This window comes from Pinus tabuliformis, chromosome 6 (assembly GCF_031772625.1).
Source record: "Pinus tabuliformis cultivar Carrire ecotype Pingquan chromosome 6, CPIR1, whole genome shotgun sequence".
NCBI lineage: Eukaryota > Viridiplantae > Streptophyta > Pinopsida > Pinales > Pinaceae > Pinus > Pinus tabuliformis.
The window spans coordinates 193,542,582-193,686,760 of NC_142292.1; the positions used below are offsets into that span (position 1 = coordinate 193,542,582).

The 144,179-nt window shown below is 37.7% G+C and overlaps 1 protein-coding gene across 3 annotated transcripts; it reads left to right on the top strand.

Annotated features, from left to right (window-relative positions):
* The first annotated feature begins 49,771 nt into the window (after nt 1-49,771).
* Nucleotides 49,772-102,349, top strand: MED6 (RNA polymerase transcriptional regulation mediator-like protein). Of its 3 annotated transcripts, XM_089414705.1 has the most exons (6): nt 49,772-50,243; nt 50,824-50,998; nt 51,406-51,475; nt 99,912-100,018; nt 101,502-101,679; nt 101,906-102,349. In XM_089414705.1, exons 1-5 carry the CDS (start codon nt 49,999-50,001, stop codon nt 101,652-101,654), a joined length of 750 nt encoding a protein of 249 aa, XP_089270831.1. In that variant the 5' UTR covers nt 49,772-49,998; the 3' UTR covers nt 101,655-101,679; nt 101,906-102,349. The 3 variants fall into 3 exon arrangements, with proteins under 3 accessions (XP_089270831.1, XP_089270833.1, XP_089270829.1); XM_089414707.1 differs by lacking the exon at nt 101,906-102,349 and having other exon boundaries at nt 99,918-100,018; nt 101,502-101,887; XM_089414703.1 differs by lacking the exon at nt 101,906-102,349 and having other exon boundaries at nt 49,773-50,243; nt 101,502-101,887.
* Nucleotides 102,350-144,179: the final 41,830 nt, after the last annotated feature.

A 144,179-nucleotide genomic window follows, 5' to 3' on the forward strand; every position in this document is an offset into this window, starting at 1 on the left:
TCATTATAATGTTTTTTTTTGGTTTTTTATTTTTAAACAGGGCCTCCAATTTTTTATTTTTATTTTTGATATATACGTGTATTTAATTTTTGTTATTTAATTATGTTTTTTATTTTTATTATAATGTTTTTTTTTTTTTTTATTTTTAAATTATGTTTGTCTCTAAATATTTTTTTGTATTTTTGTATTTTTTATTTTTACCCCCCACACACACACACATATATATAATGTTATTATTTATTTATTGCAAAAAAAAATTAAAATTCTATCATAAAAAAATAAATTAATTAATTAATTAATTAAAAAAAAAATGTTTATAGAACCCTTAAAAAACTAATATCCTAGGCGAGGCGGCTGGAGCAGGAGGGGTAATTGTTAACCTTGAAGAAAAAACAGAAATAAAGTACGCATGGGGACTTGGCATCGCGACAAATAATCAAGCGGAAGCCCTTTCTCTTTGGCAGGGTCTGAATATCAGTTTGGCTAATGGTATCAAAATATTGTCTATAGTTGGCGACTCCATGATGATTATACAAAAATGTATGAAGCTCCTCGAGAACGTCAATCTTCTCAATGATGAAACCTCCTCAATCATGGTCAGGATTATTTATTTGTTAAAAAAAATGAAAAGGTAAATTTGTTCCATGTCTTGCGAGTTAATAACCACTCGGTGAATCGACAAGCCAACACAGGGGTGGTTCTGGAACAAGGTAGTTTATGTATCAATCAAGACATAATCTCATGTCATATCCCCTGAACTGTAGCATCAGGTCAACGTTGTACTACGCAGGTATGAGTCTTCGGAGAATTAAGTTGGCAATTAAGAAGGTTAGTTCCCTGATGTTCCTCTGTAGTGATTTGGAAGTTGGGTGATCCAAAAATGGATCCTGGATAAACCTCTAAGTGTAAAAGACTTCATAGAAGAGGGAAAAGGTGCCAAATGGCACAAATCCTTTGTAAATCAGAGGAAGATGAAAGTCGCAGGCTGCTCCCAGAAATAGCCTCATTGTAGATATCTTCTCATTTTGAATCCAACACAACTTGAATGGGCGAAAACGGACTTCAGATGAAGAAGTTATCATGAAAAGAAGCTCCCCTTGTTCTTTGAGAAAAGAGGCTAAAAACATGAGAAAACAGCGAAAAAGGCATATTAGAGGCTTAAACCAAATCCGCTCAAGAGCTGCTAGATTTGGCCGATCAACGGTCCAGATTCGATTGGCGAATCACAATCGGCGGGTCAGATCAGAGGAAGGCACATAACATGCATGGGACCAGGCCGATGCGATACCGCGATCGCCGATATCGGTGGATCGCAATCAGCGCTGGCATAGACCCTATTATATGGAAAGGCCTCAGACTTGTGTGATCTGCGATTGCGACTTGTCACATCGCAGTATCATGTCGACACGTTACAGTGGAGCGGGGCCGATATATATATATATATATATATATATATATATATATATATATATATATATATATATATATATATTTGCGCGATGCGATAGCCAGACCCGATGGAAAAATAGGCACTATCTCATAAGATTTGAGATCCGCCAAATGCCATTTTTTAATGTATTTCGAAATACAAAGGGACATGCCAATTGCGATATGCGATAGCGACTCCCAAGCGGACCCGATAGTGCTATAAAGCGGGGTTATGGGAATTTCAAGTCCGGATGAACAGTGTTCTGCAGATTCTTCCATGTTTTGCAGCGTTTTCCTGTGTTAATAGAAAACGACTATTTCAAAGGATTGCAAGCGCCAATTGCCCCTTCCGTTACGATATAGGTGGCATCCATCCCCGAGAGCGTTTAGTAATGATTGCTAACACTCATAGAAGGGATTTGAGCAGACTAAAGCGGGAAGACAGAGAGCCCGAGAGGGACAATGAACAGGCAGTGCCGATTTGGCTTAAAAAGCCACAAAACAACAGAACGAGGAGACTATTGGTTGCTGCTGGGTTGTTGGTCGTTGTGGGAGCTATTGCTAAAGCCAAAGCAGGAAGCTAAGGCCAAGAGGCAGCGTAGAAGCAAAGAGATCAGCCTACAGGTTCACTTGGAAGCCAAGTGAAAGGCCAAGAGGACTGCTTTTCTGATAGAAGGCAGAAAGAAGCCAGAGCGAAGAGCAAAGAGCCAAGAGCCAGAGTCAGAACCAAGAGCCAGAACTAAGAGCCAAAGAGCCAGAGTCAGAGCCAAGAGCCAGAACCAAGAGCCAAGAGCTAGAGCTTCAAGAGCCAGGGGATTAGATGGTGTCTGAACCCACTGTTTTTGTGCAAAACAGCAGGAGTTGGGCCAAGAGCTTGTAAAAAAAGACTTACACCATAATCCCAGAGAGCCTAGTTGAGTTGACTAGAGCTCACAGAGATGTAGCCCAAGAGTTGTGGGTGAACTCCAAATTAATATTGTTGTTCATGTGTCTGCTTTATTGTTGCATTATCTCTGCTGCTTTATTCACTGTTATATGTATATATATATATATATATATATATATATATATATATATATATATATATATATATATATATATATATATATATCAGTAAGCACATTTACATATCAACACAAACATCAGATTTTTAAAGCATATAATCAGTTTAAGACAAACATAAGCATACACTATATTGTCAAGCATTTCTTCATTCCGCATTAGTTAATCAAATATAATTGGGAATATTTAAAGCTTTGGAAGTGGGAGAGGTTCTTGTAAGTTAGAAAAGAAGCCTAAGTGCCCCATTTTCAGATCATTGGGATGGTAAGTATCAAGTTAAGGCAATTGCGTGGTAACATTGGAATGCAAATCATGTACGAGGATAGGTGGGCGTCGAGGTCTTGGTTACTCACCAGGAGATGCAATATAGCTATACCTGTCGGGGAAGTTGGTACCATCGCAAACCGTTCCTGGTTATTTCGAGCGATGGAGGAAATGGAGGGAAGTTGCCTTGACAAGACTCTGAATCGTCTAACATTTATGAAGGATAAGACTGGGAGGAATGTTGGGGTTGAATAGGCTATTATATATTTTAGTTGGTTGCTGTCAGTTAATCAAAGGATAATTATTGTTCAACACTGGATTGCTGCGAAGATGGCCTCTGTGAGTAACGACAGTGGTGGAGGCTCAAGGTTCAGAAGCTCGGGGTCTGGTCATGGCAGTGGTGGAAGCATCGAGAATTTGGTAGATAATTCATGTAAACAAGTTATAAAGGAAATTGTTAAGGAAATTAACGAAAATATGGCAGTTCTTTATGCTCAATTATCTAGATTGGGTAAAGATATGGAATTATTGTAGAAGACAATGGAAGGCCTGTGTATCGATGTGTTGAGCGTACAACAAAAGGTGGAAAACATCGAAATAAAAGTGGAAACTGCTATTATCGGGGTTTTAAAGGAAGTATTCGAGGTTGGGGAAGCCACGGTCTTCAACGTTGCTGGTGTTGAGGTTGCTGCTACTGAGCGGGTCCTGGATGTTGGAGAGGATGTCGCGGAGGAACTGACAACTATAGTGGATGATCCTTCAGGAGAAAAAATCAATCCTAGTAGCAGCTGAAAGATTCTCGTTTTATATATATATATATACATATATATATGTTATGTCGATGTATAGAATATAGTGGTGTTTTTTGGATAGTTAGTTATCTTCAAAGACTCTATGTAAATAAGGTTGGTAGCAAGAAGGTCCCATTTCAATGTAAATCGTTGAAAATTGCAAAGAGCACAATCTTGAATTTTGTACGGGACCTGGCCCTTTTCCAGTTTATATAATGAAAATGCTACTTGTTTCTTAAAAAGAAAAAAGACAAACATCGTAGGACGAAAAACAAGAAGAGAAATAAGGCAACTTGAAAAATTGTTAAATAATCAATATTTAAAAACAAAAAAAAAAACAAAAAAAAATTGTGCATATATAGGACATAAGAAAATTTAAAGTGTAAAAAATGTATTAAAAAAAACGTTGATGTTTTTCAAAATCTGCATGAAAATCACCAACATTTAAAAAAAAATATTCACAGTTAATACATTACAAAATTTAAAGTGTAAAAAATAAACCCTCTTAAAAAGGGGGTTGATGTTGCATCAACACGTTTCAAAACAAGCATGAAAATCACTAACATTTAAAAAAAAATGTTCATACTTGATACATATGAAAATTCAAATTGTCAAAAATATGCTCCCATAAAAAAAAAGTAGTGTATTGTGAATCAACACTTTTCAAAATCGGATGATTTTTTGCTACCATAAAAAAAGGGGTACTTGGTACATTTCTCGTTTCAAAGTTTACATTATTGATTCAATTTAGTTAGATATCAATGTGCAAAGGAGTTGCATTGAACACACGATTCTTGGTGACAGAGTATTTGTAGGGTCTTTTTTTTATTGGCTTGATTGTTATTGTGTTGTTAGTTAGTTAATGTGTGTAAGTAACACCAGAAAGCAAGCCATACTGTGGATCTTGAAGAACAATGACATTCATAACTAAATTGAGAACAAATACCTTGTACTTATTTAGAAAACAAATATATTTGCATAAGTTAGAGAAATAGAGATTAGAATGTTAATTTTGCCAAGTATCCATGTTGGTGAAGTGAGCCAGCCAAAGATAGGAGAATGTGTAGAGAGCCATTTGACTGCATTATGAATTTGATTAAATGATGCATGGGTTTTATTGCTATTTAATTTTTATTTGAAGTAGACCATTGAAAGCACATGAACCTAGTCCATTCAAAGGATTTTTATTTCAGGCATGGTTTACGCAATAAAGCCTATTGCTCACATGTATTAATCCATAGCTATTCCACATATGTGCTTTGTTTGGCCACCAACTCATATATGTGTGGTTGAATTATTGTTCAAGATGAATGGAGTATAAATTCATGTCAGTTTGGTCTAAGATATGTCATTCCCTTACATTGGCACTATGCGTTAATTTCTATTCATTGAATAAATCTTGATTCATGACACCATTATTACGTGGTAGAATATAAGCGTATCAACAAGTATTTTTGTGTATTGGTTAATTATACTAAGTTCTTGATTGTCCAAACACGTCATAGCAAGTTGATTATTCATTTTATCTAGGAACAACTCTAAAGGCTATGCATTGTTATCTTAACAAAGTAGAGATTGATCTATTGTGGACAATAGAAGTAAAGTCATTTGAATTTGTTGATGGTTATTATTGACTAATGGTATCAAACAAGTGAATAGGCCTTCAACCAAAGTGCGTGTAGATCCTTCGTGTCCATATAACAATCAATGAAGCATATTCTCAACCTTAGTCATATTGATAGATTAATTTTCGTTAGATATCAACGTGCAAAGGAGTTGCATCGAACACATGGTTCCTGGTGACAAACTATTTGTAGGGCCTTTTTTATTTATTGGCTTGACTGCTACTGTGTTGTTTGTTAGTTAACCTATGTAAGTTACACCAGAGAAAAAGCCATACTCATGATCATGAAGAATAGTGGCATTCATAACTAAATTGAGACCTTGTAGCTATTCAGAGAACAAAGATCTCTACATAAGTTAGAGAAATATAGATTGGAATGTTAATTTTGACAAGTATCCATGTTGGTGAAGCAAGCTAGCCAAAGAGAGGAGAACGTGTAGAGAGCCATATGATTGCATTGTGAATCTGATTGTTAAAATATGATTGAGCAAACATTTCAATGCTTGGTTTTTTCTCCTTTGGGTTTCCCTAGCTGAAATTATTATGTCCATTATGTGATTGATGTTAGGTGTAGTGAGAATCTCTTATACATATTAGAGATGTTGCCTTTTTAATTTTTTAATAGCAATTAGTGTTTTGAATGAAAGCTAATTTATATTAATTGTTGTCTAATAATGGTGTAAGACTTAACCTCTCAATCATTTTTTAGGAATTCTCTCATTGTTCCACTCTCCATTTGTCTAAGATGAATGCCAATAATGTTATTTCCTTCAGTGTTGGTTTTATCCCAGAATTGGAGAACTATGTACACCATTGTATCATTATTGCACTATTGAGAGCTTTTTAATTATGGTTTTCTAAGTTTATTGATTACTGGAGAGAGAAAAAAAACATATTTCTTGCTCTTAATGGCTGTTATTGGCCAACGTTTTATTTTTCGAATGATCTATTGCTACATGTGGACATCCTAAGGATCATACTTATTGTAACTACCCCATCTCACATTTTCTCGTTTTTTAAAGTTATCGAGGGTAAACATGAGCTGAGTGTTACTATGACATGACCCAACCTCCATGTTCTAGTTATGGAAGTGGGATATAGTAACTGGAACATATTGCCATCCCTTAAGGACACCAGACCACCCAGATGTCTGGCAACAACCACTAGTGATCAATCCTTGAGCTATAACTTTCTCTTCTCAAGCTTTACACCCCAACCACAAGCTTGACACAGTTTGCATGTTGTTGGAAGGCTCCAACCACATTTGTGCCACTTTTTTAGGGCTAGCCTACAGGCCACTGCCCAGACAACCCAAAACCCTCTAGAACTCAGTCTAAGGTGATAACAAATATGTACAATGAATGCTAAGGCTAGAACTTGCTCAAACCATGACAGTCATATGATAAACATTTCGTCAAACGCATAGTAAACATAGTAGCTACAGTTCATGAATGCATATTTGATCATGATCTTCTTAACTTCATCAGAGAATCATCAAGAAGGTTGTAACAAACCTGGTAAAAAATCCATGTAATAAAAGTTAAAAACAATAATCGTGGTTGATGGGACACTTATTCTAAGTTGAATGTTTGGTAGGACATCCTACAGGGGTGTTCACTTGGTTGTTTATGGCTAAGGAAATTGGCGAAGGCAAAGGAAAAATGGCAGTTTTGGCACATTTATTTATGAAAATAATGGAAATTAGGAGAAAAGGGAGGTGAAAGGTCACAAGTTGCATGTGAGGAGGAAATTGAAGGAAAGTAATGGAAAATGAAGAAAATAGAGACCTCATTCATAAAAAGGCTTATGAGGATTAGTTGGTAACCTTTTGTCATTTGAGTTTTGGAGCTCTCACATTATTCTCTATCTCTCTCACTCTTGGACACTTAGAGTTTTCTTTGAGCATTTTGGCATTGGAGCAAGAAAGATAGAGAAGGTAAGAGGAAGCAAAGATCAAGCAGGGAGAGGCAGAATCAAGCACCTACAACATGCCTCATTGCAGGTATCAACTTGCATGTGTATTTTCCTTCTTAGATTTGGCATGCATGGTATTGCATGTGGTTATTTTCTATCAGGGCATGGGTTTTCCAAGTGTAACAGTGTTTTCAGCCTAGCCTTTCCATTTCCAGATAGCCATGGTGTGATGGGGTTCTGATGTTTTGGTTGAGATGGATTGCCAGATGGATTCAAAGCTGAGTGGGGTGGATTTCCGAATGATAGAGCACATGGCCCAGTGGTCCTTGAACCAGATTGTGGATCATGGTAAATCCACTGGTGTAGTGACCTCTGAACCAAACTGTGGGTTGCGGTAAAGGCAAGATTGTGTTGCCTCGGTGGGCCTAGGAATCCTTATCGGTGAATGGAAATATATACAGTAAAGCCAAGAGGTGGTTTTCTCTTCGTTGGGCATAGTAATCCTAGGTTTGGGATACGCGGTAAAGCCTGGAGAGTGGGTCTCGGTTTAGGGCCTAGTGATCTGGGTTTGGATTACGTAAACCCTGAGAGACTAGGAGATAGGAAAATTCCTCACGATGAGGTGGAGAAATCCAGTGGAATCCATGCTTGTTTGGCCTACTAATCAGGTGGAGATCATAGTAAATCCTGCTATGATGTGTTCATTGTGTTGATCTAGTGATTCGGATGGATTACGGTAAAGCCTAGTTTCTATTGATAAGGGTGAGGTGGTTTAGCCTCGGTATGCCCTCGTTGGTTCTTTTGGTTTGAGTCCCACATTCATGCTTGAAATATGGCACGAGGGTGAATGGCTGAAGAGAGATTTGGCTAAGCCATTCTATGGTCGAGTGGAACGTGGTAGTCCCATCTTCGGTTGGTTTATTACATTCATTAATGAGAAATTCATTCCCTTGATTTTCATGTGTAAATGTACTAATGTATATGTGGATTTTATGGCTGATATACTTATGATATTTCTGTCCCTATTGTGTTGGTTATATGTATGTTTTGTGACAACAACTATGTATGACTCTCAACATGTTTTTACTTGTAAATAAATGGATAATGTATCTATGGCATAATAGATGATAATGCAACAAATGACATGAGGGAACAATGGTTCATAGCAATTCTTAGATAAGTATGAGATCCCTACACTTAATTATGTTGTTTACACCTGTAGGTTACATGTTGATGATATGTTTGAAAAAATGCCTGGCATGGCTAGTAGGGGTCTGGATAAGGTCTTGTTCAACTTATTGCTTTGGCATCAATGTTTCCCTGTACTTTTAATGATTCTAAGCTATCACTCCTGAGGTCGTTGGCACAAAACTGGAAAATTTAGTCTCTAGTCGCTAGCAGGCAAGCCTATGAGAGTGACTTTGGGTTTCTTGTCACTCCCTTGCCCATAGCATGAGAGCGACTGAGGCCTAAGAGGTCTAGAACATCAGTGGAACCTAGGGACATGTTGTCTGAGTGGCTGACATGTCTCCTGATGATTCTGAAGCTAATGTTGGGTGATTTTGTATGATGTTTCTGTTGATTCCACATCCTTAAGGTCACATAGGAGGTCAAATCCAATCATCGTAGCCTCTTGTCGCATGTTTACCCGGTTGGCATGGTTACTTGGGTGGATGTGTGAGGAGGGTGTTATAGAGTGGTATCAGAGCATGGTTCAACCCTCAAACTGGATGGGCGGTGTGTGTTGGTCATGCATGCATGTCAGTTGCATGTGTGTCTCTTACACTTGCATTTCATGTGCTTGTTGCATTTTCTTGATGATTGATTATGGTTGTAGTAATGTTTCCATGGAGAATTTGATGTTGATTTTGTGGAATGCATTTTTCATGAGTATGTGACTGGTTGCATATGGATTATATGTCACTTACATGTTGATTTTATGTTGCCTACTTACATCCTTGTATGTTAGGTTAAATTCTTGAATATTTTGATTACATGTATCAGTCTTGTAGGTTGATTACAATAATTGATCGCTTATGCTCGACTATATGCATTTATGTGTATGTGTAGTTGATTAGGCATTATGTATGCATGTTGATGGTTGTATGTGGCAGTGTTCACAATGGAGTAATGGTTGTTGTCATGCATGAGGTCATATCATGCATTGTTGATATGGCCTTGCATTGATGATTGGACCCTAACTAGAGTGATCTTTATGCGTTGATACATTTATTTGTGTATGTCTATATGTTGTTATGTTTATGTTATACATGTATCACACTGATTTGATGATCTTGTAGGTGAGGTATCCTCCCCGAATTATGCTAAGGTACGTTGATTTGTTGTGATTTGGTTTATCTAACATATTATGCATTGTAGGAAAGAGATCATATGGATAGCAAGGTGGTAGACTACATAAAATCTCCTTGTGCATTATATGAGCTGCGTGGTGCGAAGAATACTTCTGGTTTGGGAGATACATTGAGGAGCTTGAAGGAAGAGATAAGGAGTTGTAAGGCAGATAATGATCAAATCATTCAGGCACAAGAGAAGCAAGAAGAGGTTAATGCAATACTTCTTCAGAGTTTGTCAGACTTCCAGCGACAAGGGCTGCTTCAAATCAGCCATGGATATGAGGATAAAACCAATGGGTCATATGGAAGTAGGTATCCTTATAGACACAAGTCAGATAGATCTAATATGGTGAGAGATGGCAGGTTGTTGGATACTCCAGATAGGAGAGGCAACAAGTACAAGTACTATTCTAGTTTTGGTTCTGATAAACATCATGGTCTTCATCGCTATCATCCTTACAGGAGGAATGATAGGGGATACCAGCCAGATGAATTCAAGAAAGCAAAACCACCTACTTTTGATGGAGATGTGAGGAAGTTGGAAGATGCAAAGGCTTGGATACTTGGTGTTAGCACTCCTTAGTGTCCCAAGGTTGAGAAAGGAAGCCAAGGAGGTAACCTCAAACCAATCTTTAGACTTGGTAGCTAGCCCTACCAAATCAGAGAGGGCTCTCTCAAGAATATCACAACCAATGAAATGATTGGAGAGGGAATTCAGATGTTAGGCTAGATATTAAGCTCAATGGTGTTTGATTTTAGAGTTTGTTGGATGAAGCTCATAGATCTAGGAACTAGGCTAAGGTTTCTAATGATCAATTGCAAATATATAATGGGGCAAGGTTGGCATGACCAGTGACAGAAATAGGTTGTTGGGGTGGTGCAAAGATGAAGATAGAAGATTAGAATGAGCATGTAACCATGAATTCATTCACCAAGAAGAAAGAACACTAGCATGAAAATCTCAATAAAACAGAGCATATAACATATGAATTCTGTTTAAAACTCATGAGATGACCACAAGAAAATTATAGAGATGGTAGGAAAAGAAATATAAAAGAAAACACAGTCATAGAAACATACCACAAGAATCCCAAGATAATAACTGCAACTGTCTGTTATATTACTACAAAATGTACACTAGCTCCAAAGCTATGATTCACAAACATCCAACCCACAATACTTCGAAATCTGAAGTATTTATACAATTATTTACAAAATAAATATGTTGAAAGAGAATTCAAGATTTGTTACAAAAATTCATAAAAATAGTTCAAATTGCTAAAAATATCATTTGGCTGAGCTCTGGTGTTGTTCTAGGTATTCTGGTGTAACTGAGGCCTTGAATAAACACTGTTGTTAATCTTGTTAGCTGATGAATTGCGTTGTTGTTCCACTTTTTACTGCATCCGGTTCTGAAAATTGTTGTAATGGACGTGCAATGATGTCTCATTTTGTTGCTTAAAACATGCTAAAAAGTTCCTCATTGTCCTCTGAGCGACGATGAAATGAGTGATCTAGTGCACTATAAATGGAATTCGTGGTATTTTAGTTGAGAAGATATGGAAAATTACATGAAAACATCGAGAAATCACGGTCGGGGGCGTGAAAAAATGAACTGATATTGATCACCAAGAAGAATTATGAACCTTCGATCTGAGTTGTTTGATCCAGGTCGATCAATCTAGGTCGTTGATCCTGATCGCAATTGCATCCAGGACAAGCTTGTATCGTATCACAATCGCAATACAAAGAGGAGCCTTTACACAAATTTTTCCTGTTTCACAAAGAAAACTGACCTGAAAATTTAAAAATCGCAATATATTACATATCGCGTCTAAAAGAAATCGCACATTGCCAAGGGCTTCACTGCAGACCCGGACTCGAAAAACTTTTCAAATCCATCCTATAAAATATCGCATCTGGAGGGGTCTTACCACATTGCAATAACAACCGGGAGAACCTTGCAGGGGAGGGACTTAAGATTAATGTGATCCCTTATTACGATATCGCAATCAGCGGGGTAGACTTATCGCAATCAGCGGACAAGGAGGAACTTTGTGATATTGGTGAGCGAGACTTATCGGCTGCAGGGACATGCAAAATGCGATATCGGTGGAGGGGGAAGGAACTTTGCAATATCGCAATTGCAAAAGGGAAAGGGAGATGAGCGGTTGTTTGTATAACTTATGTAATATGCGCTAGAGGGCTCATGCGATATGGCGACACGTGGCCTGCAGGTTCCAACCCCATTAAAAGAGACTTCGACAATGATTTTTAAGTATCAAATGGAATACAGCTAGAGTTAATATCAAATGGAGTTTCGGTTAGAGTTTCAATGTATAACAATGGAAATGCGGTTTGAGGGATGTGACTTTGGGATAAAGCCAGAATTTGGGAATTTCAATATGCTAGAGTTAAATATGAGTTTTTCCAAGGAAAAATGGGTTTTGAATTAGGATTTAAGAATTTTCTCAAGGACAAACAGGCTTTAGATGAGATAAGGGGATTTATGAGGGAGAGTTGAGGGAGGTATATGAAGTATGAATGAGGATGTTGAAACAAGCTAAAATCTCCTTAAACATTTTTTTCCCTAAATTACTACTCCCATAATGATGATCAGGTGATGTCGTGACTCTTTTTATGACCTTTTTGATGATTTGACCTAATGATGACATCTAATGGAGTATGAAACTAATGATTTAGACCTTGAAACATGACTGACCATGAGATGAGATTGAGATGGTGATCAAGACACTTTATTGATGACTTATCGCAAATGAGTGATGACACGACCAACATGGCAACTTGACCATGAAACGTAGGGAGTAGTAATAACCTAGACATACTAACCAGTAACCAAATTTTTATTCGAAAACATATTGAAATTATAAAAATTTGACTTAGGATCCTATCAAAACTTTGAAAGAGTACATTTGATCACTGGTGACTGGCAAGACTGACAGACACTAACATTGGCTCCAGATGGGGATGACAGTTTGTTTAGGAGGTGTCAAGAACACTGTAGACCAAGTAGCCTCATCCATTGGGCAATGGAGTCAAAAATAATAAATAGACCCAAACTCAACACTGAAATGACTGACTGACAAAACATAAGACAAACTAAAACTGACTTAACTTTCAAAACAACAGCTGATCAGGAAAGCCTTAGGGCCTTCTCCACGGGCTTCAAACTTTCATGACAACTCCTTCACACGTGGCAACAAAATAAATTGATATGTACAATGGAAATGAGAAATTTCTAAAGGAATCAAGTGAGGTAGTGCTTGAGGAATCGACCATTGATCGGTCCTCCTGTCAGCTCTTGTCCATCTAGTTCTTCTAACAAATAGGCATTCTGACCTCTGAAAGCTGAAATTTTGTATGGTCCTTTCCACAAGTTATCAAACTTGCCATGCTTACCTTTCTCCTCATTCCAGGCATCCCATCGAAGAACAACATCTCCCAAAACAAAATCATCTGCTTTGGTTTTTTGGTCATAGATTTTCTTGATCTTTTCCTGAAGCTTTGAAGTATTATGAAGTACTTCCTCTCTAGACTGCTGCAAATGAATCATCTGATTGATTCTCTGCTAAATATCATTGGGTTCACTGTCAACTTCCTACAAAATCTTCATCACTAGGACAACAAGAGAAGTCAGAAAAACAGTGTCTACTCCATAGACCAGCTAGAAAGGTGACATACCTATGGATTCCTTAGTGCTCACTCTGTCTGCCCACATAGCATTGATCAACTTTTTGTGCCAAATCTTCCTGTTTTCCTCCAGCAACTTCTTGATAATATTAATGTTATGCTCTTAACCTGCAAAATAATACCCAACTATAGAATATGCGAAGAAAAAGATACCCAGAACACAGAATAGCAATGATTTTATTATTCAGAGAGCAATGTTCACATGCCTCTTCTAGGGGGCAACCTCCAATAGAGCAGAGCTCGATTACAAAATAAGACACAATGCTCCTCGCAGGGAGTCTCTATCCTTTATATATGACTCATACATGCAATACCACGGGCCAATACCGTGGGTTTTATTAATACCATCTATCTAATACTACGGCCCATTTGCAACTAACTGTGGTCCCGTCATTAATTGCGGTTTAACCACTTACAAATATTAATATGGGCTTTATTGACTCTTGACTATGACGTGATCCCATGACATAAATAAGGGGGTTAGGGTGGGACCCTAACATGCCCTCCCCCTTAAGACTAGCCTTGTCCTCAAGGCTGAAGCTGCGGAAACTGCTGAAGAATAGTGGTTGGTTCCCAAGTTGCATCTTCTGGAGAGGTGTCTTTCCATTTGACAAGGACTTCCTTAATCATGCGGCCGCTCAGGTGCTTGTCTCGTGTATCTAGAACCTGCTCGGGTTGAAGCCAGATTGACCCTTCTTCGTCCAATTCAGGTAGACTGGTTTGAACTTGGCAATTGTTCCCACACTTTCTTGAGGCACGATACATGGAAAACTGGATGGATTTTTGCCGTAGGTGGCAAAGCCAACTTGTAAGCCACTTCTCCAATGCGCTGAAGTACTTGGTATGGTTCATAGAATTTTGGAGAGAGCTTTTGACAACCCTTGTCTTTGAGTGATGTTTGCTTATATGGTTGCAGCCTCAAAAAGACCTGATCCCCTTCTTGAAATTGGCACTCTGAGCGATGTTGGTCGGCCTGTTGCTTCATGCGGTTCTGAGCTTGATGAAGATTCTCTCTAAGATGGGCGAGCATGGTTGCGCGGTGTTGTAGGAGTTGATCCACTGCTTGTACTTTGGAGCACCCCTTGAGATAAGAAGTAGGGGAAGGCGGAAGTTGACCATAGACTGCTTCATAGGGAGTCATTTTGGTGGTGGCATGATAGTTGGTGTTATACCACCATTCAGCCAGAGGTAACCACTGTACCCAAAGGTGTTGCTTTTTTGAAGTGAAACACCTAAGGTAGGTTTCTAGACATTTTTTGACGGCATCGGTTTGACCATCTGTTTGCGGATGATATGAAGTACTGAGTTTGAGTTGAGTGCCTTGTATTCTGAAGAGTTCCTGCCAAAAATTACTGGTGAAGATCGGGTCGCGGTCGGACACAATAGAAGTGGGCATGCCATGCAATTTGAAGATCTGATCCATGAAAGATTGAGCAACCAAAGTTGGTGTAAACGGGTGGGGTAGGGCGCAGAAATGAGCATACTTCGACAGTCGGTCCACAACCACCATGATGACTGACTTGTTCCCTGACTTTGGAAGACCTGTAATGAAATCCATAGAAACCTCCGTCCAAATTGATGCCGGAATGGGCAATGGTTGTAATGAGCCTGGTGTGTTGACGTTTTCCCCTTTGTGGCGTTGACAGACATCACATTCTGCTACGAAAGTAAGGATGTCCTTTTTCATTCCTGTCCAAAAAAATGATCTTTTGGTGCGAGCATACGTCTTCTGAAAGCCCGAATGTCCTGCAATGGGAGATGAGTGCAATTCTGCCAAAATGCAACTTTTGAGGGTGGATGTTGGTGATATTACGACTCTGTCCTTGTAGCGAAGAATATCATTCTGCCACGAGTAGCCCTTGCTGGAATTAGGATCTACCTGCAATTGAGAAATGAGTTGGGAGAGCCCGGGGTGTGAAAACCATTCCATGCGAGCCTCTTCAATCCAGTCTGTAATGGGGAGGGAAATTGCGAGTAGAGTACTTTCCTCCTCAAATTGGCGAGATAATGCATCTGCTACACTGTTGTCTTTCCCTTTCTTGTAAATGATCTCATAATCATATCCCAGCATTTTGGCTAACCATTTATTTTGTTGTGGGGAGGATAGGTGTTGCTCCAAAAAATATTTAAGACTGTGATGATCTGTGCGGATTTGGAAACGTCGCCCCAATAAGTAAGGTCGCCAGGTCTCTACTGCATGTAACATGGCCATCATTTCCTTCTCGTAGGTAGATTGGCCCAGATTCCTCCCACTGAGTTGTTGGCTTGTGAAGGCCAATGGTCGCCCTTCCTGCATTAAGACCGCCCCAATACCTGTACCCGAAGCATCACATTCAATGACAAAGGATTTGGTGAAGTCAGGTAGTGCTAAGACTGGAGTGGAACACATGGCATTTTTGAGAGCGGTAAATGCCTGTTGTGCTTCCTCGTTCCAGAAGAAGGAATTTTTCTTTAGGAGTTGAGTGAGGGGCTTCGCTATACAGCCATAGTTGCGGACAAATTTACGATAATAGCCTGTGAGACCCAAAAATCCTCTCAAGCTCTTCAAGGTCTTAGGTTGAGGCCATTCTTGCATTGCCTGGATCTTTTTGGGGTCCACCTTGACACCTTCACGCCCCACAATGTGGCCCAAATACTCAACTTCTTCCATGCCAAACGAACACTTAGACATCTTGACAAATAATTTATGCTTGCGGAGCAGTTGCAAGAGTAGATCTACATGCTGAAGATGTGCCACCCAAGTGCCACTATAGATGAGGATGTCATCGAAGAAGACAAGGACAAATTTTCTGAGATATGGTTTGAGAATGTTATTCATAAGGCTCTGAAAAGTAGAGGGGGCATTACAGAGACCAAATGGCATGACCAGGAACTCATAATGGCCTTCATGAGTTCTGAAAGCCGTCTTGGGAATGTCGACTTCCTTCATGCGAATTTGGTGGTAGCCTGAGCGAAGATCCAACTTAGTGAAGAATTGAGCCCCATTGAGTTCGTCTAGCAAATCGTCAACCACCGGGATGGGAAATTTATCTTTGACTGTTAACTTATTGAGGGCCCTGAAGTCGGGACACATCCGCCACTCCCCATCTTTCTTGAGGACCATGACCACTGGGGATGAATAAGGACTAATGCTGGGACGAATGACACCTGCTTCCAACAATTCCTTGATGATTTTTTCTATTTCATTCTTTTGGGTGAACGGATATCTGTATGGCCGCACATTTGGGGGTTGGGCCCCTGGAACCAAGGTGATGCTATGATCATGCTCCCCTCGCGAGGGTGGAAGCTCATGAGGCTTGTCAAAGATCGTCCTATGGTTATTTAAAATATGTTGCATCTCAGGATGAATTGGCAGAGACATGGTTTCGACTACCTGGATGGCATTAAATTGAGCGACCACTCCATGATGGCCCTTTTTTAACAATTTTTCCATCCTATGCGAGCTGATGATAGAGGGGGCTCCCGCCTGGAGTCCACGGAGGGTATGTGTGGAGTTGTTCTGCTTAAAACTCATATATAACTCCTGGAAATCCATTGTGATTGGCCCAAGAGTGCGGAGCCATTCAGCGCCTAGGACAATGTCGCAACCCCCCATGTGTATGGCAAACATGTGGGTTTTCAACTGATAATCCCCCATTTGAAGTTTGACATTTTCACAGCGGCCTTCACATTTCATTGTGCCCCCATCTGCAATTTGGACTTGGAAGTTAGAAACTGCCCGTACAAAACAATGCGCTGCTTCTGCGATTTTTTGATGGATGAAATTATGGGTACTTCCACTATCAATCAAGACTACTACTGGGCGATGTTTAAGAAAACCCCTGATTTTGAGAGTTTGAGGGGAAGAAATTCCTGCCAACGCATTTAGCGAAATAACTGGTTCGTCAGATACAATCTCCTTTTGGTTGTCTTCTTCGATCGCCTCCTGTTCCTCAAGTGGTGGATCTTCCTCGGTGGAGCTGTAGTCAGTGGCATCTATTTGAAAAAACTTGGGCTCCTTGCATTTATGACCCGAGGAATATTTTTCATCACAGTAGTAACATAGTCCTTGCTTCCTTCTTTCGGCCATTTCCGCAGGTGAGACCTTTTGAATCTTAAGTGTCTGAGTCGTGTTGGGAGCCTGTGGGGGACGACCTTTAGTGGGGAAATTGGGGCAGCTGTATTGGGCTGCTAATGCACGTTCCACCTTACGAGCTACCTGGCAAGCCTCTGTCCACGTGGGAGGGTGGTGGAGTAGAACTTGAGCTTTGATGGCTTCTTTAAGACCGCTGATAAAACATTCCGTGTAGAACTCATTTGTGAGACCCTTAGTGCGGAAGGCTAAGGCTTCAAAAGCGGTAATATATTCATCCACTGTACCCGTCTGTCGGAGCTTAGTGAGACGCCCCAAAAAAGAGTCTTCCTGTTCAAAGCGATTTCGAAGAGCTTTGGTAAATTGGGCCCAATTCTGAAAAGGTCCATTGCAACGCTGATGCCATTCCCCCCATTTCCATCGTTCATTGTCTAAGTACATGGTCCCCACCATAAGCTTAGTCCAATCATCTAGGATATGATTCAATTTGAAATACTGCTCCATTTGTGCTAGCCATGCGGACGTGTGAGAACCGTCAAATTTATGCATATCCAACTTGGGAGGTCGCTGACTGGGTGGTGGATGGTTGTGCCAGACGTGAGGAGAGTGGCTAGACTCACCCTCATGGTATTCATGGCCATTATACGCCTCCTCGTGGGCTGGCTCCTTGCCCTTCGAGAGTGCTTGCTGCATCTGGAGACTTAGTCCGCTAATCTCACGTTGGAGGGAGTCCATATTTGCTTCAAGTTTGTCCAGCCTTTCGTTGGCCATCGCTTGAGCTCTAGTTTCTACCAACTTGATGAAAAATTGGGACTGCCTAAATTTTTTTTACTAATAAATTGAATGGTACCACCTTGCTCAGCTCGTCGTCCTGATGCTGATGGGCTAGATCACCAATAAGCGCCTCGGAAGATCTCAGACTCTTTTTTTTTTTTTTGGAAAACTCCTAACGGAGTTTTACTCCTTCTTGATCAATACTGCAGTGGCCAAATCCTCAAAATGTCAATGCTGCCAAAAGTCATGCGAAAAGTATACCCTGGTATAGGAACCCTTCACAACAACTCCGATCTGGTAGATCTGAGAGATCTGAATGGTGGAACAACTGCGGCTGCGGATCTGATGGAGCTGCGGGACTGATGTCTGCTGCTGCGGCACGTCTTTGCACGCACGGATCTGGAATAGATGATGTGTGATCCCCCGATAGAAAAGGGAACTATGGTCTAGAGGAGTGTCAAGTGCTACAGATCACAATATACATAAGGGTCTGACAGTAGTACTCGGCCCAATGTTTCAGGGCTCTAACTAAGGAGGATCGACCGTACCCTTAGCCGTACAACCCGACTACCCTATCGTACGGGCGAGTAATCTCTCCGAGTGCTGTTCTCGGTGTACTGTAGCCACAAGACGGCCGAAGGTTTATCTATGGCGAGGTTTCAAGGGAGCCTAGGGGGCTTCCTATATACCCAGAGGGTACGTGGAAGACAGTCCGTGCGCGGTTCTGTCTAATGCGCTACTACTCAAAGGGGTACCCACAGGGGTTACAAGGGAGTCCAACAGATGTGACCACCTCTTGTATTTCCTGCGTGCATGCCTCCCCAAATCCGCAGGTTTATGCGCTAAACGACAGATCCCGTCGTTTAAAGACGTCAGTACACGTCTCTAGCCAAAAAAAATTTGCTAAAAATTGGAGATCCCACCGAGCCCTGGAAAGTGCTCTGATACCACTTGTTATGCTCTTAACCTGCAAAATAATACCCAAATACAGAATATGCGAAGAAAAAGATACCCAGAACACAGAATAGCAATGATTTTATTATTCAGAGAGCAATGTTCACATGCCTCTTCTAGGGGGCAACCTCCAATAGAGCAGAGCTCGATTACAAAATAAGACACAATGCTCCTCGCAGGGAGTCTCTATCCTTTATATATGACTCATACATGCAATACCATGGGCCAATACCGTGGGTTTTATTAATACCATCTATCTAATACTACGGCCCATTTGCAACTAACTGTGGTCTCGTCATTAATTGCGGTTTAACCACTTACAAATATTAATATGGGCTTTATTGACTCTTGACTATGACGTGATCCCATGACATAAATAAGGGGGTTAGGGTGGGACCCTAACAATTAACTAGTGATTTATTTGATGATTCAACCAGCCTATTACCTTGTGGGTAATATGTCGTTGAATGCACGAGTTTGATGTGGTACTTGTCACAGAAATCAATCATCTTTTTTGACTTGAAAGTTGTTTCATTATTAGTGATAATCTTATGTGGACAACCAAATCGGGACAAAATATTAGACACAAGAAATTGAATTATTGCCGCATTTGTAGCTCGTCTAATGGGGATGGCCTCAATCCACTTCGTGAAATAATTGGTTCCTGTAAAAATCCACTTGTGTTGAGCTGAAGATGAAGGGTGAATCTCGCCAATAAAATCAAGACCCCATTGCTGAAAAGGTGCTTGGACAGAAATGGGCTACAAAGGAAGCGGTAACAACTTTTTATTTCCCTGAAAGATTTGACACTCATGACAACTCATTACAGTTTTGCAGACATCATAAAATAAACTTGGCCAATAATACCCAGCTCTCAAGATCTTGTTTTTTGTAGTCTTCCCATAAAGGTGACAGCCACAATCACGCTTATGAAAATATTTCATTACCTCTTTTGCTTCACTTTCAACCAAACAATTCAACAAAATTTCCTTGGATCCTTCCATAATAAAACATTGTCCAAGATACAATATCTTTGAGCCTTCAACTTCAATGATCTAACCTTACTTTTCGACACACTCGATGGATAATTCAAATGCTGAAGCACATAAACAATATCGGAATACCAAGGATATGAGGTAAAAATTTGTGATACCTGAACTGATGGATCAACCACTTCTTCTTCGGACATTGTAGCAATAAGATTGATATCCAGAGCATGTAAATTGGATTCTTCCATCAGCTTCGCCAAACCTTGCCCTTTGACCAACTTTGTAGGCTTAATTTCGAGGTCATACTCCAACATTGCAACAATCCATTTACCTCGCCTACCTTTAGGATCATTCTGCATCAAAACATCCTTGATTGTAGCATTTGGAACATAGGCAACAATATGTGAATGAAGAATGTACACCCGGAAATCCTTCAAAGCCTTTACTAGGGCCAAAGCCTGTTTTTCAATGATATTGTACCTTAATGTCGCATCCCTTATGGTTCTGTTGAAAAATGCAATTGGTTGCTTTGTTTTTTGGTCTTTTTCTGCATTAGGACAACAGCCAATGTGTGCTCAAAAGAAAATGAAAAAATGATAAAATCCATAGTGTAATCAGGGCTAATTAAGATGGGAGCACAAGACAATGCAGTTTTGACTTGGTTGAAAGATTTCCTTGCATCCTCGGACCAACTTACCTCGCTGTCACTTTTCAACATGTTAGTTATTTCTCTTAGATGTTCAACAAGGTTAGGAATAAACCTTCTCAAGAAGTTGATCTTACTGTTAAAAGACTGAATTTCCTTCTTGTTTCTTAGGTAATCCAATTGTTGGATTGCCTCAATTCGTGGATCTATGCGGATGCCCTCCTTTGATATGATATGACCAAGTAATTTGCCCTCTTCCATGGCAAACAAACTCTTCTTCAGATTCAAGGATATATCGAATTTCCTGCACCTCTGGAAGACTATCCTCAAATGATGCAAATGGTCTTCATCTGTTTGGGAGAAAATTGTGATATCATCAAGGTAAATAACCAAAAACACATCCTTTTTATTAGTGAAAGCGATGTCCATCGCTCGCTGAAATGTAGCTCCTGCATTTTTTAGTCCAAAAGGCATCTTTGCATACATGAAAGTGTCGCACAGTGTAGTGAATGTTGTCTTTGCTTGGTCATGAGGATGGACCAAGATTTGATTATACCTAGAATATCCATTGAGTAATGATATTCTAGTAGAACCCACTACCCTTTGCAGAATGTGATCCATCTTTGGGAGAGGGTAATTATCTTTTAAGAACACTTTGTTCAGATTTCGGAAGTCAATGCATAACCGAATCTCACCTATCTTCTTCCGGACTAGAACTAGATTTCACATCCTTTCAGAAAAAAGTGAAGAGGAACAATGATGCCAACTTTATATAATATGTTTACCTCTTTCTCTATGGATGGAAACAGTTTCAGATTGATCCTCCTGAGCTTTTGGCGAAAAGGCTTTTGATTGGGCTTGATAGGAATAGTATGTTGAATTACACTTTTATCATAAACCTTCAAATCTAAATAGTCCCATGCAAACACATAAAAAAGCTCATCTAAAAGTGCAACATACTTACGTTTCATTTCGTGGGTTAAAGACTTTGACAATTTCACCATCTTTAGCTTCTCTTTTGTACCAATATTGATGTCTTTGACTCCTGTTTCAGTGGGGGCTAATGTCGACTTCTATGCCACATCATCATGGTTGAAGAGATCTTCCAAGGGTACAAGACCTCTTGGAATGGAATTGTCCTTCAGCTATAATATTTCCAATTTTGTAGCCTCGATCTCCTTATCACTTCCATAGAATACATCATCAATGTAAGAGGTGGCGAATTCTTCCTCCATTTGCAGAAAATTATTGATTTTCTTATCATCTTGAAACACTTGCCAATACTGTAGATTATCAGGGACAACAGGGCGATGTTTAACATTGATTTCAAATTTCTTATTGGAATTTTAAACATGCTTGCAGCAGTGGCAAGAGAATCGGCCATGAAATTTTGGTTTCTTGGAATCAGAGATAGTGTATACTTAGGAAAATTTTTGAGGATATCTAACACAACATTGCGATATGCTTGCATCCTAAAATTTTTGGCCTGGTATTCCCCCTTTACTTATTTGATAACCAATTCATAGTCGCCATAAACTGAAATTATTTTTGCACCTAGCTTCTTAAGAATCTTAAGACCAGTAATCAAGGCTTCGTATTCTGCTTCATTATTTGAACAATCAAAAGCTAGTTTATATGAACATACCTTGACATTACAAGGAATGTTACCTGAGTGATTCATTGGAGTACGAATCCAAATTCCAATTCCAACTCCTTCCTTTCCCAGGGCTCCAACAAAATTCATGGTCCAAAGAGCCTCTTCCTCATCCGAAAGCTAAAATTCAAAAGACTGATCTTTATTTTCTGTTGGAAAATGACCTGTTGTCTCAACATAATCTATTTCCTTCATTGTTGTCCTTTCAACCGATATATTAGGCTGCAAACTGTTCAATCCTTGTTCTTTCTTTTCTACAAGTGGAACTACTTTAACACTACTTTAAACTTCTTCAATCTGACTATCTAAATCAACTGAACTACTAGCATTGTACAAAATAAAAGATTCTAAATCAGTGTGTACAACATGTATAGGGTGATTATTTGGCTTCTCTTTTCTAGTAATCATATATTTAATCTTAGTTTCCCGATACAATTTTCTAAGTTGACCGAACACTAGTATAGTAGCATAAGAGAAATCGAGTTGCAAAGTACCTTAGATTTTTTCTCCCCATGACCGGGAAAGAAACATTCCATACCTTGGAGGAATATCAACAACAAACACATCCATCAGAACCTTTTTTCCGAGAATCTGATCTAAAGATACTACCAAGTCTTTAATGAGATTGAGACACTTGACTCTTCTCGATTCAAAGGAGTAAAGGTCATGATATGATCGAGTAATATCCAGTCCTAACTTGTCCATGATGGCCTTGGGCATGAGGTTGTGAGAAGCTCCAGAATCTAACATGACATTGTGAAGGATGAAATCATGGATCCTAGGACTGAGATAATATGGTGGGACCTCACTATCTTCTACATTTCCATCTACAGTAGGTCCAAACAAAAGTTCAGGGTGGTCATCACTAATATTCACCATGTCTGACATTTGATCGACCTTCAACAATTTGGCTATATGAAATTTATACTGATCATTCTTAACTAATTCAGTCAAAGGAATGGAAATTTTCAGTTTAGAAATCTCATTATCTAAACTAAAAAAGTTAGGATGTTTTTCTACCTCTTTGGAAGTCATGTCCTTATTTTCTGGTTGTTCTTTGGTGGGAATCTCCTTTCTCTATCCTCCAGTTTGTGTTTCTGCATTGTTCTTTCCCTGACTAGTGGTAGCAGCCTCCTTTTCTTTGTTCTGATTTGCAGAGGTTGATTCTTTGGTATGAGTATCTTTTTGAGAAGTTGGCTTCTTTGGATTTGAAGTAAGTTGCACACTTTTGTTCCTCAAATTATACTACCTTTGCACTTGGCTAAGAGCATTTTGGTAACCCCTTTGATAATCTTCTATTTCGACTGCCAACACATCATCATTTGAAAGAACAAATCTTTGATCATCAACTGCATATGGTTCCTCAAAAAACTCATCCTCTTTTGTGAGGAAAATAGGTTGTTGATCCTGCTAAAAAAAGTGGTTCTCACCTGTAAACTCTTCTTCTTCATCAAGTCCCTGTGCATAATTCTACTGGAGTGGAGTGCGGATTTGCTGTTGTGCGTGCTGATCCTGACCTTTCTGCTCTCTTTGTTTTATTCTAAACTGATGTTGCTGTTGTTGACCTTGGTAATTAGGATTCCTGACTTGAGTTTTTGATATTGTCATCTTATCCATCAATTTTCCCTGGTTTTTATTAAAGTATCAAGCTTAACATCTGATGAAGTAAAGGTCTCCTCTTTGATTGTGACTTTCTTTTCTGTTTTCTTCTTGGATTTCTTAATCAACAAATTTGCTTCAACACTCACATCATTCCTCTGCATTTCTTCTAAAGTTGTAGGATTCCTCTCTCTCATCTGATAGCCCATGTCAGGGTCAAAGGCATCAGGATAGTGAAGCAATGCCAAGTCAGGAGGAGGTTTGATGTTGTTTGGGATAGCATTGTAGACCTTATTGAATCTGACAGTGAAGTCTTGTATAGATTCATCTGGACTTCTTTTCAATGAATTGTATTCACCCAGGATCTGAAGGGGACTCTTATTCTCTTCCCATCTGGCCAAGAATAATTCTATCAACTATTGAGGGTTGGCTATTGAAGCAACTCTCAAAGCACAAAACCATTTCTCCACTTCACCTGAAAAACTTTGATCTATGAGGCGCATTTTGGCACCATCTTCGTCGACCTCTTCGAGATTAATGAAATCATTAATCTTATCAATATGTTGTCTTGTTGTGATCTCAGTTGTGCCATCAAACAAAGGCAACCTTTGGCCATAATTTTGAGATAATGCAGCAAGATGCTAAGGCAAAATCAAAGGAGAAAATCTCACCATAAAGGTTGCAGAAGGTAATATGATAGTCATAACATGGGGTATTAATGGATGAGTTGTTTTGGAAGAGGATGATTTGGGAGGAGATGATGGTTTAGTGGTGGAAGATGATTGGGTAGTTGTGTAAAGAGGGGTAACAATAGGGAAAGCCTCTTGCTGATATAGGGTATAAGCCTTTTCATAAGTTACTTTCAACTGATCAACTAGATTTTAGAGTTTATGGAAATTTGACCAAACCTTATTGTCAAGATTATCAGATGAAACCTTAAAAGATTGCACATATGACTCAAACTTCACAGGGTCAAAAAGTGTTTCTGAAAGAGAAGATTCAGACTTAGACTTGAATAATGATAACTCAAATTTTAGATCAAAAGACAAATCTTCAAGAGAAATTAGTTGTGCATGTAAAGATGTAGTTCTTAGCAATGGACATGTACCTGTTTCAGATTTTGGAGGTTGAGACTTCAGCTTTCTCAAAAGCTTCTCTGGATTGTCAACTACTGCTGGAGGGTTGGAACAAATTCAACCTTGTATATCTTTTAGGAGCCAGTGTTTTCCTCAATCTGCACTTTGGCTCAACTATCGAATCAGCCTTCTTGAAAACTAGGACATGTCACCCACAGGCCAAGATCTTGATGAACTCGAAAGAAAAAATCTTGGGGAAGATTTGTCACTTCGCTCCCTAGTATGGTCGCCAAAAATGATAGCACTCCTCAGTGTCCCAAGGCTGAGAAAGGAAGCCAAGGAGGTAACCTCAAACCAATCTTTAGACTTCGCAGCTAACCCTACCAAATCAGAGAGGGCTCTCTCAAGAATCTCACAGCCAATGAAATGACTAGAGAGGGAATTCAAATATTAGGCTAGATATTAAGCTCAATGGTGTTTGATTTTAGAGTTTTCTGTTGAAATATGGCAACAAGAATATTCCAATTTAATTTGTCCTTGAATTAAATTGTGAATTAAAATCGAATTTAGTCTTAACAGCTACTTGGAAATAATTAATTAATTTATTTTAAATTAATTAGTTGGAGAAATTCAAGTTAGAAGTCTTTCTGAAGTCATGCAAGAGTTATCCCTTAAATTAAGGAGATAAGATTGAGTTATATTTGAGTTGTAATTAGTTAACTTAGTTTACTGAGTTAATTCTAGTTAAATTAATTCCAAACTGTTTGAGGAACTAATAGTGAGTTAATAGTCAGTTGATGCATTAATGCACTCAACTAGTGCTACTTCAGTTAACTAAAGATTCCCTCATCAGAAACTCATGCATGTCTATTGTGAGAAAGACCTAGTTGAGATTAATGTTCAAGGACAGTGTACTATCAGTTGCATGTGTTTTCTCATGGAGAAAACTCATGCATGCAGTCAAGGATTCATCCTTAAGGATTGCACAATTTTGAAGGCTTGGTTTTCCACGTGTAATAGGCTAATCATCCACAAGGAATAGCGCAAGGAAATAGGAGCTTGGAGGGCAGAGAGGAAGGCTGAAGAGAAACCAATATTTCCTGTGAGCATCTATGAGGATTGTATCGAGAGCTAGCTAGCTGTGAGAGCTAAGGCTTTGTATAATTCCTATGTATTTCCACCATGTATGATAATACAATAGTGTGGGGTTTTTCGCTAAGGCTTTCCCCAAAGTATTTTCATGTGTATTGTGCCATTGATTCTTCTTCTTCTGGTTATATTGTTCAGCTCGATCTTTAAGCTTCGACAAATTGATAATAGAAGTAGGTTATAGTATTCTGCTTTGATTTATATTTCATTATCGGGTTAACCTATCACAGATTTTCTACATGGTGCTGGAGCAGTGAACAGTAAACTGAGAAGAGAATTCGAAGTTTGAAGTTCGGGGTTGCAGGTGCAAATCGAATTCATATCATACTTCAAGGTTGGCCAATGGCATTCTATGGCTTGAGACTCGAGTATGCCTTGGAAGGTAGCTCGAATTACATAGCATGGAAAGATAGAATGGAGGTTGTATTAGAAGACAATGGCTTGAAGGAATTCATTGATCAAGAAATCCCAAAGCGAGCTTCAACTAATGCACAAGAGTTGGTTGAGTGGAAGAAGTGTGTGGCGAAGGCGAGATAGATCATCCTTGAGGGAGTTCGAGACCATATTGTCTCGAGTCTCCATGGGAAGGATACTCCATTTTCAATGTGGAAGACATTGAAGGACCTCTACCAGAACAGTAGCGACCAGAGGAAATTGGCGCTCAAGGATAAGCTTCGAAGAATCAAGATGGAGAAGGGCGAAACTATTTCCACATATCTAAATAAGCTCACCACCTGCAGAGATGAGCTTGGCAGTGTGGTAATAACTACTATCGATGATGATATGGTGAGCCTCTCTCTCCTTGTCCTTCCAAAGAGTTGGAATAGCTACCAGGACTCTGTGAATGGAAGGGAGAAACTGTCGGATTGGGAACGACTGTGGTCGGATCTTATGCAGGAGGAGATCAGGAGGAGCACACGAGATGGTTCTTCATCCAAGAATGATGATGAAGAAAATCTGGCCTTAGCAAGTAAGGCAAGGAAAGGGAAGGGGAAGGCTTCCCATTTCAAATCGAATTCTTCTCATGGAGGGAAGAAGAGTGACATGTCTAAAGTAAGATGCTTTAATTGTCATAAGATGGGACATTATGCAACTAATTGCCCATCGAAGAAGTCTAAGAAGGGATCCTTGGAAGGATCGGAAGGTGAGGCATTAGCCTCTCAGTTCGAAATGGACTTTACCCTCATCGCATGCATGGTTTCATTGATGATGGGTTGTGTCTGGTATCTTGACAGTGGAGCCTCATTCCACATGACCGGTGATAAAAAATTATTCAGTGCCTTGGAGGAGAAAGACCTCAAGATGTGCATAGCTATGGGTGACGATGGAAGGTATAGTGTTTCAGGAGTGGGCACGGTTGCTTTTCAGAGGGAGCATGGAGCTCCTCTCACCTTGACAAATGTGATGTACGTGTCTGGACTGAAGAAGAACTTGGTATCGGTCGCAATGTTGGAGGACAAAAGCTACGATGTTGTATTTAGTAAAGGAAATGCGTTCCTAAGACACATAGACACGGGTCAGACCAAGAGGATAGGGCTTCGGGTGAAGAATCTCTATAAAATAGAGGTAGATGATTGTGTAGCATTGAGTATGAAAGCAGAATTGGTGCAAAGCCAAGACATTGGCGAGTTGTGGCACAGGCGGTTGGGCCATTTGTATCATGGGGCTTTGAAGATAATGTAGCAAATATCTACACGACTTCCCAAAGGTAAACTTGAGCAAGTTGACGCATGCAAAGGTTGTACCTTGGGAAAGTACACCAAGTCTTCCTTTCATGATTGAGATAGTCGAGTAGAGGCTATCTTAGAGTGAGTTCATACTGATTTGTGTGGACCATTCTCGACGGCATCCATAGCGAAGAAAAGGTATTATGTGATTTTCATTGATGACTATTCTCGTAAATGCTGGATTTATTTCATGCAGAAGAAGGACCAAACTTTCACAAAATTTTGTGAGTTCAAAGCTTTGGTCGAGAAAGAGTCAGGGAAGAAAATCAAGCCCTTGAGAAGCGACAATGGTGGTGAATATGTCTCTCAAGAGTTTAAGGACTTCTGTGCAGCAGAAGGAATTAAACAAGAGTTGACGGAACCTCATAACCCACAACAGAATGGGGTGGCCGAGAGGAAGAACAAAACTATTGTAGGGGCAACATGGGCAATGTTGCATGACTAAGGCCTACCACTTCACTTGGGGGTTGATGCATGCAACACAGCAGTCTATTTGCAGAATAGAAGCCCGTATCGCATACTTTGGATGAAGACACCAAAGGAAGCTTTCTCTGGTAAGAGACCAGATGTGGGTCACTTCAGGATCTTTAGCTCATCAGTATATTGCCATGTGACAAAGGATGCATAGAAGAAACTTGAGCCGACAACAAAGTTGGGGATATTTGTGGGGTACATTGATACACCTCACAACTATCGGGTGTACTTGCCTACCAATCGGAGGACAGTGGTTCGTAGAGATCTCAAGTTTGATGAGCAAGAGGCCATGCGAGTTTCCCTTGAGAGGGAGCTCCAACTACAGGCTGTGGAGGAACTGTTGGTTCCTAAGGAGGAGGAACCTCAGATTGATGCAGAGCAGCCGCATGCAGAGGTTCTAGGAGTGGAGACATCCACTCAAGAAGAGTCTTCCAGAGATGGACGGAAGCGCACAAGAGAAGTTGACAGATTGTTGGAGGATGCGAGAGAGAATGTGGGAGCACCATCTTCTCAACACAGACAGAGGAGGTCACCTGAGAGGTACACTAGATACATGGCCCTTGCTGGGGAATGTGTTGAGACCAAGCCATCTTCCTTTGAGGAAGTAGTGCAGCAGCCGATTTGGGTTGATGCTATGGTGGAGGAGTATGACTCCATAGTTCGTAACAATGTTTGGGACATGGTTCCAAGACCGGAGAACAAGTCAGTTGTGAGTTCCCGTTAGCTTTACAAGGTAAAGCAAGCTGCTAATGGTAGTGTGGAAAAGTATAAGGCAAGATTTGTTGCCCGTGGCTTTTCATAGGTTGAGAGGATCATGTTATTGTAGTGTATTTTGACAAAGGAGCAAGATGCTGACATTTTGACAAAGGCATTGTCAAAGTGTAAATTCGAGTTCCACAGAGACAGGATTGGGGTGGTAGATAATCCCTTTCTTGTTGAGAAGGAGTGTTGAAATATGGCAATAAGAATATTCCAATTTAATTTGTCCTTGAATTAAATTGTGAATTAAAATCGAATTTAGTCTTATCAGCTACTTAGAAATAATTAATTATTTTATTTTAAATTAATTAGTTGGTGAAATTCAAGTTAGAAGTCTTTCTGAAGTCATGCAAGAGTTATCCCTTAAATTAAGGAGATAAGATTGAGTTATATTTGAGTTGTAATTAGTTAACTCAGTTTATTGAGTTAAGCCCAGTTAAATTAGTTCCAAACTGTTTGGGGAACTAATAGTGAGTTAACAGTGAGTTGATGCATTAATGCACTCAACTAGTGCTACTCCAGTTAACTGAAGATTCCCTCATCAAAAACTCATGCATGTCTATTTTGAGAAAGGCCCAGTTGAGATTAATGTTCAAGGACAGTGTACTATCAGTTGCATGTGTTTTCTCATGGAGAAAATTCATGCATGTAGTCAAGGATTCATCCTTGAGGATTGCATAGTCTTGAAGGCTTGGTTTTTCACTTGGTAATAGGCTAATCATCCACAAGGAATAGCGCAAGGAAATAGGAGCTTGGAGGGCAGAGAGGAAGGCTAGAGAGAAGCCAAGATTGCCTGTGAGCATCTGTGAGGATTGTACTGAGAGCTGGCTAGTTGTGAGAGCTAGGACTTTGTATAATTCCTATGTATTTCCACCATGTGTGGGGTTTTTAGCTGAGGCTTTCCCCAAAGTATTTTCATGTGTATTGTGCCATTGATTTTTCTTCTTCTGGTTATATTGTTAAGCTCGATCTTTAAGCTTTCGCAAATTGATAGTAGAAGTAGGTTATAGTATTTTGCTTTGATTTATATTGCATTATCGGGTTAACCTATCACAAATTTTCTACATGGTATCGGAGCAGTGAACAAATTCTTTGAGTTGCATGAGTACACAGATAACATGAAGGCCATAATAACTATCTTCAACTTGAAAGGTAAAGTAGACATCTAGTGGGAAGATATTAATGGGTCAAAGACATCGGGATAGATGACTTGAGTTGGCGAGAGTTTAAGAGGATTTTCAGGAAGAAGTACTTGTCAGAGAGGTACTACGACAGTAAGGCTAAGGAATTATATGAGCTAAAGATGGGATCAATGACAAATGAAGAGTACACGACCAAGTTTCTGGAGCTATTGAGGTATGTACCGTATCTTACTGATGAGAAAGCTAAAGTTGAGTGATTTGTCAATGGTTTCCCATTAGCATTTAGAGATCGGATTGAGTATGATGAGCCTTGGTCACTTGAGGAAGTTATTGGGAAATTGAAGCATTGCTATGAGCAATCAAAGCGTAAGAATGAATCTCAGCAATGATGGAAGGGAAAAGACAAAGGTAAAAGTAAATGGCAGCCTAAGAGGACAAAGCCTCAAAATGCAGATGAAAAAGAGAATGTGGCATCTCAAAGGATGTTTAATGTATCTAGACAGGGATATGAGTCACAGCAGCAACATAGAGGCGTTGGTACTAGTCGGTTGGAGTGTTGGACATGTGGCAAGGAACAACTTAAGATAGATTGTCCACAGAATCATAGTGGTATGCCTTAGATATACAGTGCACAGAAGGCACAAACTGTTTGGGATGTTGGTCAAAGTATCCCACGTATCTATGGAACAGTGGACAACAGACAGGCAGAACACCAGGCATCTATAATTGAGATAGACAGTAAGATTTGTGATCTAGTTATTTATATTTTGATTGATCCTGGATCTAATTATAGCTATGTTAGTCCTGACTTGGTGGATATGTGTGGTTTGAGTAAAGAGTTACATGTAGAGTCTTGGTTAGTGCAGTTGGCTACATGTACGAAGAAGCGATTTCATCATTGGGTAAGAACTTGTGCATTTGATTTGAATGGTATGCATACTGCAACACATCTAAATGTACTACTGTTGGGATGATACAATATGTTGTTCAGCATGGATTGGTTGTATCTTCATAGAACCAAGGTAGACTATTATGGTAAAGCCATTGAGTGTGTTGATGGTAATGGAGAACCAAGAGTCTTGGAGGGTAAGAAGAAAAGCACATCAATTAGGATGGTGACAACTATGCAAGCAAAGCGTAGCCGCAAGAAAGGGTGTGTGTTATTTGCAGTACACATTTCTGGTGATAAGGCTAAGGAGGTTGAGGATGCAGATGTGTTGTGCAGGTACCCAGTTTTGCAGTAGTTTCAGGATGTATTTCCTAAGGACATTATAGAGTTTCCACCTCGTAGGAAAGTAGAATTTTCTATTGAGTTAGTGCAAGGAGCAGCTACAGCCTCAAAAGCACCTTACAGGATGAGCACACTTGAGTTGGTTGAGTTAAAGTTGTAGTTGAAGGAAATGTTGGACAAAGGATACATTAGGCCAAGTGTACCACCTTGGGGCACACCTATATTGTTCGTGAAGAAAAAAGATGGTACTCTCATACTATGCATTGACTACAGGCAGTTGAACAAAGTGACTATCAAGAACATGTACCCTTTGCCGATGATTGATCACTTATTTGATCAACTGAAGGGAGTAGCAGTGTTCTCCAAGATCGACGTGAGATCTGAATACCATCAGGTACACATCAAAGAGGAGGACATTTACAACACTGCGTTCAAGACCAGGTATGGGCATTATGAGTTTGTTGTTGTTCCATCTGGCTTAACTAATGCTTGAGCTACATCCATGTGCTTGATGAATAGTGTGTTGCATCCATATCTAGAAAATTTTGTTATTGTGTTCATTGATGATATACTGGTATATTCTAAAAACAAGGAAGAACATGTCGAGCATTTAGCAGCAGTGTTGAGGTTGTTGACGGAGCATCAATTGTATGTTAAGCTCAACAAGTGTAGTTTCTTTCAGACTGAGGTACATTACTTGGGGCATGTGGTCTCCAAGGAGGGCATTGCAGTAGATCCAGACAAGATAAAGGCCATCATGGAGTGGGTAGCTCCTAACAGTGTGGAAGAGGTGAGATTTTTCATTGGTTTGGCAGGCTATTATAGGAGGTTCATCAGGTACTTCTCGCAGATTGCTTATCCCATTACATCATTGTAAAGAAAAGGTAAGAAGTTCAAATGGACAGAGGAGTGCGAGGCTAGCTTTGAGCATCTTAAGCAGTTGTTGACACATGCACCAATGCTACAGATTGCAGACCTGGACAAAGAGTTTGTGGTATGCACATATGCTTGAAAGAGAGGGCTTGGTGGAGTCCTTATGCAGAATGGACAAGTGGTATGCTATGAGTCCCAGAAACTAAATGAGCACGAGTAGAACTACCCAACACATGACCTTGAGTTGGCAACGATTATACATGCATTGAAGATGTGGAGGCACTATCTTCTTGGCAGGAAGTTTGTACTGATGAGTGATCACATTGGGTTGAGATATTTGTTTGACCAACCGAATCTGACTTCCTGGTAGGCTAGATGGTTGGCCACGATCATTGAGTTTGATTTTGAGATCAGGTACATCAAAGGTAAAGATAACAAGGTGGTAGATGCTCTCAGCAGATGGGTACAAGTAAATCACTTAGCAACTATGAGCTCCTATGGGACAGACTTACATGATAGGATCTTGCAGGTAGGTCAGCAGGATGTTAGGTATATGGAGATTGTGCACAGGTTGCAACAGGGTGCTGGTACAGATACATGTGGCAGTAAAGGTACTGGTACAGGTGTAGGTGTAGGTGCACAGGGTATGGATTATTGTCTTATAGTTGATGGATTGGTCATACTCAGAGACATGATATATGTGTCAGATAACAATGAGCTTAAGAAGGTGATCTTGAGAGAGTTTCATGTAAAACCTTATTTAGGTCACCCGGGTTATCATAAGACACTCACAGGGATGAAGATATTTTACTATTGGATGAACTTGAAGAGGGATGTAGCAAATTTTATGGCTAGGTGTTTTGATTGTTACCGTGTGAAGGTAGAGTTTAAGCACCTAGGTGGACTGTTATAGCTTATTGCAATTCCAGAGTGGAAATAGGAGGTCATTTCCATGGACTTCAGCGTTGCCGAAGACAGTGAGACAACATGATTCCATCATGGTTGTTGTGGACTGATTCACGAAGGTGGCACACTTCATTCCAGTGAAGTCTACATTCTCAGCTAGCGATGTAGCACAAATATTCATCTGATATGTGCTAAGGTTGCATGGTGTTCCAAAGAATATTGTGTCAGACAGGGATGCGAAGTTCACTTCCAAGTTTTGGAAGGATTTATTTGCAGGTTTGGGCACAAAATTGGCTTTCAGTATAGCTTATCATCTGCAAGCAAATGGACATGTTGAGGATGTATGTGATGCATCAGTAGCAGAAGTGGGTAGAGTATTCCCCCTTGGTAGAGTTCGCATACAACAACAGTTATCAAGAATCATTGAGGATAAGTCCTTTTGAGGCATTGTATGGGCGAAATTGGAACACTCCCATCAGTTGGAGTGGTCTAGTTAATAGGGTGTTGATAAGACCAGAGATGTTGGCAAACATGGAACAAGAAATGCAGGTTATAAAGAAAAATCTAAAAGAAACACAAGATAAGCAGAAAATCTATGCAGATAGGAATAGGTTGTTCAAGATGTTCTAGGTTGGCGAATAGGTGTACTTGCACATCAAATCGAAGAAGAGATCCTTGCGGATTGGATCTTGTGTCCAGCTAGCACCATGGTTTTGTCGACCCTTTAGTATCATTGAGAGGATTGGGCCAGTAGCCTATCGACTTGCACTGCCTCCAACAGTGAAATTCCATGATGTTTTCCATGTATATTTTCTTAAGAAGTATGTTAAGGATGTTGATCATGTGATTGACTGGTCTGTATTGTAGGTGGAACCAGATGGAGAATTCTAGCCAGAGCCTTAGTGTATATTGCAGAAAAAGGTGTTCATGCTCCGAAACCGAGCAATCGAGCAAGTTAAAGTGCAATGGAAGCACTTTGGGCCCGATGAAGCTACATGGGAGATGGCGGATCAGATGCAGGTTATGTATCCTTCCTTGTTTGCTAGTTGAGGCAAAGAAGCCTTGATATGGTGTTTTGGTATATGATTTCATAAAGTGTTTTGGTATATGCTTTGATATGGTGTTTTGGTATATGTTTTGATATGATGCTATGGTATATGTTTTGGTACATGTTTTGGTATATATTTTGGTAATATTGCTATATGTACGTATATATATGGATGTAAATACCGCCATGAGCTATGTTATAAAGCTCCACTAAGTGATATCGGTGTCATGTCATTATGATTATGTTGTCATGTTACTATGTTATCATGTGGTTATGTTATCATGATGTTATGATGTCATGTGGGTTGGCACTCAGTAGAATGATCATTGTAAATGTTGTAATGAGCTATGTTATAAAGCTCCAGTACGCAGTATGTTTTCATGATGTTTTTCTTTTGAGCAGGTCCTTCATTGTAAACACTGCATCGAGCTATGTTACAAAGTTCCATGAGCAGGATGTCTTCTTTCAATGGGTTGTTGAGGTATATGTGTGATTGAACACCGAGGACGGTGTCCCCCAAGGGGGGGGGGGTTCTGTAATAGACCTGGTAAAAATTCCATGTAATAAGAGTTAAAAAAAAACCACGGTCGATGGGACACTTAGTACAAGCTGAATGTTGGGCAAGACATCCTAGGGGGGTGTTCATTTGATTGTTTACGTCTAAGAAAATTGGCAAAGGCAATGGCTAAGGCTTTGGAAAGGAAAAATGGAATTTTTTGCACATTTATTTATGAAAATAATGAAAATGAGGAGAATAGGGAGGTAAAAGGTCACAGGTTGCATGTGAGGAGAAAATTGAAGGAAAATAATAGAAAATGAAGAAAATAGAGGCCTCATTCATAAAAAGGCTTTTGAGGATCAGTTGGTAACCTTTTGTCAGTTGAGTTTTGGAGCTCTCTCATTATTCTCTCTCTCTCACTCTTGGACACTTAGAGTTTTCTTGGAGCATTTTGACATTGGAGCAAGAAAGGCAAAGAAAGCAAGAGGAAGCAAAGATCAAGCAAGGAAAGGCAGGATCAAGCAGTTACAATAGGCCTCATTGTAGGTATCAATTTGCATGTGTATTTTCCTTGTTAGATTTGACATACACGGTATTGCATGTGGTTCTTTTCTATCCACTTCCTTAAGGTCACATGGGAGGTTGAATATAATCATAATAACCTCTCGTCGCATGCTTACCCGGTTGACATGGTTACTTGGGTGGATGTGTGAGGAGGGTGTTATAAAGGCTTAATTCCCTCTCAAGCTCGTTGCAACAAAACTTATTAGCCCATGCATATACTAACCATCCAATAAATGATCAAATCATGAACAAGATCCATATCTAGAGCATAACATTCAACCATGCCCATAACCAACATATAACCATAATAGAATCCATGACAAATCAACCATAAGATCAACATAATAACTAGTACATGTGCTCATCAATCACAATAAGAAAATATCTCATATTAACATATGTAAATGCCAACCAAGTAAGGGACTTCCACATACCACCCGACCATAGATTGGGCTGAACCAAATCTATTTTTCAAGCAATCACCCCCATGCCATATTCCAAGCACAAATGTGGGATTATATGGGTTAAACCAAAATAAAACCAACTAAGGCTTCCAGAGGCCAAACCACCTAAAATCTCAACCATAGTGATTTCACCTAAACCGATCCAGAAATCACTAATATCAAAACAAGCTGGGATGCCTCCAACTTCCTTTACTAGCTCCAAAGGAATTTTCCTGTATCCTCCCCTCCATTGAGAGTTCCAAGAGAAAGCCCATCTCCACCCTTGACCCTTGGGAATTTTCCCAAGATCACCTCAACCAGGATCCGAGCCTACCGACCATCCAAAGCTTAAACAAATATAAAATATACTATATCATGGCTATCCAAGAAATAGAAAGGTAAGACTGAAACCACTGTCAATCCAGCCAAATCCCATGCCAATGACAACAAAATAACCAAAGAACCGCATGCATGTACCATGCATCCAAATCTTAGCAAGGAAATCACACATGCAACCTGTTACCTACACTGAACTCCTTTTGTAGCTGTTGATTCGACCTTCTTTTCCACTACCCACAATTCATTTGCTTGTCATTTTGATGCAGGAGCATCTGATCACGCTTAATCAAAATTTAAATTCAAAGTTGTGAAAGTGGAAACATGGACAATCATTGTAAACCGGGGCAAATTTTGTTTAAACAGAGCTAAATTGATGGAATTGATAAGTCTCTAGAAGGCTTGATTAAATGTAATTATCTACCATAGAGAGATTTTGGGGTTTGACTGAGTGATTGTGGGAGAAACTCATGGATCTTAAACGATTCCTCCCTTTGTAATTTCCTATATAAGAGAGTCCGTGTTGTGTGAAAGCATAGATAGAGTATGCAATGTAGCAGCAAGGCAATTTGTGACTTGGGCCGTGAGGCCCTAGCCTGTAATCGAGTTATGTTTATAATTGAAATATGCGTGTTATTATACATCCAGGCAAAATCTGGATTTCGTGTGTCTTTGTATTGTTTACATATACATTCTTTACTGTAGATTGATAAATTGTGTGTGCGAGTGTAAGGGACGAAGTTCCTATGAACTTCGCCTTAGACAAAGTATGGCAAAGATAAATTTGCATTGTAATACAAATTCCACCGATAAGCGAATGAGAGATTCGTTGGATTGGCCAGATCGATGAATAATATCGACGGAAGAGGAATGGCGGAGATTAAAACCACGTGTTAGCAGAAGGATGGAGCGGTCTACGAAGATGGTAAGTGGTATATCGCGTGGTCTCAAAGTGGTAAACGATATTTCTAAAATTCACGTGATTAACCTTAGTGGGTGACACGTAGCACAATGAAACTGCTTATCTCGCGCGCTCTCGACCTGATATCTATCGTGCAAGAATCTGCTCGAGATTGCGCAACAATCGTTCGATTGGACGGGTCACATCGATGGTGGAGATCATCCAACGTACTTGGTGAGCAAACGACGCGATATCCATTGGATCGAACATGATTGATCGACGGTGGAGATCGGCCGAGCAAGTTATATTGCGGTTGTGGTTTTTATTTTGTTGTGAAGTCCGCTGATTAAAATGCTTCCAATGTATACGTAGGCCCATAACCTACAGGTCCGCGTATTGATTTTAGGATGCAAATTTGCTGCGTCAAAGTGGTATCAGAGCATAAAAAGATTCTACGTGCAAAAGAAGGAGGTACAACTATGTTGTAGATTGGAAATTTTGTGGTCTTTATATTGTCGTATAGGTAGCAGCAGAAGAAGGTGAGAAGATTGCAGCAACCTAGAGCTAAGAATGCTCAAATGGTTTCAAAGAAGAGAGAACCAGAGAAATGTCGAAAGACTGAGCTCAGAGGAGAGAAGCTTGGTGAGGTAATAGGTAACAAGGAGGACTTGTTACTGCAGAGGTTTTGTTGCAGCTCACAAAAAGATCGTAAAGGCAATTCCATAGAGGATGTGGGTAGGATTGTTAAGGGATGAAAAAGGCATATGACCAAGAGGTCATAGAAAATTTTTGTACCTCGGGAGTCTGATGCAGGAGCATCTGACCACGCTTAATAAAAATTTAAATTCAAAGTTGTGAAAGGGGAAACGTGGACAATCATTGTAAACCGGGGCAAATTCTGTTTAAACAAAGCTAAATTGATGGAGTTGATAAGTCTCTACAAGGCTTGATTGAATGTAATTATCTGCCACAGAGAGATTTAGGGGTTTGACTGAGCGATTGTTGGAGAAACTCATGGATCTTAAACGATTCCTCCCTTTGTAATTTCCTAAATAAGAGAGTCTATGTTGTGTGAAATAATATATAGAGTATGCAATGTAGCCGCAGGGCAATTTGTGACTCGGGCCATGAGACCCTAGCCTGTAATCGAGTTCTGTTTATAATTGAAATATGTGTGTTATTATATATCCAGGCGAAATCCGGATTTTGTGTGTCTTTGTATTGTTTACATATACATTCTTTATTGTAGATTGATAAATTGTGTGTGTGAGTGTAAGGTATGAAGTTCCTATGAACTTCGCCTTAGACAAAGTATGGCAGAGATAAATTCATGTTTTAATACAAATTCCACCAATAAGCGAACGAGAGATTCGTCGGATTAACCAAATCGACGGATAATATCGATGGAAGAGGAATGGCGGAGATTAAAACCACGTGTTAGCAGAAGGCTGGAGTAGTCTACGAAGACGGTAAGTGGTATATCGCGTGGTCTCAAAGTGGTAAACGGTATTTCTAAAATTCACGCGATTAACCTTAGCGGGCGACACGTAGCACGAGAAAACTACTTTTTTCTCGCATGCTCTCGACCTGATATCGGTTGTGCAAGAATATGTGCAAGATTGCGCGACAGTCGTTCGATTGGACGGGTCACATCGACGGTGGAGATCGTCCGGGCTAGTTGGCAAGCAGATGACGCAATATCCGTTGGATCGAGCAGGATTGATCAATGATGGAGATCGACCAAGCAAGTTATATTGCGGTTGCGGTTTTTATTTTGTTCTGAAGTCCGCTGATTGAAATGCTTCCGATGTAATCGTGGGCCCATAACCCACAGGTCCGTGTATTGATTTTATGATGCAGTTTTGTTGCATCGCATTTGCTTGCTTGCTTGCTTGTGCCCAAGTGCTTATTCTCTCCCCCTCTCTTGGACCTTTATTTTTGAAAGTGATCAAAAGCTAAAGCTAACAAAAAGTTGTGAAATGTTTCTCTGATGTCTTTTTATCACTGATGTCTACTCTCTTCCTTTCCTTTTTTTTTTTCCTTTTTTCTTCATTTTCTCTTTCCTTTGCATGGAGATTTGTGTCTCTTCATCTTCCTTTTCTCCTATTTTCTTTATTCCTTTAATTCTTTGCCATTTATTGCCTCTTTTCCTTTGCCAATTTCCATAGCGATTAATAAACCACAAACGATGCCCACTATAATATTTACCCACCATTCAGCTTGGAATACATATCCCATGACCATGGTTTTTGTTTTATTTACATGGAAAATAAAACAAGGGATCTTACAAACCCCTCCCCCTTGGGGGAACACCGTCCTCGGTGTTCTATGATACTTATGACTAGCAAAACATATTGCTTACGGAGCTTTATAAGCACAACTCAATGCAATATTCACAACATATTGGTTATTGGAGCTTTATAATAACATCTCATTGCAGTATTTACACACACACACACACACATAATGAAAACACATATACTAAACACATCTGCTCAACTAACAAATAAGGATACAAAGCCTGCATCTGATCAACCATCTCATATGTCGCTTCATTGGGCCCAAAGTGCTTCCACTGCACTTTAACTTTCTCTATTGCTCGGTTCCAGAGCATGAGTTGTTTCCACTGCAATATGCATTGTGGCTCTGGCTAAAACTCTCCCTCTGGTTCCACTTGCAATACAGACCAATCAATCACATGATCAACATCCTGGACATATCTCTTAAGCAATGAAACATGGAAAACATCATGGACTTTCACTGTTGGCAACAATGCAAGTTTGTAGGCCATTGGTCCAATCCTCTCAAGGATCTCAAAAGGTCCACAATACTGAGGTGCCAACTTGGCACATGACCCAATCCTCAAGGAGATCCTCTTGGGCTTGATGTGCAAGTACACATGCTCTCCAACCTGAAACTCCTTGAATGCTCTATGTTGATCCACATAACTCTTCTACCTATCCTGTGCTACCTTTTAGTTCTGTTTAATAACCCGCATCTCCTGCTCCATCTCAACCAACACATCTAGTCCAATCAACACCATGTTCACTAGATCACTCCAGCTGATAGGAGTATTACAACTCTGCCCATAGAGATCCTCAAATGGACTCATCTTCATGGATTATCGATACCCATTGTTATAAGCAAAATCCACCAATGGAAGATACTCCTCCCACTTCCTTTGCTGATGCATGCCATACATCCTCAACATATCCTCAAGAATCCTATTAACCCTCTTTGTTTGTCCATTTTTCTGCGGATGATAAGTTGTATTGAAAGCAAATTCAGTCCCCAAGCCTACAAACAACTCCTTCCAAAACTTGGAAGTGAATTTGGCATCTTTGTTTGATATCATCTTCTTGGGAACTCCATGCAACCTCACTATCTCCCTCATGAAGATCTAAGCTACGTCGCTAGCTGAATTAGTAGAGTTCAATGCAATGAAGTGAGCTACCTTGCTCAAATTGTCGACCACAACCATGATGGAATCATGTTGCCTCAATGTCCTCGATAATCCTATAATGAAGTCCATAGAAATGACCTCCCATTTCCATTCTGGAATCAAAATAAGCTGCAACAAACCAGTTGGATGCTTACATTCAACTTTCACCTATTGACAGTCCAAGCACTTTGCAACAAACTCAACCACATATTTCTTCGAGTTCAACCAATAGTAAAATTTCTTAATAGTTGTCAAAGTCTTATGGTATCCTTGGTGGCTTGAATATGGCTTAACATGAAACTCCCTCAAGATAAGATTCTTCAACTCGTTGTTATTCAGCACATAGATCCCGCTCCTGAATCTAACCGAGCCATCTGTTGTGAGATGATACTACTCATCCTAATCACCTTCACCCTGCTACTGCAATCTCTACTTCATCTGCTGGTACTTCTCATCATGCTACCTTGCATGCAAGATCCACTCCTACAAATTTGTCCAATAAGAGCACACAACTGAAATGTGATTCACCCGCACTCTATTACTGAGAGCATCCACAACCTTGTACTACTTGCCCTTAATGTACCTGATCTCAAAATCAAACTCACTAAGGGTAGCCAACCATTGCACTTGCCTGCCATTCAAATTGGGTTGGTCAAACAAGTACCCTAGCCCGTGATCATTAATTGAAAGAAACCTCCTGCCAAGGAGATAATGTCTCCACATCTCCAATGCATGAATGATAACTGACAACTCAATATCATGAGTCACATAGTTCTACTCATGCTCATTCAACTTCCTTGATTCATAGTAAACCACCTACCCTTCTTGCATCAAGACTTCACCAAGTCCTTTGTTGCAAGCATCTGTGCAAACCACAAACTTCTTGTCAGGATCTACAATCTTCAAGATCAGAGCATTTGTAAGAAAATGCTTCAACTGGTCAAAACTAGTTGCACACTCCTCAGTCCATTCAAACTTCTTCCCTTTCCTCTGCAAAGATGTAATAGGATAGCCAATATTCGAGAAGTTTTTGATGAACCGCCTGTAATACCCTGCTAGTCCCATGAATAATCTGACCTTATCCACATTCCTAGGAGCTGGCCACTGCATGATAGCTTTAATATTTTCTGGATCCACTACTATCCTTCCTTGGAAACAACATGTCCCAAGTAATGAATCTAAGACAAAAAAAATATGCACTTGTTGAGCTTGGCATACAATTGATGCACTCTCAACTATCTCAACATTGTTGTCGAGTGCTTTGAATGCTCTTCCTCATTTTTGGAATATATCGGTATATCATCAACAAGTACTATCACAAATTTATCTAGGTAAGGGCATAAGACATTGTCCATCAAACACAACAAGGTGGTTGGAGCATTAGTAAGACCAAAAGGAACCACCACAAACTCATAGTGCCCATACCTTGTGCGAAATATAGTCTTATAGATGTCTTCTTCTTTGATGAGCACTTGATGATATCTTGATATCAAATCAATCTTTAAGAAAACTGTTGCTCCCTTCAACTAATCAAACAAGTCATAAATCTGAGGCAATGGATACATGTTCTTGATAGTCACTTTATTCAACTTCCTGTAATCAATGCAGAATATGAGAGTACCATCCTTCTTCCTTACGAACAACATTGGTGCACCCCAAGGAGACACACTTGGCCTTACGTATCCCTTATCAAACATTTCTTTAAGCTGCAACTTCAACTCAACAAATTTGGAGTGCTCATCATGTAAGGTGCCTTAGATGTTGGTGCTGCTCCTGACATAAACTCAATAGAGAAATCCACTTCCCTATGAAGTGGTAACTCTGGAATCTCTGCAGGAAACACATCCTGAAAATGATGTAAGATAGGATACTTCTTTAGGACTTCATCATTCTCAACATCCTTCTCTTTATCACTAGAAACATGTACTACAAAAAATAAGCATTCGTTCATGCGAATGTGCTTTTCTTGCATAGCTATAACCATTCTCACTAATGTAGGCTTCTTCTTTCCCTGCAATATTCTCCTTTCTCCATCATCATCCAGACAATCAATAGCCTTGTCAAGTAGTCCAATTTGGTCGTGTGAATGAGCAGCCAGTCCATGTCCAAAAACATGCTATATGAACCCAAAGGAAGCACATTTAGATGCACTGATGTAGGCATACTATTGAGCTCAAATGCACAAGATCTCACCCAATGGCAAACTCTTCTCTTGGTCCCTGTAGCCAACTGTACCAACCAAGATTTTGCATGCACTTCTTTATTCAAGAAACACTTATCCACCAGATCAGGACTGATATAGTTATAATTCGATCGAGGATCAATCAAAATAGAAACAACTCTATCACAAAGCTTACCTTCAACCTTGATAATGGATTCCTGATGATATGCTTGTATGCTATCCACTGCTACATAAATCGGAGGAATGCTCTAACCTACCTCCCCAACTATTTGTGCCTCCTGAGCATTGTAAATTTGAGGCCTATTGCCCTGGTGCGATGGACAATCCCTCATGAGATGTTCTCCACCACAAGTCCAACACCTCGAAAGCTTCCTACCATTGCCTTTATTCTACTCCTTGGGCTGAGACGCATGTCCTCTCTTAACTGCATTGAACTTCTTGTAAGATGACACATTTTCCTTCTCACTTGCATCCTGAGGTCTTCCTCGCTTCTTAGGCCATTTTCCTTTAGTCTTCTCATTACTTCCCGAGTCACACTTGAACTCAGGCTTGTGATTTGACTACTCATAACAATGCTTCAACTTTCTGATGGCTTCATCCAATAATTGAGGCTCATCAAACCCAATATGGTCTTTGAATGCTATGGACAACCCACTCATGATCCTTTGAATTGTTGCTTTCTCGTCCTTGATATAAGGCACATACCTCAACAACTCCAAGAATCTTCTCGTGTACTCATCATCCCTCATGGAACCCATCCTCAACTCATAGAACTCCCTGGCCCTTTCATCATAGTTCTTTCAAACACGTACTTCTTCTTGAAGAGTCTTTCAAACTCGTTCCAAATCAGCTCCGCTTCTCTAATCCCTCTGATATGCTTTACATCCTCCCACCAGATATCTGTTTTTCCCTTTAGACTGAAGGTAGCTATCTTGGTTTTCATGTTCTTTGAATAATCATTCAATCTAAAAAAATTCTTCATCCCAAGCAATCATGCTTTTGCATCTTTCGATTTCTTCATCTCTCCATTAAAAGTAGGAGGCTTGGCTTTCTTGAACTCTTATGGAAAGTATCCTTTCTCACTCCTCTTGCCTATCTCCATGATTGGTCCCCAGCTCTCCCTGCTTCTGTAATTCTGAAAAGCTCTGAAGAAGCACTGCATTGACTTCTGCTACTTTTCTTGAGCCCTTGCAAGTCTTTCTTATGCCTTAATAAACCTGTTATTATTTGTCTTGCAACTTCGAATCTTTGCCCTCATACTCCTTAGTGTATCTGCTAGATCAGGAAAATACTCTTCTCCTTGTTGCCCAACTGACTTTTCCCATTCCATGGAATTCACATCAAGCGTATATGGGAAGTCATGTGAATTGTAGTCCACCATTCTGCTCTTCATCTCTGATCTTCTATTTCCTGCAAACATACCATGTTAGATAAACCAAATAGAAGACATAATCAAATTCATACCTCAGTGTATCTCAGGGGAGACTATCACATTTGCACAACTCAGTCCATATTAGCACAATACATATATAATAGCAACAACATATCAACATCATAATGTGTGCATGATAATAATGCAAAATTATAACAAATACTGCACACATGATATTCATAACCATTTGCATGTACCTCGAGGTCCAACACTGTCAACCTCACTTTGATACCACTCTGTAACACCGGTACCAGAGAAAGGCTTACAGGGAATGGAACTGCTCTGATACCACCCTGTAACCACCCCATCCCACATTTACCCGCTTTTACAAGCTCTTGAGGGTAAACATTGTTAGTTTTTGTAGCGTTGGATGTGTTCTAGCCACGAAATTTTGTGGAGAGGCTAGAATACATGAAACTCATAAATCTTTTCTGGAAATTCCGCCTATAAATGACTTGATTAGATTATTAACTAGTTTTTAAACATTTCCCAAGTCTAAACTTAGGGAATATGGTTAATTAATCAATATTAATTAAGTCAAGGCGAGAATCATCTAGAAACTCACACAGATCGATCTAGAGATGATCTTAACCATCGATTAAGTTTTAATCTTGGTCTTTGGTGCTCCAACAGAGGATTATAAGAGGAGGTCGATGTGGTGATGGAGAACACACTTAAGCAATTCGATTCATAAGCAGATCGATTTTCACAGTAGCAACAGTCAATTGCTGAAGAGAGAGTTAGAGATTGAAGCAATGAGAGAGGGGCAGAGATAATGAAGTCGGAGGAAGATTTCCATATCTAATGAGTGCATTTGTAGAGAGGCAGAAGAGCCACAGAGAGGCTGATGTTGGGGCAACGTAGTAGTCTCTAGAGGCAAATTTTCTTCTGCTATGGAAAGTTGAGTTTTAGTGCCAGAAGCTAGACAAAGGTTCCAATGGCCAGGCTAAACATTTTCCCAGACAGTAATAGACTAGACGGCTTGAGGAGAGGCTAATTCAGACTCAGCGTAGAAGGAACTATGCTAGGGTGGCACAGAGCCAATGTAGAGGCAGTTTGGACGACTCACTTGGAGCTGTCAGAGCCTGTATTCACCTGTGGGATGAGGAAAGTTCCTCACTAGATTTTTTGCCAATGTTTTCTCTGCAGGATTGCCAATACTCGACATCCAGGTTGTACTCAGATTATTTCACCGTTGCATAATAATAAAACCCTCATCTGTTGCACCGATTTTCCCAAGTTGGGTTTTCGAGGACATTTTGCCAAAAATAGCTGTGTTATTTTTATGTGTGTGTGCTAGCATTTATTCTAGCGTTTATTCTTTTGTGGTTTTATTTGTGTAGGTTGCAATGTGATTTATTCAGTATTTGCTGTAGCAAACAACAAATAAATTGTTAAATAAAATTAACAATTAGGCGAATAATTTCCAGTTGCTGTAATAGGATTTTAGTTTGGAATTTTCACAAACATGAGCTGAGTGTTACTATGACATGATCCGACCTCCAAGTTCTAGTTATGGAAGTGGGGTCTAATAACTGGAACATACTGCCATCCCCCAGGGACACCAGATCAACCAAGTGTCTGACAACAAGCACTAGTGATTAATCCCTAACCCAAAACTTTATCTTCTCAAGCTTTACAACCCAACCACAGGCTTGCCATACTATGCATGTGGTTGGAAGGCTCCAACCACATACGTAAGCTTTCCCCCATGTGGTTGCAACCGAAATTCTCCAGTTCAGAGGGTCCAATTGCGAGATCTATGCCACTTTTTCAAGGCTAGCCTACAGGCCACTACCCAAAACAACCCATAACCCTCCAGAACTCATTCTAAGATGATAACACACATGTAGAATGAATGCTAAGGCTAGAACTTGCTCAGACCATGCTAGTCATATGATAAACATTTCGTCAAACACATGGTAAACATAGTAGCTACAAGTCACGAATGCATATATGATCATAATCTTCTTAACTTCATCAGGGAATCATCGAGAAGGCTCAATGCCCTCTCACGCTAGATGCAAAAACACTTGTTAGCCCATGCATACATTAACCATTCAGTAACCTATCAAATCATGAACAAGATCCATGTCCTGAGCACAACATTCAACCATGCCTATAACCAACATATAACCAAAATATAATCCATGAAAAACCAACCATAAGATCAACATAATAACCAATATATGTGTTCATCAATCACAATAAGAAAATAACTCATATTAGCATATGTAAATGCCAACCAAGTGAGGGAATTCCATGTACCACCCGACCATAGATTGGGCTGAACCAAATCTCTCTTTCTATCAATCACCCTCGTGCCATATTCCAAGCATGAGTGCGAGATCATATGGGTTAAACCAAAATATAACAAACAAGTCTTCCAGAGGCCAAACCGCCTCAACCCTCAACCATGGTGATTTCACCTAAATTGGTCCAGAAATCACTAATATCAAAACAAACTTGGATGCCTTCGACTTCCTTCACGAACTCTAGAGAATTTTTCCTGTCTCCACCCATTCGTCAAGATTTCTAGGAGAAAGCTCATCTCTACCTGTGACCCTTCGAAATTTTCCCAAGATCACCTCAATTAGGATCCAAGTCTACCAGCCATCTAAAGCTTAAACATAGAACCCACTAAATCATGGCTATATATGAAATGACAAGGCAAGGCTGAAACCACTGTCAATCCAAACAAAGCCCATGCCAATGACAACAAAATAGCCAAAGAACCACATGCATGTACCATGTATCCAAATCTCAACAAGGAAATCACACATGCAATCTGTTACCTACAATGAACTCCTATTGTCGTTGTTGATCCAACCTTCTTTTCTGCTGCCCACAATTCCTTTGCTTATCCTTTGCTTGCTTGCTTGTGCCCTAGTGCTTATTCTATCCCCCTCTCTTGGAGCTCTATTTTTGAAAGTGATCAAAAGCTAAAACTGACAAAAAATTGTGAACTGTTTCTTTGATGCCTTTTTATCATTGATGTCTAGCCTCTTCCATTCCCTTTTTTTTTTCTTCTAATTTCCTTTGCATGCATATTTTTGTCTCTTCATCTTCATTTTCTCATATTTTCCTTTATTCCTTTAATTATTTGCCATTTATTGTCTCTTTGCCATTGCTAATTTCCATAACGATTAATAAACCACAAGTGATGCCCACTATAATGTTTACCCACCATTCAACTTTGGAATACATGTTCCATCACCTTGGTTTTTATTTTATTTACATGGAAAATCAACTAGGGGCTGTTACACTCAACCACAACAATATTTCCACAAGTCGTACCTATTGATTGCGTGCAGACTCATATTTCTTGGGGTTCACCCCCCTCTCCTTGCATATGAGTGGATGTAATTGGTGTTTTATCTATTGTACTAGAGTGTCAAATTCTTACCACATACTTAGAGCTTTGATTATGTCTAATTGTTGTTCCCTTAATTCTTTAACATTGATGTATTTTTTCTCATTCACAACCTTTTGATAAACCTAGTTCTCATGTGATCATTTAATTTCCATTTCATTCAAATGGTAATGGGAGCAGACAACTTATGGTGCTTATTGGGTGGGCATTCTTATTAATGGTTTCACCTTTTTATCGAGTGTTGGACACACACACACACATGATTTTGTGTTGGATTTGCTTACAAGGTCATTGTGGGAACGAGATCGTAAGGAGCACCAAAGCTCCTCCATTATCACAAATGAATTACAACTAGAAAAATAATTAGAAAAATACATATTGGTTTCTATTTGAAGTAGACCATTAAAAGCACATGAACCTAATCCATTGAGATGAGTCTTATTTCAAGCATTATTTACACAATAAAGCCTTTTGTTATGTGCATTAATCCCTAGCCATTTCACATATGTGATTTGTTTAGTTACCAATTCATATTGTGGGTATTAAAGTTGAAGGGAGTTATGTATAAATAAATGAGAATTTGGTATGTGACATGCCATTTCTTTGCATTGGGATTGTGCACTAGATTCTATTTATTGAAGAAAGCTTGATTCATGACATTATCATTACTAAAAAGAACATAAACATATTGATGAACATTTCCTTGTATTGGTTCATTGAGAAGAGTTCTCACTTGTCCAAACATGTCATAACAAGCTAGTAGAATTATTCATTCTATTTGGAAATTACTCTAAACTGTGCATTATTATCTTAACAAGTAGATGTTGATTTATTGCTAATAATAGAAGTAAAGCCCCTTAAACTCATTAATGGACATTGGTGGCCTATTTGACCAAAGTAGAAACCAAACATTGATCCCAAGCCTGCGTAGAGCCTTGATGGCCATATAACAATCAAAGAAGCATATTTCTTAGTCTTAATAATTTTGATAGATTCAATTTAGTGGGATGTCAACATGCAAAAAAGTTGCACTAAAGACAAAAATCTTAGTGATAAAGTATTTGTAGAGCCCTCGTTGTTAATGTCTTTGATTATTATCGTGTTATTAGTTGGTTGTTCTATGTAGGTTAATCAGAGAGTAGGGCCTACCTCTAATCTTAAGTAGTTGCACTCATAAATAAATTGAGAATATAGATTTTGTAGCCATTTTTTTCCCGTAAGATAAAGTCTTTTATTATCAAGAGAAGGTTGCATAAATACTTGGCCTTTCCCTGTCAATGGTCCGCAATTAGAGAAACCAAACCATTCACAAAACCAGAGACTATCAGTCCTTGAAAATATATCACCCAAAAAAATAATAGTGTTGATTAGAGTATATTATTTTTGCCATATTACTATGTAAAAGCTATATAGAGATTGCATCATAGCCTTATTAGGCTTGCCACTAAACACAATTGACAAAGAACAAACAACCATAATGTAGACTAGGAGGAATTGGAGGCATCAACCTTAATAGGAGCATTTTCCACAAGGTTTTGGCTACTTGATCCAGGGCCTAGAGCCATGCTTGCTTCTATCCACACCAACCTATTGTTCATTTCCTTCAATTACATGACCATATCATCTCAGACGAGAAGTATTTTGTCCTTGGCATCATACCTGTCAAGCAAGACATGACCCAAAAGTGACTTCATGCAACAATAGATATCTATTATTTATAAATATTGATTTTGCCAACCACCGTATGCTCCATGTTTAACACCCAAGCCTCCACTGCGATCATGACTTTAAAATTTGACCAAAAAAAATGCATTTACCAACCATATTGTCCTCTCCCTCTTGTAATTCATCTTTAATGCCTCATGGAATTTGTTTAACCTAGACAAATATTTTTACAATTTTGCAATATAAATGAAATGATATTTTAAGGTCCACGAGATTAAAAATAGTCTATGAGACCATTAGCTCTATGTTTTTTCGCTTTTTGCAATTCAATCCTTTTCCGATTCAAATTGATGATGCACTGACCCAACCTTCCAACAATCCCCTCACTAAAAAAACAATGGCAAGAAACTGATGCTAACATGTTCTCATAACTTTCTTTGATGTCTTTGAATGCAAGGCCCCGCTATATAAATTATTGCTCAGCATCACATGTTCTCATAACTTTCTTTGATGTCTTTGAATGCAAGGCCCCGCTATATAAATTATTGCTCAAGCATCAAATTGAAGATATCCCTCTTTATATGATAAATGACCCCTTCACCATACCATTTCACTATAAAAGAAAAAAAGAAATTATTTTAACCGTCCACGAAGCTAAAAATAACCTATAAGAAATATTTGCTATGTAATTTATGGAATTGTATATAGATTAGAAAGTATAACTTACCTAGGTGAAAGGGGCCCTTTCACCCTACCGTTTCACAAGTTAGTTTCAAGAGTTCTATATACCTTAAAAGGCGTAACTCACAGAGGTAAAATCGTTTGTGAATAGATAGAGGTCTTCAGATCGAACCTGGCTAAGTGAGCGTATTCAAGTTGTTCAGAAGTGCTGGGAACGTCCATTGTTCGAATCCTGGGAAGGCCATTTTAAAATTGGAGAATGGCCGCCACTCCGCTTCCGCAGGCAGGAGGATTAGGAGGGAACATGATGGAAGGCATGCCCCCTCCTCCTGGCACCGACTTGACAGGCATCTGCTTCAGAGATCAACTTTGGCTCAACAGTTTCCCCCTTGACCGAAACTTCGTCTTCGATTATTTCGCACTCTCTCCTTTCTATGACTACACTTGCAATAACGAGCAACTTCGGATGCGCTCTATTCATCCCCTTGACATCTCCCAGCTCTCGTATGTTCTTTCACTCTCATTCTCTCTTTCCGAGCTTCTTTTTCTTTTCACCATTTATTTTGTTACTCTATGGCATTCCTCCACGAAGATACGGTAAAATCTTTAATTTCCTTGCTGATAATTAACTGTAATTGTGCGGTAAATGTGTCATATTCCATTCATGAATTTTCCGTCTCAAACAAAAGACGGAAATTAAGTCCAGGGGAGAAGAATTATGGCCTAGGGTTAGGGTTAGTTTTGCGAGCAACTTCTGCTAAAGATAAATCTAGTTCAGCGGACTGCTCTATATACAAGATGGCTAAAACATAACCAGCGCGATGAAAAAGATCCATCTATTAGAAGCGACATCTGGCCCTAGTGGATGATTCCATTAAACTAACAAAACGAAACTCCAGATTTAGTCTGAAAGAGAAAGAACACAGAAGTGATAAATATGTGGGTATTTTATTTGTTCATGAATACTTTTAGCCTTCACCACATTAGGCTAAGCTCCATATATAGTCATTTTAATCTTCGTTAACCACGGTCTTTAATACAATTAATTGCTTATTTTGGTTTCTTTTCATATCTTGCTCAACAGGAAATTGACAGGCATTGAATATATGTTGAATGAAGTTATGGAGCCTCATCTTTTTGTTATCCGAAAGCAAAAGCGCGACGGGCCTGAGAAAGTCACACCCATGCTTACATATTACGTCCTAGACGGTTCCATCTACCAGGCACCTCAGCTCTCTAGTGTTTTTGCATCTCGGATGGTATTTCTCTTCCTCCCTCTCTCTGTATCTTTTGAGACATGTATGCTGCACATACACACATATGGTAAAACAAATTTGTTCTAATTCGTGAGTGCTAGTTGGCATGTGGTGTCCTTACTCCTAGAAAGTCATTTCCCTTGCACTTGGCATAGGAAGGATTCTAGTGCCATCTTACCAGGCTTGCCCTTCATTTTTTATTACCACATGTAAAGGTAGACGAATGGGAGACTGATCTCTGGAGTTTGATAAGATACTTATACTAATTTCATATGCTTTTAGAAAGGAAAGAGTGATATTCTGAACGATGTGGCAATAGGTGTTTGCAGTCATTGGTAAATATGAATCCACGGATATTAGCCATCACATTACCCATTTCTGATTGGACTCGCAGAGTATTTGTTTGGCAGGTTCGAGCTCTATATTATATATCAAAATCTTTCACGGCTGCAGCCTCAAAACTAGAGAAGATTGGCTATGGTACAGTATAATTACTCCAATTTTTCATTAATGTGTACATCTTTAGTTATATATAAATCAAACTGAGTTTTCAAATATGTACGGTATTAATGGTCCTCCTCTCTTTACTTTGTCTTTATTTGTCTAGAAATATCAATTCTTTTGCTCAAAACTCTTGTTAGATCTATGCCTTACATATACATATGGGAGATATGGGGACTAGATATTCATCTGCTCTTATATCCAACTTCTTTGACATTATTGTAGCCCAAGTGAGCATTTGCTTGGAAGAGGTCAACTGAATCCAAGAGGCCTTTTAACAAAGGTAAAAAATAAAAGAAAAATAAGTTATGACTATATTACACTAATTATTATAGAAAGGGGGGTGAATTTTAGGGGTAGTTGGAGAGACTTTTGGTATGAGTTGACAATATTCTAGAAAAACAAAAGTAGATGATAAAAATACAAATTGTTTGCTGCCAATGGGGTTGTGATTCAATGGTGAAGATAGTGGTATGTTCGGGCACCCCACCAAAGGTTTGATTATGAAGGCATGTTTCCATCGATTAGGGTTAGGTGCAAGTCATGGTTGACTTTGATGTCAGTTTTTTAGGGCAATTTCAAAAGTTTTTACGCCATGTTGGGGATACTTCATGCGATGTGGAATGCATATTGTATGGATGTCGTTTAGTTGTTTCACGATGGGCATGCAAATTGGGGATGGTGCAACATTGTAGACCTATGGAGCTTGGTGACTTCTTCATACACATGGAGAGTTGTTGCTTGCTTAGGAAGATGACTTGCTTTGGAGAAGAGTTAGGCATCTTGGAGGAGGGTATCGAGCCTTAGATGGCACTGGGGCACTCAGTTGCTTGCATGGAGGCTTGAACTTTGCTTGATGATGCTTGGGTCAAGGAGTGATCATGGGGGTGTGGTGGATCAGGAGATGGAGATACACACGGTTTAGGACGTAGCATTGGAGCTTTATGGAGGTGGAATATTAGAGCCTTTTTGAGGAGTGTTTAGCCTTGGGGCTTTGTTTGTTGGACATGCATACCTTGGAGCTTGACATGTGTCACCTAAAGTTGGGGAGCTCCACATGTGGGCCTATATTATGTCGTATTAGGTCTCTTGTAGTGGACTAGGTCCACTTGTATTGTTTTCCACCCTCACCTTTCATATAGATAGAGGGAGGAGAGGGTCATTTCACACACTTTGACTTCATTATTGTTCACTCATATAATCGTGTTTGTGTTATAGATGTAAGAGTTAGGGAAAACTTGTCTAATTGTACTCTTTGTTCTTTGCATTTGTTGTCTTTATCTTGAGTGGTAGGGTTCTCGGAGGAATTTCAAGGGAAGACTAGTGTTAACGTTTTACGTTAAGGAAACAAAGGAGACTAGGGTTTGTGATAAACCTAAAGGAGCAAAGTAAGCATTTGATCTTGTAGTTGTTGTGAGAAAAGAAGACTAGCGTCTTGTGGCATACGACAACCCTAGTGCTACTTTGTGTGCTTGTTGTGGAGTAGAGAGAGGGAGATGATCTTTTGCGCTTATGGGATGCAGGTGTTGCTACCAAGGAGGACTTGCTGGTGTGTATGCTAGCTTGTTGAGGATCTTTGGTGGGGCTAATTCAATTTAAGACCTAGGTTTGCATGAGTGTCCAACAAGTGATACATTGTAGTCTAAGTGTTGGCATTTGTAATTACCTGAATAAGGAAAGTCTCACTTGAAGCATTATGTAGAGACATAGAGGGTTGTGCGGTGCTAGGCTTTAATTAGTAAGGTTGACATGATCAACTTCCATCCCAAAAATCCTTCTTAGCAAATAATCAATACTATAGACCAGTGTTGCGAAAATCACGATATTATCGGCAAATCGCGATTTTTTGAGTTTGGCGATATTATCGCCCGATTTTTACGTTATTTTTTTCACAAAAAATCGCGATAACTTGAAAAAATCGCGATTTTTTAGGGAAAAATCTTTGGAATTATTATTATTATTATTTTTTGTTTCTTTAATTTTCCGATTTTTTGATGAGGAGGAGGAGGTGACATAACCTACCCAGGTTACCCCTGTCACCAGTAGAGGACGTTGTCTACCTCCTATAGCTCCTAGTTCTTCAGCGTCTAGAGCACAGCAGAGTCCACTGCCAACTCCACTGGCATCTACATCTAGAGGGAAAGGGAAAGCTATTGCATTTTCTCGCAAGAGGGGCAGAGGAAATCAGTAGTATTAGACTTTAGTTATTTGGTTCATTTCATTGTATATGACATTATGACTCATGATATGAGATACATTATTATATTTTTTGTTGATATTTAGAGGCTGAGTAGGGACTCAGGAGTCAAGACTTACTATTCAGGACATGATTCACTGTTATGTGTGATGTAGCACTAGAAATGATATTACACATCTTATATATTAGTTCTTTTATCATATTTATGTGTCAATGTATTTATTTTATGTTGTAGATGCTTTAGATATTAAAAAAATTGAAAAAAAAAGGAATACTTTTGTATTTTACGATTTTTTCCCGATTATTTCCTAATTTTTACGATTTTTTGTTTGTTTGTTTTGTTTTCCGATTTTTTCCCCTCGTCGATAATATCCCGATAACGATAATTGCAACATTGCTATAGACATATGATCCTCATATATCAACGTCCACATACAAAGGTAACTGTTATCGACTTTCATTTAGATTATCGCTCATAAAAACTTGAAGGCATAATAGCTTATGCAATAAAAAGGCCATCATCATACAAAATAGAGAAGCAATAGAAATGAAATACATAATCACCATACATTAGAATAGAAATAATAATTTGGAAAGGGGGCTTCATTTCATTCATTTGCATTACAATGCAATAAATCATGACAACCTTCGATCAATGACTAGGGTGCAATGATTTTACATTATAGTTCTCAATATCAATACATCCAACCACTATTCCTCTATTATCTTACCCATTAATAGGCTAAAGCCTTTACGCTTATGCCCATGTTTCTGAAGGTGGGAAGATACATCCAAAATTGTGAAGTCATTGGCCTACTTTTGTTTCCTTTTTTATTAGCCAATATTTCTATCCACTCCTTTTTGCATTGGTTCTTCTAGTGTCAGGGATGGGTTTTAGAAGTTAACATGCAATAAGTCATTTGTTCTTGGGACATTCTCTCAATAAACCTTGTTTTAAACTCATTCAACACTATAATTTTGGCCTAGTATGTACACATTATTTGCTTGGTTTGTATTTGTTTGGTCTATGTTGATAGTGCTCAAAGGGAATTTATCACCTTTCATAATAACCATAGTAATTGTTAAGCTACGTGATTAAAAGATAATGATTGAAGGCATGGTTGTTCTTGGAAATTGTGCCTATGTTGAATCATCATGATGGCCTTGGAATAAGCTTCGTCACCTTAGAGTATTTAAATTTTGAGAAGGTATAACTTACAAGTTATGTTAAAGACATATAATAAAAAGACATGTTAGCATATTATATCATACTAAGGTTTGCTTTTAAGAATTAACAAATTACTGTCTATTGTATTGAAAACTACCATTGAGGCCATATTATTAATTAGTGGAATTAAAGAGATAAAAGGGATAAGTTTCATGTTCAACTAAACGAGTTTCCTTAGTTACAACTCACAAGTTATAAAGGGTTTGTTCAAAGTTTTTTGATTTCTAAATCAGGTCAACATAATGCTAGCACAAACACAAAGAAAAGCAAGATTGCTTGATTAATGAGAAAGTGAAACTTCCTTATAAAAAGCTATAAGCGAGTCGAATGAATCCACTTTATAAATGTGGGATAGACAAAAAAAGCATAGTAAAGTGAAATAAAGCATAAAAGCATAAAATGACCTAAAGTCTAAGTGACTTTATTAATGCCCATCTCTAATATCTAATTGGCCATTATAATTTGATATTTACTTTCACACCCTCCCTTAATGATCAATCTACTAACAAAACCAAGCTTATGTCGAAATTTTACATATTTTTCAAGACCCAAATGCTTGGTGAAAATGTTTGTAGTTTTGTTCTTTGTGGGATAATATCGCAACTCAATAAATTCATTCTCTACAAGGTGTCTAATGAAGTAGCAATGTATCTCAACATGCTTGGTACACTAATGGAAGACTAGATTAATGTTTGAAAGAATCGTCTTATGCCAATCTACCTCACACATTCCATTCACCACTTGTGATATTTGTTGGAATCACGATTGCCGTTACACCAAAACCCGCAGTTGTTAGTAAATGGATGCATTGCCAGAGTTAATGGATCCATGAGAGGTGGTTAAGCCATGTCTCTAAACACACGGGGAACACTGGATTATCCAATGCCCAACAATATCCCCCCCAACACGAGCCGGGTGTGATTCGAACTCGAGACCTTTGGCTCTGATACGACTTGTTGGAATCACGATTGCCGTTACACCAAAACCCATAGGTGTTAGTAAATGGACGCATCACCAGAGTTAACAGATCCACGAGAGGCAGTTAAGCCATGTCGTGAAACACACGGGGAGCGTTGGATTATCCAATGCCCAACAATATAATGCTTTTTTCGATGAAGGGGCTATTGCATACTACTTCTTGATGGTCCATTTGACTGTATTTTTGCCAAGGATGAAAACATGTTCAGATGTTGATTTTCTATCATCCACCTAACTTGCCGAATTTGAATTTGTAAATACACACAACCTACAGTCTTTACTTTTGTTGGACAAAATGTCAAAGTCAAATGTCCTTTTCACATATCCCAAAATTGTGTTAGTTCAATGCTCTACCTTTGGTGTTGTCATAAATCTGGAAGTGAGCTCATAGTGTAACTCAAATTAGGCCTAGTGGCTATAAGATATATCTCAATCTACACACTGGTTGCTTATGGATTGACTAATTAGTTGTTCTAGAGTCACCTTTGACTGGAATCACTCTTGATTGAAAGCTTTAGTTCTTTCTCCATAGGTGTAGACAAGATTTTACAATCTATCATTTTGAACTAGTCAAGCAAACCACATGCATATTTTGTTTGTGAGACAATAATGTGGGAGGCCTAGAATGATTTTGTTGCAACACTTTTGATGTATAGATTGGAATCTAAAGGATTTCATTGAAGCCCTTGTTCATCCAAGTACCTTTCAATTTTAACGTACCATGCTTGAGGTGCCTGCTTTAAGCTATTTAGAACCTTCATAAGTTTATAAACAAGATGCTCCTTCCTTTGTACTCGAAACTCGTGTGGTTGATAGATGTTGACTTCTTCCTTCAAATCTCTATTGAGGAAGGCACTCTTCATGCCCTTTTGATGGACCATCCAACGAAATTGTGCCACCATTGCTAAAATTAATTGAATGATGTTTGTCTTTGCTTTAGGAGCAACAATCTCCTCATATTCAATGCCATCTCATTGAGAAATCCCTTTTGCAATCAATCATGCCTTGTATTTGTCAGGTGTACCATTTGCCTTGTGTACTTGACCTTATACACTCATTTGTAGCAATGGAATTCTTGCTTGGTGGAAGAGTTGTGAGATCCCAAGTCTGATATTTCATCAAACTCTCATGTTTCGCTACCATGGCCTTCTCCTATTTAGGTCTCCTTTTTTCTTCCTCAAAAACCTATGGCTCATATGCTCCTTAAACATTGGCCATTAGAGTAAAGTTGATTATATTATGTTTCTTGCTCTTATTTCTCAATGATGACCCCTTGATCACTGGATTTGTTTGCTCCAATGGTGTTGTGTCACTACTTTGGTCTTTTGTTGGGATTTTTCCTATGAAAGTAGTCACCATGATTCAGGCTGCTTGTATTAGATTTCAAAATCTCCTCATGTTTAGAATCCTCCGCCATTTCAGGTGGAACTTTCTGAAGCTTGATGCTTGAACCATTAGCTGTAATAGGTTGTTGTTCTAGGATTTTGATCTTTGAAGAAGTTTGGAAAGGTCTAGCTACCTCATCAATTGCAACATCTTTGCTAAAGCTCCATTGATTGTTTTTAACATCAACCAATTTGTAGGCTCTATGGCTGTCGTTGTACCATATGATTATTAGTTTCTTGCTCTTTGGGTCAAACTTCGTTCCCTTTTCATCTAGAATCTAGGCATAAGTAATACAATCAAAGATCTTTTGCTTCCTCTCATCTTGCTCTTTGGGTCTTTTGCTTGATTGTTAGTGTCAGAGATCTATTTAATAGGTATATTGTTGTGAAAACTACTTTAGCCCAAAGCATGTTTCGAACACACTCGTTTTGCATCATACACCTAGTCATCTTTGTGGTTGTTACTTGTGCTTCTCAACCCTATGTTGTCTAGGGCCTTGTTAATCTAGTACCCCAGTGCAAAGCCTTTTTAAGCAAATCTAGATTGAGAGCAACAATGGGAGGGTTACCACTATCACCTCTACAACTACTCCCTTGCGTTCTGTGGTTGGATACAGTTACCTCAAAATCTAGGTCTTGTGTGATGCCTCACAAGGCAAAAGACAGATCAAGACACAATAATGAGGTGATGCCACTATCACCCCAATAATCCACCTCCTTCTCTTTAGTGGAATTTCACCACGTGGGAGGCTCCCCAATTTAGGTCACCTAAAGGATATTCTTGTTTTAGGGTTCAAAGGTGACAATTGAATGGGCTTAGCCAAGATACTCAAGCTAAGAACAAGGCTCAATTCTACTAGCAAGGAATAATGTACCTTAGAAGCAACTTATAGGGAACTCGTAGTCGAGGGTTTTTGATATATGATCCAAAAGTAGAACAACTAGGTATACAAGGAGGGAGAAAAGGTTTTTGTAAGGATATAATCAACAACAAGATCCACAAATCTTCAATTGACTCGAAGTTGAAGCCTTAGTGCAGAATTAGGGTTTCTCTAGCCCTAGAATTGCTTAGGGTTGATGAAGTTGGCCCTAGGGAGGGATTTCCAACCATGCAAATTGCTAGATTTTGATGTTTTAGGGCTCAACAAGGTAGAATGTCTTCCAACCAAGTCAACACTCATGCCCTAGTTGAATTTGACTTTAAACCCTAACTTTAGCAACTTGCCTTGAAGGGTCGAAATTTTAGGCTTGAAAGTTTTAGGGGCCAAAATTTTAAGAAGAGAAGAAAAATAAGAGATTTTTGAAGTTTTTGATTTTTGACCATCTATGTGGAAGTCAGTGCCTATTTCTTGGGTGTCGAAGTCTTAAGGGAAAAAAATACTATGGTTATATCAAACCCTAGAAAGGAGTAAGGGGAAAACCCTAGTTTTGCACTTTTAAAACCCTTGCATCACTTTATGAGGGGATAAAATCAATACAAGAGCTCTCTAGGAGGTTCTTAAGGGATGTCCAAGATTATCCTATTAAACCATACAATATTTCACCAAAATTCCATATAAAGATATTCAGTTGAACAAGAACATAGAAAACCCTAGCAAATATATTACATGCAATAACCATTAAAAGATATTCAACAAACATACGCACAAGATATCCATGAACAATCCTTCATTATCCCAAAGTGACATCTCCACAACAAGGACTAGCCTTGTTAAGTTTAGTTAACAATGGTATGTTCTATGCTTAGCACAATTACTTCAATGTATTTTAAGCAACCCAATGACAATTTCCAAATTAGTTTCTAGTAGCAATGACATTAACCGCAAATCACATTGACAATAATTGTAGATAGAAGATAAAACAAAATGTAGAAGACAAGCCAAGACAAGAGGACACCAGATTTGGCGAATGCCAGGGAAAAAGCCCAATGTGGGGCAAACCCTTTGATCAATTCTTCTTATTATTATATCAAATGTTCAACAGAGAGAGAGAGAGTACAAAAGTCAAAATTGACTTGCCAAATCAAAGACAAAACAACCCTGTAAAATCTGCAATATTGCTTCTCAGTCAAGAACAGTCAAATCAGCCCTAACCAGGAAGTCAATGATGGTCAACACAGCAGTCAAATAGTCCACTTGGAGCTCGGTCAAACCTATTCAAATTCGGCCTTTCTTGTTGATCAAAGTCAGCCCAAAACAATCCTTCAAAGTCAAGTGAAATTCAGTGAAAGGAGAGAGAAAGTTTGTTGTAATTTTCTGCGGTCAAAGTGCAATCAACCGTGAAGTCAACAATGATCAAAGTGCCCAATTTTTCTCGATTTCTGTGCCTAGTAATGCGGCCTAGAGAAATAGAAGTAATCCTCCAAAAATCGCAGTCAAAATTGGTCAAAGAGTCCTTGGTCAACACTAGTCAAACTTGGTCAACTCTTGAAATTTTCAGCCCTGCAATTCTATCCAGAAATTTGACCTCCTTGTGCCACATGTGTGTGAGAGAGAGAGAATGCTCAATAGCTGTATGAACCAATGAGAGAAGGAGAGAGAATAATGTGAGTGATGACGATGTCGAGGTGAGAGGTGACTTGTATTTATACAAGTCGTTGAGGGTGAAGAGACACATCCATTGGGATTCATGAGCCTACATGATGATGTGGCCGGCCTAAACAATTTGCACATGTGTGGGCATAAATTCAAGAACACACTTACGCTTGTCCAAATTAGATGATCTTTATATCAATTTTGGTCCTCTCGAACAGAGGAATTTAATGCAATCATCATCTCCATCAAATGAGCTGTCCCAAGGTGGAATTTGGCCTTAGTTTCCAATTTTAACACTCCCTCTCAACTAGGGAGAATTCCACCTGCCAATCCATCCATCATCATAGACCATCATGCCATCTTAACGTCATGAACCATCTCTGTATCTCATCTCGTCTCGGCTTTGTTGAACACTGATATGAATAATGAAGAAGAATCGATTGAGAATGAGTCACGAGACCTTACCACTCTCCATTGACAAAAGTCAGTCCAGAGGTAGAACCTCAATCATACTTGATCCCAGATCAAGTTGTTGAACACCATGCGTCCTACTCATAGGGAGTATGACAGTACACGATGCGTCCATCGGTAGTGCTATGGTCCCTAACCACTTTTCTTCCCAACTCATTGAGCAAATGAGAGGTACTTCCCATGAGTCCCAGACTACATGGGTAGGATGTATGTTGGGGCATCAGCGGGAGAAGGTGAACCACTCATCTTGCACATATGCCATAGGAGAAGGTGAACCACTCATCCTATGCATATGTCAATTGTAGGGGAAGGTGAATCACTCACCCTACACACGTGTCATCAATCGTAGGGGAAGGTGAACCATTCTCCATACACACATGTCAACCATCATGGGGTGTTCACAGGGGAAGGTGAACCACTTTCCTTGTACACAATGTACCAATAGGGGAAGGTGAACCACTCACCCTATGGTTGCTCATAGCTCCAAGAAGTACCCCAAGCCCCTAGGAGCTCCCACAGCACAGTGTCCAACTCAAGCGAGACCCTCATGGGAGGGTCTTTCCACGACTCTAAGTCTCTCTCAGAAGGCTTAGAATTTGACCTTCCCTAAGGGCTTCATGAGGATGTCTGCGACCTACTCATCAGTCCTGATGTGTTGGAGCCTTCTTGCTCTCTGTTGTACCATATCCTGGATAAAGTGGTACTTGATATCAACGTGCTTGGAGCGGTCGTGAAACACAAGATTCTCTGAAAGGCGAATCCCACTCTGGTTGTTGTAGAATATCACGGTTGTATCCAACATGTGCTCAAATAACTCACTGAAAAGCTTTAACCAAATAGCCTAACAACAAGCCATACTAGCTACAATGTATTCGACCTTGACGATGCTTAAAAAAATTGATTTCTGCTCCCTGCTCATCCATGAAATCGAAGTAGACCCTAATGATAAGCAACATCCTGATGTGCTCTTTCGACCCACCACACTGCCAGTCCAGTCAATACCAGAATATCCATGTAATCTCAAATTCATGGCAATGTATCTCAGTCCATAATTGATTATGCCACGAAGATATCTCAAGAGATTCTTATTAGCAATCCAATGTATGTGATTAGGCTCGACCACAAATTTACTTAACGTATTCTCAATGAAGCATATGTCTGGACGAGAGTTTAGCAAGAACATCAAGCCCCCCACAAGTTGTCTATATTCAAAAGGGTTTGCCAATACAGGCCCAACAACACTACCACATAACTTCTTGAAGTTGAGTTCCATCAGAGTAGACACAGACTTGCAATCCACCATCCCACATCTCTCGAGCAGCTTCACAATGTATTTTCCTTGAGAAAGGAAAATCTCACCTGGCTTTTGCCAGACTTCCAGGCCTAGGAAGTAGTGCATTAGTCCTAGGTCCTTCATCTCGAACTTGGAAGCCAACTCCCTCTTGCATTGATAAATGAGAGGGTCTACACCTATCAAAAAGAGATCATTTACATAAAGGACCAAATTGAGAGGCATGTCCTTTTGAACCTTGAAGTATAGATTAGGATTAACATCGCTCCTTGTAAGTCCCAGCTTGATAAGATAGCTATCAATCCTCTCATACCAAGCCCTAGGGGCTTGCTTCAACCCATAGAGGGCTTTCTTCAATCTGCATACATGTGTCCTTCAATCTTGTACTTCGAACCCCTGAGGTTGTTCCAAGTAGACTTCCTCCTTAAGCAAGCCATGCAGGAAAGCAGTCTTAACGTCCATTTGATGTAGGTTCCATCGGATAGTGGTATATTGGGCAACCGATGCAAATGTATTGTCATAGTCCAATCCTTCCTTTTGAGAAAAGCCTCAAGCAATGAACCTGACCTTGTATTTCTCAGCACTCTCATCTGCTCCATGTTTGATTTTGTATAGCCATTTTGAGGTGACTACGAACTTGTCCTTCGGTCTCGGCACCACATCCCAGACATCATTTTTCATGAGAGATTCACTCATTCATCGCATCCTTCCAGACTTGGTGCTTTACGACTTCTTCGAATGTACATGGCTTAGTTTGAACAATAGTACTCATAGCAATGAAGTACCCTTGATACCTATTCGACTTCTTACTTTCATGGAATGGCCCTCTTGGAGCAATATGTCTTTCAGCATCTTCAAGAGTATCTTTGAACCATAAAGGTCCTTTCCTTGAGGTAGAGAGATCACCAAGAGGTGGATCAATGGGATCCATCGAGCCTTCAACATTGGGCATAGTTTCATTTGTCAGAGGTTCATCCCGTTTTTCTGCAGCATCGTCATTATCCTTCCTTGTAATGGGAAGATCTTTGGCTTTCTCAAGGGCAGCGTCTTCATCAAAGGTGACATCATGGCTTATTTCCACGTCTCTTTGACCAGACACACAGATTCTATATGCCTTTGAATTTTCACTGTAGCCCACAAATATACCTTTCTTCCCAGATGCTTCCAACTTGTTCTTTTCTCTTTAGGCACATAAAAATACATAGGACAACCAAAATTTCTAAAAAGAGAAACATCAGGTTTGTTACCAGAGAAAACTTCTTTGTGTGTCTTGAAATCTAGTGCTTGATGCGGGCTCCTATTTTGAACATACACGACAGTGTTGGCAGCTTCTCCCCATAAGAACTTCGGTAGACCTTGATCATGGAGCATGGCACGGGTGGCTTCCATAATTGTTCGATTCTTCCTTTCAGCAACTCCATTTTGCTCAGGAGTGTATGGAACGGTTGTCTCCCTCTTAATGCCAACCTCTCTGCAAAAGTCATTGAATTCATTTGATTCATATTTGGTTCCATTGTTGGTCCTCAATATCTTGATCTTCTTCCTTGTTTGATTTTCCACCAAGGCTTTGAAAGAACGGAACCATTTGATCACTTCAACCTTCTTCAAGAAATAGATCCATGTTTTGCGAGAGAAGTTATCCACAAAAATTGCATAGTATAAGTATTCTCCCAATGGTGTTATGGGCAACATACTAGATAGGCCAAAATGGACTAGTTGAAGAATATTGATAGTTTGGCTTTCACTTGAAGGGAATGTGCCCCCTTGTGAGTTTCCCAGCTAGACAACCCAGACAAACTCCTTCATTATTCATGTTGAAATCAGGCATACCTGTGATCATCTTCCTTACCCCAGGTAAGGCTTTGTAATGTAAGTGGGCGAACATTCAGTGCCGTAGCTGAAATTGAAGTAAAGCATCACAAGTCAAGTCTCCCAAAGGACCTCCTCCAACTTGATAGAGACCATCAACCCTAAATCCAAGTGTAAATGCATCTTTAGGGTTTCTTTGCCAAATACATACCTTTCCATCAATGAATGCTACCTTGAAACCTTTATCTTCCATCGCAAAAATAGACACTAGGTTCTTTGTCAAATCAGGTAAATACAATACTTCTCATAGATGAATGGTTTGACCTTGAATCAAGTGAAGAGTAACATTACTTATCCTTTTCATGGGGTAGTTGGCATTGTCTCCGAGTATGATCTCCAAATTAGTCTTTCTTTCAATCAAATTTGAGAGGGCCTCTTTGTACCCAGTGAAGTGCCTTGAGGCTCCATTATCAATCAACTAATGATACAAAGTATTTGGAGGAGAGGCAGTATATAGAGCAGAAATAAGATAAAACTCCTTTTGCTTTTCTACAACATTACTTTCCTCATACCTGGAATTTCTCATCTTTTTGGGAGGTCGACCATTTCCATATCGAGCAACAAGAGCATTCCTCTTTCCTTTATTGTTGAACTTGTTCCATTGATTGCAATTGCCTTTGAAGTTGTTGTTGTTGTCTCCATCCCTTAGAGAATTCTTCTTGTGAGGACACTCTCTAGCATAGTGGCTGAACCTATTACAATTGAAGCACCTTCCTTTTCTTCCTTCTTTGAGTCCCTGCTTGAACCCTTGACCCTGTCTCCTTGGACCAACATTATTTTTCTTCTTTTCATGAGTAGAGAAAGCAGTAGGTTCATTTCCATTCGAGGGCTTGTCTCTCCATCATCCTTGTCTCCTCTTGAATGCATCTAACCAATAATTCATTGAAACTAGGAATCTTGTCATTGTTGAGAATGGTGTTATTAAACACATCCCATGCTCTTGAAAGACCCCCAAGTGCAATGAGAGTGAGCTCCCTATCAGCAATAACTTCTCCAAATGAAATGAATGAGGTGACCTCTATTTATATGAGGTTTACCTCATCTAATTTTAGCTTATGAAGCCCCTAAGCAAGTCTAATGATGAGTAAACATAAAATAATCCTTGGGTTACAAATCAACCCACTAGCTCAATGTGAAATCATGTGAAAAAGGCCCACTTGTGAGAGTTGCAAGTCTCTAAATGATGATGTCATGCCCATTTAGGGCTACAAATGTCATGTGATGGTGAGAATAAGGATGAAGTTGTCACAATGTGTCATGATCATCCATACTTTGAGCAATATCCCTCCAATCTAACCTCAAAGTAGCTCCAGAGGTCCTAGATTCGGCTGGGGTGTTACCATGTCATCTCCATGGGTCTCCAATGTTCAACACAATGCCTCCTCTTTCCAATGCTAGAGCTCCATTAGGTGCAACAAGCCTTCCCTAGTCATCTCATGGAAGGCCATCCTCATTTGGGCTTTGAATCATGGCCTATCCATTAGGTAGTGTCAAGGTCAGCCCAGGGGCATGTTGGGCCCAGTGGTGCAATTATCAAGAATCCTTTGTGCTGAGTCAAAGAAGATCAATGTCTTGGGTTTTGGAGGTACTTTGGGCCATGCACGAGCTGCTCAAGTCATCATATTGCTTAATGCTCTGATGTAAGTGGGGAACGCTGCATCTGCTAAGTCATCAACCTCTTTGAAGGGCCTCAGTACCTATGGAGTGGGTTTTCCTCAAGGCTTGGGCTGTTGTGGACCACCTAACAAAACCAACTTAAATTCTAGTGAAAGCAACCATTCATTAGAGACTAAGATCATATAAGCATCTAAGTGGATCAAACTTGCATGTTAAGGGCAATATTAATACTTCAAACTTGGATCACTTTTCATATCTAACTAGTCCAAGTCCCACAAAGGTATTCCCTACATTGATAGAGGTGGCCAATGATCAACCCTATTAGGTGCTTCCAACCCCTAAGGGGAAGTGGTGTTTTCAAGGTTAACCCCTTGATCAATAAGTGTTAGTGTACATGAGTGACAATGGAGGGGAAAAGGCTTCATGGCCAAGTGCCATGGTCAAGGGGAACAATTGATGGGGATCCGCATCTTGAGTGTATAGATGTAATGGAGGGAGAAACTGTGGAGGCATGAGTTACCTTGCTCAGCTTGCTTTTTCCACCCCTCTAGTTCACCTTTGACTTTGTCATAATAATGCTTTTTATTTTGGGTGCATAACTCAAGGGTTTAGAGCTTGCTTTGTATGATGTTGCATTTATTTTACTCCTTAGATGAGATAGTTTATCGCTCAGTAGGGCTGGGACATTCAAGGGTCCTTTTGATGAAATGGAGCATGAAATGCTCAGGAACTGAGCTATGGCTAATGAGGGTAAAGCTCATGCTAGGTTTCTGCCCACGCATAATGAAACCCCAAGCCATGTGATCAAGATGCCTTGCACTTGTTGAGGTAAATGAATGGGAAGGACAGTGAAATTGCTTGCAAGACCATCGTCATTTGGTTGTCCTCATCAATAGGGAATATGATATATTCAAATAACTCTAAACAAGAGATCAAGGAATCTTATTCTACACATGTAAAAGCAAAGACATAATGTATGGGAAAAACAATGCACTTTGTATTAATAGCAATAGAGAAATATTACAACCCTTTTTAGGCCTTGATGTTGTGAATCTCTCCCAATTTTCTCGTCCTTTCTTTGCCACAATGATAAGCCTCCAATCTCATCAATATCTAAGGATGGATTATGGACCTCCAAAGTTAAATGAGCAACATAAGGGCAAGAATCAGAGTCTCCAAAAGCCAACCCCTACTCTATAGCAGGTAGTGCTTTTATAGGACAAATGAGGAAGTTTTAGATCCACCATACTAGGGCTAGATCCACTTTGAAAGGGGATAAGGTCCATGGGATAAGAGATAAAAGCCTTACTAGTAGGAATTCAAGATCATCTTCAACAGTAAATGGAAGAATCGGTTCCTAAAGCATCCAGAAGGGGAAGCTTCAAAATTATATTTTATTTTTCCTCATTTCCAGGTGTCATCACACTTATTGTAAAGGCAACTTGCGCCATTGTAGTTTGTCGAGAGAGTAAGTGCGATGAAGTCTTAAATTAGGGTTTTGAGCCAATGTAATTCAGGATTATTATAACTTTTGGAAATAGTTTTTGCTTTTGGTCTTGCAAGGGATTGGTGCAAAGTGTATTGGATGGTGAGAGATCCAGGTTCGGGGCCATTTGCATAAATGTGACAAAATGGCCTTTAATAAAGTTGTTTCCATTAGTAGGTGGCATGCCACATGTTTCCTCACGGTCGAGGAGATATGCCCTCTTAAAGTTGAAGCCCTAAAGTCTTGGTTAGTGTGCCCCAAAATGAATAGTAAAGACAACACTATTTTTGGCATAAAATTTAATCACAATAAATGCTGCTTATGTTGAATTTTGGTGGGTAAATGTGTGGGCTTTTTTAAAAAACAATAATGAGTACATTCCACTAGGCACAATCGATAACTTTGTAGAAACCATTGCCACTATTCCACCATTCGTAGAACTGTCTCATAAATGCCACACAGGGTAACATGTCTCTGGAGACTTGAACCCATGCCACTTGGGACACAAATCGTGAATCATACCACTTGAGCTAAGTTCCTTTGACATTTTTGGTGGGTAAATGTTATGGATCATGGCAGTTGCCAAAAAAAAGTCTCGACCCATTCAAGCTCAAAATATTGACCAAGTCGACCTTAAAAGAATAACTTTTATTTTGAAAATGACTTTAAAAAGGGATGTTTAGGTCATCCTCATCTTGGGGATATTTTTAAATTGAAATTAATTTATTTAGGGTAGGTCGACCCTCCTTTTATGCCCCCTTTTCAAGTGTAGATAGGGCACTCGTATGCCCACAAAATGTATCATTCGTTCATTGCTATAATATTTCCGAGGCCAAAGGCACAACTACTTATTTGGAAGAGGCCGAATTTTTTAGTGTTTTTGTCATACATTTTCTGTGGTGTTTTGTATATCAAGCTATGTGTTGATACATATCAGTCTGCGGTGCTACAATTATATATATCAGTTTGCAGTAATACATATTGGTTTGTAGTGATATATGATGCGCGATGATACGAGGATGCTCGGTGGCATTGCTATTTGAACTTTGCATTGACACAGATTATGTGATCTTCAGTGATTGAGGCGATGCATGGTGATTGGTTTTACAGTGATTGGGTCATCAATGATTGGATCTGCGACTTAATGCCTATTTTCAAGTTCACTTTTTGTAGACATTTGGAACTCCATTTTTGCTATATAAGCAAAGTCTGTTGCAAAGGATATATGTAGTGTGCGGATGTGATACATTACATCGTAAGCCGAGTCATTCTTGACCAAATTCGAGATTGGCTCATGTATGATCACAACAAATCCTGAACGTCTCTCGATAAGCATATATAGTGTGTCAGCACCTAGTGAATTATGCATATTGACGTGTGAAGGAATGATTGCATGTTGGTCGGAATGCACCACGAATATGTAGCTTGGCATGTTGCACTAAGAATCATATAGCCACCCATAAGGATTGAACGATATTCAGACACGTCAACAGGTGCAACAATATGAAAGGCCTGGTCTCTACAAGTAACATGGAACAATGCATAATGTGTCAAAGCTTGCTCATAGACGAGTGATTGCATGTGTGGGAATGTTCAGGTAATGTACAAATCAAGAGTGCGATCTGCATAACGTGTCAGCTTTAGCTGGGAGTGTGAATGACATTGTTGTGTGTGTTGATGGGCCTGTAGTGTGATTGGGATATGCGTAAAAGTAGGTCAAATGTTGATGTGCATGGTTTAGAAACTTCTGTGTTCTGTGGTGCAATTTAAGGAATGAGTAGACACTGAAATGTGGCCAGATGCGACAAATGAAGTGCAATTAGAGTCTAAATGATTCTTTTTTAGTGTAATAAAGAGTGTGTATTGGCTGAGCACTAGTGCAATGGCAGAGTGAGTTAATCCCAGTGTAACAAATGCAATTTGGCTTGAGTGCATTTAGAGCCCAAATGAATACATCTTGCAGAGATCGTTGGCAACTTGTGTGGGGGCAGAGATTTTGGTGCGTGTAACCCGTGATAGTGATGCGTTGGATCAGAGGGCGGATTTGGATCTGGTATAGTGTGCATAATATTTGGCTTTGGATCAATTTGGTTGGCTCTAATGGAATGTATAACCGTGGTGTTAGGATATTCCGACACATAGGAAATAGTTAAGTATTACTTGGTCTAGTGTTGAGTTAGGTAAAGTGTGTTTCTTTACTATGTACTTTTGTAACTTACAATCCGACAGTCACGATATGTTCTAGACATGAAGTGATACAACGGTTCATTCTCTCTTCGGTATTACCGACACTTGTTCGTGGCTTAACACCCGATTGGTCCATGATCTCTATTTGAAGAGCATTGAGGGTCATTTGTAAGGTGACCGGTCATGAGAGAAGCTTATGTAATTTTTCTGTCTTTTACATTAATAAATTGCCTGAAGTGGCAGCATTGGCTGAAGGCGTGGACTGTTTCCCTCTTTGAGGGTTTTAACCACGTCAAGAATACTGGTGTACTGATCTGTGATCTGTTTGTGAGCGGTGTCCTTTGCTGTTCTATCTAAGGGACTTACCCTGTAAATTCCTACATGGTATCAGAGCTATTTGAGGGTTGCATTCATTGGTGATCCAAATCCGAAGCTAATACAACTGCATCCGACTGTGGTTTCCTAGATCTACTTTTTTTGACCGCTTTCGGGCCCAAAGGATTGCTCTATTGTGTTAAGAGCATCTGTTCTAGTGAGGATCCCCTTTTGTTTCATGCGAAAAGGTTTCCGGTAGCTCTAGCTATGTCATTTTTAAGATCTAGAGGTATATAGTCTGTATTTGCAGTTTTAGTTATTTATCTCTCTGTTTATTTCGGTTTATTTATCTCTTTGTTTTTTATTACTGGATCTATACTTTTCATTTCTGCGTATGCTCTTTGCCCTGCAACTTTGTGCAATCTGGGCAAATCAGAAACAAAAAGGAAGGATTTTTCTCATGCATATGCTCTTTTCCACTGCGCCTTAATGTGATCTCGGAAAATCAGAAACAGTGAGGAAAATATTTAGTTTCTGGCGAAAGTTAATTTCAAGCCATAAGGTTTGGTTTTTTTTGCATGTCTGTGTTGGGTTGTGTGGTTTTTTGTTTTGTAGGAAAAAAGATTTTTTTTAAGTAAGCATACACTTCAAAGCTTGAGTGACTAAAAAAAAACCCCTCCCTTCCTCTTTTCCAAAAGTTACTAACCTTTTAAACTAGCTCACTTGGTCCAAAGTTACTTTATGAGGATAGAGGTCTTGGGTTCAAGTCTTTCTTTTTGTTGAGTTACTTTTTCAAAAAGCACATGTAACTTATGTTTTAAAGTTACTTTATGTAAAAGTGTTCTCACCTATTATAAAAAGTGAGTCACTTATAATAAATTTTAAAGTCACTTTATCTTTTATTTAAGTTACAATTTAGTGGGTAGCTCATAAAGTACCATTGTAAAAGTGACTTTCACTTATTTATAAAAGTGGGTCACATAATCTTTTTTAAAGTGAGCTAATTAGATTAAGTTTGGAAGGGGAGGCAGGGGGGGGGGTGTGTTTAAATATAACATTATCATTCACTTCCGAACATTCACGTACTTCGTCGGCATCTTCAACAACTTTTCTTCAAAAAACCATAATTTTTTCATCCGGAAGCCGTTTTCAGAGCCATTTTTTTAATTGGCCTAATTTTTCATGATCTTTCCATTGGAACACTTAGTTTCAACCAGTGTTTTAAAAACGACCGATTTGAATTGGTAACTGGTCAAACCGGTCGGTTAGCTAGCCCATGGGGTCAAATTGGCAGAAAAACTCGATTTGACCCTCCATTTTGCCAAAAAAGTGGACAAACTGGTCTTAACCAGCGGGTTTAGGATGGAACCGACCAGTTTGACCACAAATCGGTCGGTTCAGCCCTAAACCGGTCGGCTTCGCCCTAAACCGGTCGACTTCGCCCTAAACCGGTCGGTTTATTGCTAGGGCAACTATAAACCCCACAAAATGCATTTTTGTGAGTTTTGAAGCTGTTTTGAGGGAAATTTGGGGTCGTTTTCCTCCAAAAATAATCCCTTCAAGAAAAACATGCCTACCCTCTCATTTTCCTGACTCATCTTAACTCTAACAATGTTGGCAATTAATGGTAATGTTAAATTCTGAAAGTAAACGTGACATTTCTTAATTTTCATTTTCATCCTTTTACTTAAATTTTTAACATTATCATGAAATGACTCAGGATGTTTGAGAGTGGTTTCGACCTCATTGGATTTCATATGGAGAAACTAGATCTTAGGTTTTACTCAAAATTCAATAGACTTTATGGTTTTCAATATTTCATGGTTTGGAAGTTTGTAATGTTTCCATTTGATTCTATCATGCGTGAGGGTATGAGATTGGCATTTGATCAAGAGCATAAAGCCCTTTAAAAATCTAGATCGTGGTGGCAATGATTGTTGAAATTTGTTGATGTTGGCGGTATTGATTGTTGAACTCCTCTACCATGGCCTTAACAAGAATGCACCCTTCACTCAAAGGAAAACAATTGGTTAGGCATGCTAATTTTTTCTATCACATTATAAGGTTAAGGAGATGAACCCTTCACTCAAACCAAAATCATTGGTTAGGCATGTTAAACCTTTTCAATTTCTATCGTGTTGTAAGTTTGAGCAATCCAAGTCTGAAGACTTTGAGCAAGATGTTGTTTATGTATTTCTAGTATTGTTGAATCAATGATGAGTTTCACGAGTGACCATGTTGATAAGTGATTTGTAGTTTTGATGTCTATTTTTGCTACTACTACTAAAGTTGTAGAGGAGTTTTAGGAGTCCTCAAACTCGGAGCCATATTATTTATGTAGCTCATGTTGATGATCTCTTATCTAGTAGTGGTGATGAGTTTGATCATGATGGGGAGTGATCATGTTGTTGATCAGTGATATGTAGACTTGTAGTAGTTCAGTGACCCCATAGCTTAGAGCATTGTTTCAGACTCTAGAGGCCATTTAGAGCCTCATTGATTATGTATTTTGTTGCGGATATGTATTGCACTTGATGCCATTTTTATATATTCACCTTTACATGGTATATAAATGAGCAAACCTTGCATATTTTGTTTCTATTGGCTTGGAATCATGGTTCTAAATCTTAAAAATAGTTTTTTCATTAAAAATTAATTATTTAATGTATTGTTTTTAAACTGGTTCGTTTAGCCCTGACCAGTCCCGGTTCGACCGGTTTCGGTTCGAAACTTTGTTTATTAGGTCGACCGGTCCAGTCACCGGTTCTGGTTTTTAAAACATTGGTTTCAACATCTGCAACTTCAGTTCCTGTTAAAATGGAAAGTCCATGCCAAGTTATTCTTGACAGCACCAACTACTTCTAATGGGTGTCCTACATGGAGGATTGACTTAGAAGTAAAGGGCTTTATAGAATAGCCTCAGGCTAAGAGTCTAGACCTAAAGATGAAGATAGGGATGTCTATTTCTCTAGACCTTAGATTCCATATCGCATAACTTGATGCCCTTGCTGAAGCAATGAAACAACTCAATAAAGTTATTGGAATTAAAAATGAAATCAGAGCCCATCAACTCGAAAATGAGTTGCTTACGTTGGACCCCAATAATTTTTCTTCCATTGAAGATCTTTTGTCCAAGTTCAAGACCCTTAGACTTCTCTTGGAAGGTGTTAAGGTTAAGAAAGAAGATGGTAGCCTTATCTATTCCATTCTTACTAAGTTGGGACCAACCTACTCTGTGTTTGTTTCCACCTTCCATTCTACTAGAGAAGCCTTTATTTCTCAAGGACAAGACTACAAGTTCCCCTCTTTTGATGCCTTTTGTGATTCTTTAATAAGAAAACAAGAAAAACTCTTACATCTTGGTCTTCATAATCTTGGAAACTCTTTTAAGAAAGCCTTAGCTGCCCCGCAACAACCAAATTCAAAGAATCCTAAGAAGCAACATCCTAAAAAGATAGGTCCTAAACCAACCAAGGGTCGTAAGCACTTTCAGTCTCAAAATGAAAAACCAATTCAACAAAATGACAAGGTAAATAAAAACAAAGGGAAGAAGATTGATAGACATTGCAACTTTTGTAATCGAGATGGCCACTTAGAATCCAAATGCTTTAAGAAGATGGAAGCCTTGGAAGCAACAATGAAGAAGCATAACATCCATTTGGAGCACTCTTCAACTTCAACTTCATATTCAGGAATAATACTTTCTGCATGTGGTTGTCAAGCATCTTGGTCTGGGTATGCACTAAATGTGTCTTCTTCTCATTCTCATGAGTGACTCATTGATTTTGGAACTTCTTATCACATGGCCAAAAACAAAGCCATGTTTTCTTCTTTAAATGCTTGTAACACCAAAAAAAAATATGTTGGTGATGATAGATCTCTAAGTGTTGTAGGGACTGGAACTATTCATGTAGACGATGGTCAATTTAATGATGTATTATGTGTTCCTACCTTATCCTGCAACCTTCTATCTGTATATCAGATAACCCATTTAGGTGAAGGTAAAATCGTTGAATTTTCACCTCATGATGTTGTAATTAAGGACCTAAGAGATCTTAGACAGATTTTAGCTACTGGCATTGCTGATGATTCTACAAGGTTGTACAAGTTTAACAACTTTGGGCCATCAACTCTTCCCCCGGTATTTGTTGCTCATAATGATGAAGTGAGCAAACTTTGGCATGAGCGATTTGGTCGCTTAAACTATTGCTTCCTTCAAAATCTATGTAAGGAAAATATGGTGACAGGTCTTCCTATGGTATCTTGCAGAGATGGTGTTTGTTTCGGATGTGTACTCGGAAAACATCATCGGGATAGTTTTGAAAAACGTGCCTCTTGGCATGCCTTAGCCCCTTTACAGCGTGTGCATAGTGATTTATGTGGTCCACTTCTAGTCGTTTCATTCTTCGGCTACAAGTATATCTTAACTTTCATTCATGATTTCTCGAGACGCGCTTGGGTATACTTCTTAAAACTCAAGAGTGAAGTATTTAACATGTTCTTGGCCTTTAAGGCCTTTGTTGAGAAACAATTTGGACATTAAATTCTTAAGCTAAGATCTGATAATGGCGGAGAATATGTTAACAACAAATTCATCAACTTTTGCACTGAGCATGGAATTCAAATGCAACATACTGTTCCATATACTCCACAACCAAATGGTGTCACTGAAAGGAAGAATCACACCTTAAAGGAAATGACTAATTGTATGCTTCAATCTAAAGGACTTAGTCTTAATTTTTGGGCAGAAGCAATTAACTGTGCAAATTACATGGTAAATCGCACTCCTATTAAGGTTTTAAAGAATATCACTTCAAAAGAAGCATGGAGCTCAATTAAACGAGTTGTAAGTCACTTTCGTGTTTTTGGCAGTGAAGCATGGGCCCATATTCCAGATGAGAAACATAAAGCCTTAGAACCTAAGAGTGAAAAATGTATTTTTGTTGGATATTCAGAAGATGTCAAAGGATATAGACTTCTTCCACCTGAATCCAAAAATGTTATCAATAGAAGAGATGTAAAGTTTGCTGAAAATATATCGGCCTACGAGCGTAGTTCGGCAGATGTGTCACCTCTCTCTATCCCTTCTACTTCTGAAAATATTTCTTCTTTAGATGATGATAGTGAGGATGACAATCCTCCCCCACCTTCTCAGGATTCTCCTTCATCTCCTCAGCTTCCAAAATGGGTCCGTGCTACTCGGGATGCAGCAGGTGCTCTTGCAGGTGATCCTACAGATCAACGACGTACACATTCTCAATTCGATAGAGCCTCTTCTTTATTGGCTCAAGCTTTAGTGAACTATAATTCTGACACCTTTGTAGAAGCTTCAGGCCATCCAGATTCGGACACAACTATGAATGAAGAATATCGTTCATTATTGGCAAATGATACATGGGATCTTGTTCCTCTTCCAAAGGGACGAAAACTTGTTAGATGTAAATGGGTTTACAGAACCAAGTTTGGACCAAATGGAAAAGTTGATAAACATAAAGCTCGTCTTGTTGCTAAGGGTTTTTCACAAGTTGAAGGCATTGATTATACTGAAACCTTCTTCCTTGTTGCCAAAATGAACTCTATCCGCCTTGTTCTTTCCCTTGCTGCCTCTTTCAAATGGGAAGTCCATCAGACGGATGTTAAATCTGCCTTCTTGCATGAAGAAATCTATATGGAACAACCTCCTGGCTTTATACAAACAGACTCCAGCCTTGTATGTCGACTTAAGAAATCCCTTTATGGTCTCAAGCAAGCTCCTTGGGCTTGGTATGCCAAAATGGATAACTTTCTTTTAGATATTGGCTTTTCTAGGTGTCATTCTGACAATATTGTCTACGCCAAGAAAGTGGGTAAGTCTCTTATCATTCTTGTTCTTTATGTTGATGATCTTATCCTTACTGGTAGTGATCCCAACCTTATATACGATGTGAAGTCCAACCTTAAAAAGCAGTTTGAAATGACAAACTTAGGACACTTGCATTATTTTCTTGGTCTTCATGTCTTTTAGTCCAAGGAAGGTATTTCCCTTTCCCAATCCAAGTATGCCTGTGATCTTTTATGCCATTTTCACATGGAAGAGTGTAAGCTAGCCCCTTCTCCCTTTCAGTCTGGAGCCAAACTTTCAGTCTTGTACATCGCCTGAGGTTGATGCTACCTTATATCGTTAGCTTGTAGGAAAATTTTTGTATCTGACACATACTCGTCCTAACCTTTCCTTTGTTGTTGGCCTTATTGCTTGGTTTATGCAAAACCCACATGAAAGTCATTGGAAAGCAGCTAAAAGAATACTTCGTTATGTTCGAGGTACAGTTCACTTTGCGATTCATTACAGTGCAAAAGTATCTCCTCTATTGGTTGGTTTCACTAATCTGATTGGGCTGGTGACCCTGATGATTGGAAGTCTACTGTAGGTTGTTTTCACTCTTGGTTCTGGACCTATTACATGGGATTGCAAGAAACAAAGTGCCATTTCTCTTTCTTCAGCATAAGTAGAGTATCATGGCGCCATAGAAGCTAGTAAGGAAGCCATGTGGCTTCGTCAGATCTTGTCAGAGTTTGGCTTTCAACCGCAACATCCGACTACAGTTTGGTGTGATAATCAAAGTGCCATTCAACTATGCAAAGATCCAGTCCAACATCAGTGCAACAAATACATTGAACTACACATGCACTTCATCAGAAAGCTCATTCATGACCATGTTCTTGAAGTGCAATATTGTTCAACCAATGATCAAGTTGTAGACATCTTTACAAAGGTTCTCACAGAGGCGAAGTTTACTAAATTTCGATCTATGGTTGGAGTTCAAGAAATTGTCACTAAGGGGGGATAGGCTCTAATGCCTCATTCCTTATCCTATTGTGTCATATTTGTACATCCTTCAATCCTATCCCAAGTTGTTCTTAAGGGGGGATGTTAGGATATTTCGACACATAGGAAATAGTTAAGTATAACTTGGCCTAGTGTAGAGTTAGGTAAAGTGTGTTTCTTTACTATGTACTTGTGTAACTTACAGTCCGACGGACACGATATGTTCTAGACATGAAGTGATCTAATGGTTCATTTTCTCCTCGGTATTACTGACACTTGATCCGTGGGTTAACACCCGATTGGTCCATGATCTCTATTTAAAGAGCATGGAGGGTCATTTGTAAGGTGACCGGTCACAAGAGAAGCTTATGTCAATTTTTTTTCTTTTACATTAATAAATTGCCTGAAGTGGCCGCTTTGGCTTAGGCTGCGGTCTGTTTCCCTCTTTGACGGTTTTAACCACGTCAAGAATACTGGTGTATTGATCTGTGATTTGTTTGTGATCGGTGTCCTTTGGTGTTCTATCTAAGGAACTTACCCTGTAAATTCCTACACGTGGATCAATCTGAAGTGTTGATGGTCAATCTGAGTCTTATAAAATCATTGGATCTATGTCTATGCCTATGTCAGGGTTGTTGTGAGCCAGTTATGATGATTTAATCTTAGTTGTCCATAAAGATCTTTCTGTTGTAGCCAGTGTTGATAAGGGTTTCTACTACTATATTGCAGTAAACAAGTTGTACTTGATGACATGTTTTACACTGGTAATTTTGTTTCTCCTTGGCAGGGAGTCATGATTGTGTCAGGGTATTGTTGAGCTTTCTATTGTGACACTGATATTAAACCAGGGCTGCTTGAGGATGCATTCATGGTTTTATATTGTTGCTGAGCTATTGTTGACAATAGTGGTAACATGACTTTTGACAACAATGGTTGGATAGTGATTAGAGCAGTGGTTATGAAGTGTAGTAATCAGGTGCAGTGACTGAGTAGGGTAACTAGTGCGATCTGACATTTCTTCTTTCTTCAAGTTGGTAGGGTGGTGCTAAGGCAACAAATTGATGCTAGCAGGGTGTTGGAGCATCCTTCCAGTGAGAGTTGGTAGAACCAGGGTGTTGGCTCATCCTTTTAGTTGGAATTGATAAAACCAGGGGGTTGTAGCCTGCTTCTAGTTGTTGCTGGAGAATCTTGGAAGTTGGAGCTTTCTGTTAATGTAATCTTTAAGACATATTAAAAAGCGTTCCGTGGTTTTCTCTTGTTTGGGTTTCCACGTAAAAATCTCGTGTACTGTATATGATGTTATGCATTGTTGAATGTTGTTAACTATTAATATTTACATGATATGATTAAAATGTTAAAATGTGCGCAATATTGATTCACCCCCCTCAGTTTCGGTGAATATTCCAACAGTTGGAATCAAAGCGGGTTCCTTCAGTTGCACCGTAATAGCGAGAAGGCAGTTATGAGAAGAACAAAGATTGGAAAGTCAAGTAAACATGCATCTAAACGATCAAAGGAAGTCTCTAGAATTGCACTAGTTTCATAATATGTTGTAGTCTATGTTGCCAGGAAACGTGGGTTCGGGGATGCGTACATCACTTTTTGAAACAAGGTATGTGGGTTTGTCGGGGGTATATTATAATTTATATAATTTATATATCTATAAATTATAATATATATGAATTTTGAAATCTTCCTACTTACAACAAGAAAAATAAATAATTTAAAGACTGAAACATGAACATTCACTTTGAAATTTCAAATTTGATATGAAGTGGAAATGACACTTTACATATTGAAATGAAGCCAGTAACTCCCTTCAAGAAGAAAACCAAAATAGATTATAAAATTAAGATATCTGTTTAAAGAACTTTAAACCATAAAAACACATTCCTCACATAGGGATACTACTAAAAAAATAAAGAACTTAGTATCGAAGTGTTGTGTTGAGTGTGATGAAACATTTATATTATATGGTTATTGACACTGTGGAGAAATTTATCAGAGCGAAAGAAACACAAGAAAATTAGCGAATGCTTAAGATAGAAAAACGTATTTTTTAAGTGCATATATCCTTCAGGCTTCAGATGAATTGTACTTAATGGTATTTCTGTAAAACGATGTCATATTTCAGTTAGAGTCATGCATTACTAATTAGTGATTATATCATTAAGAAATAAAATCCAGGAACTAATTCATGGCAAAGAAATTTAAAACACCTGTACTTTGGAAATAATGGGACTTTAGGACCTCAAAACCTTAGATTTGAAATGTTTTAGTAAGATAGGAATTTTGATAAAAATCACGGAAAATAAATTAAAAAAAACTTGTACTTCTTTCGAAATGATGGGACTTTAAGACCTCAGAACTTTAAATTTGAAATATTTTACTAAGATAGGAATTTTTTATCTTGCTTGGCACCACATAAGGACCCATAACGCACCCATTTTCGGGGTTCAGGCACCCGTTTTTAGGGTTCAGCGAACCCATTTAAGCAAACGAACCCAGGGCACAAGTATTGAGCATTGGGTTCTTATGGGAAGAACCCGATTTGTATGGGTGCATCTGGGAAGTACCTGCTCCAACACCTGGTTCGTGGGGACAAGAACCCGAGACGGGTTCGCGAACTCGTGCTATAGAGGTTGTAGTTGATGAAGATAAACAGGTTGGTCCAACTCCTTTATTCTATGGAACAAAATTTGAAATATGGGAATCCATAATGGAAGTCTATTTGAAAGTTGTTGAATATGATCTATGGAATTCTGTTGTTTCTGGAAACACATCTATAAATGAATCAAGAAGGTACAATACAAAAGCAATGAATGTCATTCTAAATGCTTTGCCAGATTTTGTGAAAACCAAAGTGGATCAATGCTCATCAACCAAAAAGCTTTGGAAGAAGCTTTAAAATCTCTAGTTAAAGAAGCATGCAAATCAAGAGAAGATGATGTCGATGATCATGATTAAGATAGAGTGCTCTTCATGGGATGAAATTCTCAAAACAAAGAACGTAACGACAAATGAAGAAGAAGAAACAAAAGTGGACATGGAAAGAGAATTGATCAATGCCTTAAGTGATCTTAACAAGGAAAATCAGATACTTGAAGTTGAAGTTATTGAAAAGCAAAAGGAACTTTATGGAACTCTAGTTGAAATAAATAGGCTCAAGGAATGGTAGAAGGAGCAAATGTAGGATGCTGAAAAGAAGAATCATATCATTAATGAAAAGGAACAATAAATCGCTTACTTAAAGATAAAGGTAAAAGAAGTAGGTGAAGCTCCATGTAATGAAGGCACAAGTTCCAAGCCCCCAAAGAGCAAGTTTGAAGAGAAGCCTAAAAGCAAAGTCTTCCTTCAAAGGAAAAATCGAAGTGAAAGACAATTTTTTTTGAAACCTTCGCCAAAATTTATTGTTTGCTTCAAATCTTCAATAATCACCCAAATCACTACAAAATTCCTTGATGCTGGCTCTCCAAAAAATTTGGAGACTAGATCTTACACTCAAGGGCCTAGATTTAGCTCAAACCCCAACAAATATTCTTTAAATAGCTTGGATGTTACCTACACAAATGAAAATAAAAATATCCAAAACCCCAATATATACAATAAATTTAAAATAAACCCCAAACCCCAAGTAGCTGCAAAACAAAGGTTAGAAAAATTTATTATACAAAATTTATTTTACAAAATATATACAAATATACAATGCTTGAAAGATTTTTTGAAGAATATTTTTTATAACAATGACAATGGCTTGAGGTATTTCGAAATATAGATATTAACCACAGTCTTAGCAAAGTAAGAAAATTACATAAATTTTTTGAAGCCCAAATGAGGTCAGCCTGTGCTCATAGTCTGTGAACTTGGAGCCCAAGGGTCGAGGAACCTGCAAATTCTATATATTTTCTTCACCTAAGATAGACCCAAAATCTATCAATAAAATGTTCTTATCACCATCTAATGAACAAACAAGTTTATAAAATTTTAAGCACAATATATGAAAGCACATACCTAGCACGTACCACAGATCAATGAGACAAAGACATAATGAACTGAACCCCAAAGTCTTTTATTTCGAATTTCAAATGTTCCCAGTAGAACAATGGCTTCACACTAGCGTTTACAAAATTACATCAGCCAAAGTTCACGATGATCCATAGAAGCTCAATAGCCTTTTATTTATAGAGAAATTCCTCCAAGTGGAAAATATTGGTTAGTTGGCTTGATCCCCATCAAAGGAATCTCGACCGTCGATAAATACTTGATCAACTTTTAATCTCTGCTGTAAAAAATATTTATTTTTGAGGAATTTCGAATTTTTCATTAAAACCCTTTTCTATTAATTAAAAAATAACTATTTTGGATTAAATTCCTCAAAAAATTGACTTTGACTTAACAACCAAATTCCAAGGGCTTAATTTTTTTTAAAAAATTCCATTTTTTCCTTGGTGGGGGAGCTCCAAAATTTGACTTCTTCATGACCCACGAATTTTTTGGTCAATTTCCACTTGGAAAAATTAATTTCTCTAGAATTTATTTTTGACTCTAAATTGATTAATTTTCTGGCTTAGGATTTAATTTTATTTTTGCCAGAAAAATTAATTAATTGACACTTGACATGATTAATTATTTCTCCACCCTCAAATACTTTAGCCATTGTTAAATTATTGCCAAATCACTTTTACAATAGAGTCGACTAAGAACACTAGGACTCACCTAAGACTTTGACAATAAATTCCACCCTAGCTTTGTGGTTTAAGCTGGAGGGAAAAACTCCGCCGATTATATGTGTTTAGAAACACATAAATCGGTTGGATGAAAAACCTTCTAGGATTAAATTCGTTGCCAAAATCATAGGCTTACCTAGGTTGTTACATAATTAAACGATCGTACTAGCATCATTTACATTACAATTTGCATAATTGGGTTTACAATAACATGAGAACTGACTAGCTGATGATTCTGAACTTTGAAAATTTTTGTACAACTGTTTCCTTGGACTTGTGACCAAACACGCACATAAATCGGTGGGACGAAAAACCTCCTAGGATTAAATTCGTTGCCAAAATCATAGGCTTACCTAGGTTGTTACATAATTAAACGACGTACTAGCATCATTTACATTACAATTTGCATAAATTGGGTTTTCAATAACATGAGAACTGGCTGGCTGATGATTCTGAACTTTGGAAATTTTTGTACAACTGCTTCCTTGGACTTGTGACAAAATAGGTGCAACAAACCCTACAGCAAGTCGGCCTCCCTGCTCATGTTAGCCCCTTCACCCAACAGACGTGACCCTTCACAATAGGGTCAATCCACTATAAATTGGCATAACACTTCCTCACTTCATGATCCAATTTGGTGAAGACAGTACTTTTTCGGGCCTGAGAAAGAGGATAGAAGTACAATTTGAAGATTTTTTTATTTTATTTTTATTTTTTTAATAAATATTATTTCTGTTTTGAATGAAGTAAAGAAGAAATTTGTAGATCTGTGGAAGGAATCAAACTCGGACTGTGGCTAAGGTTCTTGGAACAGTTGTACAGCTGTGTTTTGCTGCTGTCTAAACTCTTTTACTGCCTGATTTTGGCCTTTTTATTATAGCACAGACTTGGTCTTTCTGAGATTAATTTAAACCTTCTGTGACCTATAAAATTTGGCCATGTGACACGGATTTTCGGCCCTGAAGTTACACAGAGTTTGGCCCTGAGGTGGGAACAGACCTTGGCCGAGGTTTCACAGAATTCGGCCCTGAGGTACAGAATTTGGTCCCTGAGGAAGGATCAGAATTGGAGCAGAGAATTAGGAATCTTTTGAAGCTATCTGTAACCCTCTCTTGTAGCCCCTTTAGAGCAGATTTGGAGTAGGAGTTAAGTGCCTTTTGAAGGCAGCTCTTGAAGGTGTTTTGAAAGTGTACTGAAGCTGTTTTGAAGGGGTCTTTTGAAGCAGATCTGAAGTAATTTTTGCAACCTGTGGAGACGCCCTTTTGGAGCAGTTTATTAACTGTAATTGAGGACCTCCTTGAGGTGGTTTGGAACAAGCTTGAAGACCTTATTTGAGCAGTCCTATTGCAGCCTTTTGAAGACAATCCTAGAGCAGACTTGAAGACCTTTTTGGGCTGATTTGAAAGGTGATGTTAAGACAGACTTGGAGACATCTTCTCAGAGCAAGATTAAAAGGGACTTGGGGAAGACCTGAAGCCTATATTGAGCAGACCTTGGAGACATTGTGAAAGCAGCCTTTTGAGGCAACTTTAAAGCAGTTCTTACTTTTGAAGACATCTGAAAAGTACTTTTTGAAGATCCCTTGAAGCTGATCTTGGAGACCTGTTGAAGACACTTGCAGAAGCAGCTCTTGGAGCAGACTTTGAAGCATATCGAGGACTTTCCTGAAGATTGTTGAAGCATTGTTGGAGAAAGTTCTTGGATGCCTTGTTGAAGACAGTAATTATTGAAACAGATCATCCTTGAGGACATTCTTGGAGCATTCTTGGAGAACACCTTGAAGTATCTTGGAAGCCATCTAGAAGCATTTGTTGAAGACATCTTACAACAGTATTGAAGCTATCTCATGGAGCTGATTTGGAAGGCATGTTGAAGCTGATTGTGAAGACCCTTTAGAGACATTCTTGAAGCCTTTGTCAGAGATATCTTTCAGGACTTGTTGAAGAAGATATTGGAAGTCTTGAAGCGTTGAAGCCACCTTGAAGAACTGAAGCAGATTGAGAGGGCTGGAGCCCTAAAGGATTGGAGTCCTCACACAAGGTCGGGGCCTTGTGGAAAACTAGGTTGGAGCTTGAACTGTTGAGAGGATTGGAGTTCTCAAATAGACCAAGTTGGAGCTTGGTGGTATAGTACAGGTTGGAGCCTGGTTGATTTGAAGATTGGAGTCTTCATCTAGGGTTGGAGCCTTGAAGTATCATTGTACTTGATTTGTTGTAAAGAGGATTGGAGTCTTCGTCATTATTATTAATAAAATTATTCTTTTGTTATCATTTTGTGTTCTAGTTTATTAAGTGATCTTAACTGCCATAAAATGACAACTGTAAAAGAAATACTGATTCTCTCCCCCCTCAGTATTTCCAACACCTTGCATAAGTTAGGGTTTCTTCTTTTAGCGGAAACACCTAGGTTCATCTCTAGGGTTTTATTCACAAACCCTAGGGCTTTCACATCCAAAACTTCAAGTCTTTTGCAACAAACTTTGTCATATACAAATTTTCTTTCCATATCCAAATGTCCAAAACCATGAAATCCATAATTTCATCAAACAATCAAGGATATTCCATCTTGATATTATTCCAAGCAAAAGTATCAAGATTAATGTCCCTTTATTGTATTCTGCCTTCATCTAGCACTCCAGTGATCGACAAAGGACAAATATAGCATGTCGGGTCTCCAATGAGGGTATGGCATTCCAATGTCCTCTGTAACATCAATAAGTAAACAATCTTCAAATGATCTAGACTTCCTTCATGGAAGAGGCATCAACAAATTTTTTCCTCGTAGTACAAACTAGATGATTATCCTCGGTCCTTCCAAACCAAGTAACTTGACTTCCTCATTGTAGCAGAAACAATAATTTGATCATGTTATGAAAACTAAACTCAACCCCTCATAGACAACTCAAATATGCCAGAAGGGGAGCTGGAGAAATCACAAAAGGGTGAGCCTTAGAATCAGTGAAGAAGAATCCACAGAGGGGTTATACCACAGGAACACACTTTAATTGATTTGTAGAGGACTAAAGATAAAGCAAAGTTATGCCTTAGTTGTAGCCTTTAAAACCTGCCTCAAACATCCGAGTAAGCCTCAGAGGAACATGTCTGAGCTTCAACTATGCCTTAATCACGAGAATCATCTTTGAATAGACCTTAAAGGTGCCTGCAATGCCTAGAAACAGTTCACAAAAGGCCTTAGGAGTAGTCTCAGATTAACCTTAGGACTTTAAGCTTGTCACGATCAAATCACCATAGAAGAGTATAAAGATTAAACCCAAAACATCTCAGATCCAATTGAATTTTTTCCACAAAAAGATGCCTCAGAAAATGCATTGCCAAAGAGAGCCGAATGACCTCAGAGGGTCTGAACTGATCCACAGAGATGCCTTCTTATTCTAGCGAGAAATCAACAAATGAATCCCAAAGAAGTCTGCTTAATTCTTCAGTTATTTGAGACCTCAGGAAATCAGATGATATTTTAAAATAATGTGCACCCTTCATGCAATGATCCATGTCAGGTTGATTTAGACAGAATCAAAATCTTCCTTGACTTCACCTCTCTTGATCTGACCATACTTGACTTGACCTGTTGGTTGCTACTCTTTAACCATGTTGATTTTTCATGATTTCCTTAACTGATAATTACTTTCCAATGATTATTAAGTCAATTCATTTTATACTGTATTCATCATTAGGTAATTATACAAGAAAATTCTCAACAGTAACACAATAATGACAGTGGAGACAACCAAACACAAGACACAATTTATCTTGGGAAAACTCCAAAGTAGGGGAAAAACTTAGCAACATTTTCTTAGAGAAATTTGTCCAATTCAGCAAGAGATACATTCCGAATTATGTAGTCAAATAAAATCAAACTGACTAGTGACCAAACCTAGGTCAAACTGTCCATGAGCCAAGTCAAATTGCTACTTAGAACATTCGGTCTGCCTCAGAGAATATTTCTTTTCCAAAAGCTCTATCTACCACAGAGAATTGATCTGTCCATAAGCTCGATCTGGCATAGATAATAACTTCACATGAACAGAAGAAGAGTTATCCGAATTGTGCCTCAAATTTCGTCCTTGATCAGCCTTAGACTTCGTCCTTGATGAGATCTGAACTGTGCTTCAGATGATCTGAATTCATGTCCAAATGACGAGGACGAATGACCTTTTAATAGTGATCATAAGTGCCCCAAATGGCGTGAATATTGGGTTGAGCTGACATGAGCTTATATGGAGGAGTCGACCTTACATTTTTCGAGGCAAAATTCACAATTTAAAAATTCAAATTTTACTTTTTTTGGAGCTGACTTGGAATCCACAATTTTATTTATCATTTCAAAATTATAAAGATTGACATAAGTTACAAAAATTCAACAATCATTTGATTGTCCTCGTCAAGCTGTTTCCACCAGTAGGTGGCACACCACATGGTTCCTCATGATTGAAGAGATATGCCCTTTTAAAGTGGAAGCCTCGAAGTCTTGGTCAACGTGCCCCAAAATGAATGGTAAACACAACAATATTTTTGGCATAAAAATTAATGACAATAAATGCTGCTTATGTTGGATTTTGGTGGGTAAATTTTATTTGTCATGGCAGTTGCAAAAAAAAAAAGTCTCAACCCATTCAAGCCCAAATTATTGACCAAGTTGACCTTAAAAGAATATTTTTTAGTTTGAAAATGACTTCAAAAAGGGATGTTCAGGTCGGCCTCATCTTGGGGATATGTTTAAATTGAAATTAATTTATTTAAGGCAAGCCGACCCTCCTTTTATGCCACCTTTTCATGTATAAATAGGGCACTCGTATGCCCTCAAAATGTATCATTCGTTCATTGCTCTGATTTTTCTGAGGCAAAAGGCATAAATGCTTATTTGGAAGAGAGGTCAAATTTCTTAGTGTTTTTGGTTTACATTTTCTGTGGTGTTTTGGATATCAAACTCTATGGTGATACATATCGGTCTGCGGTGCTACAATTCTATATATTAGTTTGCAGTAATACATACCAGTTTGCAGTGATGTATGACGTGCAATGATACAGGGGAGCTCGGTGGCATTACATAATGAACTTTGTGATGGCACATATTATGTGATCTTCAGTGATTGGGGCGATGCATGGTGATTGGTTTTGCAGTGATTGGGTCATCAATGATTGGATGTGACTTAATGCATATGTTCAAATTTGCTCTTTGCAGACATTTGGAACCCCATTTTCGCTATATAAGCAAAGTCTGTCGCAGAGGATATATGTAATATGCGTATGTGATACATTACACAGTAAGCCAACTTGTTCTTGACCAATGTCGAGATTGGCTCATGTATGATCATGACAAATCTCAGAACTTATCTCAACAAGCATTTATAGTGTGTCAACACCTAGTGAAATATGCATATTGACAACGTGTGAAGCAGAGATTGCATGTTGGTTGGCTGACATGTTGGACTGAGAATGATATATCTACCCATGAGGATTGAACAGTATTTGGACACATCAACTGGTGCAACAATATGAAAGGCTTGGTCTCTGCCCTTGGTGTGTTGAAGTCATCTTCGTTAAAACAAATATATATATATATATATATATATATATATATATATATATATATATCCCCTCAAATAACACAGAACAATGCATAATGTACCAAAGCGCGCACGTGGAATGAGTGATTGCATGTGTGGGAATGTTTAGTTAATTTACAAATCAAGAGAGCAATATGGTAGAAAGTGCTAGCCTTAGCTGAGAGTGCAAATGGCATTGCTGTGCGTGTGGATGGACCTGTATTGTGATAGGGATATGCGTAAAAGTAATTCGAATGCTGATACACATGGTTTAGAAACTTGTATGTTTTGTGGTGGGATTTAAGGAATGAGTAGAAATTGAAATGTGACCAAATGCCATGGATGAAGTGTGATTAGTGTTTAAACGATATACTCCTGTAGCATAACAAAGAGTGGTGTATTGGCTAAGTGCTGGTGCGATGGTAGAGTGAGTTAATCCCAGTGGAACAAATGCAATCTGGTCTGAGTGCGTTTAGAGGCCAAATGAATACTTCTTGCAGAGACTGTTGACAGTTTGTGTGGGGGCAAAGATTCTGGTGCGTGTAACCTGTGATAGTGATGCGTTGGATTGGAGGGTGGATTCGGATTTGGTATGGCGTGCAGCGTAATTGGCTGTGGATTGATTCAGTTGGGTCTGATGGAATGTATAACTATGGATCAATCTGAAGTGTTGATGGTCAATCTGAGTCTAATAACATCATTGAATATTTGTCTATGACTATGTCAGGGTTGTTGTGAGCCAGTTATGATGCTTTAATCTGAGCTGTCCACAAATTTCTTCTTTTTGTTGTAGCCAATGTTGATAAGGGTTTCTACTACTATATTGCAATAAACAAGTTGTCCCTGATTACGGGTTTGAGACTTGGAATTTAATTGCTTCTTGATAATGAGGCATGATTGTGTTAGAGTATTGTTGAGCTTGTTGTTGTAATGCTGACATTAAACCAGGGCTGCTTGAGAATGCATTCACGGTTTTATATTGTTGAGTGATACTAGGATTTTTGACAACAATGGTTAGACAATGATCAAAGAAGTGGTTATGAAGAGCAGTGATCAGGTACAGTGATTGAATAGGGTACTGAGTGTGATCTAACATATCTTTCTTTCTTTAGGGTGGCAGGGTGGTCGAAGTCAGAGATTGAATTATCCTTCAAGTTGGAGCCTAAGAACACTTCAAGGTGGCAGAGTAGTTCTACGGCAACAAATTGATGCTAGTAGGGTGTTGGAGCATCCTTCCAGTCGGGGCTGGTAAAACCAAGTTGTTGGCGCATCCTTTCAGTCGGGGCTGATAAAAGCAGGGGGTTGGAGCATCCTTCCAGTTGTTGTTGGAGAATCTTGGAAGTTGGAGCTTCCTATTGATGTAATCCTTAAGATATATATTAAAAGCATTATGTGGTTTTCTTCCATTTGGGTTTCCACATAAAAATATTGTGTATTGTGTATGATGTTATTCATGGTTGAATGTTGTTGTTAACTGTTAATATTTACATGATATGATTAAAATGGGAAAAAGTGCCCAATACTGGTTCCCCCCCCCCCCTGTCAGCCACTCTCAGTATAGGTGAATATTCTAACAGCTTATACCATCTTTGTGTTCATCAATGTAGAGTTTGGAACCTTCTCTATTTCATTTGGAAACACACCCTCAAGTGGATGCTGTGGTACATACTTAGCTTTGACTGTGTTGAGTCTTTTGTGTGGGGAATGTCTACAAGCAAGTGAGAGCCAATAGGAGGTAGGGACCAAGATAGAGCCAAGTGGTGCAACTGCAACTATATAGAATGTAGGCGGTAGAAGAGAGGCCCAAGATTTGTCTTTCAACATGCATACCCATGACATCTTGCCTCTTCGATAGATGGCATGAAGGATTTTTCTAGTTTGCTTTGAACTCCGATCAATGTTGGAGTTGAGAACAAAGTCAAAGAGAATGAGCTTTGTGTGCTGAGCACATGTTTCTATGATGTAGAGAAAGGCATGAAGTTATAGCCATGGATGAGAATGGAGACAAGAGAGATGTTGCAATGGGTAATGCCACAAAGAACATTTAAACCAGGGAAGAATAAATGTAGGAGAATAAACAGAAGGGTGTTTTTGCATGCAAGACTAACACTAAATCACAAAGTTATTAGTTTGACCAAAGCTCCGATACCACTATTGCTCAAAGGAATAACTCCACCATTGATGATTACTTTATTAACTCAAAGTTACATATATAACTCCACAATTGATGATTATTTTATTAACTCAAAGTTGGATATATACAAAAGAGGTGGCTATTTGCTTCACCTTCTATGAGGGACTCTTGTTCTTCCTGTTGACACTTCATTCATCTACCTCCATATTATGTACAATAATAATAATGGAACAATCTCGAAGGATTACATGTCTAACATTAAGTAGGGTATCCTCAAAGCAAGCAACCCATCTCCATGTGCTATCATGAAGGACATTGCCCGAGATGTTAGGAGATCTCCCAAGTTCTAGGGAAGGTTGTGAAGCATGCACCCAACTGAGGTCAAGCAACCATTTAATACACCATCTCCAATTTGCAAGTCCATTACATACCATCTCCTATATGCAAATCCATTATGTATTATTCAGGGGTTGAATGTACACCATGTACCCCAAATCTCATGAAACACCCCCAAACATGGTGTAAACACTTTTGAAGTAACCCGAAAGCTAACAATCAAGGTTCAAGATTAAAGAACAAGGGGGTTTGGATTTGATGAGGAGGAGTTGCTAGGATATTAAGAGTATGCTCTAACTAACTACATGGATCTTTTTCAATATGCAGAAATTAAAGGAGGGCTCTTCTAAAGACATCCCTTACAACACTTACAAAACCACCAAGTATAACAAGCAAGAAATGCGATTAAGCGCTTGTTGGAAACACTGAGAGAGGGGGGGGGGGGTGAATCAGTGTTCCTTACCAATTAGTGTTTTTAAGTCTTTTCCAAGCATTTGTTAATCTTCAATTATTATTAATGTTTATGCAGTAATAATAGTAAATAAAAGAACATAGTAGGCACAAGAATTTTAGTTGGAAAACCCCCTCCGGGTCAAAAACCACCAAACGCTTTTCTAATAAATTCTTTAATCTTTAGCCCCAACTGAAATGAAAACAACTTCGTAGAATTCTAGAAAAGCATTCTTCTCCAGCTCCCAGTGGAAGGACGCCCCAACACCCTCGTTTCTTCAGTAATCAACTAAATGGATGCCCCAACACCCTAGCGAGCCACAACTTGCCCTAGCACCACCCTACCATCTTGAAGTGTTCACAGGCCCCAACCTATAGGTGACTTCATACACCTGCCCAACACCTCCCTGCCACCCTATAATGATTGAAATAAGACAAGACCGTGGATCCCCAAACTAGGGACAACAATCCACGATACAATAAGATATGCAATGATTTTCGTGTACTTGACCAAATACCCAATCACTCTTATGATCTACAACCCAACCATGACATCATCCCAACAATGATTCCTATACCTCCCAACACTGCCTCTTTGACTCTAGGCGGAATGACTCTTTTACAACCTTTACAATGATGACTCTTTTACAATCTTTACAATGATGACTCTTTTACAATGATGACTCTTGGCCTTAACAATACTTCACGATATCTGGATGGATGTCATGTCTTCAAGGATGTCCCGCTACAATGCTTCCTTTGATTGCTACTTCTACCCTTGAATTCTTGCTTGATGTTGTACTTGAATCTTCTTTTACCTGCATGCAAAATTTGCCCAGCGAAACCAATCCCAAAACAAAACAAAATACCCTTCAACTTACCTCTGCCTACAAAATACATGTAAGTGCATAATAATGAATAAATACAAATTAAAATTACAATGCGTAAATGATGTGTGCTTGTCACTTTTGTTGTTGACTTGTTGCAACAGTAGACAAAGACTCCCACTCTTGATATAAGCTTGGACTCTATGCAAGACTATATCCAAAATTGACCTAAAGATTTATACAATAAAAACTGATGACAAACCCTAGACTTGTGATGGATCAAGTGCTAAGTACAACAACAGAGACCATTCTATCAACTATGACAAGGCAAGTAACATGAACTTACAACATCATATAGATATAGCAGACTTGGTGTAGCATCAAGAATATGTAGCATCAAGTGTGTAGTATCAAGAATAGGACATCTGAAATTTGGTATCAAAACTAACTGTGACATATAGAGACATAGAAATATAACCGAGACCCCGTATATACTTATGTTGCCCTGCAAAAATATATGTCAGAGATGATACTCAAAATTCAAATGTAAACGCTAATCATACATACCTTGCTGTAGGAGACTTACTCTTGGCTGTTGATGTGTGGTTCTTACTACAGTGATCCTTGAATGCAAGCTTTTTCTTGCCTTCTAGGAGCTCGATATTGAATCATTGTATCTATGTAATTTCAGATCTACAGGGTCTGAAATTTTGTCCTGTGGTAGCCCTCTGAGTCCTCTTTCCAACCCCATATGTCTGATCAAGATTGGATTCTTCAAGAAAGAGTTATGCCCAATCTCCCATGATGACCTGATTATAGATTGGTTTAGTAGAGCGAACTTGTACGAACTGCCATGTGCCACTGTTGCGACCTTCGGCCCTAAAAACGATACCCAACAAAATACAGTTTGTCCTCTTTTTGTCGCTATTTACGAAATTTGAATCCAATGCTTAAAGAGAAAGTTATGATGATTTTCCCAACGTCACCTATTTGACATGGAATTCTGGAGCCTGCAAAAAACCCTAACTTCCTCAGATCAAGATTTTGGCTCAAATGGATTTTAATTTCAGCTTTTGAAGCTTCGCAGAAAAAACGTTATAGTGAAAATGCCACGATGACCTGTTTGAAGCCACAAAATCCGTACTAGAGGAGGATATGAGGGTCACTATTTGTATGAATGTCTTGAGTTGAGAGGGTCTTCAACAAGTGAATGTTGGAGGGTTTTTAGGAGCAAGAAAACATTATTAATTATTGACTATTCAATGACCACAACCAATTATGAGTGCCATGCCACAACCCCATAGGGTTTTAGCTCACTCACTGGGGTTACTAACTTCAAACACGAATATCTCTCAAATCGTGAAGAATTATGTGGCATGCCATATATCAATGGAAACATCTCGACAAGTAGAATCCATCTAGAAGATCCTTGACTCAGAATAGAGTAAGTTGTCAAGTCAAAATGGCCATGCAAGATCGGGGTAGCCCCTCGTGCTGCTTGGGTTGGCATCAATGACAACCACTGATCAACAATCTCCCCCTTTGGCATTGATGGCAACACAAGTACTTCCCCTGTGATCATGACATCTCTTCCTACCACTTTTTCTCCCCCTTTGTCGTCAATGGCAAAGGGTAACTCCCCCTGACAAACTGTTATCTGTGGACCTGTACACATCTCCACTCCCCCTTTCTACTTAGTTAGATAAGAGAAAGATTCTAATGATAACTTGGGAGAATCCCAAGATTTTGGTGAAGATACTCAAATTCTTCACAAGGTAATGGTTTGGTAAAGATGTCAACAATTTGTTCCTTTGTGCCAACATATTCAAGCTTGATATTCTTTTCGGCGATCTGCTCTCTAACGAAATGATATTTGATTGGAATGTGCTTTGTTTTGGAATGCATCATAGGATTTTTGGAGATACAAATGGAACTGGTGTTATCGCAGAAGATGGGAATAGGCGCATCAAACTTAACTTGAAGATCTTGCAAGGTTTGCTTCATCCAGAGAACTTGAGTACAACAAGCTGCTGTCGCGATGTATTCTGCTTCTGCTGTAGATAACGAGATTGAAGACTTCTTTTTACATAACCATGAGACAAGGCAACCACCTAGGTAGAACGCTGCTCCACTGGGTTACTAACTTCAAACACGAATATCTCTCAAACCGTGAATAATTACGTGGCATGCCATATATCAATGGAAACATCTTGACAAGTAGAATCCATCTAGAAGATCCTTGACTCAGAATAGAGTAAGTTGTCAAGTCAAAATGGCCATGCAAGATCGGGGTAGCCCCTCGTTCTGCTTGGGTTGACATTAATGACAACCATTGATCAACAATCTCCCCCTTTGGCATTGATGGCGACACAAGTACTCCCCCTGCGATCATGACACCGCTTCCTACTGCTTTCTCACCCCCTTTGTCATCAATGGCAAAGGGTAACTCCCCCTGACAAACTGTCATCTTGTGGACCTGTACACACCTCCACTCCCCCTTTCTACTTAGTTAGATAAGAGAAAGATTCTAATGATAACTTGGGAGAATCCCAAGCTTTTGGTGAAGATATTCAAATTCTTCACAAGGTAATGGTTTGGTAAAGATGTCAGCAATTTGTTTCTTTATGCCAACATATTCAAGCTTGATATTCTTTTTGGTGATCTGCTCTCTAATGAAAAGATATTTGATTGGAATGTGCTTTGTTTTGGAATGCATCATAGGATTTTTGGAGATACTAATGGCACTAGTGTTATCGCAGAAGATGGGAATAGGCTCATCAAACTTAACTTGAAGATCTTGCAAGGTTTGCTTCATCTAGAGAACTTGAGTACAACAAGCTGCTGTCGCGATGTATTCTGCTTCTGCTGTGGATAACGAGATTGAAGACTGCTTTTTACTTAACCATGAGACAAGGCAACCACCTAGGTAGAACGCTGCTCCACTGGTACTCTTACGATCATCAACACTTCCTACCCAATCTGTATCTGTATAAGCTTGGATGACCAAATCATTTCCTTTCGGATACCATAGACCATATTCCGCTTTGCCCTTAAGATATCGAAGAATTCTTTTGACGACAATGATATGAGATTCTTTTGGTGCTGCTTGGAATCGTGCTACTTGTCCAACTGCCTGCATCACATTTGGTCAGGAGGCTGTCACATATAGGAGACTACCAATCATGGATCTATACAACCTTTGGTCCACATCCGTTGACGAATCTTCTTGTAACCTATTACCATGGGGGTAAGGATAGGATTGCAATCTTCCATCTTGAATTTCTTGAGCATTTCCTTGATGTACTTGATTTGATATATGAATATTCCTTTATCTTGTTGAGATATCTCGATAATCATTAGATTGTCTTGATCCACTTTCACATAGAGATTGCTTGTCAGTGCTTCCTTTCTTGAATCTATAATACTTCAACTATTCTTCCCTCCCTGAACATGTAATGAAACTGCCATCTTGTTCAAACTACCTGTCTGTCAATCGTAGACTTGTGTCATATACTATTGCATAGACTCCTCATCTTCAAATTTCTAGGAGTCAATAAGCTGAATTGTTCAGAATCGTGTGTCATTTAACAGACCGTCTTGACTCGAGCCATTAATCGAAGCAGTGGTTGATTCCCCACAATCCGTTACGAATCGTGAAAGCATAACTGTTGGGACCTTATTACTTTCTTGCTTTTCTTACTCATCTTGTTCTTGTTGATCCGATACCTATTTTCCTTTCTAAACCTTCTTATTCTTGTCGTCAAGCTTTTCATTCATGGTTGATTCCATCTTGTACCTACAGTTACGAGCTATGTGTCCATAGTTATGACATTGGTAACATTTGATGTTATTCATAGAAGATTCCGTTTGGTGTCTATCTCGTGATCTTGCAAATTTGCTTCTAGGGTTTTGTCGATAATAGTTGTACCTATCTAGAACTTCACAATCCCTAGCCACACGTCCAAAATTGTTTCGTTTGTAACATTCAACATCATCTCTCAAATGATTAAATTTGTTGATATTATGCCGAGTTCTGGAATATCCATTTCCGAAGGATCTCCTGGAATTATATTCATTCCAAACATACATGCGACATTCTTCAACACTATGTCCAAACCTTCATGAATAACAATCACCATAAAAGATAGGTTGGTACCTAGGAGGAAATCTTCTTCGAGGAACTGTCTTCCAAGGTTCTTCCTGCGAGTCTTGATCTCTTGATCTAGCTGGGGGATCTACCCTTTTTGCATATCCATCTTCTTTAGTTTTCATAGAAGGACTTGACTCCTTTTCAGATTTTTCTTTGTAACCAAGACCAGTCTTGTCACTGTATGATCGCTAGTTGCTGATGAGGTCGTCCAAAGCCTTTGAACTGTTGGCATAGTTTTGAAAAGTTTTTCCATTTTTTACTTCCTTTTGTAGAGCAACTATTTCAGCTTCCAATGCTTCTCTTTCCTTGTTGTTTTCCTTCAATTCTTTCTTGAGAGATTCTTCAATTTGCTTGTATTCTTCAACCTTGATTTTAAGGTTGAGGACCTGTTCTCTTTCTGTCTTCAAGTCATCTTCAAGAGTTTTGACATGCTTCTTCTTGGCTTTGAGCTCTTTGATAACCCTGATCATTTTGTTTTGAAATTCAACCTCAGTCATTTCTTCTTCTTCGTCTCATTCTTCATCAGGTGCCTCTTGCTTATTGTGCTTGGCCATAAACAATACTCTTCCGTTGAATTCTTCTTCGTTATCATTGTCTTCTTTAGATGAGGAACTATCTTCTTTGGTGAAGAAACTTTTCTTAAACCATTTCTTCTTGCCTTGCTTGTTGAAATTCCTAGGACCTTTCTTTCCATTCATAACAACCTCATTTTTGTGAGGACATTTGGCTGCAAAATGCCCAACCTCATCATAGTAAAAACATATTAATGGAAGTTTACCTTTGAAATTTCCCGTACCTGTTCTCATTTTTTGCGTGAAGTAGGCGAATTCTTTATCTGAGAGTTCTTCCTCTTCTTCCTTTTCTTCATCCTTACAACTGCAAGTTTTTGCTTTCTGAGTCTGCTTGTCCTTACCATTCTTCTTGGATGTGGCAAATGTTGTTTCTAAGTGAGATGTGCCATCTTCTTCTTCAATCCTCATTTCATATGCTGCAGGAATTCCATGCAATTCATCTATGCTGAGATTGGCCAGATTCGATCTATCTTCCAAGACAAATACCTTAGGGTTAAATCTTGCTGGCAAGGTTCCGAGGATCTTTTGGACAACAATTTTCATTTCAACAGGTTCTCCCAAATCTTCCAATGTATTTGTTGTTTCATCAACACGCTAAAAGTATGCAACAATATCTTCATCTTCCTTCATTTTGAGTTGTTCAAATTTTACCCTGAAATTTTGAAGCTTTGCTTCTTTCACCTTTGAGTCACCTGCATATATATTTTCAAGCTTGCCCCATACCTCTTTAGCAGTTTTGCAACTCAAATACCTTAAGATAAACAGATTCGATAAGGCCACTTATAATAAGATCTTTAGATTTTGCATCATATACCATATTTTTCTTACCTTGTTCATCCTTGGTCAGAGCCTTTGTCAATGATTTCCCATACTTCGTATCCTTGCACCAACAAATGAACTTGCATTCTTCCACTCCAAAGTGCATAGTTATTTCCATTGAACAAAGGAACTCTATTCTTACTATACTCCATGATCTTCTTCCAGTTGTTAGACTGCTATTGAAGGAACTTGCTCTGATACCAATTGTTGGAAATACTGAGAAGGGGGGGAGGGGGTGGGGCGAATCAATATTCCTTAGCAGTTAACACTTCTAATCTTTTCGGAGCATCAGTGAATCTTCAATTATTATTAATGTTTATGCAGTAATAATAGTAAATAAAAGAACACATTAGGCACAAGAATTTTAGGTGGAAAACCCCCTTCGGGTCAAAAACCACCGAACGCTTTTCTAATAAATTCTTTAGTCTTCAGCCCCAACTGAAATGAAAACAACAACTTCCTAGAATTCTAGAAAAGCATACTTCTTCAGCTCCCATTGGAAGGATGCCCCAACGCCCTAGTTTCTTCAGTAATCAACTGAATGGATGCCCCAACACCCTAGTGAGCCACAACTCGCCCTAGCACCACCCTGAAGTGTTCACAAGCCCCAACCTATAGGTGACTTCATACACCTGCCCAACATCTCATTGCCACCCTATAATGACTGGAATAAGACAAGACTGTGGATTCCCAAACCAGGGACAACAATCCACGATACAATAAGATGTGCAATGATTTTCGTGTACTTGACTAAATACCCAATCACTCTATGACTTGCAACCCAACCACGACATCATCCCAACAATGACTCCTATGCCTTCCAACACTGCCTCTTCGACTCTAGGCATAATGACTCTTTCACAAATGACTCTTTTTCAATCTTTACAATGATGACTCTTTTACAACTTTACAATGATGACTCTTTTACAAATGACTTTTATAATTTTACAGTGATGACTCTTTTACAATTTTACAATGATGACTCTTGCCCTTAACAATACTTCACAATATCTAGATGGTTGTCATGTCTTCAAGGATGTCCTGCTGCAATGCTTCCTTTGATTTGATACTTTTGCTCTTGAATTCTTGCTTGATGTTGTACTTGAATCTTCTTATACCTGCATGCAAAATTTGCTTAGCGAAACCAATCCCAAAACAAAACAAAATACCCTTCAACTTACCTCTGCCTGCAAAACACATGTAAGTGCATAATAATGAATAAATTCAAATTAAAATTACAATGCGTACCTGATGTGTGCTTGTCACTTTTGTTGTTAGCTTGTTGCAACAGTAGACAAAGACTTCCACTCTTGATATAGGCCTGGACTTTATGCAAGATTATATCCAAAACTAACCTAAAGATATATGCAATAAAAACTGATGATAGACCCTAGACTTGTGATCGACCAAGTTCTAAGTACAACAAGAGAGACCATTCTCTATCAACTATGACAAGACAAGTAACATGAACTTACAACATCATATAGATTTTGCAGACATGGTGTAGCATCAAGTATGTAGTATCAAGAATAGGACATCCGAAATGTGGTATCAAAACTAACTGTGACATATAGAGACATAAAAATATAACCGAGACCTTGTATATACTTACGTTGTCCTGCAAAAACATATGTCAGAGATGATACTCAAAATTCAAATATAAACACTAATCATACATATCTTGCTGTAGGAGCCTTACCCTTGATTGTTGATGTGTGGTCCTTACTGCAGTGATCCTTGAATGCATGCTTTTTCTTGCCTTCTAGGAGCTCGATATTGAATCTGTTATATCTATGTAATTTCAGATCTCCAGGGTCTGAAATTTCGTCCTGTGGTAGCCCTTTGAGTCCTCTTTCCAACTCCACAGGACTGATCGAGATTGGATTCTTCAAGAAATAGTTATGCCCAATCTCCCTTGGTGACCTGATTATAGACTGGTTCAGTAGAGCGAACTTGTACGAAGTGCCACGTGTCATTGTTGCGACCTTCGGCTTTGAAAACGATACCCAACAAGCTACAGTCTGTCCTCTTTCTGTCACTATTTATGAAATTTGAATCTAATGCTCAGAGAGAGTTATGACGATTTTCCCAACGTCACCTATTTGACATGTAATTCTAGAGCCTGCAAAAAACCCTAACTTCCTCATATCATATCTTTGAAAATATAGTGAACCAAGATTTGAAATTCGGGCACGAGGTTCATCAAGATTTCGGCTCAAATGGGTTTTAATTTCAACTTTTGAAGCTTCGCAGGAAAAAAGTTATAGCGAAATGCCACGATGACCTGTTTGAAGCCACAAAATCCCTACTAGAGGAGGATATGAGGGTCACTATTTATATGAATGTCTTGAGTTGAGAGGGTCCTCAACGAGTGAATGTTGGAGGGATTTTAGGAGCAAAAAAACATTATTAATTGTTGTTTATTCAATGACCACAACCAATTATGAGTGCCATGCCACAACCCCATAGGGTTTTAGCCCACTAACTGGGGTTGCTAACTTCAAACACGAATATCTCTCAAATCGTGAAGAATTACGTGGCGTGCCATATATCAACGGAAACATCTCAACGAGTAGAATCCATCTAGAAGATCCTTGACTCAGAATAGAGTAAGTTGTCAAGCCAAAATGCCCATGCAAGATCAGGGTAGCCCTTGGTGCTGCTTGGGTTGACATCAATGACAACCATTGATCAACAGTGCTTGTAGGGTAATTCCCTATCTTCCAATCATTCCTTACAAATGAATTCCTCTCCTCTATCTATAACTTTCAAACCAAACCTTAATTAATTAAATAATATTAAAAGAGAGCTAGAAAGCCTAAAACTAGGTTGCCTCTCTTAGAGTAGCTTTAAGGTTTTGATTTAGTCACAAATTGACAAGTGTCAACTTTTTCATTGATGTTACTCTTCCAAATATGTGAACAACATGCTTGGAATACTGTGTGATGTGCAAAAAGGTCCTTTAGAGTGCTTTAGGTGTTTTCTTGAATATGGTGTCCCTCATTAAGAGGGTAGATTCATGATCAAGCAACAAAAATTTCGTTGTTTTCAACCTTGGAGTGGAACCCTCATCAAATGACATGTTTTTGACCATACAAATGCTTTTATCACCACATGTCACCTTTCTAAGAATAACGTTCCTCCTTTGGGCTCTCTCCTTGCCATGTGTCATGCTTTGAACCTCCTACAAGGTAGGGTGTCTTCCCCCTTGGGCTATGTTTGAACCCTAACTCTCCATAAATCTTGCCTTGGACATTTCCCATAATAGTGCATTCATATTCTAAGTCTCCCTTCTAGCTAACATTGTCCATCCATTTGATCATGGGCCTTCAGTTCAAGTTATGAATACCGTGCCTTGGGTTCAAGCTATGAATAGGGTGCTCCATTGATGATAAAGCAAACGGTGATGTGAGCCATGTGGCCATAACTCCAAATATGTGTCAAATGTGCTTAAATGGAACCTCATGGTGAAGCGTGCCTCTAGAAGAGACTCCATCAAACTGACAATACCCCTCTACATCTTTGTTCTAACCCACGATGATGTATGGTGCTTGGGAAAGATAGAACAAGGTGCATGGCCGTCAAATCTGTGCTACAATCTGTAACTACCATTAAACTTAAAGGATCTTCTTCTTTGCTCGGTGAGAGAAAACCCATGAAAATGTGAAACGAGACATGCATTTTCAGGCAGTAACACTACTGTCTCGCAAAGTCAGACATTAGATTTCTCTTGACATTTTCAAAATTTTCGAAGTTTTTTGGGTTGTCTATTTTTTTGGGTTTTTCAGGTTCAAGTTTGTTATTGCCAATATTTTCCATAATTTTTGACATTTTACTCAATATATCTGATAAGTTTATTTCCAGGCCTTTGGTGATATACTCCTTGAAACAATATCTGCAACATTGACAATATGCATGCCACCAAAAGCATTATGTAATAGTTGCTATTTTTGGGCAAACTTCGGGGATATTTTGGTTTTTCGAAACTATTCCAAACTCTATGTGACAACATTGAAATGTAACTTGAAATTTTTGGTTCCCATTGGATGCTGAAAATGTGATTTTTTGTTGTTGCTGTAATAGAAATGAATTTGGCATTTATTGGAATTGCAGTTTCAAGGTTGATGGTTGGAGTTTGTTATATTTGAGTTCGACTGTTTATTATCTGGAGCTTTAATCATTTAATTGATTTTGTTTACTATTGTTCATATGTTGATGCACATTTTGATTTGAGGTATGCTTGGGTATATATTCTTCAAAGCGTGTTGTTTTGTAAATTCTGTTATTGCACCATATATGCATATTTTTCATTGCTCTGCCCGTGTTGGATTTTTACTATCTTGAACCAAAGTCTATTTGAAGCATAAATAGCTAGAACTTAATAGAAACTTTTGTTGAGTGCCTGCATTTTAACGCAAGAATTTGTGTTTCACCAATTTTGATTTAGTATTCAATAATATATGCTGATGCCCAGATACAGAAAGTGACAGTGTGAAACCTGAAACAAAGGCTGGAGCGGAGAATATTGACTTTAAAGAAGTAAGGCGAGTTGATCAGATTCTCACAGCCTTGCAACGCAAGGTAAATTAAATCTTATGCTTTTGGTTGATTCTTTGCTTGTATGGTTATAGAGTTGATTTATGATCCAAAAAAGTAGAATTTGTTGTGTGTCTCTTTATGTGCTTGTTAAAAGTCATGTTAGTATAAATAAAATATTATTTAGACACTAATGGGGAAATATCATATATGGCCCCTTCACCCTATTCTTAGAGTATTATATAAATCTTATGTGGTAAAAGTTGTATTGATATAAATGAAATAACTTTTAGATACCAGTGGGGAAATATGGGCCCTTCTCCCTTTCCTTAGAGTATTCTATAAATATGATAATTTTGATTGATTCTTTGCTTGCGTTGTTTTAGTGTTGATTAACAACCAAAAAATATATAATTTAGTGGGCTTTTCTTCATGTTCTTGGTAGAAGTCATATTGGTATAAACCGAAGTATTATTTAAATACAATAGGAGCGCGTTGGTGCACTATAAGAAAAATATAGAAGGATTCATAGTCAAAATCTTATCTTGGTCTATGCTGCTGATGTTATTTTGACAACCACAACTCAACGCAACCCACGAGTATTTTTTGACATTAGAGACATTTTTGGCATAGGTGGGATGGCTGAGAACAGCAAGACTAAAGTGGTGATATTTTCACCAAAATAAAATCAAATCGGAGCCAAATCAGCTTTAAAAATGAGCACCTGGCTGTAGGGAAAAACCATAAAGATGCATGGCTAGGTTTCAAAAAAAAGGTTAAACTTGGAAGCATACTCGAGGATGAGAATCCGAGGTTGATGGAAGGCAATCTTCTTACTTTAAAATAGGTGCATAACAACAGAAATAGTGCATAACATCCGTACCCAAGTTCCCACCGTTCCCATGTTCCAAAAACTCATTCAACATAGGTGCTCAGGAATTTTGTATTATAGATCAAGGAGTCGTGTTTGTCTTTATAATGAAATTTCTCTCCTTGTTGAAACTCAATGGTTTATGAGCTGATCCAATGCAACCTCTCTCCTTTTTTTTTGCGATTCTATTTTATGTTCCATATTGCAGTGTAAGAGGTTATATGGAATATTTTCTCTTATATGGCTTCTCAAGAAAGTCTTTCCGGTGTGTCATCAAACATTCTTAACTGTTTCAAAAGTTTGATATTCTTCCATTGAAAAGAAATGACTGCACATAAATTTTTGCTTTTCCTATTTTGCATGTTCATGTTCTGCTGCGTCATTAATTTCAATTCTTGTATGTTGCAAGGCTCATATAGATCTATAGATTATATCAGTATACGTTCATGAAAAATGGAAGAAATCATATCTCCTAGGCATTACTATTAAATTTGGAAGAAATCATGCTTCTTAGATAATAATTTTACGAGTACATAATTGTGATCCTAAATATCCAGTCAGTTCAGACTGACAAATATCTTGATTCTTCATTAATAAAATTTGATTATACCTTCAATTTTAAGCTTACTTGACTATCTTTTGAACATCCTTGCACAGTTACCACCAGCTCCTCCACTGCCTCCGTTTCCTGAAGGCTTTGCAGCAACTTCGTCAGACATGGCTGAAACACAGGATGGGCAAGCACAAAATGGACATACCGATCCAATAATTGACCAAGGAGCAGCAAAAAGAATAAAACTAGAGAAATAAAAGGATCATCTCTTGTTCATGCTTTGTAAGATTGCTATCGAAACAGTGTAATTGAAAATGTAGATGTACTTTTATGGTCTAACTTGTATTTTTGTTCTAGATCGTAAGTTTTGTCTTTATATTTTTGTAGTTTTTCTGATGTCAGCTTCAATATGCTGCATATGGGCGTGCAGAATATTTGATTTAAATTGGTATCTTAAAGAAATGAGAGAAAAGTTAAAACTTGCAGTTTTCTTTTGGATGCTGAACAGTGACAGTTGTACCTGCTTCCTGTCCAAGTATTTCTGGTGGCACGAAACTTCCTGAAATAGGAAGATGAGATTTCCCCTCATAGGATAACCGGTTTTTTCCTCATGAATCTGGTATAGAGATCTTTAGGAAGTAATTGACACTAGGTTTGGGAATCTTTGAGATGACAATGAAAAAAATGTTAAAACAAGATACACAAAGCCTTAGGTTGCAAGTTATGTACTATGAAGTGTACGTTCACTAGATGACCATTAGTTTTGCCGAAAGTTGGGCTAGGTCATGGATGCCCTCGCAAAAATTTCTTAAGATTGTGTTATTACTTGCATGTATGGAAGGGACATAATTTCAATCACAAAAGGACATGCCTTTGGGCTTGGTTGTTTTCTAGATATGGAGGTAAGACCTCCATTCCTTTTTAAAATATGATGTTCTTCATATGTTTCCTATCCTTACCACATATTCTTTTTAGCATTTTGGAAAAGTAGCTTTTCATGCTTTTCTTAGAAATATATGTTTGATAACTATGAAAATATCCAATTTAAATACTAAGTAGGATAAAATTGTGAAATCTATGAAGTATAAAATATTACTAGCAATTGCCCCTAAAGGTGCAAAGATACACTGAAGGAATCGAAAATTTAGGGAAAAAATTCTTGAATTATTTTTTCCTATATCAAATGGAGTGGGAAAAAAATTTCTCAAGGCAGAGCAGGATTTTTTTTTAAACAGATAGACAAATTGTTTTCCTTTGTATATTCATTCATTGAATGGATGGGAGGTAGATGAAGAAAACCTACAAAATAGAAAGTGAACACTGATATTGATTGAGGCATCTAAAAACTGACGCTGATATTGATTGAGGCATCTAAAAATTGATGCTGATATTGATTGAGGCATCCAACAAGTTTGTGATGGTAATGTCTTAGGCGACCACCATGAAACTTCCTCTTCCAAGAAGGAAGACAAAGACAAGGTACAAGGTCAAGAAGTGAAGTCATGATGAATTTACGGGAGTTAGGGATGTTGTGCAACTTGACATATTTCCCTTACGACGTCCATATTTCCTTCTTCATTGCTTAGGGCTTTTGATTCATGTTTTTTGTCCTGCTTTGAGACTACGTGATTTTCCTTAGGGATTCGAAGGGTGGTGGATGCATCCGTTGGGTAAAATTTATGGCTTGAACAAATTTCTTAGAAAAGAGGAAATCTCTTACCATCTTGGAAGGTTTTAAGGGATGTGGAGTCCATATTTTTTTGCCATTCCAGTGATACAGAGCTCCATTGTCTATGGTGCAACTGGATTGTTGAAATTTCTTATGGGTTTGTCCAGTGCATAGGAGATTTAATTTCCTCACTTTTGGGTTCATTGAAGCATACTTGTGCATCTTATGTTACAACAATCAAAATTTTTCCAACTATTATAATGAGAACCATGATTTAAAATTTTTTGTAACAGTATTGCAAGCAATGCACCAGATGACCTCTTCGCAAATATTATCGTGGAGGCTCTTTCAAAACTTATAGAAAAAATTATGCAGACAATTGTATGTAGTGCACTAATTAAAAAAGGGTCAAGCAGTGAAGCCATGATGACTTTAGGGGAGTTAGGGATGTTGTGCAGCTTGCCATATTTCCCTTACAACATCCACTAACTTCCATTTTCTTTTGCTGAGATTTCGTCAATTTTGTTAGACGGGTGCAAAGTATCTTCTCCTTCTTCACTGCTTAGGGCTTGTGATTTAGGGTTTTCGTCATGCCTTGAGACCGCTTGATTTTCCTTGGGGATTTGAAGGGCGATGGAAGCATTTGTTGGGTAAAATTTATGGCTTGAAGAGAGTTCTTGGAAACGAGGAATTCTCTTACCATCTTGGAAAGTTTTGAGGGACGTGGAGTCCAGATTTTGTTGTGCTGAGGAGAATTAATTTCATTACCTTTGGGTTCATTCAAGCAGACTTGTGTGTCTTACGTTACAACAATCATAATTTTTCCAACTATTATAATGAAAGCAATGATTTTAAGAAAATTTGTAACAATATTTCAAGCAATGCACGAGATGATCTCTTCACAAATATTACCGTGGAGGCTCTCCCAAAACTAATAGAAAAAACTGTGCAGACAATTGTTTGCAGTGAATTGATTAAAAAATGACACCTTCATTGTAACCATTCATGCATGATGCGCACAAGCCAAACACTAAACATAACAAAAAAAATTCACCTCAATAATTCAATTCTCATTCCTTCATTCTCTTCCTCATCCATACCAAAAAAAATATTTTAAAAAAGAAGAAAATAATAATTTTTTTGGCATAACTTCAAACTATGACCCACTAACCTCCACACCCAATCGTGCAACATAGACCATGCTCCTTGGTACCCTAATATTCAGGTATGGAAAGGTCAGTGCATTCTCCAACTATCATGAGAATGTAAGCATTTATGATGCATTGAATATACAAGTTCCCAAATCGATCCCCCAACTATAACTCAACTAAGTAAAAAAAAGAGGCATGTTTACATGCTTTGTGACTTTGGTAATTAGAATACCCAACCTCACCTCTACCATGTTTAGACACAACATCCTAAATTTTTCTATGTTGTAATTGTAATTCTATATATAAATTTTTTACCCTTGTAATAGTATTTAGTGATGTAATTAATTAATTTTTTTAATTTATTATTTATTTTATAGAAAATAAAAAATTTAATTTATTACAAATTAACTATTAAATAACATTTCCCTTCCCATTTTACACATTTTCTATTTCCCTTTTTTCATTTCGACGTTTCGTTTTTCATTTCGAGGTATGCTAATTTATAATGGTTTTTGTTCACTTAAAAAAAAAAATTTGACAATCCATGGATAAGGATGAAAGTGTGTAGATTTAAGGACTGTTAATCACATTTAAAAAAAATAAAAAGTAATGAATGAATTTGCATTCTAAAAGATTTAAAGGCAGCCAAATTTGTCGCGTCCTGCTGCCAAATTAGCGCATTTTTGTTTTCACATTATGTGTCATGTAGCTAAACTAATTTATCTGACAGCTAATTATTAGACATAATCATTCATCCAACTACGTGGGATCTTCAATGTCCATGTGGGTCGCTCACAGGTTTAAAAATAGAATATCAACGACTATTATTATAAGTTCCATACGCGGAATCCGTTTAATTTAACGACGGCAGTGAGTCAGAGTGGTATGAAAAGAAGTCGGTTATTTTGTTGTAAGTTCCATAGGCGGAATCCGTTTAATTTAATGGCGGCAGTGAGTAAGAGTGGGATGAAAAGAAGTCTGTTAGTTTTCTGTTTTGGTTTCATGGTTGGTCTCACGGCGACCCACTGACTCATTAAGCTTTCCTATAGAGGCATGACAGATTCCTTATTGTCATGCATAGTCGTGTTGCGTTCAAGGATGGATGTTTCGCCAAGGTTTTCACAGCGTGGCTGGACAATTGTTTGACAAATCAATGGTTGAAAATCAAAATAGTAGTGATAACTGTACGGTAGAAAGCAAAAGTGTAGACGATGGTCGGTGGCCAACTGATTAAAAAAGACACCTTCGGTGTAAATATTATGATAAATGATTGATGATAACATGTTCAATGTAAATAGAGATATAGTTGAGAATTCCGTAAAGGATAAAATATTTAATAACATGATGAATGATGGATTATTTTACAAGAGTTTGTTACGGTATTTTCATTGGTTGATCGTGAAACTGAAGTTAGGAACCTTGGTGATTATTCATTTTATATATATTACATGTCCTCTCCCTTAAATAATATATTGTCTTCAACATAGTTAGGAGAAGGTTATAAAATTAGCCAAATGTCTAATTACCATGGTGACGACCAGTTGAGCTAATCCTTGGTGGTAAGTAGGCATTGATAATGATTCTTTAGGTGAGAAATTTATTCTTTCTTCGATAAGGCTCTTCTTTCGCATTCATTGTTGGGATTTGGATCATTTTGTTGATATTTTTGGTATTTCACTCTTTAACTTCTTGATTCCTTTATTGGAAATCTTGTTTTTGTCTAGTAATTATTTGTGTGTGAGAGAGAGAGAGAGTTTTAATTTTGGGCATTGAGTATCGCTCAAAAAAGGAAAGTCGACCACTCAAACTCGAAGCTTGAAAATAAAGTGAGGGTGTTTGACAACAAGGCTCAAAAGTCATTACACGAATATACTCATTATTATCTCAACATGTCACATGTGGGAATTAAACCTAGGTGGGGTGAACAACAATTCTCCCAACCACTTTTGCTACATCACACACACACACACTCACACTCCAATTCACACAATGAATAAGTCTACTAGACAATGAATTAAGTTGATTAGAGCAATTGTAAAACCTGTGGAGGGTTGTATTATGTGTGGATGAAAAAATTTGATTTAGTAGCATTTAGTTTTGCTCAATTCTTAGGTAGAAACGCTATTGGAAGAATTTGTCATAGACGTCAAAGGGTGAATGGGCCAACATTGGTTTGGTGATTTGTGTGCACAATTCAACGAATTTGGATGCAAAGACCCTCTAGATTGGTAGCCTTCATCTTGCCATTTCATTTGATAAGTGGCACATCTTGTGGGTCCTCTTGGTTGGAGAGATATTGTTTTTTGATGTTTGATGCCCCCATTGATGGGCTTAACGCCAACATCTTGCGCCACAAAATTATGACCTTAATGTTTTATTGTTGCTGTAAAAGAAAGTCAAAATTGTGAGTTGAGTTGTCCTAGTTCCATATGTCCAAGTCAACCTTGAACAAAGATATTATGGAAGACAATTTTTTTTAATGTGTCTAATCCACCTTGTCATTAGTAAATATTGACACAATTTTCAACGGTTCTTTGTAGTTTTTCAGACGATGCTTCGTAGCTATAACGACAAGAGGAGATTTCACGAAATGTCATTTTGGGTGCAGTCATACTTTTGACCCCTTCCTGTTTGTCAGAATTTCGACAAGAGGAGTTGTTGAAGTGTCGACACTTGTTCGTCGCCAACACTTGTTGGAATTTCTCATGGTTGTAATGTTGTTGTTGTCAGAACTGGCATTGCAAGATTGATGGGCCCGACAGATTTTTAAAGGATATTGTGACGAACCCATCATGGTTGGAACATTGTTGCTATCGGAAGTAGCATTGCAAGATCGTCGAGATTGTTAATTTTTAAAAGATATTGCGACGAATTTGCCATGGTTGTGATTTTCCTACCATTGGAAGTGTCGTTGCAAGATCGACAAGCTCAATTTTTTTTTAAAATATTGCGACGAGCCCACCATGGTTATGACATTGTTACTTTCGGAAGTGGCGTCGCAAGACCGGCACACTCGACAATTTTTTTATTATAAATATTCCAATGAACCTGCGATAGTTGTGACAATATTTAGAAGGAAATGACATCAGAAGAGTGACGATGTTGGCAATTTAAAAACAAATAAGTAAATTGGCACTCTTGAAACTTTGCGTCATGCATGCAAACCTCATTGAATCTATAGAAGTTGACACTTCATCTTTTTTTTTCATTGACAATCCATCTTTTTCATTCCATTTTTTTTTTTTGCAATCATGTTATGTTCTTTTCCTTTCAATCCAACTTGATCTAGTCTTTTGTCCACATCGACACAATAACTAGACCCACAATGATTCACTGATATTTTTCCACCAAAAAATATTCCATTTTGACCTTCCATAGCTCAAAAATTTGCCCATTGAATTTCTCGATTGCTAGCTTTGAATTCCTCATCATTTTTCTACAGAAGTTGACACTTCATCTTTTTTTTCATTGACAATCCATCTTCTTTTTCATTCCATTAATTTTTTTTTTGCAATCATGTTATGCTCTTTTCCTTTCAATCCAACTTGGTCTAGTCTTTTGTCCACATCAACACAATAACTAGACCCACAATGATTCACTGATATTTTTCCACCAAAAGATATTCCATTTTGACCTTCCATAGCTCAAAAATTTGCCCATTGAATTTATCGATTGCTAGCTTTGAATTCCTCATCATTTTTTTTCACCACAAGATTTGACACTACAAATCTCCCATAGTAACAAGGTTTCCCATAGGCTTAAGCCAAAAACCTTTCCCACATAAGCCAAATTGCTTTTATTCCAAATGTAGGTTTCAACACTATACAAATACTTGTTGCATAGAGATTCTTAATAAAAATAGAAAAGATGCAATGGCACGAGCACACACATGCACACAGACTCAACACTGATATTTTACCCTGTAAACACAACAAGAAACTAGAAATATTTCTCAATACATTTACAATGTTACAATGTTTTATAAAACATTTTTATGTATTTACAACGTTACAATACATTATAAACCAACAATGCATTAAGAATACACTCATAGTTCCTTAACCATAATTACATTACAATTCACCACAAAATCGTGTGCCATGAAAGTGCCAAAAGAAAAAAACCATACTAAGAAAAACGCTCGATAAAAACCTATAGATGAAAACCCTATCTATAAGAAGATATCAATGTTTTTTGATCGATAGAACCCTTATGGGCCTTGCACGAGGGTTATCACCTCCTAGCAAGTGGGGCTCTACCCCCTGTGACCCCCCTCTACTCGTGTGCAACGAAATCATACAAAGAATATAACACATACCCAATACAAATGTCATTCTCCTACTCAATCTGGAGAGTAAGTGAGCATACGATGCAATTGCTAAAGGAAACATTCACCCTTTGTGTATGTGCTTCCTGATTTCCATATTGATCTAGAAGGATCTTGCAACATAGCGAAGTATATTGATGAAAAAATCATTTTGCAATATAGGTTGCATGAGTTCATAATGCAAAAGAAAGGTTGTCATTGTCATCCCAATTTGTTAATATATCTTCAAATTTATAACGATAAGTACAAATTGTTTATACCCAAATGGATTCTATTAGAATTGACAAGAAGTTGTTGATTGGATATATTGAGGTGCATTATTCAAATCAACCAACTTATTTGGCCATAGTTTCTAAAAAGGTTGAGATCCCTATTTCTCAAAACATTGTGGATCTCAATGAAGATGATTTCAATTTTTCTTTAACTAGTAACAAGGAGTATACAAGGGGATGTCGAAATCTAAAATGTCGTGGGGGTGATATTGTATTTCCTCCACCACATGTTGGATGAGGTGGATTTTAACAAATGGTGTTTGTTGAACTAGGAGGCAAAAGGAGTTTCTTTGAACTCATAGTAGGGTTTGGAGCATGTGTGTTTCTTCTGTTGAAACTTTGGGTTCCCTAGCTTAAGTCCAATCCACAAGGATTGATTTTAAACTAGATGATTGTGGTTAAGGAAACTACCCATTGTGGCTTCAATTTCTTCTTATTTTTGTTGATTTGAGATCTCTTGTGGATTTGTTTGCCAATCGATTTAGAAAGGTGTTGATCCCAAATGGAAAAACATAACTCATTCCAACTCACCTAAGAGTCTATGTGAAGGTCAATTTGAAGAATTTGTCATCATTTATTTTTGTGAGGACCCATGATGGAGTTCAATGACTAAAAGTTCATTTTTTGAATTTGTAGAATGGATACCTTGTTTTCCAAGCACAAGATTACCTTATCTGAGATTGTCACCATTAGAAGCCTGCCCAACTCCCTTATCCTTTGGTGAGCTGGGTGCTTCATTGGCCCCAACATGTAAGGAAAGTTCCTCATTTGGTTTAGTTGATGTTTCTAAGGAGGGCACCTCTAAGGAACCTCTAGGAGGGTCAATACCTCTTTCAAGGCTTGTATTTCGCAATAGGGACTGGGGAGTAGTGGTTCAAGAGACTTACTTCTAAAGACATTGAAGGCATGATACAAAATCAACTTCTAACGACTTTGAAGTTCTTCTAGTTCCTCTGGCTAATCCTCCAATCTAGGCCATCTAGACATCTACAACCATTAATAATGCTTCTATTCAAAATATGGAAGTGGATGAGGGGTTGCATTTAAATCTACAAACATAAGTGGCTTTGTCACCTACAATGTTGGACATGCTTGATAGCATTGTGAGCTCATCCCACGAATGAAGTCTTTTACAGAAGCTATGACCTCTTGCATGAGAGGGAGGTAACTTCGTTGGTGACATCTAATATATCAAGATCTTTAGCCAATCCCTTGTTCTGCAAATGGACCTCTCTCTTTTTTAATGAATGTTAAAGGGATGAAGATCCTAGGTAAGAAGCAAGTGGTTTGAGGAGTCCTCCAAAAAATTTAGCTAGGAAGAGTTTTTTTGTAGAGTTAAATCATCCATTTTTTATCATTGTAATCACATGAGCTACGGTTGGATTGGCCCATTTGTGCCACACATTGTGATTGGGGAGGAGGTGGGTTGGTGTTAATCCATTTCACAATATATGCAGATTTTTGTTACAACTTTAAGGAATGACTCAAGCAATAGTTGTGTGGATTACTTTTTAGGAGAGATTGCTTGGTTTTTATTTTGGGTATGCTCCAAACCTTAGCTCTACATGTACTTGCCTCTAGACATGGATGGAAACCTCTCTTCTAGATGTTGAGTGGATAATTAGTGGATGTTTTAACATGGTTGAATGGGATGGTTAATGTAGGAGCATGAGAATAATAATGTTTTCTACTACATAATTCTAGATTCATGCACATATGCAAGGAGTTAGTTGTCCATGGGCTCCTAAATGTCACATAATGAGCTAAATTAATATGGTTTACTTTATTTTAGCATATGGTTATGGGTGCTAGCACAAGAGAAGTAGTTTGGGTTTTCTTAGATTTCAGAAGATCTTAACATGATCCATTTAGATACGAGTCTTCCTCATATAAGGGAGATGTAAGCATTGTAATAATTAAGAATAATTGGAATTAAGAATACATGTGATATTATATTAATCCAATTCTCCATGTTTTGTATTTATGTGTTTTCGTTGTGGCTCTGTCTTCATCAAGTGATATTAGAGTGGGTATATTGTTCAATGAGTAGTTTCCTATCATGAAGTAAATAGATTGATTGTTTGCATTATGTTCTTGGAGAGTGAAAGGTAACAAAAAATGATAAAGAAGACGAGTTCATTCTACTCTTGTTTTTGATGTGGTTCACTCAAATTGTCTTTACTCTACAAGCCATCAGACCAATTCTCGCAATGACCAATTCACATTGCGAGAATACATAGTTTGTGGTGCATAAAAATATCTTTAAAGAAGATTTGCCTTTTACATCAAAGGTGCCACGAGACTACTAGCTCTAGAAGATTCATGTGAATGATAATATGATTATGAAATAGTGATCTTCCACATGACCTAGGTTGACTTACACAGGAATATTCATCCTTTAATAATAATTGAAGTTAGTCACGTTGAAATTATAGTAACTCATTATGGTGATTGTAAAGCACATGGATGTTGTAGTGAAAACCAAAAATTAGATTCTAAATGTGGATGTTGAAGTACTAATTTATAGCTAGACTGTGGAATGCCATATACAATTGAATTTTATGTTGCAACCCAAAAGCTTGGAAAATGCATAGGAATGCTTGAGTGAGCTAGATTTTCTTGAACATTTATTGTTATATCTTCACGCTCCAATTTTTAAATTGGTAATTTAATTGTGATGTTGTGACTTTTCTGCGTTTTTGTTTGGGGAGCGTAGTGTTTTATTTTGGTGTGAAGCTAAAGTTTATAGAACCAGATTTTCATTTCCATGTTATTTTGTTGCTAACTTGTGTTGATGTTGTGGCTGAGTGTATGTGGAAAATACTTGGAGCTGGAAATTGCCAAAGCATATACCCATTTTCAATCATCTTGCCATAGTTGCTACAAATAAGAGGAAATATCAATCAGATAGTAGAATCAACTCATTATAGAATCCTACCACCAGATCATTGTGAAAAGGATCCACCAGATTGTTGTGGAATCATGCCATTGTAAAAGGATCGCATGGGAGGTCAAACACATTTTTTTATTTTAGTATTTCAAGTCTTGAAGAATTTCTATTTAGGGACATAGTTTCTCATTTTCCAAGAATGAGAGTATGAAAATATAGATACTTAATATATATTTTCATAAGATATGCATCATGACCACTAAAATTTAGAGGGAAATTGTGCTTGAGAGGTTGTGAGCCTATAGCAAGTGAAAGAAAAGCCATATCATTCCAATTGTGAGTAATTTGGCACTTTGAAATTGCACCCCACTCTTGTATTTTAGTGTATTCCTCCTTGAACACATTAAAAACAAGATAGTGGTCAATTCAGGATATTTGTGAAGTTAGAGATCGTACCACATCACAGTCCAAGTTCAAAATTTGAAGATTCACAGTCCAATGTTGAAGCTTCATCAAATTTGCAAAGAAGGGACACATTGCCAATTAGATGTAAATATCAAATATAAGAATGAAGGATAATTTATGGAAATCCAATGAGTAATTTTGTATGGTGAAATGTTTTTGTTATAAGGTTGATGTAGGTATACCTTTGTGTCATTTTGGTATAGAATCCATTTTGGGAATGGATTAGTGAAAGGAGATGCCATGATTATGAGTTGGGCATAAAGAAAGAGATAGCTAAGCTAAAGGAGAAATTGAGTATTTTGAGGGCGTTGCTAAGAGAGAACTTGAATCATGATTGGAAGCTAAAATGAAGAGTTGAATGGCATATTGTGAAATTGTATGCAAGGAAAATAATACATATGGTGAATATCTGAATCAAAATGGAGGAAAAACTCAGTGGAACTGCATATGGACATAAATCCATGAAAGGGGAAGGAGTTCACATTTGTAAACCGGACTAGGGAATAATTCCTGGAGAAGATGATGAAGAAGATGTGAGACTTATGGAGTGTTAAGAGGATTTAGATCAACACAAGGAACAAGTTCTAGTGGCATCAATAGTTGCAAAGGAGTCTCATCATTTGGAAATTAAGATTTGCGTGTGTGTATGTTATGTAGGTTATGAAGATAGACAACCATTAGAAGTCATAAAAGAGGAAGAATCGCCTCATGAAGGCATGAAAGAGGAAAAAATCAAGAAGACCTTAATAGATGGAATAAAAGAGATGATATTTCTAGGATTAACTAAATTTTCTAGATGAATGGTTGCTAAATCCCAAGGTTGATGAAAACTACACAAAGATTGTACACATAATTCAAGTCAGTTATAAGGATACTCCAAATAAATCCAAACAATGGTATAGTTGAAGAAGTTGAAATTGAAGAGGTTTTGAAATAATGAAAAAGTAAAAGGATGAAGACAAAAATCAACAAGAAGGATCAATTGGATGAAGGTGCTTGTGAAAGCAAGAAAATTGAACATCAAGAAAGCAAAGTATGACAGCTTTGATAAACATAGACAATAGCAAAGTAACAAAAGATCAAAGAAAGTGAACACCAACAAAACAAAGTTTGGATCTAGGTAAAATGAAACATATAGAAAACCATGGGCATAAAACCATGAAATCGCTTTTATACCCTAGGAGTTGAATGCAGGAGCATGCGAGTAATTGTGTTTTGTATTAGATGATTCTAGATTCATGCATTTATGGAGGGAGCTAGTTGTCCATAACCTCCCAAATTTCAAGTAATGAACTAAATACATATGACATACTTGTTTTAGAATATGGTTAGGGGTGTTAGCATAAGAATAGTAGTTTGGATTTTCCTAGATTTGGGAAGATCTCAACAATGTCCATTTAGATATGAGCCTTCTTTATATAAAGAGTTGTAAGCATTGTAATAATTAAGAATAACTGGAATCAAGAATACATGTGATTTTATATGAATCCAATTCTCCATGTTTTGTATTGATGCGTTTGCTCAATTGTGGCTCTATCTTCATCAATGGGGATATGAGAGGAGGGGTTGGTTCTATGACTAATGGTTTGGAGAAGGGAGCCTCTCTTTAGTTTACTTGATCTAGCTTTAAATAAGTCTTTTCCAAAGTTTAGGCTAGGCTAGATTATATTTATGGTTTGAGGGATGATATCTCCTTTTTTGGGAATTTGCATCTAGTTGATGTATTTCTTGTAACTATAGACTTGAAACACCAACCCATTATGACTTATATTTCCGTAGGGCATGTGTTGGAAAACCTTCATCATTGGTCAAGCTTAATGTTTCCCATCTAGAGTCTATAGATTTTTGGGCTTTAGGGAATAGTTCTTGGAATCTTGTGCCTTGTCCTTAGGGGGACAAAGGATGAGTTTTATGGTGTAAGACTATCATTCATTGTACTATGAAGCTTATGAGAGGATTGGATTGCATGAGTGTGGGAGGGTTTGTATTCTCTTGGAGGAGAACTTGCATAGTGTTATCCTCCAAGACAATGCAACTCAAATCGAGATGGTGATCCATAAGGAGTGGAAGTATATTGCTAGAGGGGCTCAATTCAAAGCCTAGTTTCAGTGGATCAAAAAGGGCAAGAAGGGATCTAGTTTATTCTTTGACTTCTTGAAGAAGAAAATGGTTATTTTTTTTTTTTTGGTCTTCACAAGGATAGTGGGGCCCTTGAGGAGAACCCAGTGTTTTCAAAATAATTTCTCTCCTTTATACTTATTAGATTCACTTGTGGTTGTTTGGGATGCTTGTTACAAAGTAGTTCCTTGCAAAGTTTCAATCGGACATTGAGATAGATTGGAAAGAGATTTTACAAAAGATGATTGTTTTGCTACCCTCTCTTCAATGCAAAATGGGAAGTCCCCAAGTAATGATTCTCTGCCTTGTGAATATCATAATGATATGTTGGACACAATGCATGAAGATGGAGTCAAAGGAAAAAACCAACCAAAGGAAAGATGATGTCAAGTCAAGGAAGAGGAGTCAAACTTAGGGGTTGACTTAGGGTTAGGGCTAGGGTTTGGAAGAAAAATGACTCTAGGAGAGAAAGACAAATTCTTAGAAAACCCCAATGGGCCTGCTAAGTCTATTCCAAGTTACCAGCGACAAAGAATGTAACTTTGTAAGTAAACCCTAGGTAGGATGGACCCAAGGTAAATTATCACTTATTATTAGGGTTTTATGGTTTGATAATGTTTTTAGTTTTTTTGGAGGTTAGAGTTAGGATTTGTAAACCTAACCAAGGTTTTGGAAAGACATGAAGGTTAAAAGAGGTTGAGAAAGAAGCCAATGTAGTAAAATATGTCAAATTCAAAGGTTAGAAGTCTCCCTTGTGCAAGTAACTTAAGTACAACTAGCCTTGGTTGTGCATACAAGGTCAATCTCCGAGAAAAAACAAAAAGCTTCAAAGAAGGGTTATTTGAAAACTACCTTGGAAACAAGTATGAGTCAATCATTTCTATGGTAAAAGAGTCATGGTTAGATGTATAAAACTCTAAGTTCAAGCTTTTGTGATTTATAATGTTTGGTTTCTGCAAAGCCAAACTAGTTTATTTTTGTTGATTTTCTTCAGGCATGTACTGAGTTGGCGTCCCTAGAGGAAGGCATGCAGGTTCATGCCTTTGCAAGCAAGACTAGAATTAGGTCATGAGTTCAAGTAGTGACTAGAGACTTTGGAGAAGCAAAGTTGACTTCTAGTTACTCTTTGCTCATGAATGCAATGAAACATGGCATAATACTCATTTTGGTAGTGATAGGATGATAAAAAGATGATCCTATACTGATATCTTCTAATTGGGATGATAAGGAGAACCATGCTTGTCCCTAACTCTAGGTTCTTCGCTGTGGGGTTTCATCTTTGTTGTGCCCCAAAGTTGCTTAGATATTATAAATTTGCTAATATCTAAGCAACTTTGGGGCACAACAAATAATTTGAGGATTATCATGATAAATGCATGTGAGGAAGAGGATGATATTGGGAAGGTCATGGAGACATGATCAAATCCATAGGAAGCGTTTTGAACTGAATTGTGAAGGGTATACTTTATTGAAGGTTTTGGAAAAGTTGAACATGGCCATAACTATTTTGAAAGTGTTTTTTGAGATGTTGGTGAATGGAATTTAGACCAGGTGTTTTGACCTCCAATGCGATGATGCACATGTTTGATAAATAGGGTAAATTGGAGGAGTCTTAGAGGCATGGCATCTAAGGCCAGGAGGATGGCATAATTGTTTGGGCTATTGGTGGAGGGATGACTTGGCATTGGAGGACTTAAATGTCATAAGCATATTGGTCAATTTGTATATGACTTGGATTTCTTTTGTTGACGAAAGATTTTATAAGGAAAGGATTGTTAGGTTTTCCCCTTGTAGGTTCTGCCTTGGCCTCTCGCCTAATTTTTGGTGTCTCGTCTCTGATTTCTTGTGCACTATGATCTCTATTTGAATGACCAAATTATTAATGTATAATTGCTTGATGACTTAACTAAACGAAATGAATACTAAGAGAAAAACATACACATATCTGTCACAAGTAATTATCATGATAAGAAATTCTCTCTTACACTGAAATTTCAACAATTAGATCCAATGCTTGAAGATTTAAATAATTTGATAAACTTGTTCGAGAAAAACAATATTAACAAAATCTAAAACATAAGAATAACAATAGCGCAATCACACATTATACACAATATTTGGATATATTTTATGAAATGCAAAAGGTAGGGTGCACACTTGACATGGAATGACCACTCAATAGGAGGGATTCATCCACTTACTTTCCAACCATGTTACATTTGTAGACGAAATCTTTCTGGAATAAGAATACATGCAATGCACATAATATGTGTTAAAGGTAGATAAAGAATAAGAAAAACAATAAAATAAATTAAGAAACATTTATGTGACTAAATAGAAATTAGACAACACTGAGGCACATGAATACCTAAATGAGCTCCTCTTGGTTTCAAGAATAATTCGCTGGAGTAGTCTAACCTTGGAGCAAACATTCCTCGATTGGGCGGAGCAATTGTGAAGTCAACATTGACTTAGTTTTTTGTCTATTGTAATGGAGGATAGTTTTTTGTCTATTGTAACGGATGAGGTTTGCTCCAAGGCTATCCAAATCCTAAATTATTCTCTACTGAATAAGCTCGACCACATGACCACACGAAGGTAGAAGCTCTTATGGCCCCTCCCCCCTTACATCACTCTCCATTCCCTAGTGCCCAATCCATCTACTATAAAAAAGTCGATAACAACACACTAAGATTTATGCATACACTAGCAAAACATAAAATTGATAAATAATCATATTTGTTGACATTCATCCTCTAACAACTTCTAAGCATGTATATTTCATATTTTCTAAACAATGTAAACTTTGAAACAGGAACTGATACCATTACCCATTTCGTAGAGGTAGCAAAAAAGTGACCTGATTTTGAAAAACGGTGATGTAGATATATATATATATATATATATATATATATATATATATATTTAGCATAGTTTTTGACACTTTATTTATTTATTTATTTTTTTTTTTTTTTAAATGTACAATAGTTTTTAGAATGTTGATGATTTGCATGCTGATTTTAAAAAGTGTTGATTCTGCATCATACATTTTTTTTAAAAGACTTATTTTTTAACTTTAAATTTTCTAATGTATCAAATGTGAATAATTGTTTTCTAAATTTAACAATTTTTGAAGTGGTCTTTTTTTTCATATATATATATATTTTTTTTTTTTTTGTAGCTGAGGGTTTTATTTGTTTGCATAGTTAAAGAAGAAGGTCAATATTCTACATATTTATATATCGTTAATTTTTCAATGCACATCAAATAATTGTCTCTAAAAAACAATAATTTTTAACAATTGGCATAAAAATAACTATTTTCAACGTAAATATAACTAAAAAATTACACATTTTGATAAAATTTTTTGCTAGAAATGACATGTCAAAGTCATTGTGATTTTATAGGAAAAATTTAACAAAAAAAGGTTAAATTAGGTTTTTTTTTTTTTTTTTAATGAATTTCATGTCCAAAAAAATAATAATCACTATCTTTTTCAAAAATTAATGATTCACATAAAATTAAAGCGAAAATTACATAATGCAAATATTGAATATATAACAACATTAATTGAATGCTTATTCTTCTCATAAAATGTCAAAGTTAAAACATTACAAGTATAACTAATTAATAGTTACAAAAAATGAGCTTGATTTCCAAGCATAATTTAAATTTAATCAACAATATCATGAATCCAAACTCTTCATCCTTTAGAGTTCATCATTGTCTTCTTCCATTTTTCTGCTTCATTTTGCTCATTTTCCTCTTCGAATGGATCTTTGATGTTTGCGAATTTCCAAATATATGTATTTCCAATCATTCCATGTAATGGTGGTTGAGGTTCCTTTGCCTTTTTTGCCACACGTGATTTACTAAAATTCCTTTTCTTCAACTCAATTTCTTGCATTGTATCTAGAAGAAATTGAAGAGCATTAATTATTTGCTAAATAAATTTGCATTGCACTGGATATTTTTCAATGACAATGCAATTTTTTCATTTTTGTAGGCAACATGTTAGTGTTGTACCTAATTATCAAGCACAAAAGAAATAATGAAGTAAATTTGTATAATGACATATAAATTAAGAAAGAAGATAATGAAATTCTATTCTATATAATAAAACTTACCTGAGCCAGAAAATAAATCCAGAATCCAATGTCTTTCATTTGAACATACGTCTATAAGATAGTTAATCAATGACTGTGGTTTTTGATAAATATCAACTATCTCTTCTTTTGCTTCTTTGTCTTCATATGTTAGTTTTTTCACAACAACATCATAAACCAGTACTTGGCTATGACTCTTTCCATCTACCCGATTAAAAAACATAAACATATAGCTATCATCTTTTGCCCAACTACTTTTGAGTATGTTGGGAGGCATTCATTTCATAAAGCAAGATATTATGAATGTTGTCAGCAGTTTCTACTCAGGGTCAGAAGAAGATATGGCAAACAAACAAAAAGTAGTAATTCATGATGCTACAAAACTACATCCAAGGGATCAGGAAAAAATGCCTCTAGTGGATCAATCTAGCAAAGATAGACAGGTTTCTTTTGAAGATGAGGAAGTTGAAACTGATCAACTGGTCAGTTTTAGTTTTCATATTATGAATGTTTTACAATAACGAAAAACAAAAATATAAATAACAATATTTACGATATCTTTTGCAATCTCATTTATGATTTGTTTAGACAACTTTGTAGATACCTCTGTCATGTCATACAATAACAATGATAACTGATATTTAATCTTGTCATGTGACTTGGGCGGTATTGTAAGTATATAAACAACTTCAGTGTCCGGTATCAAACACATGTCTATGACCTTTCCCAACACCTCATGAATTTCACTATCGCTAGGGATATCGACATACAGATATATCTGTACATCTTCACTTTTTTCTTTTACATACCATACATTTTTTGGAAGCTTCACTTTTGATTTTTTCGAGTATGAAATTGTCTTCTTATTGTTTGAAACACTTGATAGATTTGTAGTTATCAGCTCAGGTTTGGTTCATTCAACAATGCTTTTTGAGGATCCACCTTTAATTTTAGCAGTCTTTGGTTCAGAAAGATTCACATAAATATTCTTTGATACCATTTTCCTGCAAAAAATTACAGATATATATAAATCAGTGAATTACAAAAAATAGCTTAAAATAACAAACAAAACGATAAATGACAAATAATTTTGTAAAACATAACCATTTCAAAAAAATAAGAAATTAAAAAAATGCAGTCCCCTACCGCCCCACCGCCGCGGCCCAACGGCTCATCGGCGGTGGCGGGCCAATTGCGCCCAACCCCTACCTCCCTACCCCACGGGCCGTTGGGCCGCCGGGTTGGGTGCTGCCGACAAGCACAATCGGGCCCACCACGCCCACTGCGGACGTAGTGGGTAAATCTGACTCATCTAAATTTTTAATTTCTAAAAAAATTAAATTTCATTAAAACCATTGAATTTTAAAACTTGCACACAACAAAGACGAAATTAACATTTCAAATGCGATAATCTTCCATTGAATGTTGTTGATAGCAATGTAGTTGCTCCACAAATTCGCTCCAAGTCTTTTAATTAACCTCGAAAAACCTTGATGTGATGTGAGGAATAATGATAATGAAATTTATGTTATAGCATAAATTACAGAATTGTTTTACTTCACGGTTAATGTGGGATTAATTTGATTTTATTAAAACTTTAACATGTAAATTGTGTTATGGTGATATAAGGAACTATGATAAAATGAACATTACGGAATTGTTTGTTTTACCACACGGTGAATGTGAGATTAATTTGTTTTTATAAAGAATTTAACATATAAATCTTGTTATGGCGATATAGCAAATTATGATAAAGCAAACATCACAGAATTGTTTTACTGCACAGTGAATGTGGGATTAATTTGTTTTAGAAGATATAATAAAAATTAAAAAAAATATTCAATTGTTTAGTAAATGTTATATAGTTTAAGTAAAAAATTAATTTAGGTAAGAGATTTAGTTTACAATTTTAATTTAAAGATTTAGTTTAAAAAATTTATTTCATAAGAAAATTTTAGTTAAATTTTTTCAATAAATTGTAAAAGAAAATTATGGAAGAAAATACATGGAACAAAATTTTTGGAGGGAAAAATTTCAATGAAAATTTTTGGAGGGAAACTTTGGAGGGAATTTTTCATTCTTTAAGTTATATATTATCATTAGGAGAGAGTGCATTTGTATCATTCAATCTCTTCTGTTTGAAAGGCATGGATTCTTCTGATAGTGAAGTTTTTCTTTGTGAAACATGAACATCTTCATCGCGTAACAACTCTATTCATATTGATGAATATAACAGAAATTCTTCCACTATGAATAGAGATTCAAATCTTCCACTTAGTCATAATCCTAAGGACTATGAGGGCAGCGCTGATGAAAGCCATGATGAAGAATTTCAAATAAATAAAGAGTCACGGTTTCCACTTAGTCCTAATCCTATGGACTATGAGAGCAACAATGATGAAGAGCATGATGAAGATTTTCAAATAAATAAAGAGTTGCGGTTTCCACTTAGTCCTAATCCTATGGGCTATGAGAGCAGCAGTGATAAAGAGCATGATGAAGAATTTTAAATGAATAGAGTGTCACAGTGTCTACTTAGTCCTAATCCGATGGACTATGAGAGTAATCGTGATGAAGAATTTTCTATAAGTAAAGAGTCACATTTTCGACGTAGTCCTAATCCTATTGACTATGAGAGTAGCACTCACAATGCACATGATGAAGAATATCCAATAAACATAGAGTCAAATTTTCCATTTAGTCCTAATTCTAAGGACTATGAGGGTAGCATTGAAGAAGGGAAAGATGAAGAATATCCTCCAAGTCAGTATTTCAAAAGCACAGATGATCATAGTGACGATAACATTCCTCATAATGATGATGAAAATGCTTATGCAAATGATGATCCAATGGTGGAGATGTTGCAAGGAAATATTGTATCAAGGAGTAGGAGTAAACCTTTTCGTATCAATCCAAGATGTTCTAGTTATACAAGGGGTAGAGCAGAATATTTGATGAGAAGAAGTTCTATCAGTGCTGTCAAAAAGATTGCTTGAAACATATGGATTTCAAGTTTGCATTATAGAAAATGAAGAGATATTTGTCAATGAATAAAAGCATGCAAAATTCATATTTAGTGGGGTGCATGCAATCTACATTGTCAGGTTATGATTATCATATTGGGTCTTTATTTATCTGTAGAAAGGCTGTTAAAATTGGCAACTAGGGCCAAACTCCATGTGGGTCATCTTATTTATGGCAGCTGATATTTTTCTGGACCCCTCTCATCGAGAGGTGTAGGATTGATTTAAATATCGTCCGATTCCGATAAGTATTCATGAAGTTATGAATTTATTTGTGTTATAAGACAATTCGTCAAGGTCGGCCAACAACCAAATAAACCCCTCATGTGCTCAACGTTTTAGTATAAAAGGAGATGACTTGAGAGTGATTTTACACACAACTTCTCTCTTGATTTCTCTCCACTTGTCTTGGGTTTTAGTGTGAGAGAAATCATGAGAAAGAAGCCCTAACGCTGCCCTATGGAGAATCCCTAACACTGCCCTATGGAGAATCCCTAACGCTGCCTTATGGAGAAGCCCTAATGCTGCCCTATGAAGAAGAGCTAACGTTGCCCTATGGAGAAGCTCTAAACGCTGGTCTATCCTGCCCTAGCCGCAGGTCCATGATTCCCTAGCCACAGGCCACTTCAAGTGACCGAATCGTTGGATGGAGGGCCAAGGATTTAGGGCCGAGAGGGCAGGCTGCAAGGCCGAGTAGATGAGGAACTAAACACTGGAAATTAAGTGACTGTTTGGGCACGTTGAGGAGACCGAAAGTTGCAGCAAGCTAGGCCGCAGGCCATAGTAAGCTGTTGGAATTAATCTAGGGCTGCGTTGAGATGGACAGACCCTCAAGAGGTCAATGTGGTATGAAGGAGCCTCTCCTAAGCATGGCCACATCACTAGAGGGCTAGTCATGCTAAACAATGGGAGAACAACATGGTGCTGCAAAATTGGGACAACAACATGGTAAAACAATGCAAATTGGGATAGCAACATGGTGCTGCAAAATTGGGACAGCAACACGGTAAAAAATGCAAATTAGGACAACAAGCATGGTGCTGCAAAATTGGGATAGCAAGCATGGTACAACAATGCTTCAATGGGACATCAACATACATGGTGCTGCAAGGACAATAGCAAGACATGCTGCTGCAATAGCAAGACATAGTGTTGCAATAGCAATTGGGACAACAAGAAGACATGGTGTTGAAATAGCAATTGGGACAACAACAAGACATGGTGTTGCAATAGCAATTGGGACAGCAGAAAGACATAGTGCTGCAACAACAATTGGGACAACAACAAGACATAGTGCCACAATAGCAATTGGGACAACAATATGTTAAGAATGGTGCAGCAAGCACATGGTGGAAAAACAAGGTGCAACAATGGCACATGATGGTACATGATGTAGTATAATGATGGGTACTGTCATGATTGATGAAGCATGATAAGATGCAGCATTGTGATGATGGGTGCATCATGGTGCAATACGGTGAGGTGCAACATGATGACGAGATGCAACACAGTGATAGGTGAAGGAGTCACCTTGGAGAATCAGTTGAAGCAACATGTCTTCAAATGATATTATGTATCATCTTCTTAGAGATGATATATGCTCTTATCTAGATAAGTCAAAGTGTTGACTTCTGTTGTAAATGTACACTCTCTCTCTGTCTTTGCTAAACCATTGAAGAATATATAAGAAGAATTGATCAAGGGTTTCCCCACATTGGGGTTTGTCGCTGGCTAGCACCACATCTCGTGTCCTTGTCTTGGCTTGTCTTCTACAATTTATGTTTATGTTCTATCTACAGTTTACTTTAATGTTGATGTGATTGCTAATATGGGAAATATATTGAGCTAACTGTGAAAATTGAAATAAATTGGTCTAAGCATAGAACATACCTAAAATTAACATGGTATTAGAGCTTAGGCGAAGACAAAGCTCAAGCAAGAGTGAAAGAGCAATCACCGAAGACAGTTAGAAAAGAACAAAATGATCAGTGGATTCCTCATCCCTTTTCAAATTCACCGAGGGTGAAATCAAAGTAGAGAACATTATCATAATGGTGCAGCAGAAGCTTCTAATGGCCTACCTAAATATCACTTCAATGGTAAGTTCAGATCTAAGGGTGAAAGGAAATGCATATGCCTCAGTTTCAATAAGTTCGGCCATTATGCGAAGGAGTGTCCGAATGGCAGGGACAGATCACTTGATGATGATAACAATCATTCCAAAGACATCTTCAATGCTCAGAGGAATGACAGGTAATGCAAGTAACGACCGAATCTTCAAAGAAAGAAAGGAACACCCCAGGTATGAAGAATCAAATGTTGTTTCTGATAAGATAAAGAAGCGTTATCTTGTATTGGCCCTCTCCTTCAGATTATTTGGGAATCTAGCTTATTGATTGTAGCGCACCAAAGCACTTCAACAGATAGAAGGGTGCTCTCTCTAATTTGGTAGAGATGGAAACAATTGTGGGATTATACTTGGAGTTGATGCCACCTATCTCGGAAAGGGTGTAGGAAATGTTACCCCTCAATTGAACAAGGATAACCCGTTTCATTTACAGAATCTCTTTTATGTACCTGATCGCAAGAAGAACCCGGTGTCCATTTCGGCAATGAAAGTCAAAGGTTTCAGGGTGGCATTCATTGATGGAAAGGTACGTGTTTGAAAATAGAATTTTAAAAGATGCTTTTACTCATGGGTTCAGGATTGGTAATTTGTACCAAGTTGTAGGATGGTCCATTAGGGACCATGTCAGTGGACACATCTCACCTATAGCACCAGAGGTCTAGTATGGGGCCCTACTCGATGTGAGCCAGATGGTAACAGGGATCCCTAAATTCAAGAAGAGCATGAAGGTACATGTCTGAGATGTACCTAATGAAAATATTACAAGGGGACCATTCCCCTCATGTAGCAGGTCCACAGCTTGGAACAACCTAAGGGGTTTGATACTACCTTATTTGGGATATGGTAAATCGATGAGCGAGGAGGCTCCATCGCCTTGAGACTGATGTACAGGTCGCAGACATTTTTGTCAAGGCCCCGGGGAAAGGTCAAATCTGTGACTTTCCCGAATGACTTGGAGTCGTTGAGAGACCTTCGTATAAGGGTCCTGCATGTTGCATATATTGAGCTCTGGGAGCTCTGGAGGTCTTGGGGTACTTACTGGAGCAAGACACGACCATAGGGTGACTCACCCTCCCCTAATGGTGCGTTGTGTACAAGGTGAATAGCTCAACCTTCCTTGTGATACCCCGAGGCGACTTTGGGACAGGATGATTCTTCTCCTGTGAGTTAGGATGATGAGTTCTCTTTTGGGCTCGGATGATTAGTTCACCTGTGGGACATGATGATTAGTTCTCCTATCAAGGCATCCTACCCATGCAGTGTGGGACCCATGGGAAACACCTCTCATCTGATCAATGAGCAGGGAAATGGGGTTAGGGACCATAGTAGTACTATCGATGGATGCATCGTTGTATCTATTGTACTCCCTATGCTAGGATGACCTCCAACTGATTTGGGATCAGTATGAGTGGTTTGAGACACTCTCTTGTGATATTGATTTGGGATCAATAAAACTGACTTCGGGTTAGTAAGAGTGGTGTGACACACTCTCTTCATATGAAATTGACTTCGGGTCAGTAGAGAATGGTATGAGACATTCTTGATCAATTCTTCTTCTTCATGGTTCAGCAGAGCAGTGCAGGGCACTGATGGCAAAGATAGTACAATCAGACATATGGATCAGCGGATGGAGTTCTCCCTAGTTGAAAGGGAGTGTTAAAATTGACAACTAGGGCCAAACTCCATGTGGGTCATCTTATTTATGGCAGCTGATATTTTTCTTGGATCCCTCTCATCGAGAGGTGTAGAATTGATCTAAAGATCATCCGATTCCGATAAGTATTTATGGAGTTAAGAATTTATTTGTGTTTAAGAGAATTCGTCAAGGTTGGCCAACAACCAAATAAACCCCTCATGTGCTCAATGTTTTAGTATAAAAGGAGATGACTTGAGAGTCATTTTACACACAACTTCTCTGTTGATTTCTCTCCATTTGTCTTGGGTTTTAGTGTGAGAGAAATCTAGGAGGAAGAATCCCTAACGCTGCCCTATGGAGAAGCCCTAATGATGCCTTATGGAGAAGAGCTAACGTTTCCCTATGAAGAAGCCCTAACGCTGCCCTATGAAGAAGAGCTAACGTTTCCCTATGGAGAATCCCTAAACGCTTGCCTATCCCGCCCTAGCCGTAGGTCCATGATACCCTAGCCGCAAGCCACTTCAAGTGATCGAATTGTTGGATGGAGGGCCAAGGATTTAGGGCCGAGAGGGCAGGTTGCAAGGTCGAGTAGATGAGGAACTAAACGCTGGAAATTAAGTGACTATTTGGGCATGTTGAGGAGACCGAAAGCTGCAGCAAGCTAGGTCACAAGCCATAGCAAGCTGTTGGAATTAATCTAGGGTTGCGTTGAGATGGATAGACCCTCAAGAGATCAATGTGGTATGAAGGAGCGTCTCCTAGGCATGGCCGCAACAATAGAGGGCTAGTCATGCTAAACAATGGGACATCAACATGGTGCTGCAAAATTGGGATAAAAACATGGTAAAACAATGCAAACTGGGACACCAACATGGTGCTGCAAAATTGGGACAACAACATGGTAAAACAATGCAAATTGGGACAACAAGCATGGTGCTACAAAATTAGGACAACAAGCATGGTACATCAATGCTTCAATGGGACATCAACAAACATGATGCTGCAATAGCAATTGGTACAACAAGAAGACATGGTGCTACAATAGCAATTAGGATAGTAGCAAGACATGGTGTTGCAATAACAATTGTGACAATAGTAAGACATAGTGCTACAATAGCAATTGGGACAACAACAAGACATGGTGCTGTAATAGCAATTGGGACAACAACAAGACATAGTGCTGCAATGGCAATTGGGACAACAACATGGTAGGCAAGGTGCAACAAGCACATGGTGGAAAAACAAGGTGCAACAATGGCACATGATGGTACATGATGCAGTATAGTGATGGGTATTGTCATGATTGATGAAGCATGATAAGATGCAGCATTGTGATGATGGGTGTAGCATGGTGCAGCACGGTGAGGTGAAACATGATGACGAGATGCAGCGCAATGATAGGTGAAGGAGTTACCTTGGAGAATCAGTTGAAGCAGCATGTCTTCAAATGATCTCATGTATCATCTTCTTAGAGATGATCTATGCTCTTATCTAGATAAGTGAAAGTGTTGACTTCTGTTGTAAATGTACTATCTCTCTCTCTCTCTCTATCTCTGCTGAACTATTGAAGGACATATAAGAAGAATTGATCAAGGGCTTCCCCACATTGGGGTTTTTCCCTGGCTAGCGCCACATTTTGTGTCCTCTTGTTTTGGCTTGTCTTCTACGATTTATGTTTATGTTCTATTTGCATTTTACTTTAATGCTAATGTGATTGCTAATTTGGGAAAGATATTGAGCTAATTGTGAAAATTGAAATAAATTGCTCTAAGCATAGAACATACCTAAAATTAACAAAGGCTCTCAAAATGTTTCATTCAATGGGTAATTTTCATCTCTCAAGAATCCAAGAAAATATGGAAAAGGATCCCACATTTTATTCAGAAGTACGTCATAAACGATAGTTTGGGCCATTATCAAATTCTACAATGTCATGGATGAAAGATTTCTTTTCAAAGCATGGAGAATGTATGCCAAATAGAGAGACAATATGATGAAAAGAAATCTTGGGGTAAAGCCAAAATCTCCTTTCATGTATAAATTTCGAACCTGGGCCTGTGGGTTATGGCCCACTAGGCCTAATCGGAAGCGTTCTAGGCTTAAACCTTTTCATTTATTAAATATGGACCTTTATGAATATTGAACCAACCGTTTATCCACTTGCATCAGCATTTGAACGCCATTTATAACCCTCTCAAGTATACCAGATACGTGCCAAGTATTAAAACTCCGCGAAAAACCATAATACAACACACGAAAATATATGTATTTCAATTCACTACTGGCATCGCTTCTGGCATCAGTGCATTCATTGCTGACACTTTAAGTCACACATTCTGCACTCGATTCAACTCCAAACTCCGCCTTTTAATCACTTGCCTTTACTTATTTAACCTTGCGCTCCATCAACGCTTCCCCATATACTTTCTTCGGTCGTGACTATAGCATTACAATGCTGCACTTACAATCTGCGATTCCACCTCACAGTGTTTGGGATTCAAACGCATGTAACACCTGTACAAACCACAAAATAAACCAAAACACACTTCCAAGTAGAATACAACGCAAATCCATTATTCATGATATCAATTCTGCGTCATTCTAACAAATATGTGAATTAACACTCCATATATAACAATTAAACAACATTTTAGGTCGCCATCGATCCTTTCACTAATCGATGGTTGATTAACACATTTACAAAATACCCACACACACCGGCGTATATAATTAACATTGAACATGCTTCTATATATTTACAAAACAGTTCATCCTAAGGCATTCCAGCCTTAGAACAAAATCGCTTTCGAATTACATTTTGCTCCTTTTCAACGCCTATCGATTCATATAGATATATATCTCTACTGCTGTTACATTGCATTTATATAAGAAATGTTAGATCGAAGGGATCCGATCCTTATTTTCCTCCAACAGAACGCTCCATAATTGATGCACGGCTGTTAATAATAGTAAGTCTTCTTGAGACATATCCGCTTTAATCCACTTTAAATATGTTTTAAGCAGATTTTCCTCCTGTCGCTCAGCTTTGCTGTCCACATCCTCCTCGCTCCACTTGGATTCTTCTTTGATTAAGAAGGGGGTTAGATGCTCCTGCATCAGACTCCCGAGGTAAAAAAAATATTGATGACCTCCTAGTCATATACTTCTCCTGGTCATCAGCAATTCTACCCACTATATCTCTTAAGTGGAACTGCCTTCATGATCTTCTGTGAGCTGCAACCAACCTCTGTAGTAACAGTCTCCTCTGTTACACGATACCTCACCAAGCCCTCCGCACTCGGTCTTTTGGCATCCTTCTGGTTCTCTCCTCTGGAACCAATTGAGCACACCTTGCTCTAGGTTGCTGCAAATCTTCTCACCTTCCGCTGCCGCCATCCGCACGACGGTAAGACCATAAACTCTCCAGCTTTACCACAACTGTACCTCTTTCCCCTTCTGCTTGCATTCTTTCTCCTTCTCGCAGGAAATCCTTTCCTTGCTCTGATACCACTTGATGAAAAGAAATCTTGGGGTAAAGCCAAAATCTCCTTTCATGTATAAATTTCGAACCTGGGCCTGTGGGTTATGGCCCACTAGGCCTAATTGGAAGCGTTCTAGGCTTAAACCTTTTCATTTATTAAACATGGACCTTTATGAATATTGAACCAACCGTTTATCCACTTGCATCAGCGTTTGAATGCCATTTATAACCCTCTCAAGTATACCAGATACGTGCCAAGTATTAAAACTCCGCGACAAACCATAATACAACACACGAAAATATATGTATTTCAATTCACTGCTGACACTTTAAGTCACGCATTCTGCACTCGATTCAACTCCAAACTCCGCCTTTTAATCACCTGCCTTTACTTATTTAACTCTGCGCTCCATCAACGCTTCCCCATATACTTTCTTCGGTCGTGACTATATCATTACAATGTTGCACTTACAATCTGCAATTCCACCTCACAGTGTTTGGGATTCAAACGCATGTAACACCTGTACAAACCACAAAATAAACCAAAACACACTTCCAAGTAGAATACAACGCAAATCCATTATTCATGATATCAATTCTGCGTCATTCTAACAAATATGTGAATTAACACTCCATATATAACAATTAAACAACATTTTAGGTCGCCATCGATCCTTTGACTGATCGATGGTTGATTAACACATTTACAAAATACCCACACACACCGGCGTATATAATTAACACTGAACATGCTTCTATATATTTACAAAACAGTTCATCCTAAGGCATTCCAGCCTTAGAACAAAATCGCTTTCGGATTACATTTTGCTCCTTTTCAACGCCTATCGATTCCTATAGATATATATCTCTACCGCTGTTACATTGCATTTATATAAGAAATGTTAGATCGGAGGGATCCGATCCTTATTTTCCTCCAACAGAACGCTCCATAATTGATGCACGGCTGTTAATAATAGTAAGTCTTCTTGAGACATATCCGCTTTAATCCACTTTAAATATGTTTTAAGCAGATTTTCCTCCCGTCGCTCAGCTTTGCTGTCCATGTCCTCCTCGCTCCAATTGGATTCTTCTTTGATTAAGAAGGGGGTTAGATGCTCCTGCATCAAAATACATATTCCAGATAATTTTTTCAAGATGTGAAATCTACAACCTATACAAATAATATGTAGAAGGTGTTAAGGGACATGGTCGATTTATTACATATCAATATTTTGTGAAGATATGGAAGAAAGAATTCAACAATGTTCATATTCCTAAGAAGACAAGGATGGGGATTTGCAATACATGTGCTTCTCTTAAATAAAAAAGGGATAAATTTGAAGGTTTAGAAAGAGGTAGGCATTCATAACTTAACTTTTAAAATTGTATAGTCATCAACTATGAAAACGTATTTCTTAATGACTTTCTTTTATGTTGTGTAGATTCCATTGTCAAATCACTTCAAGAGCATCGCGAACAACAAACAAGTGAACGGAAAAGTTGTACAAGCATCAAAAAAAGTGTTATGATAATCCAAATAAATATTTGGGTTTGATAATTGATGGTATGGACCAGAAGAAAACACTTCTACCAATTTTTTTTCGCACACCCAAAAATTTACAGGAGGAAAATTTTATTCAGTATCACTTGGTCGGTTGTTTGGTCTTCAATGGGAAAATGTTGCCAAGGGTATACTTCACAGCTCCAAATATTCATAATGATGCAAATATGACAATAACCATAATTCATGATGTGATTTTTCATTGGTATGGTAATCTTCCTGAAGTTTTGTATCTACAATTGGACAACGCTTGTCGTGAAAACAAAAATCAGATTGTTTTTGGATATCTAAACATGCTTGTTGTTGGGCACACTCATGACCATATTGATCAGATGTTTAGTCATTTTTCAGTGACATTGAGCAGGAAGCAAGTTGGGATTTTACCATCATTAATTGAATGCATTAAGAAATCATACATGCCAGAGCCTACTTTTGATGTGTTGGAAGAAACTGTTGACATGTGAAGGTTTATTCTGGGATCGCATGGTGAGGAGAAATGCATTGAACAACTTAATGACATTAGCTTCCAATTTCGTATCAAAAAAATTGATGGGAAAACACTAATATGGGGCAAGAAGTTTTCAACTACTGTAGAATGGGCACCGTCATCAGGTTTGGTATTTTTTAAGTTCATTCCAGATCATCTAGTATTTGCATCAAATATATTGTTATTGCAATCAATTGTTGAAGTTCATAATGCACATAAGAAGAATATAGATATAAATTATTCTGATTTCCTAGAAGAGATAAAAAAATGTATTAGATATACATATGAGTACTTTGATATTGCTGATTCAGTTTGGTGGGAGTCTTTTTTAAATAATTAAAGTGATATCATTTCAAGAACAACAAATGAAGATATATCTTTGAAAAATCCATTTATTTAGCCACAAAATGTGTCAAATGAAAATGAGGAAAGAAACATTGTTGAACAACAACAATCTCAAGGTGTTATTAATTCTTCACAGGCAGAGGAAAGAGAAATGTATATTGGTTTCACAAGATCTCGTGCACAACATGAAGCCATGAAAGACCTTTATAGGTGTTCAGTACAGGATATTAAGGAGGGTTGCATGATCGCAGTGCTAGCAGATGGAGATCCCAATGGCTATCCATTTTGGGTTGCTAAGTTTATAAAGGTCATTACAAAAAATGAAGATGTTGTAGGTGTTGAATTACATTGGTATGCTAAAAATACACACCCATTCAATGGTGTGTATAAGTCAGATATGGTAGTTCATAAAAAAATTATCGGAAAGAGAAAAAGAATGGGTACAAATATAAATCATCGCTGCACAAACGTCTTAAAATTGGAGGATGTTAACATACTTTTTTATGACGTCAATTTAAAAAAGAGAGGAAATCTTCGCTTCAAGACGATAGAGATTCTGAAGAGGTTCTTACCAAAAGGAATAGTGTTGAGATGGGAGTCTGTTGAAACCAATTGTAGATCCAAAAGAATTTTGAAACCTGAAATGTTGGGCATACATGTGGACTCAGATGGAGCAATAGTTGATGAAAGAGAAGAATATGGAACATCTTCATCTGCAGCCAGTCATTTATCTGAAGATGTGAATTCTGATTGTGTGCAAGAAAATATGAGTGATTTTGAATAATTGTCTAAGACAATTTATATAACTGATGTTTGCATCATATCTTGAGATAAAAATTTTGATTTCCATATGGTGTTAAATGAAGTTACGAGTCATTTTTATGTTTGTTGGATTATATGTTTAAATTATGATGATTTTTATTATTTAGAATATCTACAATGCAATAATAACTTAGAGATATAATGTATGTTTCATTCAATCTACAAGTAATGACATTTTGATTAATTTAGTCATGTAATTTGTTCATAATGTCATGGTTTTTTAATTTTATGGTTGAAAATTTTCCATTTTTTTGTATCTTTAATGTTATGGTTGAAAACAATTAGAATTTTAACGATATTTAGTGTCATGTTATTATATGTTTAATAACATGGATGAAAACTGATAGAATTTTAATGTGTTTCAGATCCCATTATTTTATCTTTATCGTCATTGCTAAAAAATGTTGAAATTATACCTAGGAAAGAAAAATGTTATTCTACCAAAAACATTAATGCGTTTTTTCCTCAAAAACAATTGTTTTTTGCACAAAAAATCGGTTTTACTACCATTTTTTAAAAACATTGAAAATTGACCCTAAAAAAAACAATAGTTCTAATATACACACTTTTCATTTTTAGCACTGTTTTTCATGTTTTTTTTTGGGATTTTTTGGCGAGAGTTCCTGTTTTGAGTTTATAGTTCCCATTTCAAAGTTTACATTATTTTTAACATAAGTACAAAAAAGTATGCGAGGACTCATTTAAAAATATTTATACATCAATATGCCTTTTTATACATAAAAAATCTTATGAAAATTTTGTCTTATACAATACATTATAACATTGTACATCATCAAATTTTTTTTGCCTCTCCTTACTGTGACCTACATAATTCTTAAGTATTTCATCCATTTCTGCATTTTCATCTTCTAGTTGGGTCTATTTTGATGATTATTGCAATTGGCTCCTTTGATGCATTGCACCCCTAGTCATGATGTTCTCACAAAGTTGAGGATGCCATGGGGAAACATTGCCTACAAAAAATATTAAATTTATATGGTCAATTATTGAATATCATTGAAGTAATAAAAAATACCTTTGCAATGTAATTATTTACCTTGTGCAATAGTCGACACTGTTGCAATGATTGCCTTGTGGTGCTCTTTTGGTTGAGGGTCCTCCTGTACGACATGCTCTGCCAATCAAACCACCAAATTTATAAGTAGACAACTATAAATGAATTAAGTAAAAAAATTATAGAATTACATACTTTATAAGTTCAAAATTATTAAGTATATGATTAATATACAACCCTATTACCGTCATGGGCCTCATCTATCGATGTAATGTCTTGGGATTGCACCCCATTGTCATGGGGTTCCTTGGGAGAGCCAAATTGTTCTGGCTGGTGCACACTATTAGAGGATTGATGCTCAGTAGTCCTGAGATTGTCTATATTTGTACTACTACCATGTTAATTAAAGCAAAGCAACACATTAGATTTATATCAAACATGATTGTATTTTATACATAATGAAAGTTTAACGTGGATTGATTTTTATTTATCCCGTCCTTCAAACATGATCTTGGGGTTTGACCCATGCTTTTTCGGCGTTTGAACACTCTTTTAAATCTGATGTTGAAACCAATCTAGAGGTCTTATTTTGTGGCTTCAGTTTTGAATGCATCACCCTACATTGCATAAGAGTATTGATTTTTGTTATTTGCTAGTGCAATTACCAGAATGTTCGAAGGCGATATAACAAATAATATTGTTCAAAAGTTTTGGGTACTTACAATTCATGCTTGTAGCTTCAAATAGTGGCCCTAGCCCAGTTTGTGCTGCACATGCTTCTCAAGCCTTGCCTTAGTTGTCTCAAAGTGCCGGGGAGCCTATGAAAAGTTTAAAGTATGTCATATACTGCAATTTTATTCAAAACTAAAGAAAACTAAAAGTATTGAATTCAAGATGTAATTTATACCTTGCTTGACCAGGTGATATTTTTTCTTCTTTTCTCAATTTCTTCCACTTTGTGTCCTTGGTGAGGCCATTTCATTCCATCTTAGGATCATGGAAGGGTGCTCATACCTAGGGTTATCTATCAAGATTTTCCTATACTAGTCTGGAAAATATTTTAACTGTTTTCCAATTGCGGGGTTGACCTTGGTTTTATTGAAGGTATCTACCCTGAATAGATCTTCTAGGTAGTCCATAACCATTTTGTTAAGGTTTGAATTTTTGAAATTCCACCTTTCATGTATGGTGGGCCCAAAAATATCTAACGCCTTGTTGTCCATTTTTGTATAGAACAAGTTGTTACCTACATGCAAAAAGATACAATCATTAGTTTAAAAATAATAATATAGATGACTCATTTTTTAGATAGAAAACATGAAATAGTGAAAACATAAGAAAAATACCAGGAATTTTTGGTGTTTTTATTGGACGAATTTCGTCATTCACCAAAAATGTGCACACAATTTCCCCATGCTCTTAACACGTGATGCTCCAAGAAATGAGCCCATAATGTCATCAATACTAGGGTCACCTCTTTCACCACTTTATCCATAACCTGGCTATGTGTTTGACTTAGGCGTCATGTTCTCAGGCGTCACAACCAATGGTGTGGACCTATTGTTAGTACGAGGATCATGACCACTTGAAGATGGAGAAGTGAATAACTACCTCACAGATATATGTTGGGTGCTAGTGTTGGCTAGACGCTTATGTAATGTATCGTCAATTCCACTTGTACCAACACCAAGCTAAAGATAAACTGACTGATGTGGGGGGAAAGTTCCTCCAAATAACTCTACATATGAAAGAAAATACTTTTTTGATTAAATAATGTAAAAGTTAAAAAAAATCAGAATTAAACTTATTACATAAAAAAACTCACTTTAAAATATGGTTGTCACCTTGTATGACTCAAGATCTTCTCTCAATTTCTTGATCCTAGCCTTAGTCGCAGGAATGTGATCCCTACTATGAACCAAGTCCATATATTTTTTGTTCATTTTCTTCACATACTTTCTTATTGTCACCTCAAGGTTGGTGGATGACCACAGGTATTCCTTATTAAAAACATCATCATCATGGGGCTTAGCCTAAATATTTCAACAAAATAAAAGTTATTATTTTGATTATATAAACAAATAATCAAAATTTCACATTAAATGTAAAGTGGAATTGCTATTTGTTTACTTATCACTGCGCAAGTGCTTTTCCATGTTGATCACCTTGCCACATAATAATACAATTAGAGAAGTGAAATATTTTTAAAAAATGTTAAAGAATAGGTATCAACATAAACATTTAATTGTTGGACATATAAACACATACAAACATGATGAATAAAGGACTATTCCTATAACATACATGTGAGTAATTATGGAATTGTTCAAACCCAAGATTTTATGGAAAAGGGCCTGCATAAATGAGACAATGAGACAAGAAAAACTAACACAAATTTGAGCATTTTAGCAGTTAATTTCTCAGCTTACCATGTTACTTCTTTTTATTGGTGCATGATTTTATTTTTAAACATAGCATATAATAATCATTAATGAGATGTTACGTAGTGCCCCTATAATGACAATGTTTGTAGCTATTCAATTAACGTTGTAATTGATAAATAACTCTTCTCCTGCAACTATTGATCTTATTGCACATACAGATACACAATTTCCTTCTCGTGCCTCAAATATGCAATTGGGTTGCTTATTTGTTGTCCCAGGTTGTGTACTATATATAAACCTTGCAATATTCCCTGATGCTTTTGACCTTCTGTCAATATAGATAGATGCTCCTTTATTTTTACTGTTGTATCTTAGTTATATATAATTTGCAGGCAATCTGTATCTCCACATACCTGGAATATATTGGACTAGCCACATCCAATCTTTGTAATTGCAACAGAGTCTGACATACTTCATCAATTTAGTTAATCCACCATGAGAAACCTTTATGTCGTCCATGGAAAATAGCCCCAAATCATGTAGCAATGATGGAGAAATGCAATATATTCTCTCGTTGAGACAAAAATCTATGTTTACTTGAGGAAGGTCCTTGGGTACCCATATTTTCACTAGATGTTGGCACCTCAAGGGAAACTCGACATCGTCTATGCTCTCAACACCATAATAACATGACCCCCCTTCAACAATAAAAAAATTCCATGTGTCTATGGAAATTTCTTCTGATCTTCTCGCATCTAGTTGATCTTTGTTTGTTAGACATACTAGATCTTTGACCTTCATCTAGTCTACTTGAACTTTCCTTTCTCAACAAAGACATATCTGAGAGGTACCTATTTGGTTGTACATGTTAGAAAATCATAAAGGCATAAATATTTTCTTATAATTACTTGTGATCCTTTTATCTTTATGTTCTTCTTTTATCTTTTAGTTCATCAAGCAATTACCAAAACAATATCACAAAGACACCAGATGTAGGCGGATAGCTAGGGAAAAACTCCTATCTATGGGAAAACCTAGTCAAAAATTCTTCCTTCAATAGTTTCACGAGATAATCCAAGACTCTTGACCTAAACGAAGAATTTCTCCACACCAAGTCAACCCTTTCTTCCTTCTTGTAGATGATAACCCTTCAATAACAACTTCGACCTAACAACAACAACTTCGACCCAACAACTAACAGCAACAACAACATCAACAATTTTGACTTGACATGAGAGACTTCGATCTCCTAGAGGAATCCACCTGAGAGAGAGAGAGATAGCCCAAAATTTTGATTTTCTTTTTTTCTTCCTCTTCTCTAATTTCACACTCCTTTTGACTTCCTTCCTCACTTTGCACTTTTCTAGCTCTTTTTTCTGGATATCAAACTTGCTTCAGAGAAGTGAATAGCTCCAAATGAATTCAAACTGCTCCAATATATAGGCTTCTGGTGAGGTCGCATTACCTAGTTTGAGGCCTACTCGATCTTCTTGAGGCCGATTTGGTGTGGATGGGACAAATAGCCTATTTGAATGAATATTAATTCTTTTTACATCATTCAAAAGCCCAATAAGGGTCTCTTTAAATGGAAAATGACTTTGATGACTCAAAATAAATCCTAGAAGTCCTCAATGGGGACTTTGACATAAAACATGATTACCCAAGCATGAACCATTCTTTAATAAGTCATAATAATAATAATAATAATAAATATCTTCTTTATTCTTTTGATAAATACATTTGATTGTTACTCAAGTACATTTATGAAGATCAGACCTAGTTACATATATCAACACTCCCTCTTAACTAGGTAGGTATTCATAATAACAAGTACAAGGAAGATGAATCATGAAGAATTTAGGCACCGCAATGCCATGGACTAGATTCCTGACTAAGGCAATCTATCCAAGGTCTTTCAATAGTTTAGGCACTCACGATGCCATGGAATAGATTCCTGACCAGGGAAATCTATCTAGGTGAGACTAAGATGGACTAAATCTTTCATCTTCTCTAGGTACCATCAGGCTTACTTGCTAACCATCAACCCAGGGATCTAGATGTGTATCCTAGGTCAAATCTCTATGACCAATGCCACCCTACCTACTTCGATATCTAGACATCAACACAAAGTGTCGACTAGATGTCCCTACAGGCAATGTGTCTTACACACAAAGCCTCAACACTCATGATTATTCCAATCGATAGCAAATCCTCCCCGATCAAAAAGATCGGTAACAAATCTCTCTTGTGTGACCAACATGCTATCAAATCTCTGAGATATTTACTTGTACAAACACAACTCCAATCAATAACAAACTTTCAAATGTGCATAAGTAAACACAAACTTCCGGGGTCTTTTAAGCAACTAGATGTTGCCTCTCAATTTATCAAAGTAGGACTTTCAAACGAATCTTGACAGAAGATTCCTTAATCATACATCTTAATTTCCTACTTCACATGCAACAACATATTCTACAAACAGATCTGCTTTTCTTATCTTAGCAGCTCCTCAAAATGCATTCTCCAATTTCTTCTTTCAAGGTGTCCATCATGACTATGATATGCCCTCCCTCTCAACTAGGGAGATTCCTTTCATCCAAGCTCCCTCTTAACTTAGGGAGCTCAAATTTTTTTTCTATGACATCGGAGAATATTTCATGGCTTCCATCCTTCTTATGACCATCATCATTCATATAGCTTTCTTCATCATGCTTATCAGATCAGGTTTACTTATGAGCATCTTCACTATCTTCAAGATTATGTACATGCACAACTTAGATAGAAAGTACAACCAAATCTATAGGAGCATGAAGTTAACTATTTCAAAAATCATACAATAATGGAAGAATTCGACATTAGACAACAAATACCTAAACTTAGTTAGGTTCACAAACAACAAGAAACATATACTTTTATACTTCAACTATATGCTAGGGTTTTTTCATAAACCTTAGATTTCATCATCAAGACTTCGAGTACCTTAATCAAGATAACAACCTTCATTATATTGAAGGCTTCAATATTTCTTCCACAGGTATGACATACCCTAATACAAAATATTGCAAACCCTAGAAGAAATTCAAATAAATATAGTTTTGCAATGCATCTAACAACTTTAGAACTCATATGTTAGAATTCCACTAGGATTTAGTGCAAGATCCTAAATTTCATACATGAGCTCCAATAATCAAAACCAATCACAACTTAAATTTAGGTTTCAAAAATCTTTCTTCAATCTTAGATTATCACATTTGTCATCACATATTAGAGAATTTAACTTCTACTAAGGTTTAGTTACAAAACCCTAGAATACTATCATCCTAGAGAATTAAACTTTGACTAGGGCTTAGTTCCAAATCATAGGACTCATGACCATCAACAGTTAGGTCAACACGTATATCTAGGATTCGATCATCATGCACTAACATATCATAACATGTGTTAGTCAAACCCAATGACACAAATATTAATATATTTAGACATATAACAAACTTGATCAGACTAGGGTTTGATCGGACAAGAACACATATACCTAGGATTTCATTTCTAGGACATTAATAAGGGCCTTGCTTATACACCCTACCAAAACCTAATGATATAGGGTTTCAATACAAAACATAAAAAACCCTAATTTATCAATACTTCAAAGGTTTTGGATTTCAAATATCACCATGCAACCCTTAACAAGTTAGGGTTTTCATAACCATATCAAAATCCCAAACATGACATTATCAAAGCATCAAACATTTTCTTTAGACTTCATCAATAACCCTAAATAGGCTAGGGTTTCACACATTATTATCAGCATACCCTTAAGTTAAGTTTTTTACAAAGAACCTTTCTAGGGTTCCACAAGAGTAATCAAAGATATGAGAATGGTAGATTTATTTAATGATGAATCATCCAATCAAGAATCTTTATGATTCAAGAGAGCTAGACACAATAATGTTAGTAATGTAGAATAGTTTATCAATAATGAGTATCATGAGGAGAGAAAAACTTGAAGTCTAAAGCATACCTTTTGTTTAACAAACCATGTAATTCTAGTGCTTGGTCTTGTGAGGCCTTCTTCCATAATCCTTGAGTATTCAACAAGCTTTTCCTAAACAAGAAAAATATGAATAGAAGTATTTAATGAAAGCAAAATTAGATAAGTAAGGAACACTAAAAATTAAAAGGTAATAAGATACTTGTCTTTGGAGATTGTTGAGGGCTCCCTCCAAGCTTGAGGGATACCTATAACCTTATAAAAACAAATCAAAAATGTTTTTCCAAAATATGATAAACCTACAAATACTAGAAATAAAAAATGAAACAACTAAAGCTTAGAGCAAAGGACTTAGTAGTGTAAGACCCTTATATCCAATTCTTCGGCTTTATTCTTCTTTGGAGATCCTTCTTCAACAAAATTAGTTTGGTCCCTGTTCCTTTTCTTGTTCTTAGGATTTCCAGGATAATCACTTTTATAGTGACCCATTTTATGACATTGGTAGCATTCTATTTTGGACATTTTTACCTTCCTTCTTGGCCCTTTTGACTTCTTAAAGTTTCCTTTCTTGTGATAAGCAGAGTATGCATTTGAAACCTTTTCTTCTTCATTGTTGGATACTAATGATATTCTCATCTCTTCTTGGTTGCAAGAATTCCATAATTGTTCGAATGTAGGAGTTTCTTTCCAGCTGTTGAGTCCTGAAGCAAAAGCACTCCAAGTAGGTGGCAATCCCAATAATGCAGTAATCACTAGCTCTTTTTCTGGTACAATTTCATCTATGGCTTGAAGGTCATCTCTAATTCTAGATATCCTTACAAAGAAGGAAGCCACAATGTCATCCTTTGTCATTTTTGTGGTCCTCAATTCATTCTTCAGACTTGCTACTTGACCGATGTTCTTGATAGTGAACAATTTTGATAAGGCTTTATACATTTCTTGAGCATAGTCTATGTTGGAAATGTATGGGACACAATTGCCCTTTATGCTTTCTACCATTAGTGTCATAGCCAATATTTCTGACTCTCTAAACTTCACTTTATCTGCATCACTAGATCTTTCGGTAGGTTTCTTCACTTTTCCTTTGACCAAATCCAAGACTTGGTTCTTTTCAAGAATGAGGTTAATTCTCTTCTTCCATGCCCTGTAATTTGATGCTTCTTCCAATTTTTTCTCACCCTTTATTGTGTTAGACACTGTCCTTGAAGGTAGTAAGCTTCTTCCCTTATAATATCTCCTTATATGATCCCTTGTTCAATCCTTTTGATATTTCTTAGACTCCTTTCAGTAGATCCTCAAACTGCCTTTTTCCTTCTTCACCTTAGCTCTGATACATGTTAGAAAATAAAAAAGATAGAAATATTTTCTTATATAGATAATTACTTGTGATTGTTTTATCTTTTAGTTCATCAAGCAATTACCAAAACAATAGCACAAAGACACCAGATGTAGGCGAACAATCAGGGAAAAACCCCTATCTAGGGGAAAACCCAGTCAACAATTCTTCCTTCAATAGTTTCACGAGATAATCCAAGATTCTTGACCTAGACAAGGACTTACTCCACACCAAGTCAACCCTTTCTTCCTTCTTGTAGATGATAACCCTTAAATAGTAACTTCGACTTAGCAACAACAACTTGCAGTAGCATCTTCGACCCATTAATTGACAACAACAACAACTTCAACCTAACAAGAGAGAATTTGATCTCCTAGAAGAATCCACCTGAGAGAGAGAGAGGTAGCCCAAAATTTCGATTTTCTTATTTTCATCCTCTTTCTCCACTTTCACACTCCTTTTGAATTCCTTCCTCACTTCACACTTTTCCAGCTCTTTTTCTAGATATTGAACTTGCTTGAGAGAAGTGAATTTCTCCAAATGAATTCAAACTGCTCCAATATATAGGCACTTTTGGTGAGGTCGAATTTCCCAGTTTGAGGTCGACTTAATATTCTTGAGGCTGACTTGGTGTGGAGGGGAAAAATAGCCTATTTGACTAAATATTAATTCATTTTACATGATTCAAAAGCCCAAGAAGGGTCTCTTTAAATGGACAATGACTCAAATGACTCAGAATAAATCCTAGAAGTCCTCAATGGGGACTTTGACCTAAAACATCATGACCCAAGCATAAAACCCATGCTTTAATAATTCATAATAATAAAAATATCTCCTCTATTCTTTTGATAAATACATTTGATTGTGACTCAAATACATTTATGAAGACCGAACCTAGTTAGATGTTTCAAAAGTACCTGCAATCCATCCAATGTGTCCCTGTTAAACATTGAGATGAAGTGAATAAAGCAAGAATAAATGCCACTAAGAAAAAATAAAGGTTGCCAATGGAATGAAACAATTGATATGAAAAATAGTAATCAATGGCCCATTTGTTAGAATTTCTAAGTAGGTTCGGTCTTCATAATATATATTGATTTTATTATGCTAAGGCATGTTCATCATGCTAGAAGAATTCATTTTTGAATCAAAAGAAAATTGTTTTTATCACATCCCATTTGGACATTGAAAATAAATAGGAAAATCAAATTTCTATGTTATATTTGTATCTCCATGTTGGCTCAACCCCCTTCTGGAACCCTTTCAACTCCATTGATGACTATATAAAGAAGATATTCACTCCTCAAGGGAATTAATGCACATGACATATAAGTCATTCATCTCTGTAATCTACGAAGTATATAAGGAAAGATGAAGATGAAGTACAAAAGAACAAGGAGATATCTGTATGACCTCGCTCAAGCTAGAAGAGAAGGCCAAGTTTCTGTGTTGTCTGTCTATGGAATTCAAGCTTACTAGGGTAACATCTCTATGTGGAATCCAAGCTCATTGTGGCTATCAAAGCTACACACACCAATAGCCTTATTTTATGTGACCAAGAATTTCAAATTTTATGCAAGGAGAGGTTATGCACTTTGCACCACTAGATGGTAACAAATTTTAAGTTTTAATCAAGAAAGTATTCATCCAATGTGAGAAATATTACATATCAAAAGGATTTCTTTAGAGACAATCTACTACCACTTAGTTGAAATTACCCATCCCCCACCCCCCCCCCAAAAGTGATATTAATGAAAGTTCATAGGAAATTAAGGTCAAATTATATGATGCAATAGAAGCAGTTTCTCCTCTACAATTGGTGTATCCACCTACAAATATTGTAGATTTTTTCGATGTAAAATTGTGATAAAAAAGCCTTACAACTAGTGGAAGAACCAAAGGATGAATGCATATTCTAAAACTAAATTGAGAATAAAGCTTGTTAAAATATCTTATGAAATTTCTTTCTTTAAAAGCATGCACACTACACCAAATTCACCTTTATTTGTTAAGATATTATTTATGTTTGGAGAAAATCCCGTGGGAAATTTAATTCTTTGAATGACCTCTTTTAGATAATTGTTTTTCTTCTCTATCAAGAACCATGGAAGGTTGTTTCAGTCTTCATCGCTAATTGATTGTATCCCACTTTTCATTGCATGATTGACTTCCACAATGTCATTATAAATTTTGAGAATTTTTCTTTATCCCTCCTACCATCTATGATCTGCCATAAAGTTTTTATCACATTCTTCTCGATATGCATTGTATCAAACAAATGAGATATTTTTAGGTGCTCATATTACGACAACCTCATGAATTCGGTGGGATAACTTTTCATTCCTTATGGAAGCTCATGCCCTTCACAATGTTTTTTGTTATATTCTAACCTCCATAGGTGAGGTGTCATTTTTCATGGTTTTAATCTAGTCTCATATTTCCCATTGAAAAGATGTTTCTTTAGTAGCACAATACCTATGGTTATTAGAGAGGAAGTGTCTATACTCATCAAACACCTCCTTTCCTAAACTTGTTGAACAATGATATTTCATCTTAAGACCAAAAATTGGACATGAAAATTCACCCTTTGTTTGAATGTCTGCAAGAGATGGATGAATGTCAATTAATATACACGAATAGATTATTTAAAAAACATGCATGAAATGATCTAATTGAAATAATTATATATTATTAAAGTGAAATGAAACGTTACATACCACAAAAATGTGTTAGTCCTGGAGCACATGAATTGTCCATACAAGTATTCCATGGAATTGAAATTGCCTCCCCCCTTTGGTTTATAGATGCATACATAGTGATGCCAACCCATAATTTTATTAACTCATTGATAAGAGGGTCAATATATAAATTCATATCTTTAACTTAGTACTTCCCTAATTGTTTGAAATTACACATTGTTACTACCATGATATGTAACATAAGTAAATAAATAAATATAACATATTATGCAACAAACAAGATAAATGAATATGTTACAATATTCAAAAATTTAATTAAAAAATTACGTAGAACAATTATTGTCAACATAATGTGCTCACTGTTTATGGACATCCAAGGAGGAAAGTTATTGTTGATAACAAAAACTGGCCACACTGAGGAAATAGACTTGATCTCTCCAATTGGATTAACACCATCAGTTGCCAATGAAAGCCTAACATTATGAGGTTCATCTTTAAAATGCGACCATATTTCCTCAATTTACCTAAATGCATAATCATTTGCAGGCATTCGAAGAAAAAAATCTCCACTTCTATGTTGTGCATGTTAATCCATAAACTGTGTTATGCAAAAACACTTGAAAAATCGTTGCAAACATGGAATTATGGGAATATGACAAAGAACCTTTTGAGGCACCTTTTTTGTTATTTGATTGGTTCAATATCTATTGCTCTCACATTTTGGGAAATTTGTTTTAGATGCATGTTGTCCATAATATATAATATGATCATTAGGACATGCATCTATAGTTTGATACTCCACTCCAATTTCTTTCATAACATATAAATCTTGATGTGTGTGAGGTAACTTATTTGGAAATGGTAACAGAAATTCACCTA

Excerpts from the sequence above, each read along its gene's own strand:
- MED6 (XM_089414705.1), top strand. The coding sequence starts at position 49,999 with ATGGCCGCCACTCCGCTTCCGCAGGCAGGAGGATTAGGAGGGAACATG. Across the intron at positions 50,999-51,405 it reads GTGTTTTTGCATCTCGGATG|GTTCGAGCTCTATATTATAT; the intron begins GTATTTCTCTTC and ends TTTGTTTGGCAG. Across the intron at positions 100,019-101,501 it reads TCACAGCCTTGCAACGCAAG|TTACCACCAGCTCCTCCACT; the intron begins GTAAATTAAATC and ends ATCCTTGCACAG.